Source organism: Phalacrocorax carbo, chromosome 2 (assembly GCF_963921805.1).
Source record: "Phalacrocorax carbo chromosome 2, bPhaCar2.1, whole genome shotgun sequence".
Taxonomy (NCBI): domain Eukaryota; kingdom Metazoa; phylum Chordata; class Aves; order Suliformes; family Phalacrocoracidae; genus Phalacrocorax; species Phalacrocorax carbo.
Window position 1 is genome coordinate 153,436,804 of NC_087514.1, and position 144,179 is coordinate 153,580,982.

The 144,179-nt window shown below is 39.0% G+C and overlaps 1 long non-coding RNA gene across 1 annotated transcript; it reads left to right on the forward strand.

Moving 5' to 3' along the window:
- The first annotated feature begins 6,478 nt into the window (after window positions 1-6,478).
- Window positions 6,479-100,123, forward strand: LOC135312122 (uncharacterized). Its single transcript, XR_010371786.1, has 4 exons — window positions 6,479-6,608; window positions 16,480-16,573; window positions 92,305-92,356; window positions 95,407-100,123. It is a non-coding gene; the product is annotated as an uncharacterized LOC135312122 (long non-coding RNA).
- Window positions 100,124-144,179: the final 44,056 nt, after the last annotated feature.

Below are 144,179 nucleotides of genomic sequence, written 5' to 3' on the forward strand. Positions count from 1 at the left end.
TGAAAGATAATAGCTGAGTACGACTTTTAATGTCTGCTCCAATGGAAAGATGTAATCTGGTGCTGCTATCATTTTACTGTGAGGGGGTAAGAGAAATCCCTTGCAGGTTGCTGACATTCTGCAAAGTGGTAATGACTCCACCGTGCTGTGCAGACATAAAATAACGCAACTGTCTCTGTCTTCTCCTATATGCACTGTTCACTTCTATCTACCCCTATGCAAGAAGGAAAATTCTCTTACAAAGATGAGGTCAGCAAAATTAATCCAAATAAAATTCATGGTGTCACTATATAGGGGATCTTTATATAGCTACTATACATGCAGCTGACTAGTTTTATGGCAATTCTATAGTAAAAGTCAACCATATTTAAAATAGTATGTATCCCGATCTATTTGAATAAGGTTCTCCACCCTTCCCCTCTTACTCTCTTTTTTGGGATTGGATTGGGATGGAAAGGGAGGAAAAATATTTTATTGACCTTTTTTTTTCCTTCTCCATGGTCATAAGAAAAATGTTATTATTTACAGAAATGTCAAGATCAATGCACACCTATAATGCTATATACATAAAAATATACATGAAAGTTCACTCATACTCTTGCATTCATTTACTGCATAATGGTAAATAGGCAAAGTTTATTCATATACTTACATTATTAAATCATTCATTATTTTGAGATACAGCGTTATAGACATCACTTAGTAATTTTGGGGGTTCTGCGTTTCATTAATACCTGGAGGAAAATATGTATCTTGAAAAAATAATTGAAATAGCAGATTGGAGTCTTCTCCCACTTGCAAAAGTAGATCACATATAAATGCAATGAGATGCTAAACTTACATAAATTCAAAATGGGTTTAAGCATAAGAAGAGTCAAGCTCCATTTTTCCTGTATGAAAAGAGTGACTAATACACAAGAGGCTAATTTAGTAGGAACATTTAGTCATGGCTTCCTGTAACTGGCCCACTTTGTGAAACACAAAGTTACACACCAGTAGTTGTAGATAACAGTGTGCTGGAAAACTAGGGACACTGTAGTAGGAATGGAACCCCAACTTTGTAATTTTAAGAAATGAACAGCAATTCTTACATACTCCCCTTTCGTTTTAAAGCACCCAGTCCCTAGTCTGTTAAACCTTAATCATCAGTAAAAAGGGGCTCTGAGTGATCAGTGCTGCTGCATTCCTACTGTCTGTAAGTCTGGAGACAGCAGTTATTGCTCCGACCCTGTCAGGAGGTTCCTGAGTTTTCTACATGGGTCTGTTTGCCTTTCTGCATTCTTATTCCCTGTCCATTCACAGTAGATTTTCACCTCAGTAATTTCAGCATCTGGTAAATAGGTAATTCCAGCTGCTATGACTGACACCTTGGGATCTACCTCCTTCTGTGCTGCTTGTTTATCAATATTTGAACAATGCACACTGTCTCCCTATGACCCTCATTCTATTGTTTTTTTCAGAGACTGCTCTTTTTGAATAATCATTTTGACTGAATAATCACTTCATCTCTAGAGATGGACCCTGCTAATCTCAGTTCTATTTATTCTTTGCATCCTATGGGTTCTTATACCACACAGCATCCTGCCTTCCATAACCACATTAACCAATGCAACCAACACCTGCTGCATCAGGATTAATTTTTTTTCCAAAGTGGGATAAGCTTGTGCAATGAAGTGTTTTGAAATTGTTTTTTGGGAGTATTTGAGCAGCCCTACACATATATACATATATTGCTAACTGTGTGAAAAGACAAGATAGCAGGAGGTAGTCAGGCGTGTGAGAGTTTAATCCTGCTGTCTTGTGTTAGCCCTCAAAATTTAGCCTTATGGTGGAAGTCCCAATGTTCCAGGTGAGTGATGGTTTTGGCCATAATCTTTATCCAGAAGTTTTAATCAGTCTTCTAGATGTTACCCCAAACATAACATTTAATATTTTTATCTGTATTCATTATTTCCTGGGATGCTATTGTAGAATCTGGCAAACAAACCTGATATACACGTAGCATTTCTTGTTACACATTGCAAAATACAGTGCAAAATTTTTAGATTCTGTGGACATTTCTGGTGCTGCAGGGCAATATTGGTACTTGAGCTTGAGGACAACTTGCAGTTAATCAGTGTTAAGTACTCGTCTTACATTGAAGTTGATGTTAAATGCAAGCTTAACAATACTGATGAACTCAGGATGTACTAATTCAGCAGTAGTATAGGTCCTCTGTCCTAAGAAGAATGCACTAGGGCTAAAAATGCTTCAGGATGCTATGTTTCTTTTTGTCACCAGAGTCTGCACTGGGACCACCTTCATCCAGCTCGTCTTTTAATATGAGTCATTGAGAGTGGGAGAACTCAGGTCAGCAGGAACGGGCCACTGCGTAGGAAAGAAATGGGTCAACCTGTATCAGATTTTAGGGAGCATAAATGAAAGTGATTAAGAACCAATTTTCATACCAAATTCTTCCTAGTTTTATTATTTCAGTTACAAGCAGCGAAGTTAATTAAGAGAGGTATCATTCTGAAGGATTTTTAACTTTAAGGGTTAATGAGTCTGAACAGGTATAAGAGATTAAATGTAGCTCAAGATAGCAAGCTGGTGGAAGAAAATATGGACATTTATTTCATTCAGTCTTTCCTTGAGGGATAAGAAAAGAGAAAACATCACCTTGCCCAGGAGAGAAGTTAAAAATATTTTTTCTGCAGTATAATCTATTCTGTTCATAATTAGCAGTTCTTGGGTGGATATCTGAGGAGGCTGGTTGTGCTAGATGATTGAGTACCTGTGTATCATATGACTCACTTGGATATCCTCTGCTCTTTCTAGTGCCAGAGAAGGTTAAGAACCAGTCTTTTTGGTCTATGGTAAATGCTAATTGACATAATATTTTACTGGAAGGGCTTGTCCCCAGTCACAACAGCAAACTGCTTTTTTCTAATCAGCACTTGTAGCTGTCCTTACTTGGCAAGTCATAGCCTTAGCCTTAGCCTTAGTCAAACCATAGCCTTGTTCAGGCAACCTTCCCTCTGTCCTGCAAGTATTTTTTTTTTACTCAGGAGATATTAAAACAGGTCATGGTATTTTGTCAGTGGCTAGAAGTGGTGCATTTCCTTAACCTGTGGAAAAAATTATGCCTGGTAATCTTGAGTAGTAAGAATTGATTCCAACCCAATCCAGAATTGTTTGGGTGTCCAGAACTGGGGGACCAGCACGATCAAGGATAAAAAGAGGTGTGAATTCAGGTGGATAATTATTTAATGTGAGAAAAATTCTTAGAAGAGGACATTTTTCTAAATTGTGGAGAAGAGCAGTTCAAATGTAATAATGAGTTTTCTATGCTATATTTTTGCAGAGTTGTTGGGCAAAGAGAAATGTGTTATAAAAATCAATATTTCTCTCAAATTGATAAGAATTTTGTTTATGCTGACAAGGTTTTTCAAGCCTCGGTTGAATGGTCTCTCTTTGACCTTGCAAAGCCCTTGATATATGCACACACAAATAACTTTGGCAACTAGTGCCAGAGTGACCAGCCCAGGTGTGAGTACAGCATTTTGCAAGAAAGCACATAGAATTACAATCATATCTCTCAACCATAATTGCCTCATAGAAAATAAACACTCCCAGTTACGTGATCTCCCCTATTGCCAGGACAATACAAGTCATGAAGATCTGTGATAAGACCCAGCTTTTAATGAAAGAAGATTGTATTTCTCCTCAAATCCCTCTAAATCTTTGACTTGATTTGAGAGAGAGGGGCAACTAAATTAAGTTGAGTTTGAGAAGTTTGAAAATTAAAAAGTCTCCTAGGACCTCTCTTAGGAGCAGGGTTTGAAAAGTTTTGAGAATAATGTGTAAAAATCTTCACTCAGATGGCAGTGTGGGCTGGGACTGCTCAGTCCTTCTCATACTCTGAAAGATGCTGTGTACCTGCTAATGCTTTGCACTTCAGGGCTGCTGACGCTGAGCCTCCTCCAGAGTTTTACCTGGGGAAGCCAGACTTGGGCACCACATCAAGACTGTGCATTTGTGTCTTGTTAACGGGACATTACACTTACTCTTTGTGATGTCGTATACATTTTAATATTAATTTCTGCAGTATTCCTCTGAAGAAGCACTTATTATTCCAGACAGCTAAGGCATGGGAAAGGTTGCATTAATGAACTGGTACAAGGAAGAAAAACTGTAATCCATGCCTAAGTATTGTGAAAGAACCTCTAATTTAACTACACCAAGCTGCCAACGCTTACTGTGGTTTTATACACTTCATACTGGTTGCCATTTGCAAACGTTCAAAACTGGTTAGACCTATTTTTCACCTCTATGAAAGACACTGAGATTATTTTAAAAATCTAAAGGCTTAAAATAAATGTATTGGTTTTGGGATGACCATTTGCTTTTAGCGACTATTGAGGAGAAAGTTCCTGCTCTTCCTAGGGAGGTGGCTGTGTCCTGCTGGACGTTCAGCTGTAAGGGCCAGGCAGGGCACACACCGCAGGACTGCAGTCATCTGCTCCACTGCATGGAGAGGATCCTGCTCTTCTTGTGTCTATCCACTGCCATGTGGCTCCCTGGCTGCTTCTGCTTTTGGCTGACCATCAGGATGTAGAAAGGCCTGTGAGGATTTCTGATACTTTTGCCAAGGCCAGTCAGTGAAATGAGGAGACTTTTAGATTCCCTTTTTCCTGTGAGTGTGTAGCCACAGAGGGAAGGAGAACAGTGAAGGTGACCTGTCCTCTATGGAGACGGGTGACACAGTGTGTGGAGGAGAGGTGAGGGGTGGGGAACTTCCATGCAAAGAATCTGTCCTCGTTTACCACACAAAAGTGAAGTGTGAGGAAAGATTAAGGACAGAAGGAACAGAATAACCTGCTCTTTGCCTGCATATCTTCTCATAGGGTGCTATAGTTGCTGAGAGTTTTTATTAGATCCCTGGTAAACAGGATATAACAGAAATTAACTTTCTAAATCCATATTTATTAACTGGTAACATTACAGGCTTGTTATGGCTGTGGCCTTTGAGAGAACTTCCACCTGCTAATAATGTGGCTGCAATTCAAATAAGGGCATTGAGGTAGAATTCTTCAGTGATGACTGAAGTACTGTGCAGAGGGCCTGAGATTCAAACATTCAAGTAGGTAGCTGCTGTGCTTGCAAAAATGAATATTGAAATGTGCTGCCTGGCAGGTATTACCTTGCTTTAAGAATTATTTTCAAAGACTAATTTCTAGTTATAATCATAGATTGATATGCATCTTCACAATCATTGAATGCACATATCCATGTACAGGAATATTCAAGCCTAGCTTCTAAAGCTTGATGTAATTTTTAAAATAAATTCTGAAGTCAACCATATTTAGAATATTGGGGGGAAAAAAAAAGAAAAAAGTGACCTTGCCTGCTGGAGATGCTACAGCCAGCTCCTCCTTATAAATAATATATGTCTATAACTGTACAATCAGACACCTGTTTCAATATGTGCTTTCTAGTGATTTCTCCGTGCCTTTTTGTTTGCTACTTGAAAATTCTGTGAACCTTCTTATGGGGAAACATTTCTTTCCCTGTGGGTGCCTGAGAGATGTACAATGTTTCTTGCTGCAGTCTTTCAGTGGCTGTCAGCAGGCAGCTGACCAGAGAACCTTTATTTAGCAAATGTGAACAACTGGGAATTTTTGTTTGCAAGATTGAAGGGACCTGCCTCAATTTACTGAGAGCAATAACAACATTTCTCCCTCACTGAATAGATCTAGCCTAAAGCTCCCTGACATTAATAAATGACTAGATCAACCTCTCTCACCTCCCTGTCTTTTTCCAGCTACAAGTGTGAAGTACAGAAAGTGAGACATGAGTAGTACTTGCTGTAGTTTGATTTAAAAGTTGAAGAAGAGCAGAGAAGATAAATTCTTCTGTTAACTTGTGTAAAAGCTAAAAGTTAAAATGTAGTGAAAGACTTATTAACTAGGTATTACTATATTGTGCTCTGTTTTCTGGAATGAGAGCATTAACAATCCAGCTGTTCATTTGTATTCAAGATGTTTGTAAGATAAATCTATAATGAAATATTTAATCTGAAAACAACACTGAGTAAAACTTGTTTTTCAGTGTGAAAATGGAAACTAGGAGCAAAAGTCACTGGAAAGACCTTATTTCCAAAATTAGTGCAGTCACCTTTATTTCGGCAAATTAACTAATAATTTGTGATGATCTGCGAGCAGAAATAGGATTCTAGCTGGTGCAGTGCTGAGCTAAGGTCAGACTGCCAGCTGGTTTAGAAAGTATTTATCTTGATCATTTTAGGACATTTCTTTCTTCCATTTTAGCCACCTGAGGATAAATATCAGTGCTGGGAAAAGAACAACTGTGTTTTTGTAGATTGTATTTATAATGACTTTAGCACTTTGTTATTCATTTGGAAATTATTGGTTTCTTGATAGTTCACTGGCTGATGAATCTTACTTTCATTTTCTGTTCTGTCTAGATCTGCTGTGGTTAGATGCACAATCTCTCCTCTGGAAGGCACAGCTGTGAGAAATCTTTGGCTTTTTGGTTTAGAGGCGGCCTGTGAAAACGTCGTGTCTATTTTACGTACATTTTCCTCCTGCAAACCCTCTGCTGTTCAAGTGAGTAAGAGGAAATGAAGTTAAAAAAAAAAAAGACAGTTTAAATCTGGTTTGAATAAACATGTAAAATGAATGACATTGCACGTATATGTGAAAATGGACTTCCTTGCAGGATGCCCCTCCCTTGAAACATTTTCAATATTTATAATATCTTTTGACAAACGTCAGATGCCTTTGTGGGTTATAAAGAAACTTGACACCAGGTGAGAAAAATGTTTCACTGTGAGAGTTTGGGGCTAGGAGCTGAACACAAGGTTCCTAGGCTTTGGACTAACACTTTAACAATGGGGACGTTGCACCTTTTGTCTTGGATAACTGTATAGTTAATAAAGTCTATACCATTGCTCTTTTTAGAATCATAGAATCATAGAATATCCTGAGCTGGAAGGGACCCACGAGGATCACAGTGTCCAACCCTTGACTCCACACAGGGCAACCTAAAAGTTAAACCTTATATCTAAGAGCGCTCTCCAAATTCTTCTTGAACACCAACAGACTTGGAACAATGGCTGCTTCCCTGGGGAGCTTGTTCCAGTGCTTGACCACCCTCTCAGTGAAGAACTTTTTCCTAATATCCAGTCTGAATATATAACCATTGCAGTGGAGTACGTACATACAGGATGTCACCTTCAGTCAGCTTGAATCATCTGATGTGTAATATGAAGGCTCCTATTAGTTAGGAAAAGTTACTGGAGTGCAGGATGCACAGATTTTCTGTCTGCGGCATTAGCTGCCTGTTGTTTCCTTGGAGGAGCTGGAAACACAGATGTAGGTTCACAAATCTCTGAACGGTTTAAATCTAAATTTTTGAGCAACAGCATCTTTTCCTGTTGCCATATCAGAACTGAAAAGACTGAGGAAAGTAACCAAGTACCGTTAGGGTTCTTGGTAGGGAGGATATTACCCATCAGCATGTCACCCTTGGGAGCTTCTTAGTTTTGATACCAACCACCCTTGGGCTGAAAAAAACCCAACTGATCTTTGGACCAAATGGCAATCTCCATCTACCTGGTGGGATGTGGGGAATCCCTGACAGACTGACATGTGTGAGGAAATAAAAGTGCTGTTTAACTGTCATTTCATTTCATTTGTAAGTCTGGGTGTGTAGAAAAGTCTTGAATTCAGCTCTTATTGGCATGCTTTTTTTAGCATATATCACAAGAATGATGAAGGTTGAATTAGGACAGATGTGAAGGACCTCTACTAAAAATGGTTTACTAAAATATTTCAGAGTTGTGAATTAATTTGGCCTCAGTTTTCTAAGAAAGAGCGATGTAGTTGTCCGCTTGTAAGTGTAGGGAACTTTAAGGCCAACATTTTCAGAGATGAGTGTTGGTTGCCTCAGTATTTCAGTATGCAGTGGAGATATTTTGATTGTTTGTGGCTTAGCATGTCCTGGACTGGGTAATTACAAAGCAGTGCACAGCATTAGTCACTTTTGAAACATTTGCCTAGCCATGAAAAAAATCTTGAGACATATTTGGAATGAGAATACAGATTTCACAGGTCCAGTCACTGCCTTGAACAAGTTTATTGCTGTTAAATCTTAATTGCTTGTATATGCATATTACAAGAATGGTTTGTGACCTGACATTTTTCATTTGTATGTGATATTCACATACAGATTATTGAAATTTTATGTTGACTAGACCTGGTAGGGAAGAAGAGGTCCAGCTGTAATGGTTTTCCAAATTTTACAGTAAATAGTTAATCTATTTAATCTGAAATCACAGAATGACAGAATGGTAGGGGTTGGAAGGGACCTCTGGAGATCATCTTGTCCAAACCCCCTGCTTGAGCAGGCACACCCAGAGCAGGGGGCACAGGAACACGTCCAGGTGGGGTTTGAATGTCTCCAGGGAAGGGACTCCACAGCCTCCCTGGGCAGCCTGTGCCCCTGCTCTGGCACCCGCACAGGAAAGAAGTGTTTTCTCATATTGAGGTGGAACTGCCTGTGTTCCAGCTTGTGCCCACTGCCCCTTGTCCTGTCATTGGGCGCTATTGAAAAGAGCCTAGTCCCACCATCCTGACACCCACCCTTTAGATATTTATAGGTATTGATGAAATTCCCCCTCAGTCTTCTCTTCTCCAGGCTAAACAAACCCAAGTCTCTCAGCCTTTCCTCATAAGGGAGATGCTCCAGTCCCCTGATCACTTTGGTAGGTCTCTGCTGGACTTGGTTGAGGAGTTCCACATCCATCTTAAACTGGGGGGCCCAAAACCGGACACAGCACTCCAAATGTGGCCTCACTAGGACAGAGTAGAGGGGGAGGATAACCTCCCTCGACCTGCTGGCCACACTCCTTTTAATGCAGCCCAGGATACCGCTGGCCTTCTTGGCCACAAGGGCACAGTGCTGGCTCATGGTCACCTTGCTGTCCACCAGCACTCCCAGGTCCTTCTCAGCAGAGCTGCTTTCCAGTAGTTCAGCCCCCAGCCTGTACTGGTGCATGGGGTTGTTCCTCCCCAGGGGCAGGACCTTGCACTTGCTCTTGTTGAATTCCATGAGGTTCCCCTTGGCCCAGCGCTCCAGCCTGGCCAGGTCTTGTTAGTTTCTAAACTAAGTTTCTAAACTTCATCTGTTTTGGTTGTGTTTTTAAGCTGCATTCAGTGTGGGTGGAAGCAAACTTTTAATTTAAATTTTTATTTTCATTCTGTGATGCTTTTGCTTCAAATAGTGCCCTCATTATTTACAAATACAAACATAATTTTTCTTGAGTGAGTATGTCAGATTCTGGTTACATACATTCAAACACAGGCTTGCTAGCATTTTCACTTCATGTGAAGAGGGTTAATTATGAACTAGACTATGGATCTCAAATACATCAGCAAGCTAAGTAGCTGGTGACTGCTGCAATCAGTTAACTGCAAGGAAATGAAACAGGACTTATTTACATTTAGAGTGATGCCTGAGTTCTTAATCACCTCAAAGCATTTAAAAATTAACTTTACTACCAACAGCTCAAGGGGCATAATGAACCCCAGGAGGGAGTTTTCTTCTCTTTTATTTTCATTGAAGCCGTCTATTCATTTACATCAGACTACTCTCACTCCAGTCTGTTTTCCTGCTAAAACCTCAAAAGTTTCCTTATTTCATTTTCTTAAATAACTTGTGGTTCATTTGGTATGCTTCATCATAAATTAGTATTAAAACTGTGCAAGAACTCTTGGCAACTACTGAAGTACATGCAGATACAAATTATTTAAGAACAAATAGAAGCAAACAGCTTAGTATTTCTGTGTTTTGTTATAGATATATCTATGTATTAAAAAGACAACAAAATATCGTTAATTATCATCTTATGCTTTCCTGAGCTTTTGCACTTGCACAAGCACATTGTATGATTTTACACACGGACACACTCGTGGTCCAGAAAGGGGACTACGCTGTCATCACATAAGCAGCTAACAGGCTGACCAGTAATGACATTTGACAATTGGCAATTTAGAAGATGGAAGCAAAGATATTGAAACTAGTACAAATTCTCCAAGCTTTCCACCATAACTTTGTTTTATCTTGGCTCTTATTTGCCCTGAATCCCCTAATAGGAGCAATCCTTTCATAATATACTCAGCCAACCCATTATTTCTATATACTTTTTTTCCATTGCTACAAACATGAAGCACTAACACCTCCAAAGGTGGCCTGTTCCCTTGGGAAAGGTTTCAGCTATGAGGGGAAAAAAAAATATTTTCTTTGGAAGTTTCCCTTTAAGGTTTGAACTATTTTCCTGGGCTATTTACAGCTGAAGTGAAGGTGATATTTTGAGGGACAACAGTAACGAAGAGTACAGCAATCCAGCAAAACTTAATAGGGGTAAAGCTTAATAGCAGAAGCTTTTTTTCTTTTTTATTGGTGATTTAATGGACAAATTGAATTTAGGTGTTTATACATCTATTAAGATAAGAAGAAGTGCTAGCAGTGCAGTTTAATTTTTTTAATGTAAGAAAGACACAACATAATAGCACCATGGCAGTTTTAGTAAACAGTAGATACATAGTTACAGGAGATAGGCACATGTTTATTTAGTAAAGCTATAGATGTAGTTCTTTTGATGGTTTTCTCATTGTCAATGAAATTTTAGTCATAAATCTAATAGACTTATAAATGAATTGTTGTGACACCTTTTGTTAGCTGTATTTTACAAAGCAATTAGTGGATGCAAGTGTAAATCTCAGGTCTCTGATTATTTAGGCCTCTTATGGAATAGTGTCATTAAACTGAACAGAGGTGTTACTGCGAGCAGGTGTAGTTGTGGGGCATTTGAACCACCACAGCTGCCAGAGAGCATCCCTGCCCCAACTGCCTCCCTGCGTCCTCCTGCTGGTCACGCTCGCACCCTCTGACCCACTGCTGCTGCTAGGTAAACTGGACTGAAGAGCTGATACTTTGGGAAAATAAGTGGTGTTAGCACTTGCACAGCCTGGTGTAGTGTGGAGCTGGAAATAAGGGCCAAGGGTGGGAAAGAGAAGCTAGGGTCTGTTTTTTTCTGATGACCATGTCACCTCAATACTGTCAGACTGTGGCCTCAGCAGAGAAAAAGAAATGTACTTGTTGCAGTTCAGGGGAAATAAATGTTTTCTTCTAAGTAACCTAGACACCGGCACTACAATTGTAAGGCACGAGTGTCTCTATTTACGAAACAACTACAGATCAGTCTTGTAAATCCTTTTTCAGGTGGGAGGGTAGCAATTCTGCAAACAAAATCTCTTTACCTTTTTATTGAGGTCATAATACTCTGTCAGGGAGACAGGTATGTTTCTCTGAGCACTGTTCTGGGGACAGATGTGGCTGCTGATAGCTGTCACCTTGGGGGAGGCTAGTATGATATCTATCCACCTCCCTAGTGAAGCTTGAGGGATTGTTACCTTTCTTAGCCTAAAGTTGCATAGTTAATATTACTCTCTATCTCTGCAGGAAATGGAATATGGCACGTGGTGAGACTGGGGGCTACTATTGCTTCAGCTAGTTGTTTCGTAAAAGAGCCAGAAAGTTTCTTATACTGATTTAAAACAAAAGGGTGCTGTTGTCTGTGTCAGCGTTCAACATTTCAAATCTGTAAAATGATTCTCATGTAAATTTCTCATGATGGACCATGTTGCCTGTTGGATTTGACGTTCTTTTTCAGAACTAATAGCTCATTTCCTCTTTACATGTAAGGTTGTCCTGAACTCTAGGGTTTCTGTAAATAACTTATTTAGACTACAAAGAGCCAGAGTTTGTAATTTTTTAAAAAATTAATTTGCTTACAGTTGAGTGAAAAATTTAAACCATTTTCTTTCTTACCTGCTTTCCTATCCTATTTCTAACCTACCCCCTTTAAATTACGTTTTATTTTTAGTATTTCCCACATTATGAGCCCTGACCAATTGTAGAAAAATCTAAAAATATGCTATGTGTTCTTACTCTACAGTTTCAATGCATTTTGATATAGATGGCTATGCAGCAAACCTGACGGGGCTGAAGGACTGAGCAGGACCTGATCCTGCATTTAATAACTTGTGAGCAGCCCAGTTTTCACTTTCCCCATAGTGGTTACTACTCACCTCTGCTATTAGTTGCTGGATAAAAGCACTGAGGAGAGTTTCTCATCTTTTATATCCTCCAACCGTTTGTTTTCATAACTTTTTTCTTCAGAGATAAATATCTTTGTTACCTTACTAGAAACCATAGCTGTCTCAAGTTTGCCTCATTTTTCCTCTATAAAACCATCTATAGTTTCATCTTGATTTATATTTGCTAAGTGAGAGGAACAGATCTGTCTGTCAGTTCAGTCAAACTCTTTCCAGACATTTACTCTGTGAAAGGATTTGATGCAAAACAGTACATTTTAAAAGGTTTTTTCAATATCATTTCATAGAGGTTAGCTTTTCTGGCTGGTATTACTTGTAGCCAATGGTGCCCAAATCCCATTTAATTTAGCTTTAAATGATATGTCTTCAGGCCTCCTGCCAAGCATTGTACTACTATTTCCCTGTCCTTTATTTCAGCCAAAACCTTGTAATGTAGTTTTATTGTTTTGACTGGTTGTGACATTGATTTTGAAGGATTTGTAATACACAGTAAAACATTACCATCATTCAAAACATGACAAAATTTTGCAGTAAATGTTTCTTCCTAAACATACCCTTTTATTGGTATATAGATATTATTTGACTCTTACTAACAAAGGAGATGGTCTGTGTGACCATGTTTGATGTGGTATATAGTATTAAGTATTTTGGCTGAATTCACGTAGTTTGTTAGAGACTTTATGCAATAGGGTGAGTCCACACTTTTTATTTTCTTAACTCTGTATTTTTTTCTTCTTTCTTCATATTTTCAAAATGGGGGTCAGAATTTAAGGTAGATTTCTAACTGGGAGAATTAATATCTCCATTGCCTAATACAGAAATAGCTAAAATTATTCTGGGAGCATCTAACAGGAGTTTGAGATGCAGAAATACTGAAAACACTCATAACTAGGGAAATTTCACTCAGTCATTCATTTCCTATTAACCCCTGACCTTCCTAAAAATGATTTTATGCAGACCATGTTCAGATATCATGGTTTTGTAGGAAATGACTGTCAGGCAACGAATTGGTGGGAAAGAATTATCTGGTGTGCTAACAGAATTGTTCAGATCAAGGTAGTCCTCAGGCACTGTTAGCAGAAACTGAGCTGAAACTCTAATTCCTGAGTGTTGCCTGCTACTGCAGATTTAGTGTCCTGCTTTACACTATTTGAACTGAAGGAGCTAGAAAAAGGCTGCCTGGCAGCTGACTCCTTTGGGAATCCCTGCTAAAATGAAATGTATATTTCATAAGGTCATCCCAGGGAGCAAAATTTTAAGTAAACATACATTTCAAATGAGTAAGCAATTGTCTGCTGGGAAACCACGTATGGAGCATTAGTTTTAGTTATATAGACTCATCTTTCAGTGTGGGGAATTACACACATAATCCACAAATAAGGAACATGCTAGTTAATGCTTAACATTCCTCTAAACACAGCCTTGCAAGCTAAATTAGTAAACACGACAGAAAGAATATTCTCTGCATAAGGCCCAGTTTCACTGAAGTCAAGTTAAAGCCCTGCTGCCATAGGCGAGTGTTTTATTGACATATGAACTCTGCAATGGATCTGGTTGGGCATTCCTGGAGAGCACATTTTAAGAGGAATTACCTGCAGTGAGTTGCAGTTAACAGTACATTTGGAATATTTTTGGATATTGATATGTATTTGTGTGACACAGTTCCAGTAGTCGTAATCCAGCTTGTGGAGGTTGGTTTGTTTAAAGTTTATCAGAGACCGGACACACTGAATGTTTAATCCCTTGTGACTTTAAACACCTGTGGGGTAGATATCTATACCTGAGCTAGTTATTCTGGGCTCCCCTTTTTATCAGTGGGAGAAGTAGATACTTTTGTAATGTATTCAGATGGTTTAGTTTAGATCTCTGTTTAGGATGAGATGTCTTAGTCCCCAGACTCTATCATCTACATTGACTGTGCACAGAGATGAGGATAGCTGCTTTAGATCTTGATGCCTGTCTCTAGCTGAAGTAACAGAATCCCTACCAATGCTGACTAGCAAGACTTTTTTTTTCTTTGGGATAAAATTCTGCAGTTGCATCTTTAATATTAATAATCTGATAGAATTCAGTTTGGTTTTATATGTTTATGTGGGAAAATTGGACCTGAGTGATAAAGGAAGAAAAATTGATGAATTATTCAATGTTCTTCTCTTTCTTCACTTCTATAGTTCAACAGAGCTATAAATAAAGGCATTTATGTATGTGTGTATATATATATCCAGAAAAAAATCTTTAGGACAAGATGAACAGAGTGATTTTTTTAGTGCTTTTTTACACTGCAATTCAAGCTTGCTGCTATGATACCTTTCCTGACTGATTGCATCAGTCTAAAAGAATAGATTGTCAAATACACCAAAGAACATAAATAAAATAAAGTAAAAAGAGTGTCTTCAGATCTGGACCATTCATCCTTTTAAATCTGCTTGCATTTTCAGAAAGCACTCAGAGTTTACCTGCTGCCTACAAAGAATAGCCACATTAAAATTAGCAGCAAAGACAAGTTAGAGGATCATTGCAAAGGTTTTAAGGTACACAGCACATACTGTACTCATAAGTACATATAAAACTGACAAGCAAGTCACAGGGTTGGGTAGTCTGATTATTAATAAGACTTAGCAATTGTACCTCTGCAATATATATAAGTGGGCTCTTATTAACAATGAGAGGCATATATGGTTTCAGTTGTATTAAATCCCCTTTGTCCTTGCCTTGCACTGCTCTGTGTACAGGAAAACAGGTCACCTGAGAATTACATGCAGTCAAGAACGTGTTCTGACAGGGCTGCATTTAGTCCGTCTTTCACCTAGGAAGAGTCACTGTGAAGGAGTTCTTCTTCTATGTGCCAGGCGCATGTTGCGTGCCCGTACCACTGCCTTCTCTGCAAGGACTTGGTGTAGCAGGTCCTTGTGCAATATGGTGAGGGATTGAAAGTGAAGAGGGGAACTACAGGAAAAACACACAGCAAAGATAAAGATTTCACAGTGCAAGTTTTTCTTACCCTGTCCCCTGTACTTTTTACATTGCTTATATTAATACACAAAATTGCATTGATACCCAGGAAAGTATTAATCATAAATTCAACAAGTCAGTATAAAACTAGAAGACTAAGTATAAAACTAGATGTCACTTTTTTTTTCTGTCCTGCAGCAGGAGAAGGGAGTTAGGATTTAAAGTGAGTGTAAATGGACAAAATGTCAGTGTATGCAGTCTGGTTAAAACTCAGCCCCCAGCTCAGCGTGAGGTTGGAGGATGGGCTGTTCGGCTTTGGGCGTGCAAACATAGAAGTTGTGAAGCTAGAAGGCTAATGGTACAGGACTGACTAAGCACAAGCAAGAGGAAAATCTTGCTTCCTGGGTAGTTTCTATTTTTCTGACACTTGGTTTCTTTTCCATTTTATTTTTTTTCCCCTTTGCAGTATGTCAGCTGCAGCTTAATGGGCTACTCAGGTGGACAAGGGATGCAAGTCCTTATAGTTCATTGTAATTAATTCTTAATACTTTCAGTTAAAAAAAAATGAGGTCACTCTTCTCATCCACTGCAATCTGCTATTACAACTCTTCTTGTGTTTGTTGTTGTTGGTGTAATTTTTCAAGCAAGGAGTGTATTAAAGAGGTATGAGAGTAGATGTAGGTAAACATTGATACATTAGTTCTGACCACTATGTGTACTGTAAAATTCATATTGAATTTCATGTATAAGATAAATGATCTGTATACCAATCTATTTCATTTTTTTTCTGATACAGAAACTACCTGAGTTTAGTGTTTTTAACAATATGGAACCCATATAGGTCATCAGATGTTAGGTCTCCTTCCTTCCCTTGTAACGTCATTTATTTCTAAACAACATGGCAGTAACATGAGACCACGTCAGCCTTTATATAATGTGCACTTTAGTGAACAAAAAAAGATTATGAAATTTCTCATCAATGCTCTGAGGGATTGTTTTTGCATTAGTATCGTATGACAAATGATAGACTACATCGTAACTTAACAAAGGCATGTCTGCTCACTTCCAGCTGATGGTGTCAAAAATAACTTTCAGTGGCAGCATTTTGAATTGTTAATTGTACTGTTGTTCTAAGCTGAAATCCTTGGCCTAAATATTTATGAGGGAAGTGGTTCTACAGCACACTGCGTTAATGCCCTGCAATATGGCCATGTAAGCAAGAGTAACCTTGATTATTCACACGCTCCCAGAGACTGTGGCAGTGCTTGGGAGTGGGAAGTCTGAGCCCCTGGATCCTGGGGGTTTCTCTCTTGCTCATTTCCAGTGTTTCATTCTCTCTCTGCAGATCAAACATTCCCTGAAGTGTGGTAGAAGGCAGGAAGAGCGACACTTGCTAATTTGAATTTCAGAAAGCACCTAAACCACATTCTGATCTCCAGGTAAGTGTCTGTGAGCCACTTGGCTTTGACACTTGTTAAAACTTAATCACATATCATTTTGGTGCCAAGCTACTGTGCGCAGACCAAAGAGGGGAGTTTGCGTATGCATGTGCTTGTGTTTGTGGGGGAGGGAATACTTTGTTTGTTTGTACAGATAATATGAGATCAGCTTATGAAAAAGGAGGAAAGATTTAGAAACAAATGAAAACCTTAAACTACAGGTGTCCTGATACAGTTGCTTTATGTAAGATCTCAAGAAGGAAACATCTGGGAACATGTAATTTACTAATTTAGATCAGGCTTTATTTTCATGTATTCATTCTCTTCCTCTTCCCCCAAACTGCTTTTTAAAAATACCCTCAGGCATGTCATGGGCTATATCAAAGTCCTTTCTTAAGCAGTAACTGTCAAATGTAAAGGAGAAGGAAAACAAATAGCATGTTCTAAATGTCGATGGTAACTAAACAGGTTCTCTCTGTGAAGACATGGATATCTCCAAAGAAGTTTGGAACATGTTATCTATACTGTGAAACTCAGTATTAACCATGTAAAGGATGTATATACTGGCCAATGACTCAAAATGAAGTCTTTTGCTTTAGATGCCTCATCATAATCATTAGACTGAAGACTGCAAAATATTTCCTGTGCTTTCACTTACATTTGAAAACAAATTCATTTTAGTCAGGACTGGGCTGCTTCTTTTGGAAGTATTTGAACCATTGAGCCGTTTGAGCCATTAAGCCTGAATGCTTATGGAAGGTTTGTTGTGCCTGATCTTGCTCAAATATTGCATACGCCAAAAGTGCTGTGCTGAGGTAACCACCAGCCAGGTGCTGATGCAAGATTGACTCAGTGTCTACTCTAGATATCAGACTGAGATACAATCTGGTGCACCAAAATTGAGGAGCCTGTGTTCCTCATAGGGTCGGTGGGAAGGGGTGGACGCCTCTGAAGGGTGACTTGTGCAAACTGTCAAGGGGGATGGTATGAATATGCCCCATTGTTTTTGCTTGCAGCCTAAATATATCTGACAAACAATATTTCTATCAGTTTCATGGTATGGTTACTAATGACAAAGTCAGATGGCATATTTTATGCTCATGTAAATATGGCTTAATGCAAATATGGAAAGAATTCCCAGGCTCCCTGGCAGGGGTACTTCATGGGACACAGGCCATAGTTATGGTTAGTGCTGTGCATGTTATCGGTGAAGGGGAAAAATAGACATTAAATACTGTGCGATGCAGGTACTGGAGATGCTGCGTGACACTGCGGAACAGAGCACAGGTGTGATCCCTTAAACATACTTTCCATCAGATGATTAAATGCAGCAGTCCTGCTGCATCCCATGTACTTTCTGGAACAGGATAATATACAAACACTTAACAGTCTTGAACTATGTAAACTATTGTTAGAAGGTATAGCGACCTTGTCTAGGGTGTTTGAAAGTAAACCAAGAAGTGTGCAAAAGAAGATCGTTGGTCTCCGCATTCTTAGTGGGCAGTACAGCAAAACATGTGCTTAAGTTGTAGCAGAGAAAACTCCAGTGAGATATAAGAAAAACCTTTTAAAGGAGCACTGAAAGAGGAAGCTGCACAATTGTCATCCTCAAGAATCTCTAACTTGGCAAAACATGTCTGTGGTGTCTGCCATGTAGGGCTAAGCCATCGTTGAGCCTGTGGTGAATGCTGACAGGGAGGTTGTGGTATCAACAATTGAGATGGGAACTGCAGCGGACACCTGAGCCATACCCAGGAGGTGGCTTGCTAAAGAATGCAGTTTTGGCTGAGATTTTCTAAGGCAGGCACCAAGTCTTCTCCATTTCTGTATTAGTGGTCTCAGCCTTTGCTGACATGCAGCATTGCTTTAGTAGCAGGGAGGAGCAAGGCAGTTTTTGTCAGCAGAGCAATCCAGGAGTTGTGCTCGCTGCCAATTATTCAGACAGCCATCAGGAAGGGCTTGTTTACCAGAACAGTTTTCTTCAGTGATTTCCTACCTTGGAATGGAGCGTGATCATTTTCACATGTGTTGTGAGCACTATTTATAGCTAGGCAGCAAGAAATGCACTTGCAGCAGAACTGACACAGTCATTCGATGCAATGTATGATTTCTCCCCAACCCCAGATGTAATAAATGCAATCTGTGATATACAGTTTATCTATAATCACAGTGATTAATTCTCATGGTCTCTTATCCTGTTAATAAAGTGAAGAAATATTGCTTAACAGATATAGTAATGGGTTGAGTAAGGATGTTTTTGAATCACTAGTTCACCTACTGTGGACACATCACTTTGCTTCTATGCTCGGTGAAGTCCCCAGAGATTACTCCATCTTCCTGAAAGTACTGAATAGAGATAGATTCAGGTCAGGATGTTCTGGAGATAAGAATGTCATCTGTACTGTGCAAAATTGGTGTCTTTTCATAACGCTTCCTGATATGCATTTTTAATATTTTTGAGAAGGCAATTAGTTACTATTTTTCAATCTATCAATGCATACATAGCATTTTCTGGCATTCCTAAAATATCCTTAAAAAACAGTCTTGTTCTCAGTGTGAAAACTTGGCCTTAAGGAACTTACAGTGTAAATGTTTCTTGTCACTGGAGAAAGTCTGTGCTTGTGAAATGCAAGCTGGCAGTGGATGGTATGGAGCTACTTGAATGGAGCTTCATGGATATGTGTCCTGTGTCCAAATAAAGTAGAATGCGTGCTGGTTCCTTAGCTCCATGGCTCTCCAATCATATCACATTGTGATCCATGGATGAAAACTGAGGCCAAGAAGATAGGAAGCCAGGTTAGACATTCTCCTTCCTCCGTCCTGCCTATGTCCCCTTTGGTACACAGTGCCTATATTCACAGTGGGGCAGCAATGGCAATATTGACAAGGCACTATGCAAGGACAGCAGGAGAGGAAGGCCCAGCACCTTGCTTGCAGCACACCATGCAAGCGCTAGCTGCAGCTCTGCCCTAGAGGATCTTATTTTTGCTGACAAGCCCTTATTTATACAGGATGTTGTCACACTGGTTTACTAATGGGGTGATTGAGATAGTTGGCATGATGGCCGGACCTCAAAGCCCAATGCCTTGCAGCACTGTTGAAGGCATCATCAAGGCTAACTGCCCTTATGTCCACCCTCCTACATCTTGCACCACCCTCTGAGGTGTGCTGAAAACCTGCTGTGAGGGGAGGTTACATCCCTAACTGTGTCTCCGAGGCGTGAGGGCTCCATCACTGCGGTTCCAGGGACCTTTGTGCTGTACCCGGGTGTGCACTCACCATCAGGCTTGCAGACACTCAGTGGCTGGGCTGGCAGCAGTGGCATTACCACTGTTTGCCTAGTAAGGGGTCCCTGCACAAAGGGGCATCTCTGTGCCACTTTATCCTTCCTCCATGTGAAGGCACAAACTCTGTTTTTCAATTTCAGACAATGTCAGCACTTGGGAACCAGTGGGGAGGGCTGACAACCATGGGGCCTGCATGTATTTATGACCCCGGTTTCTTCCTCTCCTCCCCCTGCCATTTGCTATGAGACCCTGTGTCTTATGTAGGGTTGCATGTTAGGCTTATAACATCTGCGTAGTGTGGAAAACTAGGAGGCTGAGTGATGGATGAGTCATTGCATGCCACAAAACCTGTGGCCCAGGTTTTTATTTGTGCATACCTGTAGGAGTTACAGCTAGATATGCTGGGAGTGACCCAAACACCTTTGGTGTGGAGGTGCAGAGGATATTCTGGACACCCTCAGGAGCTTTCTGGCTGAGCAGTGTAGACACAGGCACCCCCTAAAAAATCACAGTTCTATTTTTATTTCAGTGGCAGAATACAAAATTCAAACTGAATCCAACTCTGGATATCCTTGAGTTGCTTCCAGGCAGCAGACTAAACTTTTCTGAGCTGAACAGGGCACATGAAATCTGAAGCCAAGCGTGAGTTTTCCAGACTGAGTGAGGATCTAGTTAGAAAAAGACCATCTTATTTATAATAGGAAATGGGTACTTGACTAACAGGGTGTGGTATGTATTTGTGAAAGCTTCAGACTGAAAACCAAGCAGGCTGGTTGTGTACAGGCTGCATTTCAGCAGAAAGCCTCCAGGTATGCATTTCCAAGGCTAGCAGGCATGTGCTTCTTAAATCTATCTGCCTGCCTGAGCAAAACCTGCACTCACAGCTTGAAGGTCTGCTATATACACCTTGTGTATAGCAGGATGTGTATAGGGTTTGAGTGAAATGTTATTCATGAATGGATAAAATAGAGACAAATCATAGGAAAAGATATTGAAAGGAAAGGTAAGGGCATTGAGGAGGATGAGGAAGACAAGCAGCACAGGGGCAGCCTAATGATGTGACAGACCCAGAAAGCACTCTAAAGCTCCAAGGCAATTACTCCTGGACCCTGTCGTCTTAGCTGCTTTGGCATGTGGTCCAGTAACAGGGAACTGGGAATAAAGATCAGAGCAGCAGTAGGTTGTGGTTTTGTACAGCTTACCACAAGGTAAGCTCTTTCCTGTCAGAAAGTATCTATATTTGTTTTTAAAAGTAACATTAAAACATCTCTCAAATATTATTCTTGATGAACTCATTTTGGAGAAATCCTGTCAGTGAAGTAAAGAAACTTTAAAAAATATTATTTTCTCATGGTGTTGCATTTTAAGAGGAGAAATTGATTCCCTAGTAGGTCACTTATATTAGAAAAGATGTATAGATTTGTCCTAAGTACAAGAATACATACTGACAAGTCTGATTTGTGAATGCTTTTTCTAGTATACATCTACCAATGCGAGTAAAGTTGTGTGAATGACTTGTGAGTTTTATGAGTGCACAGCAACAGGGACAGGTAAAATCTTAGCTGCTTTTAACATGTTATGCTTTGCTATTCCCCATTATTTTTAAGAACAGGAAAAGTGTTTTATGAAAGAGAAAGACTTTCAGATGTAGTTCTGAGTAGTGAGGGTATGCTCAGCACATTGCCTTCTCACTATTCTTGGACTTGGTCCTTGCCAGCTTTGTGTGCAGAATTTCTGTTGGCCTCAGTGCTACTTCTCCACCCAGATGGAGAGTTCTGTTTAACACCGTGCTGTTAAGGTACTATGAAGAGCTGGAGATGAAGGACATCACAGGCTTAGTTAAACATCCCTAAGTTATTCCTCTCACAAACTTTAAGGTAAGAAGTAAGAAAGACTTGGAGGCTACAACAAAGTAGAGAATGTTTGGATCTAGTTATGCCAGCGAGGCTGGGTCCACCTTGCCTCTTAATGGCCCAAGGTATAGTTGTCATTATTTCAGAGGATTACCATCTACACTGCTTAAAGGATTTGCCTCCATATAGTATGTTGATGCATATTGATACATATATTAAGGCTATAGGTTTGTCCATAATCATGTTGGTAAGATGTAAATATCATCAACAGTATTACATAAATAATGACCTACTGAAAAATTTAGAGTGGGAAAGAAAGTGATAAGAACTGATATTTCTGAAATAATGGACTTGTCAGAGCTAAGAGCTGCAGGATACAGGAATTGATTTTATTTCATTTACTTTTTAATGTGAAGAAACAGAAGACTGTTGCGTGTGAAGTAACCTTAGAAGCCAGTGCAATATGGAATACTCACAGAGGCATTCACATGTTGTAGGTGTAATTAATAATTAAACTGTGATCTTTTTTGGAACAATGAAATATTTGGACAGAAAGCCAAGGTCTACTGTGAAAAATCTGTGAAAAACATGTATATCTCCTGTTTCCATTCCTCAGCTGTAGTCACTAGCGTGTTGCCTAGTTAAAGGGATTTTGAATCCTTTTAAGGCAATAATTTTACTTTCAGTTTTCATATTCAACTTACATTTTAATGCCCTTAATAGAGATATATGCTTAGCACCACAGTCTATGCAATAGAGCAAGAGTAGGAAGTTGCATACTGTTCGATGATAATACTTCCTGTGCAATATTTATGAGATACACTTATTCAAAAGTGTGCTCCAAAGCAGGATTGATACAGAAGAGCAATCCTCAATGTTTTTTGGCTTACTCCTCCTTAAAATTTCTAACAGGCAGGAAAACTCTCCATAGGTCTGTTACTCATGGCCTTTCACACTGAAATATTTCTCTCACCTCTAAGCTAATTCTTTCTTGTTGCAATCTTTTCTCTTTTTCAGAGAGTATGGAAAACAAGTTATTATCTTCTTTCACAAAAAATCTTTCTGAAAATTTGAAAACTGTTATCAAATCTCCTAGTCTTCCCCTTCCTGGATTAAGCAAGCCCAGTTCTTGCAAAGTCTTATGCTAGATCACTGTTTTTGGAAGTTCACTCTTATTTCTGTTTATGGGACTTTCTCCATCTGGTCGATGTATTCCTTGACATGTGATAACCTACAGTGGCCACAGGGATCCAGGTAAAGGATTACCAACTCTGAGGAGAGTAGAAGGAATGTTGTGTGTGTTTAGCATAAAAAGTACTAATTTTCTCTAACTCACATGATTGCTTTTTATGTAATGGTGTCATCCATTTTAATTGTTACGTTCTTTTCTACACTGTGCTTGCCTTGCCAGTCATTCTCCAGCTTATATTTGTGCATGTGAATTCATTTAATTGTTTAGCTGAATTAAGTTTTCTACTGTTCACCAAGATAATTTAAAATGTATCTTCTGCACTCTGAAAGGTTTGAAGACTTTTCAGCTTAGTATAATTTTCAAATGCAAAAAGCATCTTAATCTGTCTACCATTTCATTAAAGAATATGTCATACAGACAGATTCTTGCAGAACCTGACCTGATACATCTTGCCCATTTGAAAATGAATCATTTATGACTATTCTTTGAATGGGATTTCCCAGGTAACTCTCTAACTACCTTAAATCCGCTTGTCTATGGGAATGTCCTGTGAGATTTCAAAAGCCAAAATCCAGATACATGACAGTATTTATTCTTCTCTATCCTTAAAGTTTGTTATCTGCCATAGAAAGAAATAAATATCCTGACATAATTTATTCCTTAAAAATTCATCTTGGCTCTTATTTATATCCTGGTTACATTCCAGATTCTTACAAATAGACCTTTCATTATTTATTCTGATATTTTTCTGGTGATTGAAGTTAGGCTCTCTTCTCCTTTTTGATGTTTTAAAAATAAGTAAATGTTTGCCCTTTCTAGTCTTCTGGAATCTGTATTCCTCAAGTTGCTAAGGACAATCCCTGATGCTCTAAAAATTGCTTTCTGTGTTCTTGATGCTGAATTACATCAGGCCTAGCCAACTTAAAAACTACTACATTATCTCTGTAGATTCTACCATTATTCTTTCCTTTTCTAGCCTGATTTTCACCTTTCTATTTCTGGTTTTAATGGGACTGGCTATGACATTAAAACTGATCTTTTAAGCAAAGGCTGAAGCAAAAAGATCATTGAACACTTTCAAGATATAGTCATAATGCTGTAACTATTGTAGCCTAAGAATATAAGCAAGGAAAGGTTGTGGGTAAACGGCAATCTCTTTTATTAGTCCAATGGATATAGCTGGAAAATAGACAAGCAACTGCTTCAGGAGCTGGGTTTGTGTTCCTGAAGACTTATCTATTGGTTTTTTGCTACTAAATTATTCAGTCACTAAAGATATCACTTTACTCCCCAAATCCTGTCTCAGAGTCAACACTTTAGCCCACTTGCTAGTAATTAACTATATTTTGTTAACTCTTACCTTCTTCAATTTTTCACTTGTTAATAATGCACTTAAAAGGTTTTTCTCATGATGCTTTATTTCCCTTTCAAATTCTGTCACAGGCATGTTCCTGAGCCCATGGAAGATTTTCTGCAATAGGCTTGTGCTATCCTTTTATACTGGGCTTTAGTAATGTGTCCTACTTCACATAGTTAATTTGATTATGCATTTCTTATGTGTCTTTCCTGGGTATTGGATCATTGGGGAATGCATGATCAGGCCAGACAAATGTCCTAGGATACTTCATACCTTTCCTTCAGATGGAGGTAGCTGGTGGAGGACAAGTGCTTGTGGCTATGCCTAGTGCAGAAGGAGTTCCTCAACCGAAGCTAAGGGTGAAGACTTCAGGAAGTGCTTGCAGTTAGAAAAAGAACTTGAAGTAAATAAGAACGGATATTCTGGAAGGAGAAATAATAAGGATGTTGATGGTTTCTCTTTTAATGTATTTACCTTTGGTTCCTTGTAAAGTAATACTAAAATAATAGAGAAAAAATATTGCTAACTACCTGAAGTTGCCTATAGACAGCTTATTTTTCCCTTCTGCATTAAATATGAAGAAGGACTAAAAAAATTGGCCCCAACATGTTAATGACATCAAATGTAGTACATATGTGGGCTTTGAGGCATACATCCATACAAAACCTGGCTGGTTTTTGTTTGTCTATGGAGCTACAAATCTGGTGATCATGGGAAAAAAAAAAGTGTGTTATAGCAAGGGATCAATTGGTAGCTATGTGTCATAATATTCTCCTCTGTGTGCAAATTAAAATACATTTGGCTAAAAGCTTCATAAGTGCAGAGTTACTGAGGGTATCATAATCAAGTGAAGAGACTAGCATGTAGGGTCATAGTACGCTCCTGAGCACCTGTCATGCTTCATTGCTGAAGTGGCAGTTTTTCAGCTGTGTGTAAAAGATACAGAGCTGTATTTCAAAGATGACATTTTATTACACATATGCTTTCCCAAGAGTAACTGAACATCTAAGTACATTGGGCTAGCTTCAAAACCCCTTTCGTTTTTATCAGGGATAATTGTGATATTTTAAATACTCATGTATACTGCTGGAGCCCCAACAATCCAAAAAGTAGTTTGGAAAAAGATGGCCCTGCATATCTGTACATATGAATATGGAATTCTAAATGTATATGCGAACATGGAATCTCTAGAAATTCTCTTAAAGGTAGCAAAATGTTCCACAAATAGGAATCAAAGTGCAAAGTATGTATCAACAGTTATACTTATTTATGAATCCTTGGAGACTTGCTACCAGTGGTCTCTGTTCATTGTGTTGGTTCTCTCCTGCTACCCCTCCAAGCCTGGCAATCTCTCCTTACTTTTATACGTGAATGGATAAAAATAAAGAGGGCTGTATTTTCATTGGTTTGTTTATCTGACTCTGCTCTTCTTTTCTTCTTTCTAGTTCCAAATTTAACCTCAAATTCTCTTCTTGTGCTCAGTGAGTGATGATTTCTTGGTGAAGCACTGGGGATCAAGACTACATATTATGCATATAAGGGATTATATAAAGTGTAATGCATTTAAATGATTTTATTGTAACACACTAAAACAACATATTCCTTGAGCTGGGTCTCAGAGTAGAATCAGCTCTAACAGCTCAGAAAATGTTAACATGCTCACTGCGCTTTACAAAGTAATGCCTGATGAGACTGTCTCTAAAGAAGCGTCATACTTTGCCCGTAACTTAAACTTGTTCATCCTTGACTTCACACTTGATAAACAAGGTATAAAATATATATTAGGAACAAGAGCACGTTTCAATCCACTGCAAACAGATCACTAGAGAGAATAAATCATAGCCGAGCCAACTATGTTTTCCTCCCGCTTCCTCTCCAAGCTCAATTAAGACTCAAAATGTTTTTTCTTCTCCCTAGTTCCCTTTTATCTGCTCCTTCTTGTGTTTCCACATCCTTCCCCCATCTTCTTTTTTATCCTATGGGGCTAGCGCTGTAGGATAATGAGGTAATTCCTGGTAGTATTGGAAGTCCCAGACACCTGGATGATATATATTTTTTCTATCCCAGACTGGGTCAGATAAGACCTGATTACCCTTGGGTATTTCAGTGGTATATGTTCAGGTTAAGTTAGTCCTTCTGGGACCCAATAAAGTTTCTGTGCACTGCAAAATATGCAAATGTCCATCTTCAGATACAGCGATTTTTGTCTGGAAATTCAAATCTAGATGAATGGCTAGGAAATAGCCTAGATGTGTAATGAACAGAAGTGTTTTAGGTTTGTCTTCCACCCCATCCAACACTTTACAGATGTCTAACCCCCAAGCTCTCTTTCCTGGCATGGATCCAGTTCTGATTTGTCACTGACTCACTCTCCATATGCAGCAAATACTCCCAATCTAGTGAATTTTTAAATATGACTGCTTTGCATACACTATGTAAATAAAATATAAACCCCTCCTAGCCCCCCAACTCAACCCTCCCCCAACAAAATTCTGCAAAAAAACCCCATTCCCAAGACTGTTTCAGCAGAGTCTAATCTAAATTAGGTCTCAAACAAAGTAGTTTCCATATTTTTTTTTATTTTATGTAGCCATTAGAATTCCATGATTATTTCTTAAAACAGTGGATTAATTTAGAGTCAATAAAGCAATTATAACCAGCAAAGGGATTAACAATTTAAGAGACCTCCAAAAAGGCTAATTACAGGGCCAGCAATTTAGCTGACTGTATGATGATTCAACTCAGATTCCCATTTCTTAAGCTTTTGTGGACTCACTCTTCTCCCTGGTGCTTTAATAGCAAGCCTGCATGCAAATACTTGCTTCTCTGTGACTGAGGCCTATGCTGCTTTGGGCCAAAATTGATTGCTGAAGTTACATGACTGAAATGCCTCAGGTAAAAAAAAAAAAAACACTAAAAGAAAAAATTCAGTAGACAGCTATGTAGTGTGCTGCCTGACAGTCACTAATGCTCCCAGGGTGGAAGAGGTTCTGCAAATAAGGTCAGTAGAATTAACACTCAATTACCCCTTAAATATCAAAGAGGGTGCCAGGCATAGTTCTGACAACATTTGGGGATGATTGTAATTGCAAACCACTTGCTACATGAGCATGTGTGGTTAGATGCTTTTTCTTCCTTAGAGTAACTGCTCATGAGTGGATATTATGAGCTCACTCAGTCATATTTCATACTATTTAAGAGCATGGATGGCCATATACTGTGTAAAGGCCCTTCTTTATCGTTCAGATCTCCATGCTGACATAAACTGTCACTGGTCCACTGGAGTTGGTGGAGTCCTAAGGTTTAACATCAGCTAAGGTCACACTTGTGTATGCAGTCAATCAATAAACATGGAGACAACGTAAATCCATGTGTATGCCGATTAAATAGGTAGTTTAGTACATTTATTTAGTACATGTCAAAATAGATACTGCCACTTTCTTTTCTTTAAAACACTGTGGTTTATGTTCTGACACAAAGCCTGTTGAAATCAAAGAGGTTTTCACTTAACCTCAGGGGATTTTGGCTCAGAACCACAGTCCAACCGTTGTGAAATACACAATTTATTTCCAGCCTTTTAAAAAATCTGTTCCAGAGGTATTTTCCTTTATTTAGCCCCTAAATCTGTTTGGTACCCCATATTTTCTCTTTGAAGAAAAAAAAAAAATCAAACAAGAGAAAGCAGGACTGCAAAGTGTCTCTGAAGGAGATGTCATACAGTCATTTATCCATTTACTAGCTCAGCGGTACAAAATCTGACTCATATGTTTCCCTTTTTCAATTTTCATTGTCCTCTCCCCATCCTCAGACCTTCCAATCAGCCCCAGCAAGTAACTGGTATTAAAGACCTCTTCTTGCCTTTCAAAAGGGGAAGAAAAAATTAGCTTTTTTTTTTCTTTTTTTTTTTTTTTGTGATTGTCCCTGTTTAGTCCCTAAGTCTCAATGGGGGTGTGCAATCTGAAATTTGACCTTTTCAAATTGGGTTTGAAGAATGAAATCACAGCAGAACCCCCTTTCTTCACATTTTTGTTCATATGCTTTGTGGCTTGCAATCCTACAGTATCCAAGAGTTCAATTAGGCAGTGTGTAATTGACAGGTTCCTGAGTTAAATAGCTGGGATGGGATCATATACTTAAAAAAGCTTTAAAAGAAAACCTGTAGACAGACAATCAGTCAGACAATCTTTCCAGGCGCTTGGAAAGCCCCTATTTTCCTAAGCACTTGCCCTATAAATGATCTGGAAGTCTTGCACGTAAAGTAATTTAATATAAAAGATAGCTTGGAGGCAGTTAACATGCAAACATACCCCCTGATTTAATATCTAGGAGGCATTTTTTGAAGTTGCTTTTTTTCAGAAGTATTGTTGTTGCTCATTATGAGTGTGACATCACTTCCCCTCACCTAGTGATATGTGTACCTTCTGTGCTCTGATTTTTACCTTTTTCAAGATCAAAGCCTCATTTCTTCTGAATTCCAGCCCACCTTTCCTTTTGCTCTGTTCATTTCCAATATCTAGAAGAAAAAATTACCAACAAAGCAAAGGAAAAAGAAATGCAAAAGAAATTTCCTGTGTTTCGCTGTTGCTAGACTCTGCAATTTGTCAGGTTGGATAAAACTTCCCTATTTTCTTGCTGCTATACTGTGGTAGAAATCTCAGTTCTGAAGCCCGTGTATGCCAGGAAAAATAGGAAAGAATGTCTTGCTTTTCTGTTCTTGAAAGAGTGTCACTGCATAGTGTACCTTTGTCCATTTTTTATTCCCACATTTACAAAAATTAGGCTTTTAAGTTGAGAATTTCAGGAGTGAAGAATAACTTTTGGGTACTCCAACATTTCAACTTAAGATGTGTTATACAGTCCCTATTATCACAAAAAGCCTGATAGATCAGGGGCTGTAAAAATGGAGCAAATGTTTTTACTTTGGCTTTCCCCCCTGCTTTTAACAAAGCTGGAAAGTATGAGCACCCTTTTTCCGCTGTATAGCAGCTCGCTAGTTGGAGCTTTTGACCAGCATGCAGAAAACCACAGTTTAGTTCCTTATTTCTGTGGATTTAAATCCACGTTTCTTATCTTTGAAGAAAGTGCCCTGTTACTGCTCTAGTCTGAAGAAAAGACACTCTCTATCCCTTCTTTTAAAGCTGTTCTACTTACAAAATCCCCTCCAGGACCCACTGAGCCAGCGGAGGGTTGGATCCCCCATCAGTCAAGGCATCACTTTGGAGGAGACCCACCTGTAAATTCACCATTATGACTGCCTCTCTGGAGCCAAGAAGGATGGCTTTGAATCATCGCCAGCAGAAAAGGGTAAACTGGACCAGAGCTTTCCCGGATCCACTGAGCCACCCTGCATACAATGCATATTGTATATGATGCCGTGGAGTGCTCCTCATGGGAAGATTTTGTGTTTTTTAATCCTGACCTGGAGATTGTAAAAACCCAGAGAAGGGTGGGATTTAGTGGTGGGATCTCCTTGCTCTGGGCATTTCCCTCCAGCTAGCTCTGAGCAGATCCTCCTCAGCATGCTGTTTTTGTGATGATTTCACACTGTCAGGGAGGAAGCAGAGACCAGAAGATCAGAACACAGCCCTATGCTTTTTTGTAAATCAGTGGTGAACCCACATCTTAAAAACTGCCAATTGGTTCGATATCCCCTCTGAAAAAGCATATACAACAGCAAGAATATTTAGACAGAAAAGCAAGAGGTATGACAATAAATATGAAAAAGATCTCTATGTGAAGATATACTAAATAGGTTAAGACCCTTTATTTCAGAGAAGAGATATTCAGTTAGAGGCAGTAGGGATATCAGAAAGGGCTAGAAAGTCATGAACAGAGAAGGTGATGGGGAATTGTCTTCCACCGTTTTTTACAATACAAAAACAAGTACTGAAATTATCACGTAGCAAGAAGCAGGCAAAACAATACATGGAACTTTTTAGCACAAAGTCTTGCGGAGACCAAAAATATAAGTGGTTTGTATATTTTTATGTGTATATATGCACGCATACAAACACACACACTCTCCCTATATCTATAGGTAGCTATTAGATATGATTGTCCTGATTCAATCTTCAGTAGAGGAAGCTTCTAAATCTCTAGTTGCCAAATGCTGAGAGGACATATCAAAGGATTGCTCTTGTACTTGATCTGTTTCCCATACTCTTTCCCTGAGCAGCTCATGTGCTCTTTGCGACCCTCCGTTCTTCCCTACATGCTGTGAAGAAAACTAACAGCATGTTCCAGGTGCAGCACAGTCAGACACCATGAGAAGAAGCTAGCACACACTGCACCTACCAATATTGTGAAGACCTATCTTTAGAAAAGACACAGGAAATCCACAAATTCAGCAGGCATTAAGAACTGCATCTGCAGTGATTGGGGCTGAGCTGAAGAGCCATTCAAGCAGTTAAGTTTTAATAGCTGAGAAGAAACACTGCTTTTAGCAAAACAACCATGGGACATTTTAGGGCAAAAGACTAGGTTTCTATCACTCTGTGGTAACTGATACAATATACAAGCCAGAGAGGATGCTTAATATTTCTTTTCTCTCTATTTTTTTCCCAAATATAATAATAATTTGCTTTAATATTTTATCTTGATAGCATAAATAGGAGCATTTTTTTTCCTCTCAGTCTTACCCAGTAATCAGAGTGGTCTTTGAGGAAGCTGATAGCTGCAGAGTTGTGTTTCTTGGGAGAAGTGAGCAGATGACCCGAGCAGTGTGAGTTGCCCCTGAGCTGCCAGCTCTCAGGCATGTGCTGCAGAGTCCCAGCGGCTGGTGTGGATGTGACATACAGTGCAAAGTTTGGACAGCACAGCCTCTTTTGGCACTTTGATAGTTTATTGCTCTGGAGAATTCCCACATCGTAAAGGATTTTGGAAACTGAGCTCCTTTTAGAGACCTAAAGATACTCTTCTGCTTGCAGGTTGACCATATTCTTTAAACAACTGGTAGATTAATGAGGTAATATTTGTCTCTAACAAGTGTTTGGCTAAAAAGCTGGGTAGGGTAGGTGTAAGTCTAACTTTCCTAATCAACACAGCAAAGCACATCATGCTTGAGGCTTTTTCTGAAATTAAAATTTTTGAAACTGATACTTTGGAAACAAGAGGAGCAGGAATATAGGGTGAGTATGATATCTCTTTGTATTTCTCTCTTTGCAGTTTAATGTGATATTATGATATTAAGAACTTTGGGCCTATGACAACTTTCTGTGTGGTATAGGAGAAGTTAGGCAGATCCCAGGATGACATTGCAAGAAGATCTACAAAGAGTTATAAACTATACCAGGCAAAACTTCCAAGAAACTAAAAAAAATTTTCCCCTACTTTTCCTTATTCAATACACCCACTTATGAGATAGCACTAATTTCCAACAGACTTGCATGTGGCTTCTTCTGTAACCCGAGGACTGGCATAATCTTAGTGAGATATTATTCCATTTTCTGTAGAGGATTACTTACATGAGGTTACAGAGCCCTTAGTGAGTGGGAAATTCCCAGCTGTCCAACACAATGACTTGCAGTTTCAGGGAGGGTAAAGAAAAAGAGCGGGTGGGCAATTTTTACTTGGCTTTAGTTGGATTTTTTGCTTGTTCGGATTAGAAGTGAAGATGATACTATTGAAGAAAAGCATGGAGCATATAAAGATTATGAGTAGTTTGTTTTCCATGACTTGCAGGGTTTAAACTATGTCTTAAAATATTTTTCTCATTCTCTTAATATGTTCCCTAGTGCATTCTTCACTTACTGATGGTATTTTTCATCACATGGTGTTATTTCTTCCAGAGGACTGTACCCTAAACCATAGAGGCAATTAATATAACCCTGCCATGATCAAAAGGAAGAACTAACCCCCCCCAATTTTTAAGTCTTCTACACTTAAAATGTAAATGTCTGCCATATATTTTCCACTTCCGATCCACTTATGTTTAGCTTGCTTTGGGGAAATCAAGTCAATGTAGTGCCCACAAAAAACACCCCACACCCCAAAAGTTCAGTCCCTGAAAAGTAAGATTTTACTAATCTCAGCCTAAATCAAGCATCTAAAATTTGTTAAACGAATTTAACCCTAAGATACCTGCTTCCTTCTAGCTGATTATTAAGAAAACCTTCTGATATCCATCCCCCACCACTGCATTGCAGACATTTAACAGTGCAAACATTGCATCCAGACAATGTGAAGTCACAAGTGGGAATCCTGATGAAAGGAAGAGATTATCTTGTTCCATACCAGGGACTCTGATACAGCCACTTGATTTGTTTGTTGCAGTTTGTTGTGCACATCCTATGTAGTGTAATAGTAAAAAGGAAAGCCACTTAATGTTATTCTGCCTGCAGCTGGAGCATTTGGGAAGAAAATAAAAATTATACTTTCCCCTAACAGAAATGGATGAAACACAGGTAATAGACAAGTGAGGAGCTGGGGCAGTAGCGCAGGGATCTAGTCTGCAACAAGGATCAGTCCTCAAACCAGCATTTAGAGGGGATGAAGAGAAGAATAATTGCTGGGGACCAAGCGATTTAGAGTCAATGTATTGCAGGAGGTCACTGAAACTTGCTGGCTTGGAAATGAGGACTGTTTTAAAAAACCCTAAGTAAAACAAAACACTCTACAACAGCACCTCCTTCAAACTTTCCCTGTGAAGAAGTGAAAGAGTTTTCAAAGTTTTTTTTTTGTCTGTCTCAGCCAGCAAATCTGAGTAGTCTCCATTTAAAGAATATTGTTATATTTTGTTGTTGTGGGGGTAAATCAAACTTGGGGTTAGAGGCTGGAGTCCTGTTGCTGTCTTCTAGTAAGTTTCTTTGCAAGGCAAAGGGGGAGGAGTCCCATAACACATCCCAACACCTATAATAATAGTCTGTTTGTCAGCATTACTGTAAAGACTACCTATGTCACTTTTCTACTGAAAGTTTTGCTCCATCACCATTTACCAGATTTTCACATTTCTCATGTCCCTACTATGAGCCAAAGTTCTAGTTGTTTATTGCTTTTGTATGTGCTGAAGGTTAAATACATTTCAGCTGTACATTCTGCAGGTAGGGCATGAAGCTTTGTGGCATTCATATCATGGACAGGTTCTATATACTATAGGTGCTGAAATTTCTTGCTGTGCTTGAAAGCTTGAATGAATTCTGTAAAACGTAAGGTCATTTCTGAACTCCCTAGAAACCTGAGCAGAGCTAGAGCAAAAGTCAGGTGTAGACCAGGTGATCTGAAATGGCAGAGACCTCTGGATGAAAAGGATGCTCAGAGGTGGCAGTGAGGGAGGAAGAAGAAAAGCTCTCAAGGTGCAGGTCAGAGGGCTGGTTCAACTGAGAGAGGAGTGAGATCACTGGACTACTGGGTGCAAATCTCACTGTTGTTCAGATACATGTTTATATTAATCTTCATTTCAGTTATCTTCCTTCAATAAGTGAGTGGCTTTTAAAATGCAGGAGCATAATGAGCCCCTAAGAAATATTATTGCTGAAACTCAGTCCACAGTCTATGTGTCTGTCTTTCGCTCATACTGGTCTCATTAGAGCCACTTGAGTCCCCACCAGCCTGAATGAAATAGGAGAATATGATATTTTATGGCCAAAACTATTGCACAGTGGACCATACAGCTACACTTTCATACTTTCACACGAGTCTATTTCCTACTCTCATGATTTTACAAAGGTTTCCCCAGGTTCCTCTCACAAATGATGTGAAGCAAAGTTTTAAGAGAAGAAAAGACCATTTAACTGAAGACTTTCCTTGCCGTGAGGGTTGGCCAGTGTTTTAGTGGAGGCAATTTAATCCCTCTTCAACTGGTTATGGACTGACTGATTAAAGCTCCCCTTTGTGCTCTCCTGTGGCTGCTGACCTCATCAGTGAGGGACTGCCACTGCTTCAGCGTGGCGGTGTGGAGCTCCCATCTGGGTTTAGCGACATTCAACACAAATGAAGAGCTGGCATGCAGGACTGCTGTGGAAAGAAGTGACTTTGTCTTAATTCATTTTTTGAGAGAAGTAGCACTGCCGGGCCCCTTCCATTGTACATGCTAGAGCACAGAGCAACTGTTCAGGCTATTGATCAAATGAAGAAATACCGTCAGATCCTTGAAGTCTGAACCATTAAAAGGGATACATATGGTAGGAGAATACAAGCCCAGCCATGCACGTCTCTAGAAGTCAGAGGGAGGTTTTTCTAACTGCACAGACCTTTTGAATTAATTTAACTTTTAAACATCAAAAGGTAGTCAAAATATATAAACAGCCAAAATATATGAAAAAAAAGTAATTGAATTTTAAGAATGAATCATGTTACAATATTTCAATCACATTCCTGCCACATAGGGAGCCAGTCAAAAAATTCCCCATGTTTTACAACCCATTATATACACTTTGTGTTTCAAACTACTCTATGAAACAACTGATATCCGGAAAAACATTCTAAAAATGAGATAAGGAAGTGCTCTTATGTGGGGGGTTTTGCAGCAGTTGGAAAAAGTTTGTGTGGGATTGCTCTTTTTCAGGTCAGATTTTTAGGAGTGGTGGAAATGGTTCCTGGAGGTGGATGGACATGATTTGTCTACACCTTCTATGTGATCTTTCTTACCGATGTTTGCAGTACTGTTCCATCTCACTTCCATCCTGCAGTCTCCATGCACCTATTCCCAGCAGATTTTTGATGATTTCACATAAGCCAGCTCCTTGTCTCTTGTACCCTTGCTGCTATTTTTCAGCTCCACTGTGGCTTGCTGTCCTCTTGTTAGGCTCTTTTACTTCCCCTGTTTATCATCTCCCAGATCTCAGTTGCTGGGATGTGCAGACCCCTGGCTTGTTACCATTATACCTGTACTATGAGTGAGCTCCTATCACACCTTTTCCTCAACCATGAGGTGCATTTTGTGGACTACTCTATTTTTAAAATTCTCTACAGTCTTTTGCTGGGCCTTATATGTCACTACTATCCCATAATTCCTTCCTGTCAATTTAATATAAACATTTTTTAATTTGGCATGAGAATCTGCTGCCTTGTAGCTCCTGTTATCTAAAAAGAAAAGCATTTTCAGCTCATTGTCACACCTGAAAATCTGTCTTCTATCTATAATATCTTTGCTATCGTCCAATTAAATAACTGCACTATTCAGGTTATTACACCATTCAAGGATATATTTTGCATAAAAATCACAAACCCAAATTCAGTTACAAAGTCCAATATGGTATTCTCATCTTGAGGTTGGACTCTTTCGGAGACAGTAACATACACCAAAGTGGCTCATGTTATCTTGTTACTATGGAAACAGTGATGCAGTACTGTTATGGGTGGAGATCTGTGACATTCGAAAGCAAAGCATAAAACTGATGTACTCCATAGCTTGCATTTTTATTCATCCGTAGTGGTATATAATAATGTAACATCATAGTTGTGATAGTATCTTGCTCATGTGTGTGGTTAAGTAATATCACGTGGAAACAGAAATAATAAAAGAAAGGGAAGTCTGAGACTGAATAGGGAATAAGGGATCAGACCTTCTGCCACTGATTTATTGTATGTCTTTGTAAAATACTTTTGAGGAAATCAGGTCTGTGTCTCAGTTTCCAACCTGTAACATGCCTGCTTTTTCATTCTCTCTTTGTTTTCTTCATTTAGGCAACAAAGCTTTTAATGCAAGAATGCTTCTCACTGTGGTTTTAGAGTGCCTGGCACAATTTTGGGAAGGGTTTCATTAGGCAAAAGCAGTACAAAAAAATATATAATATGCCTACTGTAACAGAGCTATAAAAAGACTTTTGTGCTGTTAAAAGCAAAGCATATTCCATAAACAAAATTTTTTAGGTGGTAGATGGCATTCATTCTCAGGGAGCTGGAATGGTCAATGGGATAAATATTTATGCTTTGTGGAAGTAACTAAGAAGAACAGGCGATAATGCAATATTATTTGTAACAACAAGGAATAACACTGCATTCTGAAGGACTTGACAAAAGGTTTGTGTGCAGGAAAATGAATCTGTTTTTTTCTAATTATAAAAATGATCTAATAGAAGAACATAATTTTTCCCCTACACAGCCTACTATGATTATATTTACTATTTACTCATTTGTATTGTAATGCCTAGAAGTGTAACCACAGGCCAAGCTGTCATTTTCCTAGATGCCAGACAAACACTGTCGCTAAGGCAAGGGACCAACTTCTGTGTTCCAGTGATTCAAGTTTAGGAAATACAATATCAAAGCAGAGTGGAATGGCACAAAAAAAGCACTTGAACTTCAGCCTCTCACTTTTCTTGCTACTGTTAGTTTACACTAGGTCTATGTCAGATTTGTGTTTTACGTGCAGATAATGCAAAGCCTTCATCTCCAATTTCTGGCAGCAATTCTGAAATGACACTCTTTGAAATACTTCAGTTGCTTTCTGCTGTGACAACTATGAATGAACTGATGACTGATGGTTAAAAGGTTTGCTAGCTCCCTACATAAAGGTGTTTTGTTACCTTGAATTCAGTGGAGACCTTACTATCTATGCTAATTTTTTAATTTAGGCTGCTTGTTAGTTCTCATGGAGTGAGTGTTCCTCAACTCCATGCCCAGACTCTTCATTTCTGAAACACAGTCTGAGCTTTTTTTTTCTTTTTGTCCCCAAAATTCCTCTTCTGGTGAAACTTGCCTTTTAAAAATACATAAGATTTTCTGACAGTCAGTGTAAAAATTGTGCAGCTGTGCTGTTTTGTTTTAAGTGTCTGTCCTACCTCTTTAATTATTATGGCTATTTCTCTCAGTGTCAGCCTCCAAAAGGGTTAGAGAAAGCCCAGCTCAGCCTTTTTAGTATAAAAAGTTTATAGATTTCTGATTTAACCCACATGAATAAATTCTAACCACCAAAATGAGAGATACTGAGTAGGTAGGTCAGTGTGGTGAGGGTTGTGTGAAGGTGTGGTATGCAAAGGTGATTTTGATAAAGCAAAGTTCTCATGTTTGCAGGACGTGGGATTACTGAAAGTCTGCTGCTGCCCTGCCTACCTACAAACTGCCCTTTGCACTGTGTGTTAGATGTAATAAAGCCTCATTTCTAAATTTCCTACAGTAGCTTATCTGTCACAGGAGGAGGAATCAGTGCACTGGAGTCTTATACAAGAGCTCTCAAATTAATTACTTTATTAAAGCATACAGCAATATGTTCCTCTGTTATAATTACCTTTTGTCACCCCTGATTGGAGAACTTCATTCTCCATCAATTACAGGCAGAATTATAGCTTCTCTGAAGTTTGTAGCAACAATTGGAACATATGGTTCATTCCAGCGCTCCCACATTGGCCCAAATCCTTTGCTCTGCCCCACATCACTACAGTGATCTCCTTCATCTTCTCTAATTTTGTCCATCTTAATGTTAGACATTTAGACTGAGCCATCTCAGCTTCATTACCCTTGTCTTAGACAGCAGTGACAGGATGATGTGTGCTGTCTTTTGGACTATGTTAAGTTCAGACTCTTAGTTTTTAAATGGATGAGAAGAATCCCCACAGTATGTTTCATAACAAAAATAGTTTTGTTTTACTCTTTCTTTGTAGGTGTATTTACAGGTATCCGAAATGTGAAGTAAACCAAATAAAATATATCCCTTGCTCACTCAGCTAAAATTTGTTAAATGATACCCTGTAATCATGCAGCTACGTGGTTCTGATATTTTTATAAATTATTTTTAAATAGGAAATCTCAAAGGGATATTTTTTCCTTAATGGCTCATATTATGGTCCTGAAAAAGGCTGTGAACTGTAGGAAATTCTACTGTGCTGAAAGAAAGGAAATATATTGCCTGGAGAGATAGGAGAATGTCCCAATTTAGAAAAAGCTGAAGGGCAGAGATTGTCTTTCTATGTCTTTATGTACAATATGTGTTCAGCACTTGGCACGCTTGGTGACACTTTAATGGGAAACCTCACCATACACTCTTCATTTTCTCCCCTTCCTTATTGCTAGGAGGTGAATTTCCAATAAAAGGTCAGGGGATGAATTTTTGTGCTTGAGCTCCCAAGCTCTGTGTGCAGACAATAAAATCTACTTGGCACTGATTCTACTTTCAGCTGCAGCAATTGCAACTGAAAGAAAATTCAAGTGACTTCAGTGGTTTCAGAGCAACATTGTCATGACTGAGCTCCTGTGGCGATGCCTACTCTGCAAGCAGCCAAGCTCTGGCCCAGTCTCAAAATATCCATTCTGCAAGAACTGAGCTGGTATATTTCATGGTGGATGGCTTCTTGTGCTTGATCCACCTCCACGAATAAGAGCTTGGACCAAAACCACTACACTACTGAGGTGTTGCTGAGGTACCCTCCCTCTCCAAAGAGCTGTGGAGCTTGAGTGGAGGAGGTCTCTCAGTGTAGCATTGAGAAGCTCTTACAACAGGCTTGGATTGAGCCTTAAGTGTCAGAGTAGGCGTATGCTGAATGTTTCTGCAGGGGCTCAGGAAATGCCATATTTATGCATTTATAGTGTTTTCCTCATCCTCTTGTTATAGCTTAAAGCCAAAGGCATCTGTCCATCCTGTCGCCTGAAGATGCTGTCTTATTTTACAGAACTGTCATCAGTGGCAAAATGCAAAAATGTTTTGAAATAAAGTAGAATGTAATTAACCTACCCACTTGAATAACAGTATAAACATCACAATAGTTCCTTCAGAACATGACAGAAATCATGGTAGGCTTGAAAATATGGAGATTGAAAACAGGCTAAAGTGTAATTTATATTTGAATCTAAGCCTCTGTGAGTACTAACAAAGATCAGGCTGATGCCAGTCTTTGAGAATTTAGTTTCACCAAACCTGTGGAAAACAATAACCCAAGATCCATGCAGCTCTGGTGCAAAATCTGTCTCTTCTTTATATTTCAATCACAACTGTAGAGATGACTATTTGGCCCAGGCCAGAAATGAACCATCAGAGTTTGGGGACTTTACTAACTTCACTAGTAACTGCTCCAGAGGAAGACTGGCCTCTGACAGCGCTGCTGTGCTAATTTTCCTGTGCTGAGCACTCACCTCATTTTTCTTTCAGGTAATAGATGTAATGCCTTTCAAGCCTTTGCAAATCCATAGCACTTCATTACCAGCCCAGGTCTTTGGTGATTAATTTGTTGCAGCAATGAGGTGCTGCCTGAAAAAGGGCTTCTGAGGAAAAAAGCAGCCCAAGTGAATGGTGCTTGGCTGTGGAAGTTTTCTTTTGTCTCTGTGGTATTCTATGCATATAGCTGGTCTGTCAGGAAATTAAGAGAAATTCAGTGATAGTCATGAAAGATAAGACTAACAGACTTAATAAATAAGTGGCTGTTCTTTATAGCACCTAGAAAACGTTTGGACTTATGTTTCTATGGACATAATCATATTTTTAGGACTTGAAATTTTAGTGCACTGAGCTAGGAGAGGTGATGGTCTTACGTCATGGTACTTTTATTGTCTCTCCTAAGAGCATTGCTTTCTCTCTTGATATTGTCTTTGAGATTCTCATACACAAAATTAGGTCAGTTCTGAGGCACTTAATTTTGCAAACAACACTTTGCAAGTCTCTAAGATCAGTGATATTCAGATCAACATACAGTGGCTATAGCCGAGCAAGGTAGACAGAAAATGAAAAACTTAGCTAGTTTCTGGGCACTGACTTGTGCAAACCGATTGTGTTATGGTCCTCTGCTGAAGTAGAGAACAAGGTGGGACAATAAGAGATTTGACTACTAAAGAGGCAGCCAGTATTTCTGTATTTATATGAAAATATAGTCTGTTTCTTTAGGATGCAGAAAATTTCAGGTGTTTCACAGTGTCAGTCAGGTAGCAGCAACAAATTAAAGCCAAGAAGACCTATCTGTCTAATAAAGAGAGAGTTTATGTTATATTTCTATAGACTTGTAAAACAAATTGCACTGACCTTACAGAAGAGCAGTCTTTGAAGGGCAGACTTTGTTCTTCTCCCTCCCTATGCTAACCTCTTGAAGCAGTCATTAAATATTCATTCCAACAGTTATTTTGTCTCCAGTTTGGACAGTTTGCCTTCTTGTGGGCGAGAATTTCTAGTGCCAGGAGTAAACTTTTTGTTGTTTTTGTGTACGGTACTTCCACTGAATAGTAATGAATGCAGAACACACTGAGTGGCAGGCTAAAATTTATGCTGGACCGTAAGTTCCTGGGCCTTCAATTATTCTTCGCTATAATCATGTCCTGCAGTCTTTTTCATGCTGTGGTTTCATTTGTGTGCCATGTGCCATCAGTGTGGCACAGAAGCTGTGATTCAAAAGACCCCTGTAACTACCAAGGAAAATGATAAGCAGAGAATAAATAGGAAAATGTGTTGCAGAGCTGCTTTAAAATATAGATTTTCATGTATGGCTGCATGCTTTGGTTTCCCCTGGATCTGGAAAAGGAATTACCAACACAGGGTGAGAAAAACCTGGTGTAAACTAGAAGCAAATGGAAACAAAAAGAAAAACCTGTTGCGAGGTTCTCAGTCAGCCTTTTAAACTCAATATGTCTGTAAATATAAGTTAACACTTAAATGCTTTCTGGACCAAACTGTGATGATTATTTCTTAATTACTGTTGATGGATGATCTGGCAAACTGGACCAAAGGTCTAGTCTGAACATCACCTTGCATATTTACTGATTATGACCTTTGTCAGATAGTCAGCACAATTTTTCTCCCTGTGAGGATGATAAATAGACTTTGGAATGTATTTTACATTACAGAAGAAAAACATTCAATATGCATTATACCACTCCTCAGGAAAAGTGTCCTGAGAAGCAGGGTCTGCCCCAAGACACCATCACAGACTGCTCTCCAGAAGGAGATTCAGCAATTGTGGCTTTATATCTTAATTTTAGGCTTATAGAACAAAAGAAAGAAAGAGAAAAGTCACATCCCCATCTGGACCCTCTCTTGAGAGTCCAGATTTTGTGTTATTAAAGCCAACCCCTATATCTATTATAGCTCCTACAAGCATTTGGCAAATCAGGCCAGGCATGCTTCCTCTTCATGCAAGAGACATACAGAGGATGACCCCAGGCCTGAAGCACTAAGGTGGTTCTATATTTCTGAAGGAAAAGAAAGGGTCATAGCCTCTTTTGGACATTGGTGGAAGTCAAAGAAGGCTTGTGCTTCAGTGTGTGTAAGAATGAATGTGAAAGTGAAGGTGCAACTGTTGTCTTGATAACTTTTTTTTCAAGGAAATGCCACAAATACTTTAAAGGAGCATCTCAAAATTAGATACTGAAGGCATGAACAGCATGAATATGCCTTATAATAGAGACTGTCTTGAGCTTTATAGCAGATACCAGATATGACCTAAGTCTTTCACAGTGTGGGCTGCATCTCAATACAGATCATGTCCCCCTCCCATCCATGGACACACAGCCTTCTTCCTTTCCTCCCAGAGATCAAATAGCATCTGTATGGCAAGCTCAGCAGTTCTTGGCATGGAAAAGCACTATGTAATAAATAAGTAATAAATTAATATTTAATTAAAGATTCTTTTAATGAAAGTTAGCACCTGAAAGGAGGTGGAGAGACAGACCTATGTGACCAGTCAACTCTCTGCAGAACAGCAGTGACCATTTTGCAGAGGCTTATGTAAAAAGCAGAAGCTTACATTATAAAAAAGAAGACCTTTTGTATCTCAACTGATCTACATGGTCAGTGCAGGGCTAACACTGCTCGGAATCTAATTACATGTCCTGAAATCCTTGTGTGATAGTGCATACTGCAGTCCTGTGGTCCACTGGCCAAAGGTGCAACTCTGAAATGACTGTTTGACTGCAGTCATTTTTAGTACTAGTGTGTAGCTTTTGTTAAATATGGGTCAGGAGATCATTATGTGAATGACTGCCTGTTGGGACTTGCCTTTTCTTTCGGCAGAATTTTTTTTGTTATGGTCAGTTTCTGTCTATTTATTTCTGTAACATAAAGGCAGTTATGCTAAGGTAAGGGCAGCTGCAAACTGTTCAGCTTTTGTGACTACCTTCTGGTTTCTGAAAAGTTGCTAGAATCAGCTATGTAAAGTTTGTATGCTCCTTGCTTATTATTATTTTGTTTTGCTCAGGCTCTTCAGTGGATGGAAGCAGTATGTAGATTTTTGGTAGTCGTTCACTTGGTATAAGTGATTCAGTTAATTCAGGGCCTTCCTTTCTGCTGGTTTGACTTGCTCTGTCTGGAGAGTGGGTTTAGTGCACTCTTAATGTCTATACTTTTGAATGGGTATATATCTAAGCAACTGGAAGAAAGATCACCTTTTCATATTCAACCCAGTTCAGCACATGTATTAATATTCCTTGCATTTTCTTGTGCATCTCCTCAGAGAGCAGATTAAAATTAAAATGCTGCCAAGGTTAGGTAGAAGAAAGGATTAGTGAGCTAGGTCTTCACCTCTGGAGAGAAAGGTGACATGCAAATGATTGGACTGGACACATCCTTATTCTGGCAAAAATTTGTATGGATAAAAAAAAGCTCCATGCAACTGACAGTTTGTGCTGAAGAGATATCCAGGACCAAAACAGCAAAAAGGCTGAAGGTCAGGACTGAAGTACAGTACACTGAGAGGGTTATACAGACTTTGCCTGTTTATCTCAAGCTATTAGCATTTCATTTCCAAGGCCAGCTCTTTACAGACAAAACTTTAAAATTATTGTGCCCAGTCCTCCCACACAAACATCCTTTCAGAAGCTCTGAACCAAACAAAAAAAAATTTCCAATGAAATAAAAATCCCCTGTCTCATAACTGCTTTGTAATTTAAAGACCAAATGTAATATCTCATTTTTGAGGAAAAACTTCAATGGGATTTTCTCTTGAATGAGCAGAGAACTGTTTGAGCACTAAAAAATGAGGGCTATGCTACTCAATTTCGTGCCTGTGTCAGGTTTAGGAATTCAACATTTGGCCTAATTTGTAGAGATGAAGATAACTGTTGTAAGTACAGAAAGGGGACCAGTAAATGTTATTGAGGGATGTTCTTGCCATAATTCACCTTGCAAATCTTTCACAAAAATGGCAGAAAATAAGCTTTCAGAACTTGCCCTTGCTTTTTGTTAACATATTGTTAATATATGGAAAAACTGGGACATACACACACACTATATACACAGTCCATTGAATGTGTACATGTATAAATATATAGAAATTATATACAAACATACCCCCAGACCAGCATCACACTTAAATACAAGGTCTCCACTGTTTGATTGTTATTAGCAGGAAAGCCGCACCAATGGTGCAGTCATCTGTGCTTCTGAAAAATGTAAATGTCAATTTTTGGTCTTTAAAAATTATTAAGCCTAGTAAAAGATAGCAATTTCCAGTGTTTGCTTGGTTGGTAAGATGCAGGAGAGTGAGCATTACTCCTGAGAGCTGCCATTGGTTAGCTGGAGGGAAAATGGATATCAATTATACATAATCTAAGAAGCCTCTGCATAATAATCAGGCCCAGTAGGGGCTTTGGGGCAGCTTCGTTATTCTCTTGTAAACACAAGAGCCCAGATAGACATGTCAGTCAGGAGTAGCGGCTGCAATTCTTCCTTTTTAACACCTTCACATTCTATTGCTTCAATATGCAAACAAGGCTGTTTAGCTGAGGGTTGAGGCTGTGCTAATGAGCTCCCTGCACTAACCCTGAAGTAAAAAGGTTCTGTTTCACAGCTGCTCAGAGACTAGCTCCTCTGGGCATGCTCAGGTATTGGAAAATAATTCCTTTTAAATAGAGAAACGCCAATCAGGATTTCTTGCATACTTTTCTCTTTTCTCAGCGGGCTAATGCAATTACCTCATAACTTGTGAACTTTTTATGGTAGCGGAAAAATGTTTTGTCTTTGAATTATGTATTTTTGTCACTGAAAAGAAGAGAGGACTTGGAAAATTCAGCAGATGTAAAAATCGTACCCTCCCTTAATTCCTGGAGGACCATAACTCAAGGCTAATTTTCACATTTCCTTCTTAAAGGTGGACGGTCCTTTTATCCCTCCCCTCCATGTGTTTCTCCATTTCTAGTATCATTTCCATTTCCTTTTAGCTCGTCCATGTCATAAGTGACAGAGCAAGCTCCTAGCGCAGTGCTGCCAACTTCATTCCTACTCGACACTGAAAAGGCCAACTTCTGTTGGTTTAGGACCTTGACTCTTTCCTAAAGCTAGGTTTCAGGGCATTGCTGAACTTAACCACCTGCATAATTGCCTTGGTAAAGACACACAGACCCCATGATAATCCTTTTTGGATAAGCCAACATTTACAACTCACGATATGAAACATGACGATCTCTCGAATATCCAATTATTCTTATGAATAAAATAGTTTTCTGCCTGGAACAGTCAGAAATCCTCGCTGGGTTAATTTAGTGTGTGATAGAAATCATTTGGGTTTTCTGTTCAAAATAGGGCAGCGTATAATTTCTTATACAACTCTATGAGATGCTCCCTGTCTTCATTCATTCATTCGTTCTTCCTCAGGACCGTGCCTTCTAGCAACATGACACAGGAGAGCAGACCTATAGGCAGAGCCACAAAAATGTCTGTCAAGTGTAAGTTACAACTATCTCTAACTCTAACGCATCCCTATGAAGAGAGACAGCACATTTTAAACTATTTAGCAGTCAAATATTTTGATCTACTCTTTTTCACTCTTGTTATTGGTTGGATTTCTAATGGCTGTCTACATGCGTGACAATCCATATTACTGAGTCAGTAGGAAAGTCGTAGCTTTGTAATATATCAGCACTTAAATTATTTATTAAGTTAGCTTTATGGCATATTAAAACCCTGCTTAGACAGGTAGAGCTAACTCCCTTCTGCCTTTCTGAAACTCATTAAATGGCCATCATAACTGGACAGACTTAATTGTGTTACATCCAAATAATTCTGTCATTTGGATTCAAATCCAAGGCAAACGGCCTACCCAGAAATCTCATTTGACTGTGACTGGCAAATGATTAAAGTATTCTGTAAGCAGTTTACTTATGGCATATCAGTGAAAATTTACAAGCAAAATTGAGAAACTGGTATAAGATATGACTTTGCTTGTTTCAGAATATTTTTACATTATACCATCCCATTTACGTACTAGTATCCCCAGCCAGCAGAAAACTCATTTATTCATGTTTTTTAAGGTATTTTAAAAATAATAGTTGCCAGTGGTTACATTTATCTGCAGTTTGGAATTCAAATTTTCCAGATCAGAGAATAAGTGACTGAAAAAAATGACTGCTTTCTATTCAGATCAGCTTTCCATATGTCAGTTTACAGTTCTTCAGTTCATTTTGCATGGTCCAAATGATGAGCTTTTAAGCACTGTTATTAAGAAATTATAGCCCTTGGTGAGGAAGAATGCTGAGATAATTAAAACATTTTTCTGTGACTCAGAGGACCCCCTCTTCTGAGAAGTGTCTCTGTCGTTTTAGACAAGTCACCTGACACTAAGGTTTCATGAGACACATTTAGGAATATAGGTACTTTTGCAAAAACTCACTAGGTGCTTCCTCTTTTTGCAGTCGTTATCCCTTATAGCTGGATTACAGGTGTCTAAAGGGTCTGCGACGCAGAGGATTACCCAGCTCCTGCACACATGGAAAGTTTTGACAGTGAAAACATTTTTCTTTTCTTCAGTTTGTATTTTGCTTTATCTATTTACACTTCAAGCAATTAGGACAAAAATGCTTTATATTGTGCCTATGTGGTAAAAAGCTCCCTCAGGAGTAAAAATTCCATTCTGATTATTAATTTTTTAGCAGCCATCTTCAGATGAGGACTTCTATACACAGTCAGTAGCATCCAAGAGGTGAGATTAATCCCATATAAGTATGAAAAAAGCTATGAAATCCTTTCACTGCAGTCATATAAAATTTGTCATTGACATTTTGGTTCCTACAAGAGGTAACAAAAGGGTTATAACACCAAAGCGGAGAAAAATACCTTAAAAATAGTAAATGAACTGTATTGTATGATTGAGGGAATTATGCAGTGATTTTATATTTGGTTTTGATACTTGAAAGAAAAAAAGATTGAGCCATGCAAAGGTGCACCTGTAGTACAAATTTTCTTATCAAGTGTCCCCAAAATACCAATACTTATTACTTCATTCTATTTAAAAATACCTTGCATTGTGATTCAGGGTAGTGATGTTCAACTAGTGGATTCATGGCGTCTCAAAAACCAGACAATTTTTACCAGCTCACAGAATAATTTCCTAATTATCTAGGATTTTGCGGAAGACTTGAAAGATCTCATCATGCGAACTGCTTCTTTGAAGGACTAAACATAAAACATAAAGGACAATAGGATACACTTAATCACTTTTGGGATGCCTTTCCCTTCTTTCTAACCACAGATAAAAACTTTTCTATATGTTTATTCCTTCGATTTAATGCATGTATCTGTTAACACATCATGGGCAATGATGCCTGGCTGGATACTGATTTTTGGTGTTTAATTTATTGTTGTTTGTATAAAGCAGTAAGAAAAAATATCTTACACAAATATTACTATAGAAAATACCCTACTTCCAATGCAATTGGACTATTGGAGGCAAGGAATTAAAGCCAGACGGACTAGTAGCCTGCTAGGGAATGGCAAAGACTGTGGTATAAATACTTAATTTGTCACAACTTTGATTTAGAGTGTACAGATTGTCACAGTTCAAGGCTGCTAGCATAAGCTGATCTGGCAGGTGGTTATATATGAAATTAGGATTTTGTTCTCTTCCCTTGAATATACCTGAAATCGTTGATCCTGTTCAGCTCTGCTTGAGAACAATACAAAAGGTTGTCCACCCTGGCTTTGGAAATGGCATGGACCTGTGTTATGCATTTGAAAACAAAATATTCTGATAGTGGAATAATCAAATTTCACTAGGAAAATAAGCAGAACCTCCATCAGTAAGACAGCAACCAGTGAAATAGAGTAGTGAAAAAGACTTTGGGGCAAACGCAGTGGGTCCCTGCAGATAGGGTGGGGATGGAGATGGACTTGGCCATGATACATACCAGTATGCATCGCCCATTTCATTGGTGGGAGGCAGATGCTGCCTCTGCCTGGCATCCTGATGAGTCTAATACTGGCTTTGTTATAATACATACTTTAGGATTACTTATTTATTGATATTGTTTTCCTTCTATTGAAAGGAAAGCAATTTAGTTCCTAGTTGGTTTCATTAAATATTTTCCGTGTATGAATGTTTTCAGATTAAACACTGACCCCATAAAATCAGGTGCTGTCTTAGCTTCAGGTCATTAATTAGATTTTTTAAAGTATTAATACAGACAAAGGAATTTTGTTCTTTGTCTCTGTCTACCAAGGTGCCTGAAGTGAACTTTTTCCCTCTACCTCTGCTAAATTACTAATTAGTTCAATGTACCTCAGACATGAGACTCTTTGAGATTGTCAAAACTTGTGTTTTCAACAAAAGTTTATTAAGACAGTAGTTGGTGCTCTTGGTGACAGATTTAAGGAGAAAATTATATTCCTTCTTTTTTTTTTTCCCTTGAGCAATATCAAACAGTGAAGCAGTTGATTAAAACGGACACAGTGTAATCAAAATTGTGTATTAGTCTAACTTTAATACAATAATAGAGGACCCCCCACCCCAAAGAAAAACATTATATGCCTTCTTACAGAAAGTGTTATTGACATTTGCCTGTTGGAAAATCTTAGAGATGTTCATATGATCATAGAGTCATTAAGGTTGGAAAAGACCTCTAGGATTATCAAGTCCAACCATCAGCCCAACACTACCATGTCTCCTGTTGGTGCCAAACCCATGGCAGGTGAAGTTGTAGAAGATACTCCCCCAACAGCTTGGTTCCTTCCCTGCACAACAAGGAGAAACAGGAAAGCCAGGACTCGGGCAGTTACCTTGGAGTGTTAACCGTGCCCTTGGATTGCTCAAGCTCAGCCTATTTATCGAGGGGTAGATTTGCTGAGGAATTAAAGCAATGATTCACAGCGCACATCTTAAAAGCAGAAATACTTATTAATGCGCTTGAAATAGGGAAGGTAGGAATTTAGAAATATACCTTCCCACTCCTCTCATGCTCGTCTTCAAACATGTTCCGCAGATTGAGCTGATATCCTGGGTATTGAATGTGTAGTGACCTTAAGAGAACAGATATAATGTAAAATGCTGGCTAGCACATAGTGGCTAATGCATTTTCAGCCATAGGGAGGACGGCAGAGAGGCAATTAAGGAGAATATATTCTTTTTAAAAAAATTCAGATGCTGCACATTTAGTAATATGAGAGAGGGACACCAAAAACCCCTATAACCTAAAAAGCCAACCAAACTTATCAATCTTATGAGTATTAAAGTACACAATAACATTTTAATAATGTGCTTTTGTTTGGGCTGAAAACATTAATGAGATATCTCATAACTTCACAATAGAATTACAATTTGTACCTAAAACTGGGAATATCAAATGGCTATTGCAACACAGCAATAAAAAAGTAAGTTATTGGCTTTTAGTGAGATAAATATTATGATATGTTGCCCTTAAATATTTTTTTTTCTGAATTGTATTTTTCTTCATGGACTGTAATTCCTGACAAAGTCAAGGATAAGACTTACCTAAATTCAGAATGTAAACTACTGGATACAATGGTGACAAAATGTTTACAGATGTGGATACATGCAGCACAGAACAGAACACAGGAATGTATAAGAATAGCTTTGTTACCATCCCCATGTTGCATATAAAGAGCTTTGACCAAGAAATTAAGAACCTTTTAAACTGTTATTTGATAAGTCATCATATATATTGAAAAAGGGATATATTGAAGAAGGGCTGAAAACCAGGGGACGAAGTTCTGGCTGTGCTGAATATCAGAGATCTGTCAGTAATTTAAGCCTTTACCTGAAAAGACTTTTCCTAGGCTGTGCTTTTAGATGGTCTGTCTTCTCCTTTAAGTCTTCCTCATTTAGCTTAGTTTTGTGAATTATTTCCTTAGTAAGCCAGGGGACTTGGGAAGGAGAAATAGTAGACACTAAGAAAACTATTTACTCTGAGCACAGGCTATATTTCAGATATTGAAACCTTCTCCTTGCATGCAATCACCATTGTTCTGAACACCCCGAGGAAGGAAACAATAGTTGTGTTGGAAAGTGATTTAAGCCCATCATGAATTTTCACACATAGAAAAATAAAGTGTATTCCCCAACGGCTGTATTCATTTTAGAAAGTCCTTCAGAAAAAATGTTGCTTTTGGGCAAAAAACAGGTATCCCTTTGGTATTGATATCTTTTGTAAGTGATTTATTTAAATAAGAAAACTGAAGGTCTTTTCTTTAGTGGCCCTTTCATACTGGCACTTTTAAAAATGGGGACATCAAGAGTTACACAAGCTCTCTCAGCTTTTATTATTCTAAGATTATTTTATTATTGCTAATCTGCCTCTAGCACTGGCCCTAGCCACTAGGAGACCTTATGTTAACATATTCCAGGGCCTCCAGGGGAGGGTCTTGAGAAATCTCTTCATTTTTTACAATTCTTACTTCCCCCTCTTTCCTTGTTTTGCCTGCTTTCATGCCAGTGACAGGTTGCATCACAAAGTAAGATTGTGCTGTACCCCTCCTGGGGATTCAAGCCGGAAAAAAAATATAAACAGAAATTGGTGGTTTCTCAGGCTATTTCACAATTCTGATCCACACTGGAGTGATTTTTGATTAACTTTTCAGTGGTTTGACTGTATGCAGAAAGAAAATGATAGGGAAGCAGTGAGCAGTGGGAAGAGAGGAAGGCCATGGCCACAGCTTCCTGAGCCCTGCCAAACTGCAGGATCCACTCCCAGGCACCCATTCCCATCTACCTCCTAAAATGCCAGAGTTTCAGTTCAGAGGGTCCCAGTAGAAATCTCAGTGCTTTTCTGAGGTCTTCCTTGGCAGAATCGATTTTACTGACACTGTAAAATCAATTTTGCCTACAAGGCTTGGAGTGCTTTAAGCTAAGTCTAGGTTGCAGTATCCTTTATCTCTGAAATTATTGTCTTCGTCAGCAAACTTCTGTGAGGTCCTGGAATGGTCCAAGACTAGATCTGAAGATCAAAGGTATGATCCAAGACAGGTATATCTTCAGCTGTCCTCTTCCCCAGTGCCACGAGCTGTCCAGGACTGCCAAACCTGCAATTAACTGTGTTAAAAACAGAAAAGAAATTTCAGGTTTTATTTCTTATATATTTCTTCAAGTAGTTTACTGGCATTAGAACATTCAAGATAGATCATTTGAACTCTCTAGCCTTCATTTTACATTTCAAAGTTATACCCTGTGGAGACCTATTTTTCTACACAGGGGGATTTAGATACAGGCTAAGAGGGGAGACTGGTTTACTTCCAGATCCCAGGAGGGAATGTGGTGGAGAACTATTAGCCTGTGGAACTGAATTAAGAGCCACACCTGCTCTCTACACAGTGGGTGACCATAGTGAGGAGGTGTAGGGAATTTCTCCTTTCCTTTGGCTCCCTATCCTGAGTTCCTGGAAAGAAGGATGAAGGAGGGTAATTTGGAGATGAAGGGTAGTCAAGTAAGCAGAGGTCATGCAGAAATCAAAATTATCCGTGCTCTAAGGTGTCTTTGTGATGTATGTCTGTATGTTTGGCAGTTTGCTTAATCTCCATAGCTATGCCAATAAGTAAGAACTGTTGTAGGGACATGAGCTGAACTGTGCCCTCTGGCCTCAGGGCCACTGAGCTCTCCCTGGGACGTTTCATTTACTAGTGTTAATGTCACAGTTTTCGTTTGACTCACCTAGGTGGTTGTCCTCCTATCTCTTGGAGGTGATGTGAGGGTCTTTGGTCATGTGTGGATTTAACGGTCCCTTAGCACTGGTGTAAGTGTTGGTGTAATGCTGTGTAGGTTTAGCCACACAGTTTAAAGCCATGTTTGAAATCCTTGATTGACAAATCAAGGGAAGTTTGTTTGCATGTGCTGCAACATTTCTACATGGACAAGCTTATGAGCTGAAGCCTTTATCTGCTTAAGGTCTTCAGCACATAATGCCTGCTCCTGCTGGTGAGTCCCTTAATCATAAATGCCAATGATGGCTTCCCAAAGGCCTCCTGATGAAGCAGGATGAGGGATCATTAATTGCAGCAATCCTGGACTTAATTGTCAGGTTTTCTAAACTCAGATGGTCTTGAAAAAGCTAGCCATGTACTTTACCCAAACAGAAATGTTTCCTTCAAGCAGCAGTGGGCTTGGAGAACAAGACTCTGACTGAGATCATAGGAAAACCAGGTAAGTGAAGAAGAAATGTGAGATCACCCTGCTTGTGGCTGAGCTGATTTGAAGATTAGAATTTATTTATGAATTGTTCTGATTCTTATATTGTTAAAGTAGGCATAATTAGAAATTTTGGAAACACAGCTTTTTCAATGTTGCAGAAAGGACTTACATTTTTTGTGTCTAGAATATCAGTCTCTTAAGAAATCCTTTCTACAGATTCATATCTCACATCAGCCACTCACTTCTGCAGCGTTTGAGAAAAAACTGTTTCCTGAAAATATGGGAATAATGCTGGGAGGGGGAAGGTAACTTTGTTTTTACTGATTTTTTGTTAGGGCCAGGCTGTGTCTGGCAGGACTCTTTGCTTCCCCCACTCTCTTTTTATTTCCTATACGAAGGTCAAGTGCAATCACAGACCACAGTGAAAATGCTTAGGAGGCTCAAAAGGCTTAGAAGAAATTGTGAGTGGTGGCTGGGCTACTGTATCCTTATGGAAGAGACTTGTGTCAGGCAAAGAGTGGGTCTGAACGAAATAATTTTTCTTCCAAATGGCTGACTTTTTTCTTGTGGGGTCAAGCTCTGACAATCCCTGCAGCAGAGGCTGCTGCAGTTTGCAGTGTGCTTAAATGACTTCTGAAAGAGAACCAGGAGAGGAGTTATACTCCAGTGTGGTGATGAGAGCATTTACCTGGGCCTCAGAATACTCTGAGAAGTACCCTGGAGTACCCTACGACACACTGGTGAGGGCATGCTCTGCTGAGGACTGTCGAGAAAGTCTGACCTCAAATCCCAGAAGCAGAGGTAAGAATTGTAGTTCGGACACCATAGGATGAGCTCCAGTGATTAAACTAGTGGATAAGGCAGTACAATTTATCTTGCAACAGCTTTGTGAACCTACTCCTTCTTTTCCTTGGTCTTTCCTGACAAGCGCATTTAGATGTTTCATTTTATCTTCTAGGGAATGTCTTGTACAAATGGGAAAAGCTGTCTTCAGTTTTTGGTTTTGGTATGGAAAATAATTCAATGTAGTTTCAGTTCAGCCATTTTTTTTTCTGTTTTGTTGTTTCCATGTGGGTTTGGGTAGAAAGGGGAAAGAATGGGTTCAACAGTCAAAGGTAGGATTTAACTGTTTACAGAGCCTAACTCTCAACTCACATAAGCCCTTTTGAAACACCATGCTTTGTCCTCACTAAAAGGAAAAGCTGTTCCTTCATGTGTTAGTTAACAAAGGTTAAGTAAAGCATATTACAATCTGAATTATACAGGGCTGTTGCAGCTTGCTTAAGTGTTATCGGGTCAAAGAGAACATTGCATCCTTGATAATGTTTTAGTTTGACCTGCTAACAAATGTTAATACATCTGTCTTGTTCAATGCGTTTTTGTGTGTGAATGTGCATGTATTTAAAGACTAGAAAAGACATGCTATATGTCAGATGAAAGTACTTAAGAATTCAGCAAGTGTCATTTAAATGAACAGCAATAAATCACTGAGTACCAGAGTACACTACACATCCCCCACAGTGGACACAATGCTATGCAAAGACTTTATGGACAATATTTCTCCAAATATTATTCAATTTTTTTAAGCATTTCTGTACATAAATAAATTAAAAACTAGACAACCCTACAAATTAACAATTGGTTGGATTCATCAAAGTGTTCATAACAAGCAGTAATTTTTGATTCAGGGGAACGTTAGCAAATGAGCAACAGCCTCAGTTTTTAAAATTCTATTAGCAAATATTCAAAGTCTTTTTGTCTTAAGTGCTTTTCGTTGTTTTTACAGAAGGGGTTAGGCAATAAACACTACATTTATTGGCTTCTTGTGAGCAAATATTTATCTACACCCCTTGGTCATATGTTACTATTGCGCTAGCAGTGGTCCCTGACTAAACTGTAGTATGTGCTCTGCAAAGGCTCAGAAGGAAGAAAATCCTTCACCACACAACTCACAGCTTTTAAGTACAAGACAGACACAACTGGTAGGTCCACTGCAACCGGAGGAAGCACAAAGAAACAGCGAGGCAATGCAGAGCTGCATGTGTGGCAGTGACGTCAGGGCACCGGCTGCCTAGCCACTGTCAGGGACTTGAAATATGAAAATGCTTGTTTGTGAATTTAAGACATGGGCAACATTTTGCTAGTCCTTGAGAGCTAGAAGGAGCAGGCGCTTGAAGACAAAGGTGAGGAGTTCATGGCTGATGAGATAAAAAGTGGGAGTGCTGGAGGTACACACAGAAAGGAGCAAGGTGTTAAAAGCAAATAGTGCAGGAAATGGTTGCAAGGCTGGGTGCATATGAAATATCTCAAGCAGTTATAATGAGATGAGATTAATGAGTGTTCCAGCAGTATCCCAATATTGCGACTTTGCTCTGTGATGTCTTTTCTGTGCCAAATTTACCACCTCTCAATGCCCTTTTCTCCAGAGGGGTCTTCTTTACAATGCAGAAGATAACAAAGGTCCTCTGAAAGGGAAATACATTGCTCTAGCCACTTTAGAAGGCAATCATTGCACACCACCAGAACATACAGTAAAATGTAGGACGGAAAAGGAAAATAAAAGGTTTACAGCTATAAACTGAAACAACTCTTTTTGAGACACTGTGCAGTTTTTTGTTTTGTTTTGTTTTTCTTTTTGCCCCTCTTATTTTACAGATTACAAAGCTTTTCAACTTGTTATTAGCAGGCAGAATATCTTACTGTGTTGTCTGAAAATTCTTACTTGCGTAGATTTGTAAATAAAGAATAAAAGTCTATGTTTGTTAAAGCGTGTGCTATTCTCCACTTAACTAAGGAGATGAAAAGTTACAACTGTGCTATGATGTTTTATTAAAATACAAAAAAATAGCAAGCTATCAGCACAAACCAATTAAATAATACTTCTTGTCTCCAGATTAGCCTACACACAGGTTTATATTTACATTTATATTTTATTTGGAAAAAAAATTATCCTTTACCCAATATAATCAGGCTTGATATTCCAGAAAGATTATCCATCCACTGTTGCTGGAAGCACAACAACAGCAACAAAATATATTTTAAAAACCCCCCAAAACAGTCCCATACATCAGACATTTTAGAAACCTGCAGCACATTAGCACAGTATGTCCATAGAATTTCACAGTCCACAAAACAGCAAATATGTAAGAATGAGCACTTATTAAGGCTGTCATGTGGGGCATGGAGGTGACCACTTCAGCTGTTCTTCTGTCCCTTAACTTTACTGATGCTAGACCCATCATGCTCACAAGAATCCTTTCTGAATGGGTGAATTGCCTAATGGTTCGTCAATGCCAGGGCCTGTTTAATTTTTAAAGAATTGTCTGCCTAAATAGGAATAGCGTGCTGTGCAATATGACTCAGTCCTGTGGATGGCATTTACAGTGGGCCCTATTTTGAGCAGGAAATGGACCAGATGGCCTTTGGAGGGTTTTTTTTCCAACTTATTTGTTCTATAATTCTATATTGCCATGCATTTTATTTGAAAACAGCAATATCCTGCCATTAACACTCCAAATGAACCACTATAATGTTGTTGGTAGAAAAACACTGAAATCTTTGGTGTATCTCTATTTTCTGAGTTAACCTTCATAGACTATGGCTGGAAAAAAACATTCAAGCTGTTCCAGAATAGTGGTTTACTCTTGTAGCAGGTTAAAGAAAAGGTGTAGCATGGCCTTAACATCTTATCATATGTGTATATTAATATAAAAGAGTTGCAAATATAACGTGTTCATACAATATGCAAGAAAAATATGTAAATGGTTGAATCTTTGCGCACATGCTTTTTTGTATTGTCATAGGTAGACTTAACTCTATGTTCAAGAAGTTCTTCAGAACTGCACAGTATTACCTGTGCAGTTAATATATGTGTTGGTTCTCTCTATGAGAAAGATATAGGAACAGGTAAATCAGAAGCTGGGAATCCCATTGTCTTAAACCAAATTTTTTTTCCCAACCACATTAGGTGAGTTTAATATCATAGGAGGTTCACACCCGTAGCTGGAAGATTTTCTGCAAGTTTCAAACTGCTTATCCACAAGCACAGCTTGTCTGAGAAGTGTGGGGAAATGTTGACACAGCAGGAGCAAACGGTCTGGTAGGAGCATCCTCCATCATATATCATGGTGCCTGATACTTGAGAGAAGCTGTTTGCTTTTGTGCTTGCACACACAACAGGACCTCAGTCACATAATTTACTGTGTCATTCAGATGTGATTCTCCAAACATATTGTTGGCTAATGCTTTTGTGTATTCCTAGAGTGTCTGAAAATTCTGCCAGCCTGTCCCTGAAAAATTGGCCTATATAGCAAATGGTTGGAATGCACTGGGGACACTTCATATATATAAATTTAATAGCTTGTCCACAAGTATAAATTCAGAAAAATGAGCAGTATAAAGGATTGGCAAAGCTACACTCAATGGTGCACAAAATAGCTTCCACTGGAAAGACTGTTGGTTGTCCCACAGTGAAACTAAAAGCAAATATGGGACTTGAAATACTCCTGATTGAGTAGGAATCTGAAAGACAAAGCCAATGATTAGTGAGCACGGGGTGGAATTGAGTAACTGATAGTTGGTGGCATCAGAAATATGGTCAGGAGAGTTGAGCATAGGCATACCTTAATACCTGTGCAGATGAGGAGCAAAAAGGATTTGCAAAATGAAGACACAACCTGATTGGAGTAACTAGAATGAGTAACTAGAAAGACAGCATTGTCAAAGATAATGTAGTGGATAGACCTGAAAGACATGGTGAAAGAGAATACTGTTCCCAGTGACAGAAAAGTGGTAAAAATGTGAATTCTTTTCTAACTATGTTGCATTTAACCTTGTCATTTTTTCAGTTTATGATTCTTTCCAGTTCATATTACTTGTCAGAAGGAAATAAAAATCCACGTGCTTAGGTTCTGTTTTCTAAGGTCGCACTGGCTTAATTCAGTACTACTAATATATACTGAATTCTAGCACATGGCATTGTAAGTCTTTACATTCTTAGTTTTATGCCATCAATTTTGTATTGTAATTATTATTGTATCATAGAAGACCAGAGGATGATATTAAAGCCTGTGGAGAGTCCCATCCCATGTTCTAATAAACTTCAATATAGGTTTGGACAATAGTGCATCAAAATACTTTCATAGCTGTGAACAGGGGTTTTGAGTAGGGGGGTTCTTTAGGAAGGTTTTAGAATTGTCATTGTGAAGGATTTATATCCAGACCAATAGAGATTTTTTAAATATACATGTATTTGTGGTTCTTAGTATCAAAATGTTCCAAGAGGGCATCAGCCAATCCCAAAGTTCTCCAGTAGCTTTCTCCTTTATTCAGAAATCTTCTTGTCATGTTTCTGATATGGTGAAAGAGGAGTTTATAAAAATTGTCTTGCCTTGTATCCTGGAAAAAATGCCTGTCTCCTAGTAGTTCACACTTGGAGAGTCATGTAATTAGGGAAACTGTCCTGGCATGAAGTTCTCTTTTTCTTTTTTTTTTTTAAAGTTTTTAATTGACCTCTTTTTTTTAAGTGTGCTATTTAAAAATAAAAAGAGAAAAAAGTTGACAGAAGTGGATTTTTAAAGTCTTGTTTATATTCCCATTTAAATTTAATTCACAATAGCTTTGCTTGTGTAGTTGAAATCATCTTCTCTGAAGACAAAAAATTACAGTGAATAATGGAGCATAGATTTGTTGATAGCTTGCATCATCTCATGAATTAATACCTCTGTATTACGTTTATGGAGTACAGTAAAATGTGTTATCTGGGTAGTTAATCAACCTAAGCCATTAGTGGTGAAATACTTTGAAATGTATACAAACTAATTATGTTGAGAACTATGTATCTTAAGAAATACCATATGCTGTAGTACATTTATGCATATGGAAGAATGCATTTAAAAGACCTCTTTTAGTGAATTAAGACTTTTTTGTTTTGTTTTTTATGTCTTTCTTTTATGTTATAGTGTATTTTATGATATATTAAATAGAAAGTAAGTTAAAAAATCATTTAACAGTCTTACAGCATTGGTATAATTTAATATTACTGCACCACATTTGCTTGGATATTTTGTTGAAACAAAATGCTACCAAAATCAACACATTTCTGAGGGAAGTTTGGTTTTCAACAGTAGCGTTTTCTGAGGATGTCAATATTTGCAGAAATATTTTAAGTGAGTTACCTTTCAAACTGCTTATCTAGGTGCCCTTACTTATGAAACTTCTTTCAGTTTGAAAGGGAGTTAAGTATTTTGGTGGTCATACATGGTGAAACCAGTAAGAATGAAACATTTGAAAGAAACTGTGTAGCTCAGGGTTTTTAATCAATACATCTTCACCAATGGAGAGTACTTTTGAATATTTCCAGCATAGTATAGTTTTGATTCACAAACTGTTTCTCTTTTGGGAGATCTACACCCTGATTCTTAGCAAAAGTAAATCAACATTGTCTAACTGACTTCCATGATATTGTACCACTGCAAGCCAACTATGAATCTGGTCCATCTCTTCCATTAAAATTAATGGAAGAAAGATATGTCCAAATGACCTAGAATACTTTGATTCTGTATTTTCTTGAACTGTGTCAAAACAATTCTTTTAATATTATATATATTTTTATAGGTGTGAGTATTAAATGTGCTGAATGGCCTAAATGTAAATTGTGATTGCTTATTCCCATATAAGCCCAGTCTACTTCCAGTCCATTGGTTAGGACGTAATAAAAGACTTTTTTCATCAAGAACTTGGCATCCTTGTGAAAACTGAATTTGGATATGATAGCGAGAATGAAACAGGGAAGTTAATCAACCTAAGCCAAAAGTCACAGCTCATATGAGCCTAGGACTCAGAATCACAGAATCACAGAATCACAGAATCCCAGGTTGGAAGGGACCTCAGGGATCATCTAGGCCAACCTTTCTAAGAAGAGCGCAGTCTAGACAAGACGGCCCAGCACCCTGTCCAGACGACTCTTGAAGGTGTCCAGTGTGGCCAAGTCAACCTGGGGAGATTATTCCAATGGTTGACTGTCCTCCCTGTGAAAAATTGTCCTCTCATGTCCAATCGGAATCTCCCCAAGAGCAATTTGTGTCCATTCGCCCTTGGACTCTCCATGTGACTGTGTAAAAAGGGAGTCTCCATCTTCTTTGTGGCTACCCCTTAAGTACGGGTACATGGTGATGAGATCCCCTCTGAGCCTCCTTTTCTCAAGGCTGACTCTTCACTCTTAAAAAAATAAAATAAAAATAGAGTATTAACATCTCCCTGTGTTAACAAACAATGTGAAACAAACAAACAAACAGGTTCTTAAAACCTTTTCTTCTACTCTTCACCATTTTTAGATTTTATGAAGTACAAATAAAATGACACAATTTTCCTTTAGCTTTATAAAGGTAGAGCCTACAAACTGTACTGGTGTTAAGTAGTTCTTCACTTCATGGGTGGCCTATGAGTAAGGCTGGGCTGCTAGATCTTGTCTTGCATCTCTGGGAATTTCTGGGGGATTTTCTTTTTTCTTAATCCTTTTCAGAGAAATTAGAAGGCAGCATGATATACTTCTACTCACATGAACTTTCGAAAAGTAAGTCTAAAAATATATTTTTCCTCTTACAGGGTCTATTCGGGTACTAGAGAAAGTTAGTGTGGCTTATCTAGATATTAGAATAACGGGCACTGAAGTGACTCTATCACGGGGCAATCAAAAAGATGTTGAATGAGTTAAAACCATTTTTAGCCATTTTTTCTGCAGATAATATTGGCTTACATGACAAAAAATAAGGGATTTGGGATATTACAAAAGAGTTTGTGGCTTTCACATTTTAGGACTTTTCTTCATAAATGTGGTCTGAACTCTTGCATATGTCTTTTCTTCCTATCCTTAGTTGTCAGACTTCTGGCACAGTGTATTGTGGATTATGTCCATACAGATATTCCTGTTTGTCTCTCAGGAATGCATTTTGTGTATTGTTTTGGATGGCTTTTAGACTAAGTTCATTCCCTTTGCTTTCGTATATTAGTAAGATTTATTGCTCTTCTTTCAATGTGAAACTGCTTTCTTGTTGAGGTGGATGGGCCCTCTGGAGAGTTATCGGCTAACCTAAATATTGATCTTTCCTTTCAGACTTTATCACCCCCACCTTTTGAAATGCCCATAGTTATAAAACTCCCTTAATTTCACTGGGAGCCAGACAGAAGGTCAGAGTTTACCCCATGTGGAGCAGTTTCTGGACTGATGATGTTTATGGATGGAATCCATAGCCCTTTCTGTGCAGAGTTCATGAACTGAGATCCAAGAGAAGCATGAGTTTATGTTGTAAGTGATGGCTCTGATTAGCCTGCAGGAACATCTAAATGAAAAATACTGATGAAAACGTACATATTTCCCACCAAAATCTTCTGATTTCATATTCATGCTTGAGAGAGTATAACTGTCACTGTGGAGTACTTGCATGTGTATGCAAAAGGTGAATGCTGAAACATTTCTATCACTATCACAAGAAGCTAGTCTGAGTTTGTCCACCTTGTGGACCTGGGAGTGATTTCTTAGAGCATTCATTGGATCTGTACATTATACATTGTGCATTACATTTTCTATGGTTAACGTTAGGTTTGTAGTATTTGCTAATCCTGCAGGCTTCAAGAAGGCTGTGTGTTGCTGGGGTTTGAACCCAGGTAGAATCTACTGATACACGTGGGTTTCATAGGTACTTGCATGGAGCTTGGTTAGAGGAGCATGAGCTGCCGAAGCGTTTGGAGGCAGCATGAAGACACCAGTCTGTGAGCATATGATAAATGTACAACATATCTGCACTTTAGTATCTTAATGAAAATATCCTGCATGTTTAGAAGTGGGTTGTTCACAATGCATAATTTAGCCTTGGGGTTTGTTTTTTTTTTTTTGTCCTAAGCTGTCCCTGTTCTTGGTAGCAAGAGAGGATCCAGCAAAGTGTATTTCAAAGTACTAGCCAGGAGACATTGCATAAGGAGGTTAGCCCCTGAGGCCAAAGATGGCCTTTGTAAATACCCTCCTCTACAGCTTTTGTATTTTTACTCAAACCTGTGGCATATGAAACTGCATTCATCTGCTTTGAGGGCTGACTAGACATGTTGCACAAGCCAGAAGTGTGTATCCAATTAACATGTTTGTTTCTGAGAGGCAGCATATTATAGTGAAAGACTAAGAGACTGCCATGTATCGCATAATTAAAGAACCACAAAAATGAGCAAATGGAAAGCCAGTCTAAAAGAATGTCATAATATTTGAATGCTGTTATTTTTTAAAATTAAAAATGCATAAAAATGCTAGGTCTTTTTATTTCTCAGCAAGCATTTTTCATTCAAAGGAAGACAATTTGGGGGACTAAATAAGTCAACTGTCATCTTGGTAACTATGCATTCTCATTTCTGCTTTGACTGCAGTTTTAGCTGAGAAAATCTGGGAAGTTGAAGCACTTTCTCTAGCACTGATATGTCTGAATCTGTCAAGAATGGCCTGACACTTGCCACTTCTCCATATCTCCAGGCAATTTGAAACTTTCTCATTTGCTTTTTACATGTAGCATAAGCAATTACATCCTGGTCTTTTAAGGAATTTCCAGGGACCCCTACATACCTGCATTGCCCTGAGATTGCCTTGCAATGGCTACTTATCTCTGTCAGCCACTCAGGCGGTCACTTCCTTGGGAAAGAAGAAATCCTAACTTCTGGTCCTTGTTCCCAACACTGTGGGTTACTTTGTCTTTTCCTTTGTGCCTGGAAAACAATCTTTTCTCAGACCACTGCAAGTCATGTAGAGGGAACCAATGGACAGTTGTGAGCTTGGGAGCCAGGAGGACTTGCTCCATCTTAGCTGCCACTCTTTGCAGAAGCAGCAGCAGAAGACTTCTGTTAACAGAGGTACCTCTGAGTGGGGCAGTCTGGGGATATCTTTAGTGAACCCACAGCAGAGCACATGCTCCTAGCAAGAATTATACAATAAAAGGTCAATTTAAGTTGCTTTTATACACCAGATGATTCTAAAATTTGGTAACAATAATGTTATTTATGGCTATTTTTTTAGAGATGAGCAAGGGATTCTTAACTGTTACAAAGTTCATTTGATTAATGATATGCATTTTTTTTTCTTCAGTATACTTCTTAATTTTGAGCAAAAATGAATACTGGCCTTAGCTGTAATGCATGTGCTATTTTCTGTCCTCCTGTATTGTCATTAGGAAGTTTTCTGGCTACATGTGCTTTTTCACATCTGTCTGCTAAATTAGAGATTCCTGTATAAAATGTAACACTCAGGAGCATTCTTTGGATTTGTGGCACTTTCTTGGGGCAACTTGGATCCGCAAAGAAACAGGGTCTTCATTTTGGATCTTTTTTCCTCAGTTACAGAGCGTACATGAAATATCCAGTGAAATCAGTCCTATTTCATTGATATATTGGGGGCCAGAGTTTTTCACCTGTTATTTTAATGCAAAACAGAGTTTAACCAGTTATTTTTGTATGTAACAGCCTAGCAAATGCACTTCACAGTTATTTAGCCACAAGTTGACAATACTAAACATGAAAAATTCTCTCTGAGCACAAACAGAATGTGAAATCTGACAACTCTAAAACTTCATACTTTAGGGCTGAGAAATATCAGTGGGGTTTTTTCAATTTATTTTACAGCATTTTTAAATCTGTGTTTACACTAGAATAGAAATGGCTTCTGAAAAGGAAATCAGAGCATCTATAACTAGATCCATCATATATACTTGACAAAGAGCAATGTGGTGCATATTTTGGCTATCTCAGTATGTAACATTTCTATTATATCAAAATTTTGCCATATTTCAGAAGACAGCTGTGTGGCATATTTTTAAACACCTGTGAAACCACCCCTGGTAGTAAATACATCCATTCCATAATATTACAATACAACTCAATGAAACTGTGAGTACACATGAAAGGTATTATGTGATCTTTAAATATAGCAAGTATTGTCTGCATTTTAGAAAAGGGAGAGTCTACACTAAGAAGCCCACATGTATATTTTTCCTCTTAGAAGAGGTGAAAAGAAATATGTGGAGGTATATGAAATATTTGATCAACAAGAAACTGAAAATAATAATAAAAATGCTAAGAGAAATTAATTTGCAATGTAAGTCAACAGTGCCTGTAGCTTTTTGGCACTGCCAATATGTTTCAGCTTAACTTCTGTAAGCAAACACCAAAGAATTTGCAGTTTTAGGGGACTATCTTTCAGAAGTTCAGACAATGACTTGTTTAAATAGAGTTGATCACCTTTTTGCACTAGGAAACTAGGTTAAGGGAAAAGTAAAAGGTATTTTTCCAAATACATAAAAACAAATTTTACATATTGTTACTTTAAAATATATTTTAAATAAAAAAAAGTATGAAAGCATTATGCATTACCCAGTCACCTTTGCAGTAGTAGGGGAAAATGTAAAAGAACAGAGTGGTAGGAACTAAAATGCAACAGAATGTGTTCCTTTGCATCTCATTTCCTGAAAAGAAATAAATGGAAATGACTAACATAAAACTCTTCAATATTTTTCAGGAAACTTATGTGTCTTTCTTCCCAATGAATGTGCAATGTAGCAGTCATGGATAACATAACACAAGTGCTAGGTGACATCCTGACAACAGAGAAGTCAATGGGGTAATTGTCCAAATTTCCTTTATGCATTCAAACTTTAGTTCTAATCCTATTTAAGTCAGTCTTGCCTATCTAGAAGTCCTTTCAGGCTGACGTTTTCCATGACTAGTGAGTCTGTTTTGAATTTTCATAAAGCATTAGAGGGGCTATTTATGTTATGACAGTATGAGGCAGAAATGTTCCTTTTGATACGATTTAAAAATAAATGTTCAAATGAATAAAAAACGTGACTGATGCCAACTTCAGGCTTGGCTTATTTCATTGCCCTTGCAGAAGGAAATAAAATATTACAAGCTGAAATTAAGTTATTCTATATTAAATACACTGATATGGGAATGAATTAATATTACAGGTAGATTTAGGTGATTTGCAAAGGTCGCACAGAAATCTGTAGGAGAGAGAGGAAATTAACCTAACTCCTTCACTGGTCTTTGGAACACTCTGTCTTGATTTCAGGCTTCTCATGCAAAGATTATACACCTAGATTGGATTTAGCTCAGTTTTATCATGAAGTTGACTTCTCTAGATAGTATCTCCTGCTAGTCTCAGCCACGAATTAAGTAAGTAACACAAACATTAATAAATTAAAATTAATGGAAATGCTTCATGTGTTTTATGTCAGTGAGTTCTGGGAATGCAAAATAGAATCACTAAATAGCTTCAACAGAGTTATAGAAGAGAAGACCATGGGCCATTAACTTCTGGAATTTCCTGATCTGAGTGGTTGATTGAGCAACGTCAATGCTGTATTTGATGCTAGACTTTGCATTAGACCATGTATACATTTAATACACTTTCACATATTTTAATATAACCTGCATGGGGTATTTTAGTTTCTGAAATAGTTGGAAGGCATGACTTTGTTCAGCAGCGTACATATAGAGGGTGTGTCTAGTTTGCCAAAGTATATCTAACTCTTAAATTTTCAGCAACACTGTACCTTAAAGGATTTACTTATGGGATCCAATATGCATGTAAGGCATGTCTGGTTTTCAATCATATAGAAGAAAATAATGTCCTGGTCTACCACGAGTTTTAAACTTTAGCTCCAATACTATTGCACATGTGTGGGTGGCCTCCCAGGTAAGTTCAGAGTTAGGCTGAAGTCAATGGGGCATGTGTAACCCATCAACAAGCATGTGTTAAATATCCCACTCTGATTGTACAGGGTGTGTAAGTTGATTCTGGTGTCTACCTCATAACCTTGCCAGTCCTTCTAACTGTATGGATGCATGCCTGCTGTTCTGGTGGCCTCAGGTTAAATTTAAGATAAAGAACCATCATATTTGTGAGCTTATGGGCACATTCAGCTGTGTTGGCCTGAGATCAAGCCTTTGAAAGCATGTGTTGGAAGTAGAATTAGGTAAAAATAACCCTTAGAACATTCACAGCTCACAAAGAGGACACTGAAATAACCTGAACGCACTCTCTGAGGGCTGTGAGACCACCGCCCAAGCAGAAAACATAGCATAGCTTTCAACTCTCTTCTAGCAGTTCCATCCTCCTACACCAGCACTGATTATTTTTGTGACAGCCAGGAGTCAGTGTCAGCTTTGGAGCCCTGGCCCGTAACTCTTCTTTTAGTCACACTTTCCTTATGTTTATCCATCTGATCAAATGCATTAACATGTTGTAGTTTTCAGTGACCATTTGAGAAAAAGTCATTAATTTTTTATTTTACTTTTTTTAAATGCAGCAGGTTTGTCATCTTGGCTCTGCTGAGAACTATTCTTACGCTATATTTACATCTTCTGTATTAAGGTTTTAAGTCTGTGTACTGAGGACTGCATAGAAAAGCATCCTACTTATTAAAACAGATTAAGCCACTGATTTACCAAGTCCATCCTCTGTAACAGCTGTTACAGCAGAAGATGCCCCCTTTCACTTCCTGCTCTCTCTGCATCTGTAAAGTGCTTTAGACACAGCAAAATATGATAGATTGTTGAGCACTTTAGATCGCAAGCATGAAATCTGATTGCATTTAATTTGTATAATATTTGAAAAAAAAACACCAAAAACCAAACAAAGAAAGCAAACCTTCCAGCATGTCAGATCAGGGGAAAAAATCCCTCCTTATTGGCATGGAATGAAAGAGCTATAAAGTGGACATGGATGATTTTGCCAGCTTTATACAAAAAATAAATCAGCAGTGCCTTGTTGGATCTGCATCCAGTCAGGGTGGAGCAAAAAGGAAAATGAGCTTTTAAAGAATGCTAAGGATGTGGGCTATAAATTAAGACATTCCTTAGCAGCTTTAAGCAACCTAGCCTAAGGCCCAGTAGCACTTTGGCCATAGCAGCTACAAGAGCTCTTTGGGCTATTATTGAATATTTAGTTTATTTCTCAGGGCTTCTATTTCATGGGCTTTTGTTGCCCATGCTGAGCTCTGTGCTAGGCCTGTGCTCCTTGGACTACATGAACTAGCTAGCTTGAAGATAACTACGCAGTATGTGGTATAGACTCCCCTCAGTAGCATGAAGGAGGGTCTTTTCTCATGTCATTCAGATAGGACAGGAAAAAGCGTCTGCTCCTAATTTTGTATAAGGAATGGCATAAAACTGGCCTGCTCCAGGAGGTGCCTCAGTTGCAGTGAATTAGCAGCTGGGAGACAAGGGTTTTTCTCCTCTTTTCCCAGACCACTGAGCTAGTCTCAGGGTTGCTAAATAATAACATAATAGCTTGGACTGTGCAATGCTAATAATTATCTTTTACTTGAGGAAGATAGTTTGAGAAATTTTATATCTCACCAAAAAGAATGATGATTTGTTCACTCACTTCTAGTCCAAAAAGAAGAATCTTCTGGCGTCCTCAGGTGAATATCTCTGAGCAACTTGGCTAGCACACGCTCCAGCAGGCTGGGGAAGTGCAGAGGAAAGAAACCTTTAGGGAAGAATTTAGAACTGTTACTTTGCCACTACCTGTCTCTGATTTCTATAGATGCTGGAATAATTAGGTGGTTAGGAGAGGGTGTTTCATTGTAATGTACTCCTCAAAACTGCTTTTAATAAGAAAAAAAGTTCCAGCAATTTTTCTGCAAAGCAAAATTCTTCAAGAAAGAACCATATTCTACCCTGGGAAAATTACTTAGGGAAGGATGCAGCAAAAATGTGTTTTGCTCACAGCAAAATTTGTAAACCTGGAGTGGATGAGAATAACATATTTCTGTGCTGTTTGAAATTGGCAAAAAGCCAGATTTTTTTGCCTCACTTTATTTTAACATTTTTGCCGTTGTATAGAATACTGTTACATTTATCTTGGGATAGGTACACCACTGGCATGAAGTTTCATGAAAGTGTGTAAGACTACAGAATGAAGCGCATCATGGATGTGATTTTTCTTGCACTAATTTATTTTATTGAGCTAATCTAAGTACCACTTCTTTACTTCAGGCTCAGGGACTGGAGGCTAAAGCAGGGGGCTTTAGCATGGCTGGAATGTGATGTCACGAGGGGCTTTTTGACTTCATTAATTACTTTGAAAGTGCTAAAAACAATTTAGTGCTATAAGGATTCCAAACAAAGGCGAAATATGTAGTTACATATAACCTTGCCTGAAGTTATTTTTCAGGGAAGAAAGTTCTCAAATAAAATTAATTAGGAAACTGCCATATCTTAAAAATCAAAGTTAGATTCCTTCGTTGAAGAATTAAGGAATTAATGCAATTAATTTCTCCTTGCCAACATTAAAGAAGCAATAACAATGAAGATTGGAAGTGTTTCATGGAAAAAGGGGATGGAATGTATGAATTTTTTTTTCTATTTAGTGTTCTGAAAAAATATAAATAATTCTCTAGTATTTATTTTTAAATGGTCAATCTTAAAGGAAGTCAATGTATTAAATACACATTAACATGTACTGTAGCTGTTCTGAATTTGCTGCATAATAGTGTCTCAGCAACCTGGATTTCACTGAAGGGGAAGTGGAGCTGAGTGGGATATTTTCTAACCTTGGGCCTCAAAAGTGATTTTGAAGACCTCTGCAGTGCCACCTGTTCGAGTTACTAGATAATCCAGTTACTGTATACTTAATATCAAAGAGATATGAAGTGCAAAGCCTGATAAAGTTACTCCAAAATTTTGACACTAAACTAAATCTGTAAGCTTGGGCATCCTGTAATGTGTCTGTGGCTGCACTGTATAAATTCTAGCTTCTAATTAGGTACCTCCATCCCCCATATACCTACCCATGTCTGTCCAAGGGGGAATGTGTGATTCAGTACAGGACTTAAATGAGCTGTGAAGTTGCCTAAGGTAGCCCTTAGAAAATGCTGAAGAGAGGCACACAAGCATCTATATTTCAGCTAGCTTCCACCTAGGGGACTGGCTAAGGGGCTGATGGTCAGTGCTGGTAAGGCTGGAAGGAAGCTGTGTCACACGGTGATGGAGCCCAGGAGCTCAGGGCAGGGTGATGAGTGCCAATGCAGGCTTCACTGGGTATTAACCATGCAGATGTCCAGCCCTTGTGCAGTGTAACCTAAATGCAACACATCAGCAGTTCACTATTGCACAGAGAGGCTTGGCACATGAATGGTAGGTTTGGTGCGCGTTTGGTACATGAAATCCATTAAATGTTTCTGAAGTGAGTGGGGTATATTGCAGGGGCTGACCGCTCACGTCCAGCTCACTGATTTTTGTTACTGAATCTGTCTGTCAAATAGTTAAGCACAGTGAATAGTAACGCAAATTAGATGTCTGCAAAAGTTCTGTCAAAACTTCCAGCAACTCAGTATTTTGACAGTTGCAACTTAGAATATATAAACATGGCAATTTCAGAGCTGATCATCATATGGAGTAAGTACATTTCTGACTTATTTTTATACTATACACTTAGATAAGTTTATAATGCCTCAGCAACTAACCTAAATAATTTTATTTATTTAATCAATATTTTGAGAAAAAATAAATTATTTAGATTCTGGGTGCAAAAGCTGATCTTTCTTCATCATTCAGACCAGATTCAGAAATGATGCAGTTTTTGCTGTCACACCCTTTCCTCTTGTGCACACAACTGCTGTTGGACTGGAAAGGTAATTTGTGCCATGTGGCTATCTCAGAGATCATGGATGTAGAATTAGGTAATTTAGATTGTTTTATCACAGCCAGCATGTAAAGATGATAAAGCTAAACATAGAGAACATATTCTTAACTCTATAGTCCAAATTTATTTATCAGCTCTCTAATTTTGCAGTGCCTAATAGGAAATAGTATGTACAGATCTTCATTCAGCTTGGATTTTGAGTGTTTGCCTGAAGACTTTTTTCTTGTGTTTTTTTAATATGGGGCAAACAATTGCCCAACAGCTTCAGCCTGGCTTCTGAGCAGAGTCTCTTCTCTTGCCCATCCATGCCTAAGCACTGCTATCATCCTCCACCTGTGAAGGGGCAGAGGTTTTTGAAGTTTTATCTATCTAATTTAGAACAAGGTCCAGACTGATGTTACAGTTTTCTGCTGAATGCCCTAACAACACTGGTGTGAACTAAAAATTCATAACTAATATGTTTACTGTACAAAGTCTGGATCTGATAGGTGTGATCCGAGACTGAAGATCTGGGTCAGAGGTGTTGGCTGAGCAAAACCCAGGCCTTAGTTGCAAACTGTGTATGCTCAGAGCTTAATGTTGCAAGGGCTGACATAGTTTTCAGCATTCAGATTGAAAATGTTGAAGTACTGGGTTATGTATCTTGCTGATGCTTTAGTAAATAAGTGCTTGATTCCTATTTTGAACTTTTACAATTTATAAATTCAATAGTTACTTATTTCAGTAGGTTTCTCAGGCTAATACATTTTATCATACATATGAGATGTGGCACATATGAGTGTTTCTCTCCCAAATTTAAAACTGGTCACGGCTGCCCCTATTTCTGCCAAAAAACTTAATTTGTTTAGTAGTTGCCGAAAATAATCATATGCTCTTTAAATCAAGAGTTTCATCTGCTTCATGTCTCTGTTAACTTTCTGAAACATCCAGCTTTGCCTAGACAATTTCTGCATACAAACAGGCTTTTCAATATGGGGATAGAGAGTAAGCCGAAAATATGAAATGGTAGAATAAGAATTTTAATGGGACTCACTCGCATGCGGTTCTAAATAATAATTTATTTTCCTATGCTGGTTGCAGGGTCATCCATGTGCATGAATTCAGTTTTGAAAAGCTAACACACAAAAGAGAAGATTAAGCATCAGCTCACTAGTTATAGTTTAGTCTTTGTTGTTTGGTCTATAAATGAAAAAGTCAAGGAGGACTGTAGGTAGTGCCTCTGCTCAGTAGCCTGAATAAAAATTTCCCCTTTATTTATTACACTCAAGTCTTGTGTTCCCTGCAAGAAATGCCAAAGGGAGTCCTTTTGTTTGGCAGATGTCCTATTATGAGTGTCCAGAGGCTGTAAAAGTGAAAAAGAGAGAAGTTATGGTATATTACAGACTGATCAGGCAGCAGAATTAAGCAGGTCAGTGACGCTCATACCACAGATGCTTTCTCCCTCCAGCTGCTTTCAAACACAAAACAGTTGTGCAGGTATTTATTGAATCAAATGGCTGGAGTAATTTTGCAATGTGATAAGGATATAAATAGCAGCTTCTAGTTTATGAACATTATTTGTAACTTAAAGAACTGACATCCCTGTTTTTTGATCCCCTCATTAGGCAGAATATGTAAAAGTTGTATTTCATTTGCAACTGACTTTAAAATCACGGAGTGTGTATTTCAGAATGATATTAAAAAGATTTTAAATACCCTTCAGAGCTTAGTGCTCCTAAATTGGTTTGCAGTGGTAACTTTGGAAGTGTTATAGATCATAGAAGTTCACAGGACACAACCTAGTCACTGCTTTATTCTGCCTAAGTCAAATCTTCAGGTGGAGATGTGTGTGCAGCCTGGGATCCTGTTCACTCTGTGCTGGAGGAGAACAGGAGACTGATGACATACAAGGGAGATCTTTTATGCAGGATGACTTGGGGGAAATATCTGAAAATCATGTATTAACAGGAGATGTTTCACTATGGAACGGTGCAAAGTGGAGTAGCAAATTGTCATAGCTGTTCACCCATAACCTCTAAAGAACTCTCATAAGGAATGCAAACACAGCAGTAGTATCTAAAATGGATTCCAGAGAGTTATGAGTCATTAAGTCTGTTTTCCATACTAGGAAAACCGTTGTAAACAATAATAAAACCAAGAATGAGTAGACACAGATTCAGTGGGAAAGCCACCACAGCTTTTGAAAAATAAAGTGTCTCCTCACAAATCCATTTGAGTCCTCTGAAGGAGTAAAGGATCACATGCATAGGGTTGCTCTGGTTGATATTGTGTATGAAGATTTAAAAAAAATCCTTTGTCAGGAGTCCTTACTAAATCTTCTTAAAGAAATAAATCTATTTTGGGAAGAAAAATTATCAGGAAAGTTAAGAATAAGCATAAATGGTCATTTTTTAGAATAACATGGGATTACTGATTGAGTCTCACAGGGACTTGTTCCAGAACTTGTTCCACTTAAGATATTACTGAATAGTGTGGGAAAGGGATGAAGTGTAACTTGAAAAAGACTGACAATGGTACAAAATTTTTCAGAGTCTTAAAGAAATAAAATGGAATCTAAAGAACTGCAGAATGATCTGATAATACTGAAAGGCTGGGCAGACAAAATTCATGTTGATAGATGCAAAGTAATGCACTTGGGGAATATACCATCTAATTATATATACAGAATGGTGGGCTTTAAATTCGGCTCAGGAAGTCCCTAAACTGCTGACTGCCAGAAGCTGGGAGGTTTACAGGGAAATATCACTGCTTGTATGCCCTATATTTAACATGCTTTCCCTAACCATCTGCTACTGGCCACTGTCAGAGGCAGGAAACTGAGCTAGATGGACCTTTAGTCTGACTTAGTGCAGCTGTTCTTATATTCTGGGGAATGCAAGGGAAAGAAAGGAATTACGATTTTTTAGGTAGTTGAGATTGCAGCTATAATTGAATGAAATTTCACAAGGCAAAGGGAAAAGCACTTTTTTTTTTAGCTCAAGGGGTTACTCTGCTGAATTTCAAAGGTCTGTAGCAAAAGTTTACGTTGCAAAGATATCTCAGGAAAAGGTCATAATCCTTCATAACTGAAGAGCAACCTAACCATTAAGACTGCATCTATTACTTAATACCGTTTGCTATGCCTTAGACATTACTCCTCGTAATAGCTAGGAATGATTGTTTTTCTTGAGGAAGGCAAACCTGTACTGACTGACTGGATGAAACAATCTGTTGTAAATGCTCTATTGGTCTACACCGTTATCTTAGCACATAGAGAGAAGCAGTGGGGAACCACAGCTCTGCTCTGAGAAGAGTTGAGGGACAAATACAGTAATGCCTTGGAGGTTGAGGGGAACACAGAGGCAGAAGTTTGTATGATGTGAACAAAACTGTTCTTTACTGCTCTGCACAGCAGAAAAGTTAAACTGGAAGGAGAAGTTTTGTAATATTTTAACATGAGTTCAATGTAGACCAGTTTCACCCTCCTTGTTTCCAGATGCTTGATGCCTTTCCAAACACAAGATGCCTAAATTAGAGGTATTGTTAGTGTAGAACACAGGTACCTCTAGAAGATGACGTTAGCTCACATAAGGTCATAATTATTTGCTGGCATTTTCCTTGCTTAATAAAAGTTGTGGGCAATTGAGCTTTTAGTTTAGAGGTATGGTTTAAGAGTCTGAAATTAAGTGGGATGAATCTATGTCTATGTGCACTTCATCCTTTTTCACCGTAGAGTACTTCAAGAGATGAAATCTGGTCCTCAGACCTGCACTGCAAGATGATCAATATCCACTTCATTTGCTTCAAGTAAATATCCTATATGCAGATAGGAGAGAACTTTTGTTTTGATGACAACAGCTGTTATTTCAGTGTAAGTGTAATATATCTCTCAAGCTGTTTTGAGTTATCTAAGTGAATTAAAAATATTGTGTGCTTCATAATCTTCAACAGGTGTATACATTTTCTGTTATCCTGAAAGAAAACATTTTATTGGAGCATGCTAACTGGTCGATGTATTACGTAACATTGCTAGAGAGGAAGAAGTACTCATCATGAAATTAATAAACATATACTTCTGATTTTTCCAAACTCACCCATGATGAGAAACCATCTGAAAACCTACTGCTTGGCTACTAGAGCATATCATCTGAAGCTTCACTCCAAATTATTCTTGTCTGTTGTGTGTCTCTGCTGCGGATGGAGTTGGGAAGACGACAATGTATAGAAGTGTGCTCACCTGCTATTTCAGACATTGACATGAAGACTCTGCAATACTGCCCAGAAACCTTTCTGGGCTTTTTCTCTATATAGGGTAGACTTGAAATATCACAAGCCTCTTGACCTTAAGGGCAATGCTAAACGGCTTATTTGCATTTCTGGGCTCTTGGCTAGGCTGTTATATATGACATGGAATAGGTTGGTGGATAAAGGCTGGGTAATGCATAGTCTGCCTTAGAGATTCTCAAACACATCTGTTTACTGAGCTCCATTTAGTTAGGTAGAATGATAAAACATTAAGGTTTTAACTGCCTGATAATTTGCTGTGAAATCCACCCTCTTCCAAATGGTGATTGCATCTCTATTTAATGAAGGGGAGTAGCCATCTTTCAGATCAGTCTAAACTGTGAAAAATGTTTATACAAGTGCCTGTAGCTCAGAAAAAGGTTGTTTTCTTCTCTAAATCCTGTCAAATATGCAACTTTCTTTATATTTGCTTTGTTCTTTATATTTGCAGTGAGACCCAAAAGGCTGAGGCATTAATTCTGTCAGTTTCGTAAAGCATTTTTTTCCCCTAGAAGGTTGTTTTTTTTGCAAGGAAACACAATTAGCAGAGTATGTAAAATTGTGGGTATGGCCTGTATTTCTTCCTTGGTGGGTCTCACTGATGGCAGCATCAGATAAAAGAATTAGTAGGAACTGTGCCATAGCAATGCAGATCTCTCATTTACCTCGAGAAAGCCTTCTGCTGTCTTGACAGCTGTGTAAGACTGTCAGCCAGGGGCGAAGAATCCTAACTTGCACTCTAATTTGGTTGAAACTTGAATGCATGGGAGGGCACAGCTACTACCTCTAGCCAAAGAGAAATGAGTCAACCTGTTGATAGCTTGAATGAATAAGCAAATTTTAAAGGAAGAGTGATAACATAAAACTCAAATTACTATTCCCACTGCTGTCTTTTACAAACCCAAAATGCCCCATCTCACAGGAGTGTTGTCTTCTCTGGGTCTACATGGTTTTACTCATGAGCTGTGTTTGCTTGTAAGGGAGCAATATAATCTATGTCCCTTCTCCTTATACTCTTATATTATATATGTACTGAAATTCTTTAGTAATCTATGTAGCATGAACAGCAATTATAAAGGCAAATTCAGCACACTGTCTTTCACCTACAGATGAACACTGGGCTGGGAATGAGACATTGGCTAGCTATCTGTGCGTATGCTCAGCCCTAAATTTCTCTGCTTGACTGCCATTTTAAAAGTTCACTGCACTGGTTTCTGTGACATTTTTCTCCTACTTCCTGGGAAAGAACAACTCTGTGCAGCGTTAGTAACTTGGGCTGTATTTGAATCAGCTGTCACAAGAAAGTGGAGTTAAGCTGCATAAATGTATGTGTGCATAGGGGGAAGGGATTCTTTATCTGCTGTACAAAAATCATAAAAATTTAAAAGAATCTTTGGAGGTATCTTGACTGCGCTGCTGGCACATGCTTGGCATATGAAATGCTGGACCTTTATGCCAGTGCATATTCCTAATTACAATCTCCTTATCATAAACAATTACCATTAAATGCAGTGCATGGTGGAAGGGGGAGGAGGAAGAAACCCAGGTAGGATTGTTTGGAGCTGCGCGAGTCTGTGTTTGCCTCAGGCTTAGTTAGCTGTCAAGAAAACCCCTGGAGCACCCAGAATTCACAGGCTTTACGGCTGATCATAATCAATAAAGGCAAAAACCCAAGCTGGGGAAAGTGGGCAAACGTGTTGTCCTCTTGACCATTGCAGGATAAAACTGTGTGCTGCTGAGTAATTGTGAAGAGTTATGGGGGTCAGAAACAGACACTGGCTTTAGGCATCTGTAAGTGGTGCATGAAGCTCTGATCAAAGTGAGGTGATCACTGTCTGAGGCTGATATCTGCTCTTCCATGGTCAATAAGGATGTTTTGTTATTTGTGTCCTTTGGGCTCCTGTGTTTCTTTGCATGGGGGCACAGGATGCTCCCCAGGGGAGGGAAAAGGCACAAAAGGTCAGGCTGCTGCTTGATGAATATTAGCTGACAGTGAGTATTGGCAGTGCTCTCAGCAACTCCTGGTGAGAGAGAATCGCAGAAAGAGCAGTGGCTCATGTGCATGAGTGTAAAAACTATCATCTGCCATACTGCAGCAAATCCAGCTCTCTTTAAGATGGCTTTGGAGAAGGCACAATGATGCTGTTCTTAGTCAGTTTATCTGTCAAAGTGATCTAGATTCTGCTACCCTTTGTGACATGTAGTATCTTGTTCCATGCTTTGCCTTAATGAATTTTGGAAAGTAATTACAGAACAAAAATCAGATTACCATTGTTAAATGTAACAAGGCCTTTATAAGTACAATGTTAAATACAGTAGGAGAACAACTTTCTTCACAACATGATCCTGACCTAAGGTTTTAAGGATCACGATGAAGTTAACGTGACTTAACAAACTCTAATACATTAGGTGAGGATGCTGCAACCTAAACAGTCTGCACAGTTAAAACTTCCAGCATAAGTCAGATGATTCAGTTGAGCATAGAATGCTAGGACCTATGGTAAAGTTAATTATTTCTCCTGTTTTAAGAATACATTGAGGGCCAGTCACCACAGAGCAGGTGATGCAACTTTGTCATGCATCGAAGGCGTGCACATTAGAATCACTGTATAAATATGTTCCTTGATGCTAATGTCTTTTATGGTCTTGCTGTTGATACTTTATGTTTGCACTTCCATGCTATCGATAGATGAGAATTATAAGGAGCCACGGTAATATTGCAAGTTTGGGATAAAAAGTAGAGGATGTGACCTCAAGCAACTGATGCTTTGTAATGCCAGAGGATAGGTGGATCAATACTTGGAACTGTGGATCTCCAACTGTTACTGGAAGCATTATTTAAAATGGCTCTTTCTGTATGTGCAAAAAGGTGCTAGACCCCTTAAGAGAGAAAAGATTTTGATGTCTTGGCAGGTAATTATGACAGTTCTGTATTAATAAATGACTTGCCTCTATGCCTATGAGAAATTCAATGCTTTTCTATTCTTACACAGACAGATCACACCCTGGCACTCTATATTAATCTGTTTTCAGTGGATTGACATTTGAGTACTTTTGAAAAAGGACAGGATTCTGACCCTGACTGAACAAATCCTGCAACCCCAAGTGTCTGTACACTTGAATGGCTGAGCTTATCTTTATATCATGTATTCTTGTTCATCATACTGCAGGACGTATGTTTGCCAGCATTTCTGCCTCTCACCACCCGGGCAGGGTGGGCTTGCAGCCAACTCATTATCTACCCTCCTGTCACAGTGTCCATCCTCAGAAAGACTGGTAGTATTAAAACCTTATTGCAGTGGAAAGTTTGCTTAAAACCAGTTCTTAGAAAAGACAAGCATGCAGAAATATGAATTTAGGTGGGGCTTCATTCTCATGGATTTTTATACCAGAATGAAAAGGGTGGCAGTGGAAACTGTGAGGAAGGAAAGGCCAATAAAATATGGAGAAGATCCTAGCCAGCCCTCTCATTTAACACTTGGTGGTTGTGATTTTGACTGATTTAATTGAATAGCGATTAACTGAGTCAGATTTCTTGGTTCCCTGAGAAAAGGGCTTGCAAAAGATCAGTGTTGCATCATTTGATACTATTTAGATAATGACTATAGATGTGTAGGTGGTTTTGAGCATTCACTATTCCTCATGAGGATAATAGGCAGCATTTTGTCCATCTTAAGCTAGATCTTTGCTCCCTTCTGAAGACAATATCCATGTTTTTATCTGGGAGAAGTTTGGGAAGGAAGAGATTTCTTGTTTATCTTCTTTCCTGGAATAGTTATGACCTGTTATAAACAGTTGGGGTGGTTGTGACTTGCCTTCCAGTTGTTCATGGAGGGGTCTTTGTTATATGGATCCCACAGAGACATCAATTACTTCCTTAACCTGTGACAAGTGCCTTTAGTCCTATGATTAAAAGCATTTGCCATGGAATTCAAATCTGTTGCCTGAGCTGTGATACACCTTCTTTATTTTTTCTCATGTTAAATACGTATTTTAAATTAAGACAATGCAAAGAGAGGAAAGTAAAACCTTGGAGAAAGCTTGAGTTAGCGTCTGTCATTTTCCTCAGGATTTATAAGAACAAAACCCTTTTTGATAAATATACTGGAAAAGCAGGGGAATAAAGCACAAACTGAGTGAATATGTGGAGAAAGCCTGCACCTCTCACATGCTGCCCAGTTCTGCGGTCCCCCACTCTTTGATGGAGTTTCCTTCTGGACCTAAAAATCCTCACTGATAAATAGTCAATTGTAATAAATATGTGCTCTTTAAAAGGGTTTCTTTTTAAAAGTTATCTTATTCAGTTAAGAAAGAAAGCATTTGGGGAAAAAAACCAAACCAAACAACCCCCAAACCAAACATTTCTCTCTCTCACACACCACTGCAACCAGCTGTAATTGTAGATGTGGAAATCAGAGGCTTTATAGGCCCTCCAACAGGCACTCAATTTTTTTTTTTTTTTGAAAAGGGAACTTTAAGGTTTTCCTAGTCCAATCTCTAACCATATAAAGGACTAGTATTGGAATATACTGTGAGCTTGTTCTGAACTTTCTGCTTTATATCAATGTCCTAGTGAGTCTTTTGCTCAGAGGAGTTGATTTAAATGACGACAAAATTCAAACTTTAGCTTCAATGTTGTTTTGCCTTAGTTTCTCCAGGGCTTTTTCTTCTACATGATTCATCTTACCTAGCTTTATTTTGCCCCAGTATTACTGTCTTACTCATATCCTGAGATGGAGTTTATGTTAACACAAGCTGTAAGAAATAACTTTCTAGCCCTTTGTGAGGTCCTGGTAGTTATTAGAGGACCAGACAGCCTTAACCTGAGCCCCAAAGTAATCACTCAGAGTCAGGGAGTCTGAAAGAATGCTGTCTTTTCATTCAAAATTGTGTAAAATAAGCCACTGCATAGTGTTACAGCCTGTGCCAAATGGTGAATATTAGAGGTTATTGCAGGAGCTGTTCCCTGTGAAGGACACTGTTAGTTTTGAAATGTGACTTAGTGGCTTTTAGTATTTTTTGGTAGAGGCTGTATTTGTTGTCTGCTTGTAACCCATTGAGTTATAAGGGTGTAATAAAGAGTGAATATTTCACTGAGAGTCTGTTTGCTTAAACTTTTCAATATTTCTGTAGAACTGACAGAGATTCTGTCTTCAATCTCATAATTAAAAAACAAATCCATAACTTTTATCTACACCATAACTGTCTTGAAGAGACAGAACTAAGTTAATTAAAATGCCATTAATTTTCCTTGGATTGCTTTTGAATTTTTCTTAAACATGTGACCTAGTAAAAATGAGCTCTGAAAACTGTTGACTAACTAAAAATGAACTTAAAATTTGGCTGTTCCATGATTATCGTCATTCTTAGATATAAATACACTGAGGATTTCTTAATTTGAGAGACCAGGAGCACTACCTGATTTAAACTTCTTGAAACACAAAGCCGATTGTCTAGTTGGATTTTTTCCCTAACTGAAGACTTTTCAAAATATACATTTTACAATAGTTCTGGAGCAGTAAAACCAGCTGGGATTGTTTGGAATGAGTAACTACTTCAGAAGTTAGCCAAGTTCAAGGGTATTCTTATCTGCTTTACTGTTCCAGCCACAATTTCACATAATTTTGTTACTTCATAGAGCTGACATCTCAAAACATATTTCTGACCACTGTCAGGCAGCTTTTCAAGTTCACACATAAAACCCCCTCAAGTGCAATGCACACTGAAGCAGTTTTCAGCTAATTTAGTTTTAGTGTGGAAGCAATGTAGTCTTTCCACCATAGTGGGATTTACCTTACTACTCAGTTTTTTTTTTCTCTGCTAGGACCCACTCAGGCCTCTTTTCTCAGGCAGAACTTCTATAGGGAGTAGAACCAAACATTTGCGTAAGTCAGGAGTACTAAATTAGGCAAATATAGGATGGAAGAATTACAGCAACATACCCAGGAGAGTAATAAATTAGCAATTGCAAAACATGACAGTTCTCAGTGGCAGGAATCTTTTTTTCTCTTATATAGCTCAGAGATGTAACCCTGGCAAGTAGGTTTGTCTTTCTAGAGATTAACTTGTAGAGTACTGAGGTAGCTGATGGAAGGAGACTTTACAGACCAGCCCCAGTGTGCTGCATGGCACAGATGGCTTGCTTTCTCCATAAATGAACCTTAGTTTTTTGAAGCTGGCAGAACCTGTTAGAAAAAATTTCCAAGCTCAGTTGCAGCACTTCTGTGTACAGTGGTGGCTTACATCTGTCAAAGCTTGTCTCAGGGCAGTGGAGGCAGCTCAAAAGTTCCATCATCAGCACAGGACATAAATACTTGGCTACAATACATTGTACCTCATAGCTTTTGGCCCACTTGTATGCTGAAGGTAGCATACAGGGCACTGAATATTACAGGAATCTGTCAACACATTCAGTGCATTATTTATCATTTTGTTACTATGGGTGTCAGTCAGTCAGGTTCCTTCCCGGTTTATCTTCCTGCCGTACCCTCTTTACTATTTTTTTTGCATTGAAATGTATGAAGAGAGCAGTGGTATGTGATGTCAGTGCTGGAAATTTCAACTTCATTCTAATGATAAAGGTTCTCTTCTTTCAAGCAGCTAGGTTGCTGTCCTTTTCCTTGCTTTGGAAGGAAGTCCATGATCTGAGGAATCCAAACACTTGTACAAAGCTTTAATGGATTGTAACCTACAAGTTTGTTCTCCTTGTTTTAACTTCCTGAAGTAAAGTAATAAATTACTTTGTTAAACAGTCAAAAATGGTGCAAGATGGCTATTAATGTTATAGCATTAATGCTAGCCAAAATGTCTCCACCTGAAGCTGTATATAGAAATGAAAATCAAAGGCTTAGTGAAATATAGCAGACATCACTGAATGATAGATTTACAATGACTGTCTTGGATAGATTTCTCTGAGATTTAAAGCCAATGAATATGGTTTATCTGATTGTAACTTTTCCAGAAAAATAAAAGCTATGCATGCAGTGTATGCTCCTTCAGACTTTATAGTATCAACTGTTTTTGGCATAGTTACTAACACAAATGGATTCTTTTTCTCCTACCTGATGAATACCATAGTAATTTCTGTGACCAGAACACTAGGCATTTTGATTATCTGCTATCAGCTAACAGTTATTTCCTGCTACTGAAAGATGCTTGCCAAGTAAGTTTTTACAAAGTAGATACAGAACTCCTTGTTTTGGAGTTTTCATGGTTCTACCGAAAGCCTCCAGGAACCGAAAAGAAGGTTTTTCTAAGTCCTTGCTGAGGGATCAGCATAGCTGTAATAAAAGTATATGTAAATCCATGGTGAAAGATTTGAATCTGTTGACAATAGCGACCACTTGTTTTTATTCTTAATTCTTGTTTTTATCTGGAATTTATAAATCTGTGAATTTAAAATAATTTACTTGAATTTTTGATCAACAAGTCTCTGTATCTCAGAACAATTGCCACACATGATGTACAGTACTTTGTGGTAGCCTTACTAGGGGAGTGATAAAATACTTTCATAGTTTTATGGAAGACTGAACTGTTCACCAGGGAGGGTGTCAGGATGATGGGACTAGGCTCCTTTCAATAGTGCCCAATGACAGGCCAAGGGGCAATGGGCACAAGCTGGAACACAGGAAGTTCCACCTCAATATGAGAAAAAACTCCTTTCCTGTGCGGGTGCCAGAGCAGGGGCACAGGCTGCCCAGGGAGGCTGTGGGGTCCCTTCCCTGGAGACATTCAAACCCTGCCTGGACGTGTTCCTGTGCCCCCTGCTCTGGGTGTGCCTGCTCAAGCAGGGGGGTTGGACAAGATGATCTCCAGAGGTCCCTTCCAACCCCTGCCATTCTGTGATTCTGTAAGTAGGTGATTTTCATATTTGTGCTTTTCAACCTCTTGGAAACACATTTGCAGGTTTTTCCTGCTAATTGCTCTTTGCATGAAGACTAGGAACAGCCAGAAAAAATGAAGAAATAAAGCAGAGTATCTTTTATAACTGCATGAATCCAGGAATGAGGGCCTTATGTAAAAAGCTGGTCATAATGAAGCTTGCCATTAAAATTAATACACTTGGCTGTACATTATGTGCCAGATGAAGGGCAGCAGGAGGGTTTGGTGACAGCAAAAATCAGCCTGGATTTATAGAAAACCTTGGAGAGACTAAATATCCACAGTATTCATTCTTGCACAGTAAAGTTCAGAATGGAAAGTGACACTGAAGTGCCTGAATATGCACACATGTACACATACATGTGTGTTCATGTGCTTACACCTTCCCTTCCCCTGCCGTTAAATTAATCAGCAGAAGTGGCTGCAGGGGTTTCTACTGGTCATTCCAGTATCAGCTGGAGTGTTTTCAATGGGGAAGGAAGATGCTTGGGACAAAAGGAGTATTCTTTCAATACATGTAGTACTTTGAGTGGTGGATGAATTGTTTTTGTTTCTATAAATGTTTCCCAGTGATGCTATATTAAGAAAAATACACTGGTTTTTGTTTTAGGATTTTTGAAAAACAGCAAGTCTGGGATAGCTTTACTTTTAGTATCTGAATCAGAGCGAAGAGTCTTGAACTGCTAACCTCTTTGAATGACACAGGCATGAAACGGATGCGTGTATCCTTTCACTGTGCTGAGATATTGGGATAATTGTTCAACATACAGTTCCCTCTCAGTGCTTTTCAGTGCATTTTGAATGAAGACACTGTGAGGACAGCTGATTTTAATCTGAGAATCCACTTTAAAGGGACTCAGGAGATTCAGTACTTATAGCGGAGCTAAGTGATACAAAGTATTACTTACTCCTTAAATGGGAAGATGAAAATGAGAATCCTTAGATAAAACAGGGCAGAAATAGATACCTGCTGATCTTCCCCCAGGCTCAAAAAAAGACTCAGTGAAGAGTATGGAAGGAAGCTGATGCCATATAGGACTGTCCTTTATCAGCTTTTTGTCATTCATTTCAGTGGACCTGAACTCCATATTCTAACTCTGGGAATACTGAAGGACTAGAAAAATGTCATATAAGGGGAAATGGGGGCTTCCTGTTGGAACAATTAATTTACTGGCCTGGATCATAGAGCCAAGAGCTCTGTAAAAGTTGTAACAGCTAGTAAAGATGCATGCTTAGGCATAACTTGTATGTGTCTGTCTGTGGCTTTTTACATCTGTATGTTTTATCACACAGGTCTAGCTCCTTCTTTGGGGGTTTTTGGCTTCACCTGTCTTAATGTTGCACACAAGAGATGGGCCAGATTCTTACTGGGACTCTTGGAAACTGGCATAATATAAACAGCAAAGTAATAATAACTTACCAGAAAGAATCACGCAGTCAGAATAGCTTTGCTCTGCTTTCCTTTGTTGTTTTATTTGTACAACAGGTTTACAACATTGTTTTGTGAGGTTCCTCTTCTCACCTTGTGTGCATCTTCTGGTTCATATCAAGGGTACTGAAAAGTACCTGACAGGGTTCTGAAGTGCTCAGCAATCTCTCTGTAGAATGAGATTTATGGCAGTGATATTGATGTTGCATAAGTAGCTGACAAAAGCACCTCCTGAAAGAAAGAAAAATAAAAGCCCAAACCCCCTCTATAATTTCTCCAGGAAAGTTTGGCCTTAAGAATCCTCCATTTGGGAAGTAATGAAGTTGAAACCGGTCTCTTAAAGTAAATAACGTGGAGTATTTGATTCAGTCCTTTTTGTTATGTACAGTACTGCCTCCCCAAGAACAGTACTATCTCTGAATTCACTTCTGTCAGATTACCTGCTGAGGAGTTGGGTCAGCGGCAGCATCAACAGTAGAACACATACAGTAGAAGAGCACATCTTGGTCACTGTGTAGAACATGTCTTTGCTATGAGTCAGATGAGTTGTATGTTAAAAGTTGGGCAGGTGTCACCTATTTCATGTCCTCCTTTCTTCCCTCAGAAGAAAAGAATATTTGCATACTTGTGGTTTAGCCCCAGACAACAACTGAGCACCACGCAGCTGCTCACTCACTCCCCCCACCCCAGTGGGATGGGGGAGAGAATTGGAAGAGCAAAAGCAAAATAACTCATGGGTTGAGATAAGAACAGTTTAATAATTAAAATAAAATAGTAATAGTAATAATGGTAATTATGATAGTGATTATTATTATTATGATAAAAATAATAATGATAATATAATGAAAAGGAAAATAAGAGAGAGAAATGAAACCCAGGGGAAGAAAACCCAAGTGATGCAACAGCTCACTACCCCCTGACAGACACTGCCTGTCCCCAAGCCGTGATTGCTGCTTCCCCTGGCCGACTGCCCCCAGTTATACTGAGCATGACATCGTATGAAATGGCATATCCCTTTGGCCAGTTTGGATCAGCTGTCTTGGCTTTGCCTCCTTCCCTCTCGGCTTCTTGTGCACCCTGCAGAGCATGGGAGGCTGAAAAGTCCTTGACTAGTGTAAGCACTACTTAGCAACAACCAAACCATCACTGTGCTATCAATCAACATTGTTTTCATTCTAAATCCATCTACAGTGAAGAAAATTAACTCTATCCCAGCTAAAATCATGACAATACCACAAACTATACAGCAATAATTTTTTTAATATATTCAATGTCCTTTTTTTTTTTCTCCTTTTGACACATTTTTAGTTCTTAAACACTGGTTTTACTGGCAACCAGAAGAATGAGTTTGAAGTGGAAGCAGGTTAGGGTGATTGAAAAGATCTTGCGTGTCCTGTGGAATGGTCAGAAATGCACAAGAAAATGATGAACTGAAGACAGAAAATCGAGATCCAGTCTTCCTCACAGAAAGTAGGGGCTAACTTGATTTTTGTCTGAAATGCCTGGGTGCTGCCTAGCAGAAATTAAAGAGTACATATGGAGTCAGAATTGCATATACTTGAAAAAAGAATTTTAAAAGCCTTAAAAATCTGTTTCAAATAATGAAACAAAATCTAATTTTTTCCCATAATTTCAGAGCAAAAGAGGGCACTTTCATTCTATCTGAGTTAATTCTGTCTGCTTGACCCCTCAGTCTTCTTTCTTAAAGGGGAAGCTTTTAAAAGCCTTGTGTACTAGAGTTAGCTGGGACCAACATTTGACTAGAATGATGATTTCGAACAGAAAGTTGATATGGTCAGGTTGACAATGATATTTGGATGGATTTTGTCACAGTGATTTGGCATGAGTCAAATACAGGGCTGATGGGAATATTTCCAGGACAGGAAGCATTACAGAATCTGTGCTGATTTATACTACCTCAGCCTTTGACTTTCAAGTACTACTTTCTTCTAGAAGAAATTTCAGACCAGGAGCTATCTTGACAAACCATTTTCAGTGGTTCATACTGAACTGAATGGTTGCTATGGTCACTTCCAGCTCAGACTTCATTTGAACTTTGATTTTACATGGGTGGATAGACACATATTCTCGTAACACTACAGGTATATACGTGTATGACTGCCCTCACCATCCCAGTAGGCCTTTCACAGGCTTGAAGAATATTGTGCCTCTCCAACAACCAGAGATGAAAAATCCAGCTACTTTTGAACCCTTGTAAAACATAAAGCCAGAGGAATGAAACAGCTGTAAGACTGCTTTTGTCTGTGTTGTTACAGGAGGTGAAGGAAAAGACAAGGAGAGATATGGTTTTGTTTTTATAGAACACAAAATTAAAGGTAGCTCTGAAAATACAAAAATAACTGCTCAGTTAGAAAAAGGGACATAATTTTTGTTTCCAACATGACTTCTAACATTTTTCCAAATTTTTCTATCAGCTGTCTTCATCCCCCTCAACTCATGAAAGAACAGTACCTGCATGCTGATATTCTGCTGTCCCACATATTGTGTGTTTCATGTATTTAACTTGTGTGCTCTGCTTTGGTAAATACACAATGCAAATGAAATCTGTACTCTTTAATTCAGACAGGAATACAACTGTTGAAGCTAGTATGCAATGATAATAAAATATGAACTAGCTTTAGCTACCAAATAATGAAACCTTTAGCTTCTTACTAATGAAAGAATGAAAGAAGTTTTATGAGAGCAGAGGGAAGCAAAGTAATAAACCTTTTTTTTTAGCAGAAAACAAATAAAACTCCCTGGACCAAATAAAAAATACTTTTTCAGGAGGAGCAATATTGAAGAGAATACTGGAATCAAATGTTCTTTTGCATTTCTCAGTCCATTTTAGTACAGGAACTCAGGAATAACCCTTATTTACTGCCTCAGTTGCTATGTGGTAGTAGTGGATCAGAATTTTTAGGCTCAGCATGTCAGGAATCTGACAGTATCAGGGATCATTAACAGAGTTTTATTTTCCCTAAATGGAATTTCTAGAACTGGAGTCCCCTACGGAGCAGGAGTTCTGAGCTTGTGTCTTTATTTCCTGTCCTTCTGTGATGTAGGGAATAAAATGTAGCTTTGAATGTTTGTTCTTTGTTGAGTGCAGCATGGAGACGTTTGAGAATCAACAGTCCCTTGTGTTTACAGAAGTAGTCACTTCCCCACTGCATGCTGTCCAGGAATTACCACGCTAGTCAATTTAGGGTAAATTTGCAAAGTGGTGCACAAGGAGGTACACAGTTAAATCTCATTGATGTTAATGGGAGTCATGCAGCTAAATCCCTGCACATTGCTTTGTAATTTACCTCTTTGTGTTTCTCAAACCTGCTGGCTCATGACTAATTTGTGTCTCTAATAGAAAAGCTCTAATGTGTTTTGGTAGTCTGTGGTATGGACACAGTCTATCTATTTTTCACACTATATTTGCCATATAAATACTAAATACCAAAGTACAGACATTCTCTGTAGTGATTGATATCTTCATATATTTGCCTATATGGTTTTCTTGTAAGTTATAGAGTAGCGATAGTTAAAGCTAGCATCAATAACCACAGTCCTCAGAACCTGATAATCTTTCAGAAAGGAAATGATATCACTAAAATTTTTGAACGATAAATTAATCTCTCTTAAGAAAAAAAAAGAAAGGAAAGGGTTGTTTTAGTGAAAGCATAATGTCTTGAAAATTTACTTGATAATTTCTGAAAATATTTTTAACTTACTCTTTGGTCTCCAGAATGGCTTGGGCTAGACTTTCTAAATTAATTTCATTTTTCTGAAGAGAAGTGCTTTTAGGTTAATTTGTGGGAAGGAGCAACTGCAAAGAGTTACAGATGCAGGCTTGAAAGTGCTTTGCCTCTGTGCATGTATACATATCTTTCTTGGTGTTGTGGTGATGAGTACCATTGGCCATAGTCACACCACAAGAGAGTATGGTGCAAAGCTGCTCCAGCTAGCCATCAGATAGCCAAAACATCCATACCATGGATAGCTATGCAGGTATCAAAAGTAAAAAAGCCATGATGATACAATACTGCATCCATACTAGTTAGCTCTAGCTCTAGTGAAGATAATTAGTTCAGTTGCAGCACTCTGCTGATGTGGCAATACAGCTTCTGGTTCAAGAGCTGGCTCAGGTAGCTCTCTCCAAAGACTCTTAACGCAACCCTTCATTGTATGGTGTAAGCATGTCCATAGAAATGCTCAGGAGATAATGAGTGACTCTGTCTTCTCTGCAAGGTTTGGAAGATTCCCAGTAAATGGGGCTTAAAACTGCACCATGAATGCCAAGAGGAAAAAGAAAATATTGCCTCATCTATACTGCTGATTCATCCACTGCATGGAAAATAAGTTATGAAATCATATCATTCAAGACTCTCATTAGACATATATGCAGAGCAGCACATTGAGGTGGAATAGGCAACCTGAAATAGACATTCCATAACTGCTCTGTTGGTCACTGGAGGGTCTGAAACATACAGGTTGGCAACACAGGTCTAGTTGGTAAACTTACCATTATCAGCAGGTTTACTGCTCCAAAGTACAGAAGCACAAACCTTTATCAGGGAATCAATTGTATGAGCATTTTGACCTAGGAAAAAGAACTTCCTCTTATGCTTATTCAAGGAAATTCATATATGTAGCTGTCAGAGTGTCATGGTTCATCCCCAGCCAGCAACTAAGCCCCACACAGCCACTCACTCACTCACCCCGCGGTGGGATGGGGGAGAGAATCGGAAGGGTAAAAATGAGAAAACTCGTGGGTTGAGATAAAGACAGTTTAACAGGTAAAGCAAAAGCTACATGCACAAGCAAAGCAAAATAAAGAATTAATTCACTACTGTCCATGGCAGGCAGGTGTTCAGCCATCTCCAGGAAAGCAGGGCTCCATCACGTGTAACGGTTACTTGGGAAGACAAATGCCATCACTCCAAACATCCCCCCTTCCTTCTTCTTCCCCCAGCTTTATATGCTGAGCATGACACCATATGGTGTGGGATATCCCTTTGGTCAGCTGGGGTCAGCTGCCCCAGCTGTGTCCCCTCCAGCTTCTTGTGCACCCCCACCCCACTTGCTGGTGGGGTGGGGTGAGAAGCAGAAAGGGCATTGACTCTGTGTAAGCCCTGCTCAGCAGCAATGAAAACATCTCTGTATTATCAACACTGTTTTCAGCACAAATCCAAAACATAGTCCCATACTAGCTACTAAGAAGAAAATTAACCCTATCCCAGCCAAAACCAGCACACAGAGACTTCTTTCCTTTCCCTTCCACCTTCTTTCTTGTTCTCCCTCCATTCCACTTGCATCTGAATGGATACTCCCAGCATGGAAAATACTGGCTGCTGTGATAAAGTTCAGGAAAGTCATAAGCAGCAAAAGAGGATTTTTATAAGTGAAAGTAAGGCAATTTTAGCCAATATTAGTGCAAGCTCTCCTTCAGACACTTTTCTAATCAAATAAACCAGCAAAATTTACAGTTAAAAAGAAGCTTATTAAACAGTCGTGATAGTGGTTGGAGAAGTGTCCTTGGGAGTTTGCCCCTGCATGCAATCTAGACAGCACCTGATCTAGTATTTTAGAAGGACCTTTTTGGTTAGGGATTATTTTCTAGTTTTTCCTGGTTTTGAGGCCAGAGTGATATGGAATGTGGACTGAAAGTGATGTGGACTTTTTCTAACTGGATGGAAAAATTCTCTCTTTCTTATTTAAAATGGCCCAGTACTAGTTGTGCTGGGTTGACCTTGGCTGGATGCCAGGTGCCCACAAGCTGCACTATTGCTCCCCTCCTCCTCCCAAGATCTTGCCCACCCCCTGCCTACTGGTGATGGGGGAAATGTTGGAGAGATAGCCTTGATGCTGTGCCAGCACTGCTCAGCAGTAGCCAGAACACTGGTGTGTTACCAACACCTTTCTAGTTACCAATACAAAGCACTATGAGGGCTGCTGTGGGGAAAATTAACTCCGTCTCAGCCAGACCCAATACACTAGTCACTTGCAATTGCTAGAACAAATTGCTTGTAGAGTAGTTTACAGCACAGTTGTGATGTAGATGGAGAGACTGTCTTCAGCATAGAGCACTGGACTGTGCAACAGGAACCACTGCTAATAGGGTGACTGCTCTGTAATGCCCTCCTCCTCTCTACAGGCATGTGTGTGGTGGAACTGAGTTCTGCTCTGGAGGAGGAATGATCTGAAGGCCTTTGGGGAAAAATGTGGAATGGAAAGGAACCACCCAGAGAAGAGACTGAAGGTCAACATTATGGCATTGTTTTGGAATGTGGGTTATTCAGAGGGTAGCCAAGAATATGGAAGAGAAAAGGCGGGGAAACAAATAAGATGAGAGTCATGGAAAGATGGAAAAGCAAGGTAGGGTTCATCTCAGCTAATGCTGAATGTGTCTGTCTGTCTGTCTATAAACAGATGCATCTTTCTGAGTGAGTTATCCTAAACTCTCTTTGTTTTCTCATTGGAGGCAAATATGATTTTTGACTTCCCTTTTAGAATAAATAGAATCACCCTTCCAGAAGTGTTTCTCTGTGTTCATTAACTGAAGGAAGTATGAGCTGCTTACCTCAGATGTGGATTTAGAATAATCTCACTCAATTTGTTTTATTCTTAGTATATTTTAAACATAAAAAATCCACAGTGGTTAGACAAGAATTGGGCTTTTGTAACTTGTAGTGCTATGAAAAGCCTCCCAATTATCCTCTTCTGTAATGTATCTACACTGCATTCCTTGCTCTCACTTTGATTCCCTGAATAAGAAAGTTTCCAAAGAGTCATACAATTTTTACATGGGAGTAAGGGTGTTAGCAGGACAAGCAACTCTTTAAGTGGTGGTTAGAAGTTATTTATAAAAGCAACTATAAAAATACCTGTACATTTTCTTTTGCCTTTGGAATATACAAGTCAGACTCTCATGTAGTCCTACAGAGTAAAAAGAATGGCAGACTCATTTATATTTGAATTAGAAAGTGGTCTGTAAATCTGTTTATTCTTGGCATTATCTGGCTTCAGAAAGGTTACAGGCATATGGGACCAGCCTTTCTCATAATGTTTTGATTTTTCTGTTTGACAATGTGATACGCTGACATATGGAAGAGTCTGACATATCTAGGTCCTCCCAAACATCTGGATGGAGTACGCAGCACTATTATGGTTCACCAAAACCTGGCTTCCATATGTTATTTCTTTCCACTTGGGTCTCAGGATTGCATCATGGGGTCTGGATTTGTTAATCTCTGCAGGCATCAAATCTATTCATAACAAGTGGTTTTGATTGACATGTGAGCAGCTGTGATAAACTGAAAGGGAAAAACTGAAATGCAGACTGCTGACTGACTGTTTCTCAGCACTGCTCCAGCTTGTTATAACAGCAAAATCTGCTTTAAGAAAAATAAACAGTAGGAGCTTTACAAACTTCTGGTTCAGTGTTCTGAATAGAAAGCCAATGTTCTGATATGTTGCAGCCATGGCTAAAAGAAAAAAAAAAAAGAAAGACTTAATTGAAAAGTAAAAGGATAACAGGGTTGTAATATAAAGGTGTGCAAGAAAGAGATGGTGTAAAGCAGCAGGAGGAAACTAAGGGACACTCAGCAGCAAGACTCCTGTATTTTTGCCTATATTTTTGTGCTACTTATATTTTCTAACTGCAATTAAAGTTCAACTGTAGTTATGCAACAAATACAGATTTACTATATATATATACATTATATGTATGTATATATATATATACTATATATACTATAAATCCAGAGAGACAACCTCAGCCACCAGGATTTATGTCAAAAGAAAGACAGAGACCCCATCCAGTTGCGGTGCTGCACAAAAAAAGGGGTTGGAGTTACAAGGTAGGTCCCTTCTTAGTTTCTTCTGTGTTTTGGCTGTTCTTCAACTGTTACATCTCTGTTTATCAGGGGCTCCCCACATTACAATTTCTGTGTCCATGCAAGAAGATATTGAGATCTAACAGCTCAAAATGTTCTAGTTTTGAAGACAGGTTAAGAAAATATGTTTAAGCTGATATTAATAAATGTTAATAAATATTACTGGAAAAGCAGAAAACCAATCAGGGAAACTCAAGGTATCAACAAAAACCAGTGACCAGAAGGGTTAAAGTAAGTAAAGAATTTCTTAAATGTGTCAGTAACAAACAGTATTTCAACAATTCTGTCAGTTTCACACTAGATAAGGGTAGTAATCACAGCATAGAAAAGGAAGTGTTCAACAAATATTTTTTGATCTGTTCCTGAAGGATGATGTATTCCTATGATAAAGCATTAAGGAAGTACTTTCTATTGAGCTAGCAGATATGGAGGACCATAAACAAAGCCAATGGAGGTTAAAGATTTTTCTGAAATCAGCAGGACTGGCACCCTTCAGAGACCCAATTTGTTTCACTTCACAAATCTTGTAGCACTGAGGAACTTCAAGAGTCCTTCAGAAGTCAGTAAAACATGTTGGGATTGATTGGTAATGAGAGAGAAGTCAGTCACTGATCTTTGGCAAAAGTGGGGAAAGGCTAATCTAGAAAATAATAAGTGGTGGTGAAAATAATAAGTGGTGGTAAAAATAATGCAATTAAAAAGATTTTATGAAAAATAATACATGTAAAACTTGAAATCTGTTTAATCAGATTACAGGAATACCTGATAAAAGTAAATATTTTGTCTAATGTAGTTGTCTCACTTGCACATATGTTTTAGTGAAGTGCTTGATGAAGACTGTGAGCACCTATGTGTCTTCTGTATGTAATAGTGGAAGGAGATGGAATCATTTGTAAGGCTCTAGCAGGAACTGTCCTCCACAAAAATTTAAGCACCTACATCTGTATTCATCTCAACTTCTAGAAACAATTAGTTGTTTAATACAAGCTAATAATCTAGTCTTCTACAGAGAGACATATTTGCCTTCAGAAGACAATTAAGCAGGGGGATTGGACAAGATGATCTCCAGAGGACCCTTCCAACCCCTACCATTCTGTGATTCTGTGATCCCATTCTAAAATTGTTATCTGAATTAGGGTGCCTAAAATGGTCTGAAGGTACACATCTCTCCTTCCTTGCCTAGGGAGCCTGGACAACTCTTTTGGTCTAGATATCCAGTTTCAAGAGAGAAATCTAGCTCCTGACTTAGGCAGGATCCCACTTCCTTCATAGGTACTGTCTCCACAGTGACTGTGAAGACACTGTAGAAGTAACAGTTACTAGACACGCATTGGAATCTTAAAGTAAGTAGATTGGATATTTGGGTATTTCACAAAACCTCCAGGGCTTTCAGATCTCTTTTAAATCAGGAAGTTTTGAGAAAATGTTCAAATACATGATAGACATATGTTCCAACTCCCCAACCATTTAGCAAAATAACAAGGTGCTTTGTGTCCTAAAATATTCAGCTATGTTTCACTCTACTTTTAGACTCATGGCTTTCAAACAGAAGTTACTCATAGGTTTGTCCAGCCACAAAAGAAGGTGAAAGTGATGTAGACAGTACACAAGAAGTATGGAAACTGTCAGGAAGAAAAGAACAGTCAACACCATATAGTACTCTGTAATAGAAATAAAAGAATGGTTTACTGATAGATCTTCAAGAGTTATGTATGGGAATTCATCATCCTGTGATGTGTTACTAGACCAAATATTTTTTAATACTTCTGTCAGCAATATGAAAAAAACCTATAAAATAAATGCTGGTAAGACATATATATCACAAAGACTAGTAGAGAAGTTATTAATAGGATAAATAAATAATGCAGATCAATGTGAATTATTTGGCTAAGAAATGCTGAAAATATTGCTTTCTATACTGCCAAATAAAATGTCACACATCTCAGAAGAAAAAATGCAAGTTCATTTTACAGTATGTCAGTCTGGAAGGTGAGAAAGGCCTTACAGACTCAGGTGAAGACCTGTCTGAATATGATTTCACTGGGCTGCTACAAGGAAAAATGTATCATTGGATAACTAGAAAAAATTAGTCGTGAACAGGGAACGATATACTGCAAATACAATAAGTAGCATCCCTGCCGTAATACCGAGTCCCGTTAGTGCTTCTCTGCTTTAGAAAGGAGATTAATAGGAATGATGGATTTGGAAGAGCTACAATGATGATCCTCTGTCTCATAAGACCCAAGAGATTTGCATGTGCAGAAGAAGGGGAAGAGATGATTTTATTGCATCAACCATTATTTTCATGAGGGAGGTGAACTTCAGTCATAAAAATTGGCCTAATCTGATCACAGTGGTGGGAAGAAAGCTAAAGGTAAGAGACTTTCATTAAATTAAAAGACTGCTGAAAGAACTAGAAATGAACTGAAAATATTAACAGTGAAAGTAAACATGGGGCTAATATTGTGTGAGCTGTGGCAGATTATCTATCACTAGAAATATTTTAGAATTATGAGTGTCTTTCTAAAATACGCTTTACTTCAGACAGATGCTGTGGAGTTGATGCAGAAATTAGTAGGTAAAGATCATTTCCCTTGATATGCAAGTGTCAGATTAGATAATCACACCACTTCTAGGCTTCAAACCTAGTAATTTATAAACATTTTGTAAAGGATAATATGTATTGTTACCTCTTTCATCAACAGCTTTGCTCCCTCTGAGGCCTCTGTTTCTCAAGCAGTACAGTCCTTTGACAAGGTAACGTCCTCATCTCAATTTTTAGATGAAAATATATTTTTTCTTTATATTTGTTGTTGCAGTTCTTTCACTGTTCATGCTCATTTCTGTGCACTTTTTTCTTCCTACTGTAATAGAGAACACTGAATTTCTGGAGGGATAATGAGATCTATTAATGTAGTAATAAAACCTTCTCCAGTATGTTCCATAATGAATTCCATAATGTGTTATTTGGGACTAAATTTAAGTACTTTGTGCTTCCTCTTGCCCTTATTCAGCATCAGTTTAGCAAAAAAGCAGACTCACAGCAAAAGGAAATATCCAGTGGGCTCTACTATATTTTTATATGATAAGTTTAGAGTAGGGGATTTTAAAGGAAGGATTTACACAGTGGAAGAAGATGTGAGTGGCATAGGAAATATGCTGGAACAGAGGAGCTGCTAATGAGAAAAGAAGAAATTAGACAAAAGACAAAAAAGTGTTTCTGCTCTGAGATATTAAATTAATGAATCTGCACAATCTTTGTCTCCTGAGACCAAAGCGAAATAGTTTTAAGGCTGGTCCACAAAAGGAAAACAATGTGACTGAAAATATGATTAAAGTTTTCATTAGTAAATAGACAATAAAATTAATAGCAAATTCTCCAGCAGAAGAAGCTTTAAGAGTGATGACACAGGCCATGAGATCAAAGATGATAAATAAAATGACTATCATTTACAGAGTATATTTGGCAGGGCTTCTTCCAGCATGTAGTGTCCTTTCAGATAAATCTTCAACAGAGACCAATCTGTTTACCTCTTAGTTTAACTGACAGTGAGCTCTGGAGTGAGAGAGAAATATTAGTACTTACACTAAGCCAAGAAGTTTTTTCTTTGAATGTTGGCAGAAGTATCTGCAGCACAATAGGATGCTCAGATTGTCTACTCTGTCTTCTGCTCTGCTCTCTACATGCTCTGCAGCTCCGAGGTTAAGTGCCGATAAATACGTTGTCCACCTTTTACACAGATTACCAGGTGGTGAAATTGAAAAAAGCTCCTATCAAAGATGACGGGTCACATACTTAATTTGCTTGGGGTAAATGAAAGCAGGAAATCAGTAGTTGAATTTAATCAGTCTGGCTATCTATGAAGCTCCATGCATTAATGCCACCTGGTATAGTGCATAGTCTGTGCCATGAAACAGGGAATGCCTCTGCAGATGTGTGCTCACCTTTACAGCACAGACTGGCGATGAGTTTGTCACCCTATGTCTCCTCTACAACTACTAAATCATTAAAATTTGGCAGTTACTGTCAAAGAGTTTTACTGTGCTACCTTATGGAGTGGCTAAAACAGCAGCTGAAATAGAGCTGGCTACATTACTCCTTTCTAGTTCTTAGATTATAAGCTCCTGGGGTGAGGCGTGCTGAAAGTGTTTCTACGTTACCTTACACAAACAGATGCTGGTCAGAACTGTAGCTTCTAAGTACCATTGTGCTCCAAATCTTGTTGCTCCTGGTCTGTGGCATGTCCTGGGAGAAAATAAACTAGCTCCCAGTAAAGAACTCTGTAACATTTTGAAAAGAAAGTAAAATGTGAGAACAATTTTTTTTTTTTTTTTTAAGATACATGGAAGTAATCCTCCCCTCTCCCTAAATATGACATTCTTTTTCCATTTTCTCATACATCTCTGTTTTTCTGGGTTGCAGCCAAGACTGAAAGCAGGAAATACAGGTATATTTACAAGAAAGTCTTACTTGTAATTTTCTATTCAAGCGTGTAACCACAACAACAGGAGTCATTTCAGCTCACCTTAACATCTTGGAGAGTGCTAGTACTAAGCCTTTACATTTTATGAGGGATGCAAACTACCAGGGAGAAGTGGTGACAGAAGGAAAAAATATGCATGGTACAAGGGGTAACAACAATTCAAAGCAGATGAAAAAGAAGAAAGGAGTGAATTTTGTCTCTTGTTCTGTCTTTTACTTAGGCAAAACACCTATAGTCTCAGCTGAGGCTGTGGAAGTAGAGTTGGAATCAAAAGGGACTCTGTTCAATGGCCTGTTTGCTTGTTATACAGTAAGATCTTTGCATTCTGTTATTTGATGCAAAGGAACCATAAACAAGAGTGGATTTGAGTGTCTACCCTAGCTCCATTAGGGGTAGGAATCCATTCGATGTAGGAATCTCCCCAATCACACTTGTGTCTGGGCTCCTCAGACACTGTGGTGGGTGCTTGTTGGGCAGAAGGGAGGTGTGATGGAGAAGCACTGCCACACTGGTGACCTGGCAGCTTCAAGGGCCTCTGGGGCAGCCACCAGAGCCACTGAGCAAGGTCTTTCCCTCAGTCTCAGAGAGGGGTAAGGACCTCTGCATGGAGGAGCACTGGTGTAGAGGAAACCAGGCAAAATGGTCCAAGAGGATTAGTGTCGTAAAAACAGAACCCAGTGCCATGACTGTGAGGGGCAGGATGAATTTGTGTGGCAGTGATCAAGAGAAAGAAACTAAAACAAGCCTCAGGCACCAGTCGCCTGCAGTGCTGAAAAATTATTAACAGCTTTGTGTTGTTCATATGGTGGTGTAAGCACAAGGGCATGGGGAACTTCACCTCACTGCGGCTAGAGCTGTGTGAGATGTGCAGGCACAGCAAAACACATGAGTTTTGCCTTTATGCCATTGTTTGTGTAAAGGGGGAAGGTACTTAAGCTTGGCTCCCGTTCATCCTCAGTGTGAAATATATTTCTGCAGGCAGTGTTTGAAAAAAAATGAGGCTCCATTAGGTAGGATTTGGTTTGGGGGAAAATGAAGAAGGGGGATGAGGGAAGGGAACAGAATTCAGGGAAAGGCACAAAAGAAAAGCCAGCTCTGGAGACCCTTTATTTTTAATGCTAAAATGTATTGTGATCCAATGCATTCAGACGCAGTAAAGAATTTGATATCTCAGGAGAAAAAGAGCAGACAAATGGGATATTCAGTCACATCTAAGTAGAAACATATTTTTGTGAGCCATAGAGTTTGTGCACTTCTGTCTTCCTTAGTGACTTTTCCCTCACAGCCCATTACCTATGAAAATATGTTCTTTCTTTCTTACAGATACCGTGAGAGTTGAAAGGTGTGTGCCCACAAAAATGAAAGCTATTTCTAACATTTCAGGAGGTATACGTCTCCTTATGAAAAGGAAATCGAAGACAAAAGGAAAGTGATCAAATAATGTATGGAACATTTAAGCCTATTGCTTAAATGAATACATATTGAAAATGAACTCACTGAATGTTTAAGATTGGAGCTCCATTTTGGAAAAAGGCTTGAGAATTAGAAGTTTGGCTTCATTCTGAATTAAAAAGAAAATGTTGATTTTTTTAACTGAGTAGAATTTCCCATTAAAATGTTTCTGCTTGAAAAAGTTCACTTTAATGCTGCTTTATGGACTAAAGGAGATCAGATAGCTGCCGTAGAGTAGTGCCTGTTTTTCTCCATTAGCTATAGAGTGCAAGATGAGAATGACCCTGCAGATTCAGACACCTAAACTTAGGTGCATGTGTGTGTTCATGTGTAAGCTGGGTTTCTAAACTTCTGTTGAGACGATGCAATTTTAATCTGATGCACACAGAGATTTGGAGCTGGTTAGTCTCACCACAAGGCAGATGCCTACGTGCTGGCAGCTGAACTGCCCTCAACTGTCTACTGACTGCACAGGCTTGACACATGAGACTAACATCTCATAATGGGTTAAAAAAAAAAAAAAGATGTTTTGCCTGACTTCCAGGTGCTTCTCCAAAAATGAGGCTTTTCTCCCCAAGGTCTTTGTCAAATCTGCCATGCCTGTCTGGAAGTCTTAGGGTAACCTATGCCATCTCAAACAGAATTAGATGCCTATTTTTCAGTATCAAATCCCACTTGAGAGCACCCACCCCTCCTCAGACTGTCACGATGGCTTAGGTGCACAACTACCCCACCTGCCCCTAAATGTAGGTCTCTGAATCTGCAAGTTGAATCTGACCATAGGAGTGCAATTTAGTTCGCTAAACACAAGCATCAAGTGCTGTTTCAGATGCTGTAGGGTATCTGGGACATCCACATGAGGCAGACTGATATTGTAAAGCATCTCTGGAAGAACCATACTTTCTGGACTGTTCATGTCAGGCTGAATGGGACACTCTACAAGCTAGATGTATATACATTATAGACATTGAAAGCCAGGTGACATGGATCTCACCTTGATGAAAATCTTGTAATAAAACAATTAAGTGTACATGCAATGTTTTGAAAATTGTTGTTGACAAAAACATTTTGAAGAAGCCAGCTGTCTTTCAGGCTTAAGAGATACTGTGTCTTGATAGTGTTTGCATAAGTAGCTTAACAGAATAATTCATTTTTCTCATATTTTTAAATCTCCTGAATGTTTGTTTGCACATTCTGCAAGAGTGGATCCCAGGACTCCTGGGGGCCAGAAGCTTGCATGCAGAATAGTGAAAAAAACAGATCCACTGATTTTTCTGGGTGAAAACCTTTGTATATTTAAGTGAAATTACTAGATATCTTCCATCTAGTAGAAAATATTATCCACACCTCGGTAGCCAATGTGAGAACCTGAATCCCGTCTAACAGTCCTAGGTACCATATCTGTTTTCATAACTTTTATCCTACAACATTCTCCTCCTCCAGTTTGAAATAATTATGAATTGTCTGGTTTTATATATCCCATACAGGATTTTTTAATTGTCTGTCTGTAGCTTTCAGGCATCCCTGTATACACAATTGCATTCTCTTTCCTCCTTGCTCTCTTTGCCAAATGCTCAGTGGGTGTAATTTGATATAATTCCATCGATGTCAGTGTAACTTTGCTGATTTACACTGGCTGAGGCTTTTCCTCAGCGTGGCGGGTTTGTTTTAATGTCCCATTTCTGCAGTTATTATTGGATTATAGCTTTCACTAAACTTTTCAGTGTCGTAATTTGGAAACACTGAAAACCACCACTTTAACATTTAAAGAACACTAATCAGCACTTCTGGCTTCTTCTATTTTTCCAGTTTAAGCAGCGGCCCATAAATATCCCATTAACAAAAATCTGTTGCGAGTGTTTTCATTGTTTTCTCTTTGCTTTGCAGTGAGTTAAGTGTTTCTGAATTTCCTGGGCGGATGCATCAGACTGTGACATGCTGAATCTGGTTTTATCAGTTTTATTCTGTTTAAGCTATTTTAAATGCAGCTTGAGGTATGTAGCTATATCATAATTGTTATAATTATTATTATTATTATTACTATTGTGATTACTGTCACTCTTTTTATTGCATTTGGGAACTACTGATTGTCAGTTCTGTACTGAGAATAACTTAGCAAAACTCCAACCAGTTTAGCCAGGAGGAGCCTCAGTTTTGCTTTCATTTTGGTTTGTAGGGCTGGTGGTGACAGGAATACCATGGAATTCAAGCTGTTGCGATGTTTGGAGTGCAAGCGCTGCTTGTCCCGCTATGGGACGGGGATTTCAGTAAGAGGACACATTTCTTTGGTAGTTGAACAAAACACTGATAGACTTTCACAACACCTACATGTTCCTTCTTGTTCCAGAAACTCCTATGACCCAGAAATATTTGTTGCAATGTGAAATGTTCTATGAGATAATGATAGCTTTGCAGAAATCTGGAAATACATAGTGGGGAAGGAGCTTCCCTTTTCATGAGCTTACATTTATAGATGTGTTCAGCATTCCTTAATACAGAATATAACAAACATTATGAATCCAAGGATACTGATCTTGGATCTTACACAGTTGTTTAGTGGCACCTTGGTTTAACAAATGGGAGAAAAATGTTTGAGGTGTAGAAAGCATTAATTAAAGGAGCTAACTTTGGGTATGTCCTGCTGAAGATTTAAAGGATACTCTGGGGAGCACTGTCCCTGGGGTTAGCACCACCTCATGCGGTCGTCCAAAGCAAAGGTACCACACAGCTGTGCAGACGCCCTGCTCAGGCAGCTCAGGACACAAGGCAGCACTGAACTAGAAACTCTGTGGCCAGGTTTGCACAGAGCTGTACCTGCAAGTAAAGCAGTGCTGGGAGGATGCGGAGGTTAGCTTGTGCATGTCAGTGTGGCTGAACAGCTTTTGGATCAGAGCAGGCTTGCACTCCTCCAGCGTGAGCTGCTGTTCCTGCAGTTTACAGTCAGAACCAGTGCTTTTAGAGACATTCCCAGATGCGGACTAACAGAAGGCCTACAGGAGCAGAAAGAGTTTTAGAAAACACTACAGTTCTAAAAGGAGTGGGTATTTACATTTAGTTGAGGAAAAAAGATCAACTGATATTAAAATTCCATGCTTGAGTGTCATAAATGAGACTTTTTTCAAGCTCTTCTTCCATATCTTGCCAAGGGTATTGGCAAACCTCTCACTCTCTCAGCTCTATAGGCCTGACAACTGCTCACTTTTCTGGGCTATTGGAAAGGCTAACTCATTATTGCTTCACAAACCTAAGCTATAAAACACTGTGTAAGCATGTGCTATTAACTACACTTATTTGTTATGCAAGGCAGGGCTGGGAATAGTTCCAGAACCAAATCAATTGCACTCTGCAGTTTTGATTTTGTGATATCCAGCTATTGGTTTCAGAGATACCTCGGGGCTTTCTAAATGGCCTTACTCAAATATTTACATCAACTCCATTAATCTTTCTGTCTGGCTTTATAATTAATTGAAAAATTATTTCCCTATGTACCAATCTATTCTTGTCCCCAACAGTTTAGGTACTTGGCTGAAGACAATTATAATCAAAATCACTTATCAGCAGAAGTTATTTCCATCATCTTCTCTGTATCGCAGGCTGAGGTTAGAGCACTCGGCAATTTTAAAAGTGTTATCTCAGCTGTGGGCTCCTGAGCGTGTGAGCAGTGAACCAAAATATGCTCAAGATCCCTGCAGTTTTTCATGTGCTAATTCTTTTTGGATGTAACTCTGGGATGAGAGAGCAAAATATGGGTGGTAATCATCAGCCAGGCCACGGTTTCCCAACTTGTGGACAGGTGTGTTACTGTGGCCCTCCTCAAAGCAGAGATGACACTGTGAGGTTAAAATGCCAAATTTTAACAAGAGACACAGAAACAGAAAGAAAGGGGAAAGACAAGACATCTGGTGCTTTTCTTAAAGATTCTGAGGTTGAAGTCGTCATCAGCTGTTTGCTCAGTTTTGATAATTTACGATGCGATCAAGGGACTTGTGTGGTCCAACACTATGAGTGAACTCTAACTTGAGGTAAAACAGTACCTTTCTTTTTGTTTTCCATACAGACAGGAAAAGGAGCCCCCTTTTCCCTCATTATGAGATGACTAATTTAGCTGCATAATTTACAATAATGCAGTAGCTGTCTTATCTAGCTCACCTAAGCTCAATGCTGGGCACAAGATGAGAATCTGAACTGGAACAGAATTCCCTTTGCCATCGATGGCACACCGGGCCCTGTTTATGACTGTGCTACGGAAACAAGTCTTACTTATTACTGTCTCAGTTGTATGAGAATGATTTAGAATTCATATTTGATGCAGTTTTCCATATATATTACTGTGCTCATGTTTAATACATTAGATGTTCAAATAAATACATATTTAACTCTGCCTGACTTGTCCTTCTGACCCAGCTCCTGAGATTGGATTGACTCTCAGCAACAGAATTGTTTGTATTGAAAAAATAACTTAGCCTTTCCTGGTCATCTTTAATTGCTTTAGGAACTTACTGTTGGCTAGTTCAATCACTGACTACATAAAGTTCCTAATTACGTAATCAAGAAGGACAGCATTCAAAATGAAAGGTAAGAGTGCAAGGAATATGACCTCTAAAAGTTGTTAATCAGCTGTAGTTATTGTCATAAGCACTGCTGTGAACTTTGCAAGCTGTGATACCTGCACTGATGATCATAAAGATAATGAGGTCAGTTGTTCATTTCAGTCAAAATGATGAGACTTGATTAAAATGAAATAAGAGTTTGCAATAAAACTTTGAGTATTTGAGAATGGCTCTTTAAAAATAATAGTTCTGAATTCGATGTTTCTTTTTGTTGAGGTGTCAACTTTGGTCACTTGGGGAACAGCTTTTTGTAGGTGGTATTGACAACTTGTTTGATCTTTCTTGCCAGTCTCTTCAGTATCTGGTAGTTTTTATAAACCCCCATGGCAGATGCTGAATTGCAGATCTTGTCAGCAAAGCTAGTTTCTAGCTCTCCTCTTGTGGAGAAACTTTGAAAGACTCATCCAAGTCCAAGCCAGTAATTGACAATTCAGAACACAAATAAAATGCAATTGCCATTAAACCACCCCAAAATATGCATCATTACTGATATGATTTTACAATTGCTTGATCAGCTACAATCTCAGGCTTTTTTTTTCTGTAAATGATTCGATGAGTCTCTCATTGGTTAGCAAGGCTGACCTTGGGCCCTCTCTCATGGCATTTCCTATGGCTGCCATTAACTGCAAATCACTCCTTATCTTTTATGTCATTGTTGGTGTACCTTTATATCCAAAGCATTGACATCAAAACAAATGTGAAGAAACATTGTTTAAGAAAAGATGAAAAAAGCAGCAGTTGATTTCTCCAGCTGTTCACCTCTATCATAAACCATTTGCCTTCCCTTATAAAAGACATAGACCTCATAGAAGTGTGAAGTGGTCACTGACAACCTGACTCACACAATAGTTACAGCTTTCAGTTAAGTAATCAAATACTTCTGGACATTGGATTATAATTTAAATTAGTACACATTTCAAGGCATTCAGAAGTCCTTACTACTGATATTCTAAGGAAGCTTTAAAAGTATTTATCATAGTGCTGATGAAGAATAACAGCTTCAAATTCAGAATACTAAGAGCTTTGTAAATTTTATTATCTAAATAAACACTACCACCTATTTGGATACCTGTCATGATCTCTGTTATGTCTTTGTCAGGTGTCACACATGACTTATCATACCTGAAGTCTTGTATGGTTGAACTGTGACTGAAAAATGCATTAATAGAGAGGAATGTCAAGAAAAAAGTGCTGAATTGTTAGAAAAGTCCCTTCTCTTTGTATTCATTATGGTAACCGTGTGCCTTCCTGACTTCATTCTTGTAAATTACTTTCCATCATTTTGAGAAAGGAAGAGGAATTATCTTGTGGACTGCAGAAATTAATACTCAAACTTTAACTTTGTTACTGGGGACACCAAACAGGACTTTCAGATTGAACTTTCAGAATTTCCTCCTACTCTTACTTCTCTTGAGGCAGTGCAGGTATAATGCAGCATAAATCAAGGCCTAAATGACATTTTGTTACCCCAAGTGTTCTTCCTGTGTATTAAAAGGCTTAAAAAAGCAAAAATAAAAAGAAAATTACTATCACAGAGAATCTGTCTAATATGCATGTCAATAGAGTTCGTTTCTTCAAAAGTGAAGTAATCTGATCACAAGGCAACATATCAAAATAAGAGCAAAAAATTACTTTGTATAGATTGCTGAATAATACGTAGACATACTGAATTATAAGGACATGAAAAGAAAACAATTCTGCCATGACAGTAGGCAGAGCAGAGCCTGTCAAAAAGATAAGACCAAATAAGCTAAATATTGTTTCTTTAAGATTCAAGAACAGAGTTTATAGCATTTTAATGTTTGTGATTAATGAGGTAGAAAGCAGATGCTCTATCAGTGGAGTAGAGATAATATCATCAGCATTCAGAGTAAGGAATAGTTTATTATTTCACAAAAGCTTCATGCCCTTTTGGCCTTGCTTAGGAACTTGGCAGGATATGAAATGAAGATGAATGATAGTTTAAACAGAGTTCAACCTTCCTCACAAGACCATATTAGTAAAATATGAATACAGAACATTGGCTTGCAAGATTAGTAACACGTGCAGCACCTCCTGTAATATACATTGGGATTTTTTTGAATAATTGATTAGGAACATGTAGGACAGATCTCATTATCAAGGTCTATTGATTTTTTTCTACTCATAGCCTGTTCCTAAATAATTTTCCAATTATGTAATAATGTTGTAAATATAGAGGACAGATCTGGCTGGAAGTCTTAATAATTCAATGAGGACAGTGTTTTTTTCCTAAGTGGAGGAAGACAGGGAAGTAATGTGGAACCCTCACAGGATGGCTGATCCAAGTAGAACTATGAACACTCAACTGTTAAAAGGAAGCACTGTGGAAATGTTTATGTTTTAAGGTGGAGTACTAGGATACTCTTTTTTGTTTATTTCTTTACCCTAAGAAGATGCAGCACACAGATCCTGTCGCTGAAATTTTTTAGGACCAGAAAAACTGGTTTATGTTCCTGACAAGATAGTTTTACTATTTGAATTCCTGGAGCTGTAGAAAAAAACTTCACAGTTAAGAATTATGTATAATTATGAAGGGAATATTTTCATTTACACTTGCAGCCTAGAAACCCGGTCATTGACACTATGTATATGAAAAAGTTCCTGAGCATCCCTGATAAGTACTGCTATTAACTTTTGGCAACAACTTTTAGCCCAGGAACTCTAAATATCTGTAGAAAATGAAGGGATTTTGCTGCTTAAATCTCATGCTTATCTTCATGTGGCTGAAGACAAACATTACACAGCAAGAGACACAACTTCATCTTAAGTTTACTTTCCAAAAGTTCACAGTGTATTATCTAGGCTCCTCTATAATGAATGGAGGGTAATTCAGATGACCTGCTTTGGATCCATTACTTCAGGTGAGTGAATCTCACCTGATGCTTATATTGGTATTGAAGCATCCTATTGAGTAGCTTTAGACTGAATGGTGAAATTTCAAATGCCTGAAAAAAGGTGAAGCCCAGAGGAACTCTCTTCTCTGCTGGTGCAGAACTCATCTTCTTTTTATCTCATACATCTTATATATGCATGGTAAGAAGATTACGGATATTAAAGGAGCAGACTATCCAAAGTTGTAAGTTGCAAAAATCATGGACAAACATTGAAAAAATCCTGAAACCCTGAGATGGGAAACTTTATTCATACTAGCTCTAGGAGTGCATAAAAATAGATCAATAAAGGCAGTCTTCAGAGTCTTTATCCATAAAAATTTATTAAAGTTTGTCTGCAGCTGTAGTTTTCACTACAGATTATGTAACCAACTTTTGTTTTGGATTAAACGAGACACTGATAATTTTTCCCCATGCTTTTTTAACCCCTTCCAAAATACAGCTTAATTATGAAATGGAAAATCTTTTCAAATGGTGAAGCTGAATCGTTTTGTTTTGAAAATGCTGAAATGAAAGACAGAGTAAAACAGTAGCAGAAAAGGGAGGAATGGGTCTCTACCCATCTAACTGTCAGAACTTTTTGCTATCTAACTACACAGTAACCAGACTCTTTTCATGATGGCTCTTCTAGTACCAAAGCAGTCTGTGATGATTAGCTATTTCCTGTTCATTAGCATCTAAGTGCTGCAAGGCTACTTCCACCAGCAGATATTAGTATGGTGGGATTCCTGCCTGCCTTGAGATTCCACAGGTTCTCCCTCTCATTTTCCAGCAGCTCCAAAATCCACAAGCTGGTGAAAGTACACACACTGAAATGATTTTTGGAAGGTGATTTGAAGTAACAGCCTAAACAGATAATACAAGAATCTATTAGACAGACAATGCTGCATATTTAGATGAAGCATAATCAAGTTATTCTCACAACACCCACTGTCTCCTCACCATCGATTAGCCCTTCAAACAGTGTTATCAGATCATTCGTTGAAGAATTTTGGCTTTATACTGTGAAGAACAAACTGGCCTGCAGCGCTTGCCCTCAGACAAAAACTGGTTGTAAAACACATGCATGAATAACTAATAGCAACACTATCTACCACTTGGGAAAACACTCATAAGATCATATGAGATCATATTTCTGCACTTGAAGCAATGTGGTTTGCAAGTGACTCAGCTTTAAAAATAACTCCATAGAAGAGACAGAGAAAATAACCAACAAAACCCCAGAAAGATATAACGTCCCAGCACAGGTAGGGCATTATTTAGCCTATGCTTTTTTTTTCTAAAAGACTAAATCTTTTTCCTCATATCCCTTTCCTGTCTATAAGATGACACTGTACCTTGCTGCAGCTACATGTGAGCTTATCATTGAGTGACCCGAGAAGTGGAATTTATAGCAAATACATGTAAAATGGAGTTTTTAAAACTGCAGGATACATAAGTCCCTGTGACGTATAATGAGACCAGTGCTACTTGTTATTATATATTTTTTCCTTATTGCACTGTTCCTAATAATTTTTTTCTTGAGAAGTATTTTGTGGAATGGAACACATCTCACTTTTTTTCTGCTTTACAGTAAGCTCCAAAACTATGCATCATGCAGGGTCTGTCTCACAGTGATTAACTCACTGGGATACTTGTAGCAGGTGCAGCAATCTGGGACTCAGGACAGGCAAATAGCTTGTAACAGTTACCAGGTTCTCAGGTGGCTTTTACTACCCTGCTGAGCTCTATATTATCACAGTTAGTTTTGTGCCAAGAACAAAGATAATTTAAATATCTGTACAAGTATATTGTTCTGAATGCATTGTGGCATACCCTAAGTGGTGTAACACAGAAATCACAACTTGGACTGGAGGAAGATGAAGTGATTTAATGCCACTGTTGTATCTGCAAACCAGGTTTTGCAAAGCATGTAACTCCACAAACAGAAACCGATGCAGACTGTGTGGGAGATAGCTTTTGTATTGCTTGCTCATTAATACAAGGATGTGATAGCCACTGGGACTGTAGACCTTTAGCCAGTGGCCAGCTTAACTTCAAATTTATGTCATCATGCCATCACTACAATACTGAGATAAGATTAAAGCTGTCTCAAATCTACCTTGATGTACTACCATCACGCCTCCAGCACTGGAGAACTGTCTAAATAATGATGAACTGTACCTGACTTGGGGACAGAAACCCTTCTGAGTCTTTTTTGTTCTGCATGTTCAATCTTGTACAAAATTTATCCTTCTTAGATAAGTAATGAAAACTGGGATTCTGTAGATGTGAGTCCGCAGAGGAAAAAAACAGGGTTGTGGTGAGGAGCTAAAGGACACAAGGTTGGCCACCGAAGACTGGAAAGACTTTTGAGTATAGGTTTTCTGTGGGGAATACGGGAAGCATAAATATTGCACTAGACAAGGGAACCAGCTACCTGAAATTGCAGGTATGGGAACAGGAGTATGTGAAGGTGGGAGCCTTGGGGCTAGGAGTGTGAGAAGAATAAAAGTATGACACCTGGCTGTGAGCTTGGAAGCCTCATTCCAACACCTTGTGATGTCTGTAGCAGCCTACATGCCTACCATTGTAAAAATAGCAAGGAAATACTACATCTTAAAACCATGTCACTTTTTCAGATTGCGTGGTTTATTGTCTTAGTGTTGAAGCCCTCAAGGAGAAGGGCCAAAAATAGGCTGCATAGGCCACAAGATGGCCACAATACTTATACTGACACTCATGAAAGTATGCAAATACACAAGAATACCTATGTACTCATATTTATACTCAGATTATGGTGGCATCTGATCTCTCAGATAAATTCGGATAAAAGTGAATGTATAACATACCTGAGTAAGACAAGCCAGATGGTGTGTGTGATCTTGGCTTTTTTTGGAACTGAAATTTATTTCATTACATAAATTACTATTTTTCATTTTCCTTAAACAAATAATTAGCATTTCAGGAACACAGAACAGTTACTTAAAATAGCTGTAAAAGTATTTACTGACATTTACATATTGTTTCTTTCTCTTTCCCTTACTTTTCAGGTAGTAGAGTTTTCCCCACAAATACACATAGACAAGAATCTTGGAACACAAAATTCAATCTGTGTATATGCACATATATATATGTATATATATGTATAATATGATTTAAAGGAGTCCAAGTTGTTGTTGTTTTTTTTTTAGTTACAAAAGGCTGTTTTGCTTGAATCAAAATCTTCCCAAGAAAATATGGCCCATTGTCACATTTTAAGTCAAACACTGCCATGAGGTTCATGCCTTGCCCTGCCTAGCAACAAACTTTTAAGCAACAGTAGTTTGGTTTCTGATCTGAAGCAAGAGCTGTCTTTTTTTTGTTTGTTTTTAATTCTGATTTTGCTGATAACACCTATGCTCCAAATCTAAATTGTTTTTCTTGGCTTCAGGCAAGGCAGCATTATTTTTTCATATGGGAATATGTTCTAAAAAGTTAAGGAATAAGATTCTTTATCATTGATATTATGGTAGCTCCTTAGAAACTTCAGTCAGGACTGATACCACCTGATTCTTAGTGTTTCATAAATACAGAACAGAAGACAGGCCATTCTTGTAAGTTTATAATTTCCGTGGTAAGTTGTTTCAGCACACCTATATGCTGCTTCTCAGTGAAGATAACCTCTCTCCTCCTGTGAACTTTAACATCATGCTCTCACATATAATAGTGGAATTTGCTATGTGTTCATTATTTGGCTGCTCAACCCTGCTTTTGCTCCAGATCTGTTGTATCAGTACTACCATGTCCTAAGCTTGCCAAGGAGCATGATTTCATCTCTGACAGGGCATGCTAACCATTTACACCATGGTCCCAGCTAGACAATAGGAGACCGTCGGCAGGGCACAGCCTCATAAAAAGTAAAGATGCATGAGGCCCTTGCCTGTTTCTTCATTTCACTGTGGAGTTGAACAGGCCGACATCCACCTAAGTGTTAAGTGGGAGAGAGCTTAACAGAGAGCTCATGAGGAATATTCTCTTTCTCTAAGACTAAAAAATTATTTTTTTTTTCTGTGGGCTGGTCACATTAGGAGCTTTGTGTGATGAATGAGTTTAGTATTGTAAAAAAGGTGAACCTTCTTATTGTGGCTTAGGTGTAGGAATATTTTGATGAAACAGAGGGTATGAAAACTGAATTTCTGTGGTGATTCTCTGTCTCCCTTTTCCCCACTTTCCCTGCACATTTCCCCTAAAACTGCCTATTTCAGAAGGTCCAAGAATCTTATATATATTCCCCTGTACTGCAGAAGTCTCTAGATGAAGAAAAGCCTGGTTAATCCATAATAATCGCAAGTCTGTTTATTGATCTCATAAATTGCACTTTACTTGACCTGTCAAAAAGGCAGAATTCTCAGCATGTGCTTTCCTGCTCCTCTAAGAGCCTCTCTTCACCTCGGGCAGATTGCTCCCCCCAGCCTCTCCCCATCTGCTGGCAGCTGTTGTAAACCCTGATCTAAATTCATTAACCTTCATTCAAACAATCGATTTGAGTTCATCCTTGAGAAAGTACAGAAGGAACAACAAACACTCACTACTGATTTTTCTTCCCTACCTTCCGTAACACACCAACGCCCAAGCTGTGTACCCAGGCTTCTTCCAAAAGGAGGAAAATTAAGACCAAAATCAATTGGAATCGAAATCAGCCCACAGAGTAGGATTTCCTAATTAGTAATGCTCTGATTCTTAGGCAGTGTTAACACCTGTGTAATACCAAGCAAAAATCTACACACTAATCTGAGTGGTGTCAGGGCAATCACTGTCATCTATCTATAAGAAACAAAGAGGAAGCCAGCGCTTAATAGAAAACACTGTTCAGTGTGACTTACTGATTGCACTGAACAATACCCTGAACTGCAATAGTTCTGCTGCCACAGGGAATGCTGTGAATGGATCTTGAGTGACTTTTGCATAGATAAAAAGCTTTGTTTTTGTTGAAATGGGTAAAGTTGCAGACAACTGCATGACTCAGATGTTGATGTTTCTACATAATGTTATTGGGTTGTAGCCAGCGCAAGGACTTCGTGTACTCTGAAAGTGCATTACTGGGTATCTTTTAAAAGTACCTTTTAAGAGTATGCATTTTTTTTCTTTAAAAAAGTTGTGTCTTTTAGCAGTGCAGTTTCTAATATCATAATGTGAAAACTACGGTAAACAATAAGGGAACATTTTAAAAGGAAACATTAAATGCCTGATTCCCTTTACCAATAGAGCTGAGTCTCAGCTCACATTTAATTTTATTGGGATTTTTGAACCATAGGTGCCTTGCAATCCCCTGGAAAACTCCTCTGATTGTATTGTCAGTCTCAGGAAGAATACAAAATCTGCAACTGAATTGTAGGCCTAAGGTATAGTGACTGTATCATTTAATTGAACAAAAAAAACCTGAGAAGTGGTGGCTAGCTCAGGTGGAACATTCAATTTCTGGGTAGCTAAATGCAGGTGTGATGAATCCTAGCTAAAAGGTACTGAAAGGGCTGAACTGCAAATTTTGAAAAAGTACTTTTACAAAATTTTTTGCAAGTTCTGCTGTCACTTGAACTAGCTTTAATGAGCTGTTTCCAAGTATTACCTTAAATAAATAATAAAAAAGTGTGGCTGACAAATTGTCAAAATCATGTTCAGATAGATGGCTATGGTATGGCTGCAGGTCAGATGTGTGTTCTGCCAGCTGCCTAGGGTTTCAGGATCATCCTGACTGGTTAGAGTGCATTGTAATTTTTGGAAAAAAAAAATTAAAAAGTGGACAAGGCTTCTGACGTTGTTTAACCCCAGCTGGAAACTAAGCATGACACAGCTATTCGCTCACTCCCCCCTGCCCCAGTGGGGTGGGAGAGAGAATTGGAAGGGTAAAAGTAAGAACACTTGTGCGTTGAGATAGGAACAGTTTAATAACTGAAATAAAATTTAATAATAACAACAACAGTAATAATAATAATGATGAAAAGGAAAATAACAAAAAGAGTGAGGAATAAAAGCCAAGAAGACATGTGATGCAAATGAAAAACAACTGCCCACCACCTGCCGACCAATGCCCAGCCAGTCCCCAAGCAGCAGCCCCCTGGCCAGCCTTCTCCGAGTTTATATGCTGAGCATGACATCATACGGTATGGAACATCCCTTTGGCCAGTCTGGGTCAGCTGTGCTGGCTGTGTCCCCTCCCAGCTTCTTGTGCATCTCCAGCCTTCTCAGTTAGTAGAGCACAAGAAGCAGGAAAGTCCTTGACTTAGTGTAAGCACTACTTAGCAACAACTAAGACATCTGTGTGTTATTGACATTATTCTTATACTGAATCCAAAACACAGCATTGTACCAGCTACTAGGAAGGATATTAAATCTATCCCAGCTGAAACCAGGACAGCTCCTCAGTACTCTTTCTGTATATTCAGTGGTATTATTTCTAATGTAAATATATGCAGATCTTACAAAAAACCCTAAAAGGATGCCTTGCATTTTGAGTGTGGGAGGTTGTAATGCACTTGACATTTGCCTGGACCATTAAAATTTTTTAGCAGCCTGATGAGCAGAGGCACTGGAAAACAGAAAGCACAATAAAATTGCAGCTTATGTATTTTTTCCACAGTCTTAGTAATGTTGTTATTAATATATTCAAATTAGTGTCAAAACATTCCCTGTCCCTGGATCTGAGAAGGCACGTTAGGACACACTGTCTCAAAGGCTGTGAAAATTTAAAGGCATGCCATTTGGATGAATGCTCTTACTTTTCTTCTCTGTTTAAAAGATGGTGGTGAGTTATGGCATTTTGCTGCAGTAGGTGATAGGAGATAGATTGGTTTTGAATTAGTTCAACATGAATTGTGAACAGAATAGGTACATTATTTCAGTGGGAGTCGGATCAGATCTATCAGCTCTGGCTTGCCCTCTTCCCTCCATTCAGATGTCTCCCCATCTTCTGATGTCCCTTGGACCAGTGAGCACTTTTGCAGGTTGGTAGTACAGGATGTGAGTGGGGACAGCAGAAAACACAGTTTACTCCATTTTCAGTTCCTGTCTGGTCTGCACTGCCTTTATTTTCATGGGACTTTTAAAGACTGTCCAATCTATGTCTTGCGGAGATAGATTCAATTCTTCCAGAGCCAAAGGGCGTTTATGCTCAAACATTAATGAAAAAGCTGTTCATTGCCTGGTATTTCTCAGGAGAAGGCGAGTGTACACTAAGGAATTTGTAAGAATCAGTGTGGTTGCTGGAGGACACAGACTTACCTTTCCAAAAAGCAGTCTCAGGCAATGTCAGCTGATGAGCTGTCTGAGTTTGCTAGAGAAGGGGTAGTCCTTGGAATACAAGTTCAAGGATTGATTTGAGTGACCATAGGTTAGAATAGTTCAGAAATTGTTTGTGCTATAGGAACTTATTGAAGCTGGGCCTTAAAATGCCCTCATTTCCAATAAATTACTGCATAAAGGCTGAATGGTCAGTTGGTATAAAACAACATTACAGCACTAAAGAGTGTATTACTTTTCAGAGTTAAATAAATAAACCCACACTTCTTTCTTGGCTCCTCTGTAATCTTTGGTGAACAGCACCTGATTGATAGGAATGTAATGATAATCTAGCTCCTCCATTTAATGAGCCAGAGAGAACATCCAGCTAACGCAGCCTGTGTTTCTGACACCCAGAGAATGGGCTGGAATGACTGCCAGAAGTTATTGAGCTGGAGAGAATTTTAAATGAATGAATTGGGCATGAGTCACGTCTTTCCACAGAGCAACTGCGGGTGCTGGCTGCCGAAGTACTTGAGGAATCAACAAGGGCCCCTTCTGAGTGAGCCGGGGGAGAATTTCATAACTGACTTAGATTTGGAACTCTGCAATGCATCTGGGATAATAATACCCGACAACAGCAAGGTTTATTTAAAGACAAGCAGCTTCAGTTTGTCAATAGCTTAGATACCAGTAAACTTGGGTGATGAAGGGTGGCAGAGTGTTAATTGGTCTGGAAGCAGTATAAATACTTTCTACATTTATCACTTACAAATGTTCACTGGTGATATGTTATCAGTAATTTATGATGTGCCATGACAAAAGCTTAGATTTCTGACAAAAATAGCAATTAGTTAGAAGAATGAGGATTCTCCTTGAGTGGTTTCAGCAAGTCATAGGGGGTATTTCTTTCCTTCCATGCATGAACTGCTAGTAAAAATACTTCAAATTTGGCAATTTTCTCTGTTGCCTGAAATTGCTCCAGTTTTTAAGCTCTTCTAAAGACCTTACAAATGGTCTCATAAAATTATTGGTATGAATTATTTGCATACCCTGTGCATATATTAGCATGCAATCATGGTCGTAAGTACAAAAGAAACTCATCAATTTGCTCATACAATTTCTTAATCCTTGATGCAGAAACTTTTGCTTATTTGATTTTGTTTTCTTCTTCACAGACATAGTAATTATAACCAAAGTTTGTCTTTTGAAGGAGGAGTAAAATGTGCATCGAAATTGTCAAGCTTTGTCTCACACATGAGGAGTGCTCTATTGCCCCAGAATTTCATGCAGGATGCTTACCAGGTACAGGCAAATGAATGAAGGAGTCCAATTTGTTACAGTTAAGCACCACACGGCAGATATGTACTGCACTGTGTCTTCACTTTCGTCCTCAGGGAAAGGGACTCGCATACCTGTGAGAAAAGTCAAATGCTTTCTGAAGCTGATGACTGCTAAGAATCCAGAAGTTCTCTATGGTCATAGTGGTTTGATAGCTGGAATCAAAATACCATAATACCCAGGTATCTCTGACACATTTTGATTTTCCTGCCAGCATCATCTCTGTTGTGTAAGTGGAGAAATTTCACAGTCACATCTTTAGGAATATTTTACTTGTGTTATTCAGTGAACTCTAGTAATGTTTGTTTTGAAAGATAAGAGTTTAATTAATTCTTGATGATTTAGAAGATTGGGGAAAACTAATAGTTTCTGAAATCAGAGGGGACTTGAAAACAATGATGTAATATTATGGTTGCATTCACAGACCACCAAAAGAAGGACAATATTGATGAAGATTCGAGTCAGAAGCAGTTCACTTCCATACATTTTCTCTTTGTAAGAGTGCTGGAGAATACCGTAATGAAGCTTGCCTTAATAAATTTTGTAAACAGCCATATGCAAAGATTATTGAAGCTAACTGAAAGGCACCTCTTAAGCTTAGGAATTTTTGTTAAATCCTGGAATTCTCAGATTTTTAGTTATAAATTTGGTTACTTGGTTAAATTTAGTTATGCTCATTCCCTTCCTTCTAGACACAATTATTTTATAGCTCTCCTTCTCAAAGTGTCACCTGACACAACATTTTTCAGCTGGGGACATAATCTGGGATCTGAGCACCAAGTAGGGGGTGATACAATATGGCATAACCATAAAAGACAGAAAGAGGTCTCCTTTTTTTTTAATTTGGAAAGGATGTAGCAACTGAACCTCTCAGGCCCTTATGTATCTCCTCTAGGTTTACTGTGTGAGATGACCAAAGTCCCAGGTGACAATATTCATTGCCTGTGGCTCTGGGAAGGAAAGTCATTGGAATAAAAGACTACATCATTCCCTAGTGTTGTGGTTTAGCCCCAGTCAGCAACCAAGCCCCACGCAGCCACTCACTCACTCCCCCCTGGTGGGATGGGGGAGAGAATTGGAAGAGTAAAAGTGAGGCAACTCATGGGTTGAGGTAAGGACAGTTTAACAGGTAAAGCAAAAGCTGCGCGCAGAAGCAAAGCAAAACAAGGAATTCATTCACCGCTTCCCATGGGCAGGCAGGGGCTCAGCCATCTCCAGGAAAGCAGGGCCATATCACGCGTAACAGTTACTTGAGAAGACAAATGCCGTCACTCCAAATGTCACCCCCTTCCTTCTTCTTCCCCCAGCTCTATATGCTGAGCATGATGTCACATGGTATGGAATATCCCGTTGGTCAGTTGGGGTCACTGTCCCAGCTGTGTCCCCTCCCAGCTTCTTGTGCACCCGGCAGAGCACGGGGAGCTGAAAAAGTCCTTGATCAGTGTAAGCGCTACTGAGCAACAACTAAAACATCTCCACATTATCACCACTGTTTCCAGCAAAAATCCAAAACACAGCCCCATACTAGCTACTATGAAGAAATTTAACTCTACTCCAACTGAAACCAGGACACCTAGGCACTGTGGAGGTATGAGAGAGGACTATTGGATCTGCTGGACAATCTTTTCTGGTTATTTAGGAGCACTGAATCTGAAATAGAATTATGTCACTTAATGGTGAAGAGCAAGCAAATCTTATACTCCAAATAAAAGGGCAGAATTTTGTCAGTATGACCAGTCAATGGAAAAGGAGACTGAATCTTCTGATCTGTTACAGACACAGTTTTGATTTTAGAAAGATACTGTCTTCTAATAGGGATATATTTTAGCTCTTTATTGAAACCCCTTATGCATTTGCATGAGCTGCCACACTCAGTGTTACATGCTTTCTGTTAGACCCACAAGGAATAGATCAGAAATGCCTGCAGATAGATCAGGAATAATAATTGCAATGGAAAAATACTATTTTTTCTGGATTTTTGTCATTCCAAGGACAGAAGATGCTTCTTAGAGTCCATAGCTCTTAGAACATGGTTCTTAGACAGTGGGTGACTGGCTTATTTCAAGGGTGAAGAAGATATTGCAGGAATGCTGTGTGACAACCGCATGAATCACTGCACTTGCTGCTTCTGGAACAATGATTGACTCAGAGAATTCTGCTTTTTGTGAAGCTGCTGTTATCTCCCAGCCCCTGTCCTCAGACATTGAGCTGTTATGTCAGTGGCACTGAATAAAAATGATCCAGAGTTAACAGGTAGGAAAAGAATCTTCAACCTGAGGAAAGGCAACTAGCAATTTTAAAAACCCAAACCAACAAAACAAGAAACAACCCCCCACTAAACTATTTGTTTTTTCAGTTAAACTCTTCAGGAAAATAAATTTAGTTTGCTTCTGGAAAGACTAATCCTCCCCCAGATACTCTCTTTCTAAGATTTTGTGTGCAGAGTGTCCTAGAAGAGGTGGGCCAATTCTTTTAGACCACTTTGACAGGAGCAGTAAATTTTAGTTCCCAAACCTGCTCGGAATTGGAAGCTCCAAGCCACAGAAAAGCCTTACACAGTTCATGGACCAGGGCTGTCTGCAGCAAGAGCTGCCAGGAATGATAAAATATGATAGTAAATTTGCTTTTACTGCTCCTCTCTGTTATAATAAATTTGTCCTGTATCTTTAGACAAAAATGTGTACGGACCCTCTTTATAAACCCTTGGGGAGAAATTTGTGCACAAAAGTAACATTCTCTTTCTCTTCACTTCTGTTTGTGGTGTCTTTTTATAATTAGTGGAAGGTGTCCAACAGGTTGGAAAAATGCATTGAAAACCTAATCCAGACACGTCAATACAACACTGGTTTTAGTTTAAACAAAACCCAAGCAAGATTTCCCCTTCCAAAACAGTGTCTCCAAAAATACTTCTCTGATTCAGAGAGTACATTTTTGTCCTGGCTTAACTCCTTCTGTACTGAATAACAAGGAAGGCGTTTGGTTGTTTTTGTTTTGTTTTGTTTTGTTTTAAACGTGGCATAATGCATGTATTTATTCAGAAAAAATATATTTTTCTAACAGCAGCAGGTTTGATCAGAAGTGTATGAATTTCTAAGGTGTTTAACCAAAGTCTTTACTAGCATAAAATGAAGCTAGTGCAATAGAACTTATGTCTAGTAGTGCAAAGTTTGAACCATAGTGCATGAACCAAGGCCAGTGGCAAAGGAAATATCATAATTTCCCTGTGTTTTTCTGGAAAAAATTATAAGGAACGTGTGGTGCTTTTGGAAATTTGTTTTGTAAAATTTCCCAAGAATTACTATGTTGGGGTGTGCGTGACATATTTGCCTCAGAACTTCAGTGCCATTCCTTGGTCTTTGAGAATTTGTCAATAATTTGACATGAATTGACTTTTTTTTTTTAATGTATGCAAGCTTCCCTCAAGATTGGTTAATGCCAGAATGGGTGTGAGTCATGAAATTCTGATCACATTTGAGATTTTTAGAAAGTTTAGGTTCCATGTTTGGTTTCAGTAAACGGAAGGTAGAATATGTCACCCATCAAAAATGCTGGATTTCAATTAAGAAAAATATCTGTTGTCCGTGGCATATTTTCAAACCCAGGTTCATGTGCATATGGTATTATATTGACTAACATCATTTTGGGTGGTCCGGCATGAATGTATATGAAGAATATATATCAAAAGAATTTAACTGACTCATTAAGAATGGATTTAATGTTGAAGTTGAGGTGGTTGTACCTCCCCACAAACTCTGCCAGTGACACCATCATCTGTGTCATATGATGAACCTGAAGCCCAAGATGTTTTTGCTCAAAGTAACACCAACTTAATTCAAAGTGTGGTCAATAATTTCATCCTTTACTTTTTATAATGAAAGATAAGCAATATGTTCACAAATATTTAATTCAAAATGTATCCTTATTTTTCCCCGGGCCATATTCCTGCTAAACAAAAAAGCTGAGTATATTTTACTGCTGAATAAAGAGAAGTGGGATTGGCAGCACGAAGATATTGGTCAGATGTCAGTCATAAAGAAAATGACCGTAGCATTTCACAGCTAACATACAGAATTTTGTTTGCAGATTTTTATTATGAGAATGGCAAAAGGTATCAGTTTGTTGTCATGGTCTTTGCCGCACTTGAAACTCAACACGCAACGCACCTTCCCACTCAATCAGGGAGGGCAAATGAGCAACTAAAATCTTGTCTGGTGTCGTGGTTTAGCCCAGTCAGCAACCAAGCACCACACAGCCGCTCGCTCACTCCCCCCTGGTGGGATGGGGGAGAGAATTGGAAGAGTAAAAGTGAGGCAACTCATGGGTTGAGGTAAGGACAGTTTAACAGGTAAAGCAAAAGCTGCGCGCAGAAGCAAAGCAAAACAAGGAATTCATTCACCGCTTCCCATGGGCAGGCAGGGGCTCAGCCATCTCCAGGAAAGCAGGGCCATATCACGCGTAACAGTTACTTGAGAAGACAAATGCCGTCACTCCAAATGTCACCCCTTCCTTCTTCTTCCCCCAGCTTTATATGCTGAGCATGATGTCATATGTTGTGGGATATCCCTTTGGCCAGTTTGGATCAGCTGTCCTGGCTGTGCCCCCTCCCAGCTTCTTGTGCACCCGGCAGAGCACGGGGAGCTAAAAAAGTCCTTGACCAGCATAAGTGTTACTGAGCAACAGCTAAAACATCTCCACATTATCACCGCTGTTTCCAGAAAAAATCCAAAACATAGCCCTATACTAGCTACTATGAAGAAATTTAACTCTACTCCAACTGAAACCACGACATCTGGTTAGGCAATGAGACAATATTTTCCAGCTAAAAAAGTGTAAATTTTAACTAATAGGTCTTCTCAGGAAGGGTTTCATGACATTATCAAGCCTTGTGAGGGAGCTTGTGCTAGAGGCAAGCTGCAGAAGTGCTCTGTGCGCTCTCAGCTCCAACAGACACCTTTGCTTTTCAAACCTAACTCTACTGGTGAGCAGCACAGTTCTTTCCCACTGAGGCCAGGCAGCACTTGAGCTGTGCAGCCCTTCATGGAAAGTACTCACAGTACCAGCCTTTTATCAGTCAAAGAGCCTTAAATCTCTTGCTCTTGGCATTTTATCTCACCACTGAGGAGCAGTAACCTACTGGTTACACTTCAGCTGAAGCTGGAGAAGTGAAGGAGGGTTTTGATCCATGCTAGCGTGTTACTAGAGTAAGTACGCCCAAAGTATTGTTTCACCAGAGAGGTCATGGAGTTAATGAGCAGAGACTGAACTGACCCGCTGTATCTAGAGGTGATCCTCCAAGGGCATGATTACAAAACACTGTGGGGAAGCCTACGATCTCCTGTGCCTTCTTGACGGTAGGTAAACAGAGAGCTTCCTCCTCTGGGTCATTCCTTCTGGCCTCTACCATAGCATGCCATTGAAAAGATGAGAAAACGTATCTTTAAAAACCAGCCGTGCTCCTAGCGCTACTACAATCACAAGGTCAGGCAGCTTAGTCATTAGAGAAAATTATTTTGTTTTGTGATACTCTTCTAGCCAGAAAGAAATGCTGTTAGCTTGCATGCACCCATGCATATGATGGGAAAAACTCCAAAGGTACACTTTCATTGGAAAATGTGAATAAGCAAAATATTTGTAATGAGGTGATTTTAGTATTCCTGCCAAGACAAATCAGCGAAAGGAAGAAACACACATCTTGAGAGTATTTCCTCTCATGACAAAGATGTGACCATATAAACATATGGTTTGAAAAAGGAACAGCACAACATTTGAGCAAGTGGTGAATACCCTGCAACACTGACAGTTCAGGAGATAGAAGTACAGCAAGAGTTTTCTGCTATATTTGCCCCTGAAATCTGCCCAAATACAACCATCTGTGATTATCTGTCCCTTTTTCTTTGTTCACTCTTCCTGCAGCCACCTAAAGTGTCTGTTCTTTCAAGTTTGTGAAGCAAGGTATTGTAAGTATCTTTACCTGGGCATACTTAAATATGGTGAGTATGAAGTTGCAAGGACTTGTTTTAAGCAGACAGGAAAGAGCTGAGTATGTATGAGTGAAATGAGTAGTCACTTGTCTTAACCAATGATCTATTAAGGTTTTTTCTTTTTCATCTTGGAAATGCCACCTTTTCAATATTTAGTGTAGCTGCAGAAAGAGTCTGTTCTGATGAATCCCCGTTCTCTGAAAAAAGCAGTTTCCCTGCAAAATACCCAACCAGCAGTACTACCATTACCACAAATTACTTTCTTTTAAGGTCCAACTTGCTACCTGTAGAAGCCAGTGGAAAAACATCTGATATTAGTGAGTGTCAGCCAGGATTAGGCAGCTACTGTTGTAACCTGCCTGTTAGCACCGTTAGTAATTGGACCCCTAAAGTCACTAATAGGAAGAAAACCCATCACTATTTTAGAATCACGGCTGATGAGTTCAAGATTGATTGTTCCATTAAAATCAGTCCTGGGCCTAGATCTTGATCTGCTTTGTTTTCTGTCTTCTTAATTGCATTCAATTATTTATAATTCCTTCCACATCTCCGTCTGATCTAGTCCTCTGTGCCAAGGGTTTCCAGCTTCTTTCTTTGGCCCTGTCACGGTGACACTGGTACAGCTGGCTCTGTACCAGTTTGCTTCATTTGAGAAGGCTGAGTATTTTCAAACTATTACAGTAACGCTATGGGGAACCCTTTCTTGAGACTCCTCTCATTTGTTGATTTTTCTCTTGTTCTGAAAACTAAACCCACATTGTTTTCCAGTATTACCTTTCTCTTCTGTCTCTTTGTTTCTTCCTCTTTACCTCTTTTCTTTTTTTTGCCATTCTTTTACGACTGTTTAAAGACAGTCTTATAAAATCTATTTTTATTTTCCTTTCTGATGTCCAGATATTCTATTTCTATCTGTTCCTTCCACACTTCTTCATCTCACATCTAATTGTTTCCTTGGCACATTATAATTACTCCTTTTTAACTTATTTCCACTTACAGTATACTAGAAGAAAAGTGTGCATGAACAGTTCAAGCCTGTATGTATAGCAGAGGTCCTGGGGTCTCTCTGAGATGTAACATCATGCTACAATCAACACAAAATATAATTCAGTGTTAGCTAATGCTCTAATCCAGCAGATAAAACTGCTCTTGTGGAGCAAGAATGAACAGGTGAGCTAAATGGAGCAGAATAGAGAAGGCAGGAAATGGGAAAGACAAGTCATGTAAATATGAAGAGTTGAGAAGAACAGAGACCAGTGGACAGGGCTGAAAGTAACTGGGGAGGAGTGGGGAGCTGAAGGGGAGGGCAAGGAGGAGTGGATTAAAAAAACCAAAGAGAAATAATAGTGAGGGAAGCAGAACAAACCTGAAGGCAGTGAGGGTGGAGAATTAGAGCAGTTTCCATCTTCACAATACTTCACAGAGATTTAAGAACAAAGAGCCATGACAGCAGCTACTGTGAATTCAGGGCAGGGTGCATAGCTGAGAATGAAAATGGCACTGATTTTAAATGACCCAAGACACAATGTGCTGTCTGGATTTGTATTTTATTTTAAGAGTCATGAAGTCCATACCTTGCATTTGCTGAATCTCTGACATTCCTTGTTTCTTTTTTCTGACAGGAGATAACTTTTTTCTTGCATAAAATTGTGATTCATTTTGTATAACTCAGGAAGGAGCCTTAAGGCAGAAATCTTTCTCCTTCATTTGGAGAATCTGTAAAATGCAAGATGGAAACAAGATAACCTGGTTCATTAGGAGAAAAATTTGGGTAAGGAAGAGCATCCAGATCCTTGCTGTCTTTCACCTGTCCAAAGTGTGTCCTGGTTTTAAAGGAAATGAATTTGAAGCCCTCCTCTCCCTCCTGCCTGCCTACCTCAGCAGTGCCCTTTGGCTGCCCCAGCATCTGGTCAGTGTGTGGGGTCTCATCTGAGGGTAATCCTACCTCAACCCTTATAGTAGAGATGCACATATCCTCCCTCACCTTCAGTCCTATGTCCAGGCAAAGTCCTCCCTGGTTTTCAATGGGAAGATTTACCCAACAGTAGCAAGTGACCTAAACTCTCCCTCTCTGATCCTTCTTATCTCCCAAAACTCAGAGACTTGAAACTGATCGTGTCCCAAGGCAAGTTCTGATTGCTCACAATGATAAAAAACCCACAATCCAAAAACCCAAAAGGCAAAGGTTAAGAAAGAAAAGTAGCCACATTAAAGGCAGATGACAGAACTCAGTTACACCTCTCTGAGTTTCAGCAGTTATTTTCTTCTCAAGAGAAACATGAGATATTTACCTGGCAGCCTGATATTTTTCTTCTCCCTCCCTCTAGAGTGGGATATGAGACAGTAAAACTGATGACTACAGCCTGTGTTAATTGCGTAGCAGACAGGCTACATTATGTTTCATCCACTCCTTGATCATGCAATACAGGCTACTTGTACACAGAGCATTTACCCAGCTGGGCCCAATGGTGGCTCAGTTCTCTGGTAGCAATGAATGGCAACTTGGGGGAGTTACAGGTGCCTGTGGACAGCCAGGATAAAGCTGCTTATGTGCCTTGTAGTTTCTTGAAGGGAATTTTAGCTGCTCAGATAGGATTTCCTCAGTTCTTCTTATGTCTGCCTGGAAATCATTCAGGATAAAGACTGCTGTGAAGAATTTTCTGAAAATATGATGTACAGTTTGCCTAGAGATTCATTTTGCAGAAAGTTATTAGTGAGCTGAGATTCAGAATTTAAATATCTACCATACAGCTTCATTGCCTAGTGATGTAAACCTGAGGTAAGGCTTCGTCTCTCTCCTGAGGGCTGGAGAAAGAAGGCAGAGAGGCACCTTGAGAGACGGGGGGCTGTTTTCAGGGTTGTATGCAAGACTTCAATTTCATTTTGTAGAGCTAATTCTTTCCTTTCAGGATCACTAAGAAATAACTCAAATGATCTGCCACATGGTTGTGTTTGGTAAACTGTTAATGTAAAAGGCGATGTATGGGACATTTTATTTTGCAGCAGAAAATTATTTCTCCCCCTACATTTTCATTGATAATCAGGGCTGATGAAGGTACGTTTATGTTTATGGGGTCATGCGCTAACTGCAGTTGGTACTGAGCATGAGGAAGTTCACACTGCAAAATTTTTACTTTTTCCAGTGAAAAAGTACTAAGGGAAAAAAAAACAAAAACTTTTTTTTTTTTTTTTTTCCAGAGGAAGGTACTTTGAGGGTGTACCTATGGCCCTGTCATATAAGTGCTTGGTCTGGAGTTCTGATGGACAAAGAGATAGTAAAGCATCACTTCATACTTCATTATTGCTGCGTCAGATGAATCTGGTGATTTTTAGACCATGTATGTGAGGCATTGAGAACTAGATGTTACAGACTGCACTGGGACATCACCATAGCTCCGTTAAGTGAGGTAGATGCTGGTGATGTAAAAAGGGAGAGAGCAAAAGCATATTTCATAGAATCACAGAATCATAGAATCATTAAGGTTGGAAAAGACCTCTAAGATCATCAAGTCCAACTGTCAACCCAACACCACCACGCCTCCTAAACCATGCCATGAAGTACCACGCCTACATGTTCTTTGAACACCTCCAGGGATGGTGACTCCACCACCTCCCTGGGCAGCCTGTTCCAATGCCTGACTACTCTTTCAGTAAAGAATTTTTTCCTAATATCCAATCTCAACCTCCCCTAACTCAACTTGAGGCCGTTCCTCTCATCCTATCACTAGTAACTTGGGAGAAGAGACCAACATCCACCTCACTACAACCTCCTTTCATGTCGTTGTGGAGACTGATAAGGTCTCCCCTCAGCCTCCTCTTCTCCAGACTAAACAACCCCAGCTCCCTCAGCCACTCCTCATAAGACTTGTTCTCTAGACCCTTCACAAACTTTGTTGCCCTTCTCTGGACATGGTCCAGCAACTCAATGTCTTTCTTGTAGTGAGGGGCCAAAAACTGAACACGGTATTCAAGGTGCAGCCTCACCAGTGCCGAGTACAGGGGCACAATCTCTTCCCTACTTCTGCTGGCCACACTATTCCTGATACAAGCCAGGATGCTGTTGGCCTTCTTGGACACCTGGGCACACTGCTGGCTCATGCTCAGCCAGCTGTCAAAATTTATGAGTTCTTTTAGCTCTCTGCTCCTCCATGATAAAGTTTTCTTTCAGCTGAAAAAAAGGGGGAGACTTTTTAGGTAAATATATATACTGAGCTGGAGGAGAGGTGAGGAGAGGGGGAGGCGAGGGGATAGGAGAGGAGGGGAGGGGAGAGGACGGCTGACTACTGCCAGATGAATGGTAAGCAGCAGAGGACAGAAAGAGTTCCTCTCTGTGGTGATGCTTCTGAAATGTATAAAGGACAAATACAAGTATTTCTTGAGAAAGAGCAAAAAGCATCTTATGCTCTTATAGCTAGGGAAAGCCCTTCCAGTGATCTTCCTGAAACAACATAGAAACCTCCTGGTTTAGGCTACTCATCTATCATCATTTGCTGCTATATGGAGATGACTCCCATTGTTGTCTTGAGAAACTGAAAGAATGACAATGTTCTTGTGACCTGTGTAACACAATCTCTTAATATTGCTTTATAAAGAAATGAATAATTAGCATTGATTGCATGTGTGCTGGGAGAGTAGCACAGTTCTGTTGCATGCAGGATGATCTTACCTGAGAGGGTTTTGGTAATCTCAGGTTATTTCTGGGTACACTGCCTGGCTCTCTGCTAGGATTTAGCAATCGTGGCCATAAACAGGGAATCTCTCCTGAAGCCGGGGTTACAATGCACATACGTGCAAAACAGTGTAAAGAGACCTGGCTGCAAGTTTGTAATGCAGGATCAGCCTGTGAGGGGGGAAGGGGGATGCTAAATCCTAGCAGTTGTCTCATGTCTGTCAGTGGGGGCTGCTGCGCCAGCTGCAATGCCTCTTGCTCTGCACTCTGCTTATTCCTGCTGGAGATGACATAGGCAGTCTGCAAAACAAATAGCAGTTTGTTAGAGCCTGATGACAAATTCACACATTGGCTAGGAGTGCACATGTGAGAGGCAGAAAAAGCAACTTACAGCTGGAAAAGCTCACCGCACCTTGTATTGGCTTAAGCTGGCAAAAGCTTCTTTATGTGTTATCTCATAGAGTTGTTTGTTAAGATCCTTGGTGTATTCATTCTGTCTCCAGATGAGGAAACAATGAAATACCATCAGCTGGGTGAAGAAATCTATTGCACGGGTGATGTCGTCTTCATACCTTCCTCTAACAGCCTAACAGCCTTACAACACACAAGTAGCTTTGTGTAGACTCTGTCAATGGGTATAGGTGCAATAAATCCCTCAAAAGAGATAGTTTTAACAAGAAGCTTCTTGGAGGCAAAAAGAAAATAAACTCTTCTCATTCAATATATTTGAAGTTTGACCTGTTAAGCCCTTCCAGGTGGTATATAGTTTGGTGAATCTGTGTTTTCTCTCTCGGGGAGCAAAGTCAGATTCTCCTCACTGCGAAGAGCTTTTACTGCTTTCCCAGATGAGATCTGGAGAGTGTCTGCTTCTGTAGTGGTAGATGTGTGTCCCAAAGGGACAAGCAACAGTCTTACAACAGAACTTCTGCCAACCATTTTCACTCTTCAGCAGAACTTCTCTGGAAACACTCATTGTAGCCAGTTTTCAAGTATTTTTCAAATGACATTCAAGCACACTACAAAATCATATGTACTTTGCTGAAATTTCAGCATTTTGTGAGGGAAAAAGTTCTGACATTGCTGAAATGGGAAGTTTCACATTTCTACTATATTTTGTCAGTACATCTAGGAAACATTGCCTTATGGTATCAGTGGTTTCTGAAGATGTTTTACTAGGAATTCTCTTTTGCATTGCATTTCCCCTCTAAGTCAAGAAGGTGCTTCTGGCCATGACAGAGAGATAGTAAGACATTTTATGTTACAATGAAATGGACAAAATAATTCATGGCAGCTTTTAATACAATTTATGTCTTTTTTTAGACAATCTGGAAATTTCTTGTGCTTAACAGGGGTTGAGAAGGGTTTTTCTGTGGAAGTGACTATCTGAAAGAGACTTCTTTTTTCAAAATCAATATTTTTTCACAGGAAAAAAAAAGTCATAATTCTCTGACTTCCCGTATGAACAGGCTTTGCCATTTTCATTTGCTGTGGAAAACTTTTATCAACAGGAAGCAGAGACACATTTTTTCCTCATTTCTTTTTCCAGGAAATTCTTTATTGTGAAAATATTTCAAATTTTAATTCTGCTTTTTCAGAATGTGAAGTTTTGTGTGTTAGAGTGTACCTTTTGAAGACTGCTGTATCCTTTAATCGTGCTAAGGTTAGGAGAATGATTAATATGAATATGAAAGGCATCCACAATCTCTAAGAACGCTACAGTTATCCATATCCCTGGGATCTCCAAAATGCATCATGCAGTATGCTTCATACCTGAAAGTGGGTGCAAAATGTGTGACAGAAATTGTTGAAGAGTGGCAGCTGAATGAAGTGTGTTACATTAATTCACTGGTAAGTGTCTGGTTCCCTATCGGCTTCTGGCTGACTGCCGTTGATTCATGAATTTGTATATGATTTGGAGCCTTCCTAATTAAGAGGCTGCTTCTTTTTTCATTCCTTCTTGACAGTAGAGGTCACCTGACTTGACATTATTTCATTTGAGTGATTGGCTTTACAAATGACCGCAATGGGGGTGTTTCCAGGAGAGGATCTGAATGTTGTCCTCCAGCAGGTTTGAGAGTGGTCCTGTTCAGGGAGTCTCTATTTGCAAGAACTTTATCCAAAAAGATATGCACATAATGGAATGTTAACTGATATATTAATTCCTGTCTGATACAAAGTATTTTTGACATTGCAGAGTTGTTTAGGGAACTTGTAATTTACGAATTTTATAAAATTAGTAAACTCAGTAATGTTACAGGGCTCCTATTCATACTAGAACCATGTTTTTGTCCCAGACAACTTCATTCAGGAAGGAAAAAGAGGAAAAGTAAAATTTTTTTTGATAGAGTTTTGGTTTCTTTTTCAAATAACCTTTGACTTCCCTAAGTCCCTTTGGTGACAGCTCTACTGGCTTTGCATAAGAAATACAAAGAAGTCAGAAGTCCTCTCAAAACAAGAGAAAACATACACATAGAGTAGTCAGAGCTGTGAAAGTCAACATCAGTGTACTACACGGTTTTTCTTCTGCACAGGAAAAGACATCAATAAAGTCCCTATTAGTAGTCAGTAGTCTTATGGCCTGATTTTGAAGCCATAAGCATGGTAAATCTCTAAAGGTTTATTACATCTGAAGTATAAATCTGTTAAATATGTATCCACACTGCACTAAAATACTTTAGCAGTTCTCTTGAGTGAGTGATATTCATTTAAGCAGGCTACCACATTATATGAAATATATTTTGATTTGCTTTGCTGAAAATAGATTAATTTAACAGTGTTCTTTTATCCATTGTCCTGGATGCACTAGAGACCAACTTCCTTAGGTATTCATTTAACAACTCTCCATTGCATAGGATTTTGTCTGATGGAAGGAAAATCAGTTGCTTTAAGAGGCCTGCTTGATTTCTTTAACAGCCACTCAGTTTGCTGGTCTCCAACAGCTAGAGTTAAATTTTCTATTCCACCTTGCACAGGACTGAAAAGAAAAGGGTGAGGAACAGGAAGAGTCAAACTCCATCACTTAATTAGAACAGACGGATTTTGCATTTGACTATGAATCAGCTTTACAAAGAGATGACTAAAAATTAGAATTTATGGTTCAGGGGAAGCTTCAATATTTGGAAATCTTATTCCAGGCCTATTTGGAAGATAATTACAAAAAAGATTCTTGTGAAGGAGGCACTTTCAACAACAACATTATTTGAAGTTGCCTTTTAAAGCTGCATCCGATTGTAGCTATTGTTGAATGAAATATTGCCCTTTTCTTTTCTTCTCTAAAGAGTGCTAGATATTGAGCAGGATGGAGAATCAGATGGACAGGGAATATGAAAGCTCTGTCCGGAGTGTGAATAGGGTTGCTTGAACACTGTAACCTGTGAGTCTCAACAGAGCCCCAGGAAGCCTCAAGACTTCCAGAAGTGTGCCTATAGTCATCCTGAATTTCATCCATGGAGAGATCCTTCTGTGACACATTTTGGTTCAGTGTGTAATCACTTCCCCAAGAAATTCCATTTCCATGGAAAATTCCTTTCCACTTGTTCTCCTTCTAACAAAATAATTTGGGAGTTGGGTAGACATGAAAGGAAGGTGGGAAGAGGCAAAGCAGAAACTTATAAAAATGTGTCTCTTGCATCTCTGTGCGCCCTTTTTGGGGATGGACAGTTTTTTGTGTGTTTGTGGTAGTGGGTTTTTTTGTGTTTTTTTTTTGTTTGTTTTGTTTTGGTTTTTGGGTTTTTTTTTTTTTAATATTGCCAAAATACAGCTTTAAAATCTCATTACTTAAGTTTTTTGGTCCTTCTAATTTTGGTGTTTTTTTTTTTTTTTCCTTTTTTTTTTTTTCCATACAGAGAGACTGAAATGTAGTCTAGATAAGGATCTAATTTTTGAGCTGTTCATCTGAAGCAAGGCTGGGTGCCTGCCCATCACAGGCAGCAAAGTGTGTAAGTGGCAGGTCTGTTGTCTGCCTTTGCCTCCTTGCTGCTTCTGTTTGATTAACTCAGCAGCAGTTGGGTATTAGCTGGATAAAACTAGCACTCCAAATGAACATATTTATCGAGGAACATAGGGTGAATAAAGAATTAATTTCAAAGACTAAAAGGAATTGGGGTTTCCTGCAGTGATGGCTAGTCATTGAGTGAAAAAAACTTCCAACAAACCCAAGGAAAAAAGCAGATTTCTATGGTATCTGTTCTGAATTAACAATTTAGGGACTGAGTTCAAATAGGTGGTCATTATTTATGTCTCTGGCTAAAGAAACAATTACTAAGGAACATTTAGATATTCATTGGACTGCATCAAACCAGGCACAGCAGGTTGGTTGGACCAGCAGAACTGGGCTGATACTGCTATCTCTGCCTTGGTGGAAATAGTCTCCCAGAGGAGGAGAATTCTTATTTCGGTTACACTTTGTACATAGCTTTCCAGTAGCAGCACTTGCAGCTTTCCTTTCTGCTGTTGTGCTGTCAACAATCCAGCAGTACTGTCCCTCCCAGAGAAGGATTCAACCATACATGACTATTGTAAAAGCAAGGCACTTTTAAAACATGAAATGGCAAAAGGTAGATTGCACAGATGGTAGAAGTAAATGGCATGAAGTTGACAAAGTCTGTCCAAGAAGAGGCAAGAGCTGTGAGTGAATCTGATGCGAGCAAGATTTGTATGTGGAAGGAAGATAGGCATGTATCAAGAATGTGAGAAGGAATGTAAGGTAGAGAAAGCAGTCTTGTTAATGAAGGTTCAAGCTAGAAAATAGGGTACTCAGCTAGAGCTCTGTTCTGCTGACTTCATTTCTTTGGGGTGGCACTGACACAGCTTTTGCTTCAGTGAGGCTTACTGCAGAAATCACTGTGTTTCTGTGAGGAAAGGTAAAAGACTGCAGGCTTCATTATGAAGTAATGAACATATTGTCAACATCTACTAATGAATGAAAATGGTATGTATTTAAAAATCAGAAAGTTCAAATGATGCTTATTCCATAGTTTTATAAAATCAGATAAGACACTTTATATCTGAAGGCTAATGGAGAACCCAAAAAGTAATGTAATGGAGAAAGAAAAGCAGACTGTTTTTCAAAAAAGTACTATATTTGGAAGTATATTTATATGTCATATATCGTGGCAAATACAGGTTTCCTTTTTTCTTTCTGCAAGCAGCTACAAACTCAAACAGGAAAACTGGGAACTCATAGGCAAATACAACTCTAAAAGGGCTTGAAAGCTCATCAGAAATTCTTTGGAAACCTGAATCAATCTGCTTAATATACTAAATCATCAAGTTAATCCATTTTCTTCAGAGCTAGTGCAATATTTGTCCTCAACCTTAACAGGCAAATACAGTGACTTTTAACTTAAAAGGACAGATGTATGGGTAAACTACTTTTCAGGAGAACAAATGATCATTTCACAAAGAAAATAGTTGTTGCGACTCAGGTTATTTTAGTTGATCTTTCATTTTTATTAATGGGCAGATTTTTTTAATTTATGGGGAGGACCTAGCATGTAGTAACTGTATAGGAAAATATATACTATAGTGTATGTTAACTCAGGCTTTTCCCCCATTTGAAATCACAAGGAATGTTCCCATTGATTTCAGCGGCTACGATTTGACCCAGTGAGGAAGACATCATTGCCTGGAGGCTGAGTCAGATAAGGGCTCTTACAAACCTCATTTGAGCAAATAACTCACATAAAGAGGAAATTATTTCTGAGTAAGCAGCAAGCAAGCAGGACATCAGGCTATCTTGACCCTAATTTGATCTTCCTGACATTCATTATAGTCATCTTTTGGTTAATGCTTTGGCTTGTGTGGTGAGACTGGTATGTGTCTACCCTTATTCCTTGTGGCTGTGGCAGAAATAAGGACTCCTTTCTGACCTCCTGAGGTGGCAAGCAGCTGCAGCCCAGGCCAGAGAAACTGCTGCTGTCTGTGTTTTTCAGGACACTCATTTTCCCCACTACCAGTAAATGTAACTGTTACACCATACAGCTAAAAATCGGAGGAGGTCACGTATCTCCATGCTCTTCCTCCATGTTATGTGTGAGCTTCTGCTAGGCTCATAGGTCATCTTGGACCTTGGCTAAATGACTGTTTAACAACTCAGAGAGTTTCAGCTTGACTAACCAAGGAATCATTGCTTTCTATTTTTACTTCTCTGTGTGAAAACAATCTGCATTAAAGTTAGTAAAAGAAGAGGCTACTTAGAGGAGAGTCTGCAGATTTTGCCTGTAAAAATGTCTTGTATACTAAAGGGTGAGCAAGAAAATTTTCTCTGGGATCTGGTCAACCCATCTCCAAACTCCAATTATATGGGCGATTAAGCCTTGTGGAACAGGCCTTCAGTGCTATCCTGGATTTAAGACTGTGAATAAAGAAATTTTTATTTTGACTAAATAATCCAAGAAGCAGAAAATTATTGCAAACTTCTTTGAACTATTCCTCATGGATCTTATTTTTGTATTACTCTTGCTCACATGGAAGTTTTGTTTCTTTTTCATTATTTTGTTAAAAAACCCAGAAGATTAACAATTGTTGATGCTATTTGGATTCTGCCGGACTTGTACATTTCTGCATGTTGTGTGCTTGTGTACCAGCTTGCAGACTAGGCCTGTGGTGGGTTATGAGGGCTTGCTCTCAATGAGCAGGGACATCCAGGATCTGTTTTTCTTTATTTGGTTTTAAATCCCTGAAAGTCACAATGTCACCAAACAGAAACTTTCCATGCAGGCAGACAAAAGAGATTTCCATACAAAATGTTGACAAATTCAGCTTTGTCATCTCCAGAAGTGATCTGCTCTCTGTTTAGCACATATATATGAATGAGACAAAACTTTGTTTTACTTAGATGTAATGGATCAGACTACATTCCCAGGCATTTGACACTACTTGATATATTGAGACAAATTATGGCCTGGGTGGTGCTGAGGGTACATGAGGGTCACGAGAGCAGCAGTGAGTCACCGGTAAGGGAAGCTGTCTGCTGAGCAATGAGAATAATGCTTTTTAATTCACAGTCTAATAAAGTAAAATAAGCTGAGGTGCATGTGCTCTGCAGTCTAGTAGGCTGGCAGGAAAGCAGTGCCTAACAGACATCATGAGGTACTGAACAGCTGCCTGTGAGAGATAATATTTCATGGGGACTTTTGGAAGCATTTTTGTTAGTGGCTGGCCTGTATGGCTGCCCCTGCTCTCACTCCTCTCTCTTTTCGGACCTAAGACACACTTGCATAAGCTGCTGCTCCAGTGTGGTAGTGGAAGGAAGGCAAAAATCCTAAAAATGGCTGCAATGCAGATGATTTACATTCTCTGGATTACACTGAGGCAAGCCAGGGCACAGGTACTTGCTTTTGCCCTCCTCTTTCTGCTTCCACTTTCCCTCACTGCACTCAGCTCACCGCAGAAGTGACACAGCCTGTTCCCGTTGAGCGCTGTACACCATCCCACACGTTTTGGAGATATCTCTGAACACATTGCTGAGAAAAACTCTTGTTCTGGCTCAAAATCACAGCTGGCAGCTGTTATTTGACTACAGAATTTTCCTGTGTATAATGCGAGGTTTGGGACCAGTCATTAGTTTGTACTAAACTTGATTTTGTGTGATTCTGTGTGATTTTTTTTTCCAATGGTAAAATAATAGGATGACTGTTTTAAAACTGGTGCCATTTAAAACCCAAACACCAATAAAAAAGAACGATATTCTTGATACTAATTATTCTTTAAAAAGTGGACTTTTTGTCTCATCTGAGATGAACAAAAAAGCCTGGACTGTTGCAATTTCTCAGCAGCAGTATGGTCTCTCTGCTTCAGCACTAGTTAGCCCCCACCCAGGAGAAGCAGTGCTAATCCACCAGAGCACCCACCTTGTAAAGATCTTTCCATAACAGAATTAGTAGGCCTTCAAATGGATGAAGAATGAAACCACCAGTTATCCAAATATCTTGGAGAAAGATAGACAGGACCATACAATTTTGGAAAGGAAACCTGTTTACCATGATTAGATTTAATAATATGTTCAGCAATATTCCATAATGCTATATTTCTGCAGTAACATTCCTTATTATGAAAGATAATAAATTAAGAGCCATGGAAAATATCCCTGTCCAGTCAACTTGAGAAAATAAGGGAATAATTTGAAACACTCGTTGCCTGTTCTAAGGTTCCTGACTTACTATGATTCTTGGCATCATATAAGGAAGCTTCCAGACCTGGAGTTTGAGCTTGAAAATGTGTTACTATTCTTTTCATTTGCATTGTTTACACAGAATGATAGGTGTGTAAGGTAATTCAGAGGACCTTCCCTCTCCCCAGATAACATGTACTTTTCCTTGGGAATATGCAGTGTCAGGCCATGAGACACACTCAGACACTCACACTCATGTTTAATTTAACCACTGTGAGGAGTCCTATTGATTTCAGTGGGACCACACACGGTAGGAAAGTTGAGCACGGGTAAAAATATTTGCAGATTCAGACCAAGGAATCTAGACTATCTAGGCAGACCCCATAAAACCAGATAGGTTACTGCAGCTAGGGGCCTTAATTACATATTATTATAAGTACGAGGAAAGCTGACATTCCATTCAATAAAATAGTTCAAGTTTTCAAAAATTTGGCATTGTTCCAAGTGGGGCCAAACTCTCAAAGTTTTACAGTTTTCTGAGCGGAAAAAGTCAGTTCAGTGTTGGTAGTTTTTTATTATTATGTTTTTTAAGTATTGTGTTTTTATTAATATGTTTTAGCATATTTTGTTTGAGATAAGATATTACAACAGTGAGAATTTTCCCCGTATTCACAAATGTTTTGTTTGCAAGAAAATTGCATGTTCCTCCAAATTTTCTACCCTGGTTACTCAGAGTAGCTGTGTGTACTGCACCAAATGACCATAAACAACTTATAGGGAAGATGGGTATGAAAGTCTAAAGACGGAGTGTGGTTAACACTTTCAATAGGGATGTGCATACCATACTGTGAAGCCTAATTAAGAGGTGCCTGAGGGCTAGATTTTAGATATAGACATAAAAAATAGTAATTAACTATCATAAACAGAAAATTGAATTCGACCATATAGACCATGTTGGCCCAAGTTGTGGCATCTGCCAAGTCTAGTGCTGTTGGAGCCAAAGGCCCTCAGAACCCTTTTAGCCCAGCTATAGCACTTCCAGGTCTAGCACTCTTCGGGTATCTCTGCACAACACTTTACTGCACAGTGAGGCAAGTTCAGAAGCACCCATGCCCCATTTCAAAAAGAACCTTGGTACTTGGAGGCTCATTTTCCAAAGGGACCCTATTTAAACCCTTGTCATTAAAGTATAGATCCAATCACCAGCCTGTTTCTTCTAAATCCAAAGACTAAGTACCATCTTAGCTGTGCATCACTATCAAAATTCCCTCTGGTTTTGCTTCTGGTGCATAGACCTGTTTAAAATCCTTGCAGTTGTAGTACTTTGGTCCATGCAGATCATCCTTAAAAGTATCTTATTTTTCCTACTGGGTAGATGCACTCAGTCCAGTCTCAAATTTTCTACATGTTTTCTAGCATCTCTCAGCAGCAGGAGAATGTCCTAGTTAGAGAACATAGTCCTGGAAAGTGGGGTGCCTCCAACTCTGTTTCAGCTCCAGGTGTCCTACTTCTCAGGAAAATGCTCTGTTTGGCAAGTTAGATTTTTTTTCCTTCACTTAATTTCTTGCTTTCCTCTCTCTACCCTAAAGTGCAGACTACTTAATTAATGGAAAGGGAAAGATCTGAGGAACTGAGAAACATTGCCCCCGATACCCTAAAGCATATGAATAGAGAAGCTTGGGCTCAGATTCAATTACCCAAAGAGCGATATGAATGTGGATCTTTGAAATAAATGCCATAATCATAACACTATAAGGGATTCTTTTTTTTTTTTTTGCATCTGCCTTTCCTTTCCTTCCCTTCCCTTCATTTTTTTCTGTGGAAAGCTTAGCTCCCAACTTCTGCGAAGTTCATGGCTGTGAAACACAACTGGAGCCAGGAGCTTTGCTCGCCTTGTGAGTTAGAACTAAACTCAAAAAATGTCTTCTGGCTCAGCCTTGTGGAGCATTATTCTTCTACATAGCTGCTGATTTACTGGGGAAGTGTGTTATGCACTGTTCCATGAATTGTACAAAGGAATTGCACAAATCAAGCGATTATTTTACATCTGTGAAGGTCAGTAAGTCTAAACTTGTAAAGGTAGGTATAACTTATAGTATTGACGTATCTGCAACCAAATGTTATTACAGGAGTCAAACAAATGCAGCAGGTTGAAAATAGACAAATCGAGCTAACAGTAAATGAGGGGACAAGCTATGGCATTTCCATCTTTAGCATCAAATTCCTTCTTGAGGCTTCTGCTGGTCTTGTGCAGCCAGTGATGCTTCCTGTACTATTGAGAACTGTGGCCTCCAGGGCCACCACCAGCTGGGACAGAGCAGTGGGAACTCTGAATCTCGGAACAGAAATTCTCTAAAACAACTTGTGAATCTTGTCCCAGGAGCCCAAACCTCACTGAAAATTGGTAGTATTGGCTCCTAAATCTCTCAGAGGCTTTTGAAAATATTCTTAAGTCATGAGATGTGAGATTGTGTAAGGATTTGACTGCTATGTTAACATCTGCTGTAGAATAAAGGCTAAAGCAGATGTGAGAAAAGGAAGAGTAATGAATAAGGCAGTTTTGAAAGGGTTTAAAAGCAGCTGAAGTAGCCTGCAGTTTTATGGACCTACTGTTTCTATTCTATCAACAGGAAACTGCTGAGCCACTTTCCCAGGTAAATTTGTTTTATCCAGCTCCAGTGGTAATCATCTCATTGCATTTGGTCTGTTCAGCATTTGCTTTTCTCAACACTTCTTGTATTTTTTTTTTCCTTTGAGGAGAAAAAAAAAATCTTTAATAATTGGAAACTCACTGTTATAGAAAAGCAATTCACAGTAGCTATCTTTCTCAGGTGGAATGAATACTCCTTAAAAAAGGGATGAATCTTTACTTTTTATAATTGCTCCTTTAATAAACTATTTGTTTAAAATATATTTTTGTCCTCCTCAGTGGTGAAGCTTGTTCCTTGTTTAAAGCAGGATGACAGGGCTCTTCCACTGTTTAGAAAGGCACTGAAGCTGGTACTCCAGAACAGAGCCACCCATTCTTCTTCTGGCAGCTAACTGATTAGCCTAAGAGCTACAGATCTGTACCGAGGGACTCAAATAAGATGACTTCGTTTTTCTTTTTGAATTACTTATTTCCCCAGGCTGTCTGTGTTAGACATGTCCAGGTGGTCTCAAATTATTTACAACTGCAGGAACCTCAGTGGTCACAGGATTATCTGCATGGGAAAGCACATTTGAAAGTCAGTATTTCCCTTCTCAGAAAACAGGACAATCTTTGTTAGTGCATATTCTCATTTAGAATAGTTTTATACTAAGCTAAGAGAATCTAAATATATAAATCTTGCTTTGCAGTCTTTCGAGAGTAGTATTTCCTTTAAAAGAGGATCCTTAAAAAAAAAAAAAAAGAGAAGGCCTTTGGATGTATTCCATATTTTACTAATTTTTTGATGATGTTCATCTACCCAGTAAGGAGAGGAACTGAATGTTATGCTTTCTGATCAGCCTACTCATTAACTGTCAGTTCAGGTGTTGAAATTTATTTGTAAAAGTCTGAGCTGTGTATTTATAAACAATGCACTATAATGACTTTCCTACAACACTTAACACTGCTCCTGTTTCCCCACAGAGGAGAAGCACAACATTAAGTGCCTAAGAGCATCCATTCTCCAACAGAGCCACTCACACTGATGGCACAGCTTTCCTGCTGTTCCTGGTTGTTTTTTGATCTTTGACTTCATTTTCACAATGAAACCAGAGTTTTAGCCCATAGCAGTCAACATAATTGACTTTTTCAGTTTTAGTGATTATTTCTTTCCAGAGTGTCTTCAGGGTTATTCTTAGGTCTATCTTTTAGGCTGCTGGCATCTGTTCAGACTGGCAGCCAGATTAATGTTTTAAGAGGAAATCTGACAGTCTGCATATATCTCCTGTAGTACTAGTGCCAAGAGAGTCACTATTTTAAATACCTATAGAAATGTGTATATATACATTTATAAAATATGGTAGCCAGGTTATAGACTTGCTTCAGTTTTTAATTTCACGGTTTGTTTTTGTTGAATCATAGAATCATATAAATTAAGGATGGAAAAGTTGTATTAGGTCATTTAGTCTATCCCACTGCCAAAGTGGGATTGTTCCCTGTAGTATATTTTCCAATGTTTTATCCAGTACTTTTCCATTCTCTGGGCTGGGCTTACACTTTGGCTTTTTATTCAGTTAAGCTTATGTTTTGACCTTTTAAGTATTTTTCTCTGGAATTCACTGAATTCTACCACCCCGTGGCGATAAGATCAATGATGCCTGCTTTTCAGTTGTATGAGAAGCTAACTAAAGTTATGGCTATGTTAGAATAAGCTCTTCTCTCATCTAACTATGAGAGACATAGTAAAGTTGCCCTTCAATGGGTAAAGCTGTGGAATAAATTTCTGAATTGCTAACAACACATACACTAGTTGTTTTCTGTTTTCTTCTAGCTGGCATAAGTTCTTCCTCTTCTTTAGCTATGAGTCACATATGAGGTGTATATTTCCTTGGTTCTCTCTTTAACTGATGAACATTGCTTATTTAGTCACTCACTACCTAAATAGCACTTCATTAATATAAATCAATAAGCTTTCCAAGAGTAGGCAAAGTTTTACTATCTCCACATATACCAAGCACGTGAAAAGTTTTTTCTCTGTGGCAATGATAAATGGAAAACATAGTCAGGAGAGGTCCTGTGATGGTTTTTGTTCAGTAAAAGGCAGAGATCATTGCTACGTACCAGATCCACACTTGGCACCTCTTGGGAACAAGGCTCAGCCTGTGCTGGCATTGTGGTACCTGTGTTGCATGCAGCTGAGGAATTTCCATGGTATTTATCTTCTCTGGTACTCAACTCAGCATCTGTGCCTGCAGTCCTGGAGCAGGACAGAGAATTGGGTCCACAGGAGACTGAACAGTGAGGGCCTTCTGTGTAGTGCATTACCATAACCACTGTAAACATGCTTGATATTTCCCTCTTGGTGCCAGCAAGTGCAACAGCTCTGTCCTAAGACAGAGCATGTCTGTCATACGACCTGATGTGCATGCATGCTCCCTCTGGTTATGGCAAACAACACGTAGGGTCTCATGCATGGATGTGCAGAAAAAGGAAAAGTCTGTAAAGCTACATTAATTTAGGTCAAAATGAGAGTGTAACTGCAGTGATTAGCAGTTCTTTAGCCTTTCTGACAAAAGCTTTTGAATATTATATTCTCCTACACTGATTTCCAGCAGAAATAAGTATCAAAAATCTTTATATAACAGCCTTATAGCAACCAACCTCCCTGTTAATGAGATATTAACCTTCATTGCTTTTAAAATGTGGTGCTTTCTGAACAGAGAGGCTTTGTGGGATTTAATTAGAGTGAGTTAACCTTTTCCCACTGAAATGGTGGCCCTACATGCTTTTCATTTTGAGCTTGCTTGTTGCATCTCCATCTCAAACAAACCTCACTGATACATTAGTTAATGGTTGAAAAATGCTGTGAGGATGTAAGGGACTAGGAAGCAGAGTATTGTCATTAATACACAGGATTGCTAGTCAGGAGACCTGGGTTCCCTCCCAGCTGTATTGCTGATTTCCTGTAGCTGTGTGTGAAGATGTTGTCATGCCAATAAAGTCCGACTGAACTGTGCATGACCTGGCCATGTCAGCTACAGCCAGCCAAAGTATTCAGATCTGCTTGCTAAAGTTTTAGGCACCTCTGTTTAGTAGAATAATTTGAAAACTTTTCCTTACGTTTCTATTACACTGTTTCAGATAAAATTTTCTTATGATTTACGGCAACAGAACTGGCATGAGCATTGAGTTTCTATTTCCCTCTGTTTCTTGATCTATGAAATGAAAGTGATGAATGTTTTTGTGTCTTACCAGGATTAAAAAACTGTTTGTCTTAATTCTTTAAATGCCTTTGAAACAAAAAGTGCTGGGAAAGCGCAAAGCAGATTGTAAAATGCTGTCTTTTTCCAAACTCACTTTGTCTCTCACACACATCCTGTGCATTCGTGAAGATGAAGTCCACCTCTGTAAGATACCATGGCTCTGCTTGTTTAACACATTTCCTGGCTTAGGTTGGAAAAATGACTTGTGAATAGGGTTAGGCTTCATCCACTGAAATTTCTTTGGCAGGTGGCAACATATGAGATAATTTTACACAGCTCTAATCAACATTAAATCCTTCACCGATACCAGTCTAGTGAGTCAAGACAGAGCCTATTTGACCCAGTGCAAAGGAAACTACTAGTAAACCTACCAGCCATCTCAGTTAAGCCCCACAAATCCTGTGCCAGGATATTTACAGAGGAGATCAATTTTAATTAATTTCATTTTTCTGAGCCTACAATGTGTAATTCCTCCATAAGAAATTTATCACTTCTCTTCATATTTTCTGGGTAAAAGCTAGGAAGCCTGAAGGGTTCATGTCAGCCTCAACATGACTTGACTGAATTGTCTTAATCTGCAGACCAATTTGCTCTACAGGCCCCTAAGGAAGGAACTTGTTGATTTTGGCAGTGTTTACCTTTCCTACAAACAAATTCATCGTTTTCCAGACTGGCTGGCTCTTAAAAATCACTTGAGAGCTGAGGAAAAAAAATCTGCCCCAGGCTGCATCAGTATTCTTTTTCCTGTGTTCTGGGGAAAGCTTTTGTGTTCTCCACAGCTGCTTGAGGATAATCCTTAGAGTCAAGATTATTCACAGAGTCAATAGAAATGCCTGTAAAGTTCTCTGAGTTTGGTTTCCTTCAGTGGGGGGAGTGAAAGCCCCTGTCAGAAAAGAAAAGAGAAAAAAACATGAAGATTCTTGACTGAGTTAACTGTATTCTCAACTACACTCATGAAGAGAGGAAATAAAAGAGTTCACCTGAGCCTGCTTGCCTTTCACTTTTGGGAACTATATGTTGTAGTCTTAATTTTTTTCATTTATGTAGATTGCACACCAATAATTTTTGTGTGCCTGATAAGCACCTGCTTTTAGATATTATATATCAGGAATTAAATCCCCTGTTTCTAGCCTACACATAGCAGCCTCAAGTTTTTAATTATTCACACATATATCACATAAAGTGATGAGAGCCATGTAATATATTGCAGAGCCATAACATTCACCTCTGACTGCCTGAACTGCACTTTCTCACTAGTTTGTCTCCACCAGAACCAATTACTTAGCAGTCAGATTTTTAGCTGCTTCTTACATACACTATTATAAAAGAAACCCCAAATGACATTTTTGAAGGAAAACTTTTCCATCTTCTCCCACTGCCTTGAAGTTCAGGCATTCTCCTAGAATGCGCGTGCTCTAATCAGTTACTCCAAAGAAATTGCCTCTCACCTATTACATGAAGATGGCAATCACTAAATTTTAAGACAGTTTTTTCTGCTTCCGTTATAATTCTAAAAAGCAAGGAGTAACCTCATGCTGTTCCTTCAAAGAAAAAAATATAAAGTTTAGAAGAGGATGGCAGGCTCTGCTTCTCATGAATACAGAAACCCACCCCTCACTTCCTCTTGGAAAGCAGCAGGTCTAGGCTGCTCCCCACTGAGTTGGCTGTTTCGGGTCCCATTTTGAAGTGCTAACCCTCCCTTTGGGGAACACTGGCACCTAAATCAGATTCCATGCTGGAGGTCAGTCACCTAAAACTTTTGGGACTCCAACTCTGTCATTGGATATAGCCCCAAGTCATTAAACTGAAGATATTAAGTCACATTTAAAGTTTACTAGCATGTATTAGCTAATTATTACCCCTTTGATGTCTATATAGTTAGACTCAGTGAACCGAAGTACCTTGTTTTACATTCTTTAGTGTGCAGACTGCATTTTCCTATGGTTTTGTCTAATAATACCTCTCACTGAGGAGCCTGGTGTTGATGATGCTAGTAGATGTTAGTGGGGAGACGACACTCCTGCTAACCCCATCAAAGTTAAAACAGAGACAGCATGTATGTAAAACCTAAAGGAGGTGAAAACTAAGAGGAGCAGGCAGGCCTTTTTTTCCCCCCACATGCTCATAACAAAAGACTCTGGTAGGAATGACAAATACCTGGAGTTTGCTGGCAACTGCAGCTAGATGTACACCTCCCCCCTTTGCTGATGAGACCTGTCCACACATCATACACTGCAAAAGACACATTTGTACCCTGGCCACCCCAGCGTGCAGTTTGGTGTACAGCGCAGGCTGTTTGCTGGAAGTATGTTAATGCTAACATGGTAGGTTGAAGGATGGGTCTCATTTGCTACAGGCAGGGTCACATCTCAGCACAGCCCACCAGCTGGTATCTGTCAGCACTTGGAGGGACCTGGTACTGGTCTCCCTTTCTGCAGCTTTACCCTCTAATGTGTTTATAGGAAGCAGCCATATCCCCTCTCAGCAGAGATTTCTGCTGACTTAATTATGTTCTTATGTTTGCAGTTTCTTGCTACTGTTCTTTTGCTCCTTTATAATGTCAGTGAAAATAACACATTTGGACAGAAGCTGAGTGTTTACTTGTTTGATATAAAATCTTGTTCCTCCAAATATCTGAAGTTTTTTTAGGTATAAGAAATTAGGCAGACTTCAATCAAAATGTTGAAGATGTGAAAGGGTAGATGGGAGACTCTGGTTCAAAATCTCCTGCTTTGTGATCTGCAAAGGCAGAACCCCCCCCCCCCCTTAAAGCCATTGATTTGTTGTAGAAAGAAGGTAAGTAATACATTACTGCTCTATGCCCATACCAGCTACTTATGCTGATGGCTGACTGCATGGAACATCTCTAAGAGGAACAGCCATAGTTACAAAGTTTAGAGGTGCAGCAGGTAGAAGCAATGATAGGAAGTATGTCACCCTTACCCTCTCAAAAGGTACTAGCAATTTAACTTAATGGATTGTATCATATATCACACACAGTTTGGGTGGCTTCCCACTGCGTCTGCTTGTTTGACAACCATCTTGCTGGAATATGTACACAGTTTTACTAATTTCTGGAACTTCATCTAGTTGCCCAGGTTTTTGATCATTTTCTGCCTGCCCAATCTGTTGTTAATGTCTAGTGCCTATTGTTAAAGTGCCCTCAAAAACCTTTTTAAAACAAGGTCTTTGTTTAGCTTATTCAGGAAGATAGCATGGAAACTCAGTGGAACCACTTGCAATTACAGAGTTAGAAGTAGCTGTGGATGTCGCCCACATTACTAGGGCTGATCATTTGTGTATGAGTGCATATGGATGCTCAGGAACATCAACACCTGCAGTCCTGCTCGTGCACAAGGTCCATCTGGCCTGAGATCCAATTTCTGAAAGTGATCTGTAGTGAATGGTTAAATACGGGTATGGGAAGGATGGCATAAGGGATGTGATCCTTCCTTTTTCTCATTCTTCTGGATGATCTGTCAGGACTTCTGGAGCACTCTTTTCTCTCTACATATTAATTTCTTTCCAGAAGTATATATTAGTGAAAAAACTTATGTTTCAAACCCATGTGCTTCTGCTTTGAGCAATGCCATGAAGAGCTATGTACTTGGCCAATCTAGCGTAGTCATCTGTCTGTGCTTCTGAACAGCACTGTGCAGCCACACCTCACTAAGTAGGCGTAGCTGGATATCTGCTGAATGATGCTAGTTGTGAGCTGACATGCATCATTGTGTGGTTGCATTTATGGCAAGTAATAACTCTATTGCCCTCATTATATTATTATTTCTGGGGTAAGGTAACCTTTTCCAAATCAGGTGGTGAACTGCTTTTGTGAACAGTTCTGAAACAGTTTCAGGCACAATGAGTCCAGTCAGCAATGATCTTGTTTAGTCTGATTTTATTCATTTTGACTGAGGTAGGTTAGTGTGGTCATGACAGTGTGATCAGACAGTCATTTCAGCCAGCAGTCAGTGGGGCTGACGACCAGTTGTGGGGTGAAACTGGAGACAGTAGCCTCTCTGGTCAACAGGCTTTTCACAGGCTTTCTGTCATCCACTTCTCTATGTTTTCCTCCTCATTCAGCTGTGTTTTCTCCCATCTCTGACTTAGCTCTGTCAGCTGAGGCTATACTCTTCTGTGAATTATATGGTTTCACCAGATTACCTTTTTTTCATACTCCATTCTTTAGAGTTTCTTGACTCTTTACCATATTGCCCCCAGAAAACTGCTACCCTGTCTATTTTAAATCTATTCTCCAAATGTTGATGTCCTTCCATATTTGTGGGATTAACACTATTTGGCATATGCTAGACATTGGGCTGAATCACCACGACCACTTACCACAAACAAACAGGTATTGCCACACACCAGCCACCCCTAGTCAGTGCCAGTCCCCTATAACCACAGCTAAATTGCACAGAAGTCCCCAAGAGGAATCACAGGTCATTAGAATTATTTTGAAATTGAGTGGTTTTAAATATTTCCATAAGGATGTGCAGCTATTTATCTGTGTGGTTGCAGACTTCTCCAGCTGCAGCCCAACATGCTGTTCCAACCACAGCTCAGCTGCTTTCAGACACTGAAGTCTCCATGCATCCGGAGCTTCACCATCCCCATACCTGGTTATACTGTTCCTTGGGCTCTGCCAGCATGTTTGCTTTCTAAGCTGGTTCTGTAAATAGCACCACCACTTTTAAATGTGGTTAGGCTAAGCAAGATCATTTTGGCAGGCTAGGAAGTGACGGCACAGAGAGGTTTGGCTTCCCTCAGAATGCTGGGGAAGAGCAGCAGAAGAGGCTGTAACCTCTTTGAGTGACTTAGCTGCAGCTCGAAGAGCACATCCACATGCACCACCCACCATCAGCGACCGCACTGGAGTCTGCAGAGCCCTGTGACTACACGTGCCTGTGCCTACCCAGGAGAAAGGGAAAATGGCTAAACCTGAGTGTGCTTTCTCAAACCAGCAATAAATAGTCTGCTTGCTATACAGGCTAGCCCTTGCCAGATGTGTCTGGAGAGACACTCTGGCAGCTTTTAAATACAGTTTTGGTGTAGACAGCTATTAGCAGCTTCCCAGAAAACATTATTAAAAAGTCAGGTATTAGATAATTCTAGCAGAGTTTTAGTGGTGTAGAGGAAAAATATATCACTTGAATATACCAAAAAAAAGTTGGCAAATGAAGGCTAAATTAATTTCAGAAAATTTAGAGACTCAAAGGCACAGACCATTAGCAATGTCCATGCACAGCTTGTCACAACATGTTTTCACCTCCGTATTGTTTTTGCCTTTCTTGCAGGAAAAACTGCTTTAGGACACAATGTGCTTAAAATTTTCCACTGTTCAGTGGTCTACAATTTCAAATAATCACATGCTTTAATAAGTTTGGAATGAATTTTCTAGAAGTGATGACACAGAATAGCCATGAGATATTTATTAATTAAATAAAACTTTCATTTGAAATAGGAAACACTGGTATTTTTTTCCCAAATTATTAAATTAAATGTCTACTAGACCTATGAAGTAAGCTTTTTCTAATATTTAGATCCAAAGTTTTCCATGATACTTTTAATTCAGCATCAGGAACCAATGCATAACGTTTAGCAAATGCAAGCACAAAACACTTCGGGGTATTTCTCTAATAACAGGATACCTGTTTTACACAGAATTAATTTTTTCCTTTAACCAAAGAAAAAATTAAAATGTTTACAAATAAAATATTTGGATCAACCCAAACAAATGTATTTATCAGGGTCAGGCAAATGTTACAAGAATATCCATGAACATAAAGCCTTGTTTTCAGGTTTATATTTAAACATCCTTTGTAGATTTAAATTGAGAAAGGGACTGAAATCTAAGCACTGAGCATAAGTTTTTGAGAAACACTCTTACAATGTTTCAACAGAGTTCCAAGAAATGGAGGCAGCCATTTCACCTCTGAAAGCTTGCTTTGTAGCCTCTGGCCAAGGATGTGGACACCGAAACACTGGCTGTTGCAAAGCCTAGCAGCTGCATCTAGACTCTTCCAAAGAAGCCCTGGTGATAGTGCTGAGGATATGCAATATTTGGGCAGAACACATTGCCTGAAACAGACCTGTGAGCAGGAACACTTAATTTAATAATAAACACTAATGAGTGAGGTGTTTTACACATAAGTGCTCTCTCTCCCTGAATTTTAGGACTTTTGCTGAGAGTTATGAAATACAGTGTCTTCTTTCAAGTGAGGAATTCACAGGGAGGAAGCTTCTCCAACATGCAAGCCTCTGTAAATTTTCTTTTGAAAATGCAACCAATATAATGATTTTTCTTTTAATAATAGAATAGAGGAGATGATAGAAAAAGTAATTTATCTATTATTCCTATACTTAAAACTGCAGGAGGCTAAGTCTCTTTGTATATCTCAGCTCACTGAGGGTAAGTAAATGGAGACCCCATTCTCCCAGGGTAACAGGTCAGACAGTGGCAGTATGCTTTAGTGGTGGGTGGTCTCTGTTGACTAGAGTCATTGGGAAAAGAAGCTCTGATTCTCCAGGTGGTTATAGAATTCCCTTTAGAGAAGGCATTGTGCTGTCCAGTCCCTGTATCGTGGGCTGCTTCTGTATTTTATCCCATGACAGATTAATCCATAAAAAGACTTGAGAAAAACCCCAGGACTTTTGGTGCCCTTTTGCAAACTGAATGTTGTAATCACAGGCTCAGGATCATCATATTTTTTCTTAATTTTCCTCCTTCTCTAGACGATCTTTAATAGTTTTGTGGAAAATGGAAAATCTTCAGCAGGAGGGGTTTGGGTGTGCTCTTCTTTACCTGTGTAGCTTTAAAGTTAGGACAGCTCCTTAAAAGAAGAGGATGTGTAGAGCTGAGTATCCTCAAGTAAACTAAAGCTGTTTTTCAGTGATAAGTGCTCTTACCCTCAAAATAGTGAACGGGGAGGATGATGTACGCTCCTACTCTGGTCAGGGTAAATTTTGGAAGGGGAGGGTGGTAAGACAGGGCTGGGCTACACAACTGTGACATGGATGGACACATGATGCTTTCCCTGTTTTCTCAGTGAGTAAGGTGACCAAACAGACATGTAAACCAGGCACTGAGCATGGGTTCTTATACTTTTCTCAGCCAGACTTACTGTCTTGAGCTTAATATTGCAATACCTGTTTGTTTTGCAGCTGGTTTGTTTTTAGCTATCTGTCTGGGCAGATTTGTAATGCAGATACAAGCCTATTTGCAAAAGATCATATATAATACTGGCTATACTCACAGAAGAGTAAATATCAAGAGGAGATATCAACAAAGCCAGATATAAGAAGGAGCTTAGTCAGGAGAGCTCACAGCTTATGCACGGTAGTCACTCCTTCTGGCTCCATCTCTTCTACTTGAAGAGAATACTTGCCGATGCCAGTATGTTTGGTCTGTGCAAAGATCCTAAGGGGATTGGTTCATTCAACCATGTTGCCAGCTCCTGCGATTTTATTAGTGAGCCTTGCAATATTTGATGAATTTCTTAAAACATCATATACTGGGGTAATGTGGTTGAATGAAAATCACTGTGTTCACTCTTAAAGAATTTTAAGTTCTCAAGTCCTCACAGTGACAGAGGAAAAACTGGAAAGAAAGAAAAATAAATGGATTAGAAGACAAACAAGAATGAAGCCTATTTTTTATGATCTCTTTTTAAGTTTTAATTGTGAGACCTGAATGCCAAGAACCAGCAATACTGAAGCTGTGGAAGGCTTCTAAGTGGCCATTTTCATCACCATTTGGTCCCTGAGAGAGACCTTTTCTTATACATATATGTGAGGAAGCTTTTACTGTGTGGCTGTAGGAGCCTCACCTGATGTCAATTTAAAGAGACAGATGATGTCTTCAAGTTGGAAACTAATGTGCCATTATTCCCC